General features: G+C 38.3%; 5 protein-coding genes and 1 pseudogene across 8 annotated transcripts; 3 read left to right on the top strand and 3 right to left on the bottom strand.

The window, feature by feature from the left end:
• Positions 1-474: 474 nt before the first annotated feature.
• Positions 475-14,984, bottom strand: LOC148982064 (butyrophilin subfamily 1 member A1-like). The gene is made up of 10 exons (XM_089128789.1): positions 14,889-14,984; positions 13,910-13,969; positions 13,440-13,793; positions 13,072-13,344; positions 12,716-12,823; positions 9,093-9,133; position 8,327; positions 7,042-7,083; positions 6,826-6,852; positions 475-1,469 (listed from the first exon to the last, which is right to left on the bottom strand). Exons 2-10 carry the CDS (start codon positions 13,965-13,967, stop codon positions 934-936), a joined length of 1,440 nt encoding a protein of 479 aa, XP_088984915.1. The 5' UTR covers positions 13,968-13,969; positions 14,889-14,984; the 3' UTR covers positions 475-933.
• A 9,240-nt stretch (positions 14,985-24,224) lies between these two features.
• Positions 24,225-38,230, bottom strand: LOC120489567 (butyrophilin subfamily 1 member A1). The gene is made up of 10 exons (XM_089128788.1): positions 37,990-38,230; positions 37,532-37,879; positions 37,167-37,436; positions 36,813-36,920; positions 33,313-33,332; positions 32,083-32,131; positions 31,811-31,837; positions 31,261-31,302; positions 31,045-31,071; positions 24,225-24,993 (listed from the first exon to the last, which is right to left on the bottom strand). Exons 1-10 carry the CDS (start codon positions 38,117-38,119, stop codon positions 24,461-24,463), a joined length of 1,554 nt encoding a protein of 517 aa, XP_088984914.1. The 5' UTR covers positions 38,120-38,230; the 3' UTR covers positions 24,225-24,460.
• A 9,283-nt stretch (positions 38,231-47,513) lies between these two features.
• LOC148982063 (butyrophilin subfamily 1 member A1-like) lies at positions 47,514-60,111 on the bottom strand (annotated as a pseudogene). The gene is made up of 7 exons (XR_016155187.1): positions 59,935-60,111; positions 59,470-59,529; positions 59,003-59,350; positions 58,620-58,907; positions 58,340-58,438; positions 51,529-51,573; positions 47,514-48,795 (listed from the first exon to the last, which is right to left on the bottom strand). The product of XR_016155187.1 is annotated as a butyrophilin subfamily 1 member A1-like (transcript).
• A 2,746-nt stretch (positions 60,112-62,857) lies between these two features.
• On the top strand, positions 62,858-76,496 carry colgalt1a (collagen beta(1-O)galactosyltransferase 1a). Its single transcript, XM_039687778.2, has 12 exons — positions 62,858-63,258; positions 66,684-66,794; positions 66,874-66,991; positions 68,623-68,757; positions 68,918-69,122; positions 70,355-70,474; positions 70,930-71,006; positions 71,111-71,217; positions 71,298-71,430; positions 72,393-72,520; positions 72,610-72,816; positions 74,496-76,496. Exons 1-12 carry the CDS (start codon positions 63,038-63,040, stop codon positions 74,761-74,763), a joined length of 1,830 nt encoding a protein of 609 aa, XP_039543712.2. The 5' UTR covers positions 62,858-63,037; the 3' UTR covers positions 74,764-76,496.
• A 7,012-nt stretch (positions 76,497-83,508) lies between these two features.
• On the top strand, positions 83,509-112,504 carry gmip (GEM interacting protein). 3 transcript variants are annotated; one of them, XM_039686484.2, is made up of 21 exons: positions 83,509-83,775; positions 85,573-85,666; positions 87,608-87,701; positions 87,854-87,917; positions 90,729-90,854; positions 92,514-92,578; positions 94,583-94,690; positions 95,310-95,390; positions 95,478-95,639; positions 96,343-96,480; positions 99,367-99,557; positions 100,060-100,166; positions 100,258-100,320; positions 100,407-100,496; positions 100,589-100,749; positions 103,365-103,541; positions 104,092-104,229; positions 105,843-106,045; positions 106,126-106,453; positions 110,456-110,558; positions 111,630-112,504. In XM_039686484.2, the coding sequence occupies exons 1-21, from the start codon at positions 83,727-83,729 to the stop codon at positions 112,181-112,183; spliced, it is 3,096 nt and encodes a 1,031-aa protein (XP_039542418.2). In that variant the 5' UTR covers positions 83,509-83,726; the 3' UTR covers positions 112,184-112,504. The 3 variants fall into 3 exon arrangements, with proteins under 3 accessions (XP_039542418.2, XP_088984912.1, XP_088984913.1); XM_089128786.1 differs by lacking the exons at positions 83,509-83,775; positions 85,573-85,666; positions 87,608-87,701; ... (1 more) ...; positions 90,729-90,854; positions 92,514-92,578 and adding exons at positions 93,493-93,765; positions 93,867-93,911; XM_089128787.1 differs by lacking the exons at positions 83,509-83,775; positions 85,573-85,666; positions 87,608-87,701; ... (1 more) ...; positions 90,729-90,854; positions 92,514-92,578 and adding an exon at positions 93,493-93,911.
• A 1,224-nt stretch (positions 112,505-113,728) lies between these two features.
• Positions 113,729-140,300, top strand: lmx1al (LIM homeobox transcription factor 1, alpha-like). Its single transcript, XM_039686182.2, has 9 exons — positions 113,729-113,927; positions 116,442-116,527; positions 116,690-116,873; positions 136,298-136,530; positions 136,641-136,804; positions 136,879-136,956; positions 138,563-138,680; positions 138,771-138,926; positions 139,009-140,300. Exons 1-9 carry the CDS (start codon positions 113,884-113,886, stop codon positions 139,164-139,166), a joined length of 1,221 nt encoding a protein of 406 aa, XP_039542116.1. The 5' UTR covers positions 113,729-113,883; the 3' UTR covers positions 139,167-140,300.
• The last annotated feature ends 3,879 nt before the right edge of the window (positions 140,301-144,179 follow it).

Here is a 144,179-nt window from a genome sequence, read left to right as displayed (position 1 = left end):
TTCTAAGTTTTAAAAAAGTTTTTCTAAAAGTGAACTACTCCTTTAACATATTTCCTCAACTAGGATTTCATAAGACTTTTAGTATGTTGTTCTGGACACCTCATAGAAAATCTAAGCTGGAAAAATATATATTTTAGTTCTATTTTTGGCTCCAAAATGAGTTACTTTGCCTGGACTATTCGTGTCACTCGAATTTATGAAAATCTGAGATCATGTTTTATGTGTATAAATTATGCGTGTATATTCCCAAACTCTCGGAGAGTGCGATCTCCACATGCATTATTTGATTATCATATTAATAAAAATAAAAACATGTCTGTAATTAAAGTAAAAATGATTTATAAACACGTCTATGGAATGGAAATAAATAACAGTATTTTGGATGTCTTGTTCATTATATTTATTTTCATATAAAAGCAACAGAACAATAAATATGGATGGAAACACATGAACATTGTCTTTTTGGGTGAACGATATCCATCCTAATAATAAAAGAATGAAAACGAAGAATACAAATGAGCACTTAAGAATATATGAATAAACTTAAACTCATCTATTCATCTGTGTCTAAAGTGATCAGAAGTTTGGACACTAATTCTTTACACTATCCACATAAGTCTGAAATCTGAATAACACAATGGCATTGTGGGAATGATGTAGTGATGAAAGCGTTACACACATGAACATGTCTGATATTTGAGCTTGACATTTGATTCCTGCTTTCCTCAATCTGGACATTCATCAACAAACACTATTGAGTTCATGATGACTTTCATTCACTATCTAGTGGAGATGATCAGGTGATCATGAGCGCCTCACACACACTTCTGTGTCCACATTTGTGAATAATAGTTCATATTTGTGGCTGTTACATTTATTGTATTGTATTTCCTTTTATTTCACTTGATTATGTAAATTCATTCATTGACGTCATTAATAATCCTCACAGATAATCAGTGGTGTGGAGTTATTATTCTTCCAGTGGCCCAAACAAACAAATGGAAAGAGTTTTTTGTTAAAGCACTGACCAGTGAAAGTGTAGATATGAGACGTGGACTCCACTTCATAAAAGGAGACGAGACCCTCCTCATAATCCACAAACACACCGATCCTCTGAAGCGTCACTCTCAGAGAAAGAGAGACAGAACGTGGAGACTCAAGAGCCCAATATTTCTCATCTCTCCGTCTCACAGTCCAGTATCCTTTATCAGGACTCAGGCCGATCCAGCCCTTCCTGTCAACAGATTCTCTGGCCACTCCTAAATCCCACTCAGGTTGACCCTTCACCTTCACCTCAAAGTAAAAACTCCCTAAGGAGAATCCGTTCTTCCCAAGAACACCAAGATGATACTCAAACCTGTGTTCTCCATCATCCACTGCGTTCTGGCTGTTTCCACACATCACTTGTTTCCCGTCACGAGACACGATGAGCTGTCGATGAGCTGAATCAGCATCCAGAGTCACTTTCACTGCAGAAAATATAGAAATACTGCTTTACAGATGAGCACAACAACAGAAAGACAATTATTCATTTCAGAAGAATCATGGAAACTTTAGAACTATCATAAAAATAATAAATAATACTGCATTCGTTGTAAAAAGTTGTCTTGAGAAAACAACTAATAATTCTTTATTTTTTCATTGACACTATTTTCATTGAACTGTTTCTTTCTTTCTTTCTTTCTTTCTTTCAAACTAATCTTTCCTTCTTTATTTTTCTTTTTAAACAAAATTTTCTTTTAAAAAATCTTTTCTCTATCTTTTTTAAAACTTCTTTCTTTGTTTCATCCTAATCTTTCTATTTTCTTCATTTCTAACTAATCTTTCTTTGTATCTTTTTCTTTCTAACTATTCTTTCTATCTAATTATTCTTTCTTTCTTTCTAACAATTAAGAAATAATTAATAACTAATCTTTTCATCAATCTTTCTTTTTTATTTCGTTCTAACTATTCTTTCTTTCTTCCAAACTAATCTTTCTTTCTTTCTTTCTTTCTTTCTTTCTTTCTTTCTTTCTTTCTTTCTTTCTTTCTTTCTTTCTTTCTTTCTTTCTTTCTTTCTTTCTTTCTTTCTTTCCTTCTTTATTTTTCTTTTTTTAACAAAAATGTATCTTTTCTCTTTTTAAAACTATTCTTTCTAACTAATCTTTCTTCATTTCTAAACAGTCTTTCTTTCTCTGACTCTCTTTCTTACTATTTTTTCTTTCTCTCTCTCTTTCTTTCAACAATTTTTCTTTATCTTTCTTTCTTACTGATCTTTCTATCTAATTATTCTTTCTTTCTAATAATCATTTCTTTCTAACCAATCTTTATTTCTCTCTCTTTCTTTCTATTTAACTATTCATTCTTTCTTTTTTCTTTCTAACTATTCATTATTTCTTTCTTTCATCCTAATATTTCTTTTTTCTTTCTTTCTAACTAATCTTTCTTTCTCTCTCTTTCTTTCTACTTTCTAACTATTCTTTCTTTCTAACTATTCTTTTTTTCTCTCTCTTTTTTTCTTTTTAACTATTCTCTTTCTTCTCTCTTTCTTTCTAAGTAGTCTTTTTCTTTTTTCTTTCTAACTATTCTTTCTTTCTTTCTCTCTCTCTCTCTTTCTAACTATTATTTCTTTCTCTTTCTAACTATTATTATCTTTTTCATTGTTCTTTCTAACTATTCTTTCTTTCATCGTAATCTTTCTTTATTTCATCAATCTTTCTTTTTACTTTCTAACCAGTGTGAAGTGTGTTGGTTGGGGTGTATGAAATGTGCGATCTATCTCCCATTGTTTTTGTGGGAAACAATAAAATATATTTGTTACCGTGTATTTGTGTGTTCTGGGTATAAAAACGATATTCTCAAATATTTTACAACACACTTATGTATGTACTGTCTGTAGTAAGTGTAACACTGAACAAAAAAGGCCCAAGTCATTATGATGAATGAAGAAGAAGTGAATGGAGAAGTGAAGAAGTGTTGGTTCTTATAAATGTCTATTCATATGATGGTTTGTGTGTGTCATTTGAAAACAAAATAACATTTTGAGAATATATATCATTGTTTTGAATGTAAAGTTTCATTTTGCACTAGAATTGAGGGGTTTTGCCGATTGTGTGAGTGTTTTTAGATTTGTGTGTAGAGTTCTGAGAGTATGAGGCACACTTGCAGGAAATGTGTGTAAACAATCAAGAAAAAATGTAACAGTGTATCTGATGCATTACTAAACTGAGCTGGCTGATTGGTGTTCAGTTTTGCAATTAAGTGCCTTCGGGTGAGTATTTGTGTGGTTGCAATAACCCAATGTGTTTTGTATTTTGAATACATGTGTTTTCCAAATTACACCCTGAGATTTCATTTTTGAACAAAGTGTCTTATGTATGAAATAGAGTGTAGTATGAAGGACCAAGTGTGTTGCATAAAGGAGTAAGTGTGTTGCAGAATTGCAACTAGAGTGCAAAGCAACGCTTTTGTTTACAGTTTTTCTCGATTGTTTACACACATTTTCTGAAAGAATGCCTCATATTCTCAGAACTCTACACACAAATCTAAAAACACTCACACAATCGGCAAAACCCCTCAATTCTCCTGCAAAATGAAACTTTACATTCAAAACAATGTTATTTCTTCTCAAAATGGTATTTTGTTTTCAAATGACACACACAAACCATCATATGAATAGACATTTATAAGAACCAGTTGAACACTGATGTGCTCAATGTAAAACACTATGATCAATGGAAAACACTTCTTCTCCATTCATCATAATGACTTAGGCCTTTTTTGTTCAGTGTTACACTTACTACAGATATTACATACATAACTGTGTTGTAAAATATTTGAGAATATTGTTTTTTATACCCAGAACATACAAATACACGGTAACAAATATATTTTATTTTTCCCACAAAATCAATGGGAGATAGATCCCACATTTTGTACACCCCAACCAACACAAAGTTGCACATACAGTGGTCTACATACAAAACAACAGAATTTCTTATGCTGTTACAGTAAAAAAAAAATAAAAAAAATATCTATGCTGCATCCTCTCTTTGGTTTTGGTATTTTATGCCAAAGCTCTGATCGCTAATTGTAAAACTGTGTGAAATGTGTTTGCCCATGTCACGAGTCAGTGTGAATATTTGAATGGCAGTGTGTTCCTCATGAAAACAAGAGATTTTCTGCATGAAAATTGTGCCAAAAGCAGAGAATTGTGTGTAGTGTTTTGAAAAAAGTGTGTTTTAGAGCTGCAATTTGAGTGTAAAGCAGGAATTGTGCTTGTAGTTCAGTAGAATTGGTTCAGGGGGTTGGTGAATGAGTTACATGTTGTGGTCATTGTGTCTCAAGTACCAGAATTTGTGTGTAAACAATCAAGAAAAACTGTAATGGCAGATCCACGGATGATCCTCCCTTTAATATTTGGCCACTTCTTTACGATAGACATGTTACAGCCACTGTAATTGCTTGAACAATAACATGTGGACATCTAAACACGCGAACTCACGAGGGTTTCAACTTTTATTTTGAAGTCGCCATGAACGAACAGTTTGCAAAATTAGGAAAAAAAATTAGGAACCATGAGTGATAAATATGAACCGTCATGTTCATTAGTGTTTTGTATGTGCTCCCACAACATGGTTTCTTACATACGGCTAACACATTAGAAGGAAGTGTGTCATCGTATTTAATTCTGCGTTGCAAAATAAGGTGACAGGGTCTCCTGATGCAGACATACAGGTCTTATTACAGTTTTTCTCGATTGTTTACACACATTTTCTGGTACTTGAGACACAACGACCACAACATGTAACTCATTCACCAACCCCCTGAACCAATTCTGCTGAACTACAAGCACAATTCCTGCTTTACACTCAAATTGCAGCTCTAAAACACACTTTTTTCAAAACACTACACACAATTCTCTGCATTTGGCACAATTTTCATGCAGAAAATCTCTTGTTTTCATGAGGAACACACTGCCATTCAAATATTCACACTGACTCGTCACATGGGCAAACACCCGTCACACAGTTTTACAATTAGCGATCAGAGCTTTAGCATAAAATACCAAAACCAAAGAGAGGAGGCAGCATAGATATTTTTTTTTCTTTTTTTACTGTAACAGCATAAAAAATTGTGTTGTTTTGTATGTAGACCACTGTATGTGCAACTGTGTGTTGGTTGGGGTGTACAAAATGTGGGATCCATCTCCCATTGATTTTGTGGGAAAAATAAAATATATTTGTTACCGTGTATTTGTGTGTTCTGGGTATAAAAAACAATATTCTCAAATATTTTACAACACACTTATGTATGTAATGTCTGTAGTAAGTGTAACACTGAACAAAAAAAAGGCCTAAGTCATTATGATGAATGGAGAAGAAGTGTTTTCCATTGATCATAGTGTTTTACATTGAGCACATCAGTGTTCAACTTGTTCTTTTAAATGTCTATTCATATGATGGTTTGTGTGTGTCATTTGAAAACAAAATACCATTTTGAGAAGAAATAACATTGTTTTGAATGTAAAGTTTCATTTTGCAGGAGAATTGAGGGGTTTTGCCAATTGTGTGAGTGTTTTTAGATTTGTGTGTAGAGTTCTGAAAATATGAGGCATTCTTTCAGAAAATGTGTGTAAACAATCGAGAAAAACTGTAAATCAGGGACGTCCTCGGTCCAGCAGATTCTGTTTAGCTTTAACTTTCCTCAACACGCTGGCCTTAAAGTTTGTATGTCTAATGTTGTCTTGATTATCTGGATCAGGTGTGATCCTCCTAATGTTGTGCAGGGCAAATCTGCAGGGCCGGACATTTCTAGCAATGTGGTCTGTGAAGTTCAATTGATCATGATGGAGTTATGGATGAGGAGCCGTGTTGGGTTAGCCGGGATCACAAGTAGCTCTGTCTTCGCAAGGTTTAGTTGAAGGTGGTGATCCTTTATCCAGAACAACACAGTCTCATCCCAAAAAGTCATATAACTAACGTCTTGGGACGTCTTTTGACCATACGTCAATATCCGCCTTCTTAGGGCCCCCTTAAACGTCGGTAGATGGCGATCCCGGGCCGTCATACAACTGACGCTTTACCTTTAACGTCAGTTAGGTGACGGGTTAGGTTTAGGGTTAGGTTTAGGTCTGGGGTAGAGTTAGGATCCCATAACCTCATCTACCGACGTTTAAGGGGGCCCTTAAAAGGCGAATATTGACGTATGGTCAAAAGACGTCCCAAAACGTCAGTTATATGACTTCTTGGGATGAGACCGGGTTGGCCAGAAATGTCAGTGAGTCAGAAACCTGACTGATATAAACCAAGCGCAATCCCTTTATGACATTCAAATTTGAAGATATCCCTCTTTGGGTTTGGGTTGCTAGGGTGCTTCACCATTGTTACTATGGCAGGGCTAGGATGTGTTGAAGGTGATTCCTGATTGGCTGTTTGCTGCCAAGCCTCATGTTTCTATGACATTTCTATCCCAAGATATCCCATTTGATCTCTTTGAATGGAAGTCTATGGAACTTGTTGCTAGGGCGCTCTGAATGGTTACTAGGGCTTGATAGCTTCACAATTATCCTGAGAGACTGATTGGTTGCCTGAGTGAAATGAGCCCCGCCCCCTTGTCTCTATTACACTGTGATCCAGTTATTGTGCAATACAAAATTCTTGTGCAAAAATAGTAGGAGAAACATCCTTGATCATTTAGTTTTTGGATCATTTGATTGCATTTATGCAGTGCATTATATGCAAAAAATACATAAATTAATCAATAAATGTTTGGCGATGAATTTAGGAAATTAAAATTATTAAAATAAATAACTATGACATTAAAAAATGAATGTTTTTTACTCACCCATGTGTTTTCTTAAATGTTGTACAGCTAAAAACAGAAATTATAAAGTTATAAAGGGTTCCTAACAGAATTCATCTTTAGATCAATAATCAGATCAATAATATTAATATTTATAATAAAATATAATAAATTATATATACATATGAATCCAAAGCGTATTTATTCATTGTTTGGCAAAATAATTCTAATTTTAATAAAAGAATAAAAAAAATTCACCTCCTGTTATAATAATCTGCTGACTTTGAAGTTGATCATGTTCTAAAGAAAATTCAGAAAAAGAAGAGAAAATAACATTTAAATGACATAATTGTTATAAGTCTGACAAGTTACAATCATTAGTTGTTTAAAGGGTGATTGGCTGTTTGAAGCCCACCCTCATGTTTTACTTCTATCCCAAGATATCCCATTTGATCTCTTTGAATGGAAGTCTGTGGAACTTGTTGCTAGGGTGCTCTGAATGGTTACTAGGGCTTGACAGCTTCACAATTATCCTGAGAGACTGATTGGTTGCCTGAGTGAAATGAGCCCCACCCCCTTGTCTTTGACACTGTGATCCAGTTATTGTGCAATACAAAATTCTTATGCAAAAAAGAAAAGAAAAATAAGAAGGAAAAACATCTTTGATCATTTAGTATTTTGATCATTTGGTTGCATTTATGAAGTGCATTATACCAAACTCTCTAAAACATAAATAAATGTTTGACATGATGATGATTTTGGGAAAATTCAATTATTAAAATAAATAATTATGTCAAAGAACATGCATAGATTATACTCACCCATGTGTTTTCTTAATTGTGGGATAGCTAAAAACAGAAATTATGAAATGATATGCTCATAACAGAATTCATAATGAGATCAATCACTTTAATCACCTCTTGAAGAGCAACACAATCCAAGAAGACTTTATATCTTATAATACATGTATCTTATAATAAAATGTAATGAATTGTTATAGATATATATGAATGCACAGTATTCATTAATTGGTTTGCAAAATAATTCAAAAATATTACATTTTAATAAAGCTATAAACAAATTCACCTTGTAAAACACCACTTTGTAAAAGTTGATCATGTTCTAAAGAAAATTCAGAGAAAAATGTGAAAACATGTTTTACAATAAAGACAAGAGAAAACAGCATTAAATATACAGTATATAGCTTATATACACATATATTTCCTTCCATAGTGTTTGACAAAGAATTTCCTCAGTACTTCACATCATCAATGAAGATGAAGCCAATATATGTCGTGGATGCCTATATTACAGTCAACAACACATAAACTTAACTTTCTGAGTTATCTTTTTTCATGGACTCAGTAAATTTATGGCACTGATTTCATTTGAGGTATTTTCAGATAAGAGTTCAGAACTACATTAATGTCCTTTAGTCATTGTATTAATGTTCTGATTATTGTTTATTTGCTGTTATTTACAGTTTTACTCCTAATTCATAATGTACCTGGCATCTTATTAAACGGCAAAGACTAAGATGAACCCTGAGTCTTCTGTACTTTATGGACGGAGTTTGGCTGGCTGTTAAATTGCATCTATGTAAGGAGAACAGTGAGTTACACAGTGACTATTCAAAAGCGAGTTTGGAGCAGAATAGAGGAGCACTTGCTTGTCGTTTCTGTGATTACAAATGCAGACATAGTTTTATCTAACGACAAGCATAGTGTTTGTTCTCACATCCGCAGCGTGACGCGTAAAAAGACAGTACAAGTCATTATAATCAGTAATTTTGTCCCCAATGAAATAAAACCTCAACAATCTGATTCGATCTGGTTTAGTCGCACTGGCAAAGTTGATCGATCAGCTTGGTCATCTGCATTTCCGGATCAGATTCGGGGTTGAATTGATAAGATATAACCGTAGACAGTAAAATGATATCATACAACCATAGAGGGATATAACCGACATAATCACCTCATTATTGCTTTGGGAGCTGCTGTTCCAAATATGGTAATGGGCGTGACATTTCCGTCATACTCGTAAGGTTTTTGGGCCAATTACAATGCACTGGATCGCTGGCCAATCAGAACACACAATGCTTTTCAGAACGATGAGGTTTGTAAAAATCGACGTGTTTCAGAAAGGCAAGGAATAGAGAAGCAACAATAATGTACAGTATGAGTAAAATAATGACTTTCTTTAAACCTACAACTGCGTAAACACATTGCATTAAACCAAATACACAAAATAATGTTATTTTTAGAACCATCAAATTACCCCTTTAATAAATAAAATAAGACAAATTCAACATGTTGCATTCTGTTCTTACCGTTCTGTAGTTGATCGTGTGCTGAAAGAAATTTTACAATAAAGACAAGAGAAAACAGCATTAAATATATAGCTTACACAATTCCTTCCATGGTGTTTGATAAAGACATTTTCCTCAGTATTTCACATCATCAATGAAGATAAAGCCAATATCTGTCTTACATGCCTTTATTACAGTCAACAACACATAAACTTAACTTTCTGAGTTATCTTTTTTTATGGACTGAAGAAAGAAAGACATGTATATCTTGGATGACATGGGGGTGAGTAAATTATCAGCAAAAGTTTTTTTTTAAAAGTGAACTACTCCTTTAAATTGGTCAATTACCATTTAACTATTTTAACTAATGTGTGCTAGTTATGTGAGCATATTAACTTATCTTTTTTAAAGTAAAATGAACCAAATTTAACAAAAACAGGAAACATCTATTTCAGATCTATAATCTCTTTCATATAACTGCTAACAACAGCATGAACTAATATAATTAGCAAAACGTGTAAAAAAAATATGCCCAGGCTGCCGTACTTATTTACATAAAATAACAAGAAATTATCCTCTTGATCTCATTCAGTGTTCAATCCTTTATCAAAAGTGTTACAGTATTAACACACTTAAACTTTACATTACCACCACTGTGATGAACCTACAGCAAGAGTTCCAACAGCAATCAGTTATAATGAAGATTTTAAAAACACATCATGAACAAAAGCAGAGTTATAACCTCATCAATCTCAATAATGGTGACAATCAAAAAATAATAATACTCGAACAGGCTGCAAAAAAAGTAAAAAAAAAAAAAACATGAGCAAAAAATCAAGCAACCTGTAATAAATATCAGGGAACAATTGAAGTCTTCTGATAAATCTTCTTCTGAAAAACCTTCTTCAGAAAACTCCCCAGAAATTGTACTGGCTGAATGCATTAAATGTAACGGATGTGGATAACTCAGAAATAAGAAAAGCTGATGTCAAGTTGAGATTCTTATGGACTATCTTATAGTTGAACACCTTCAGAGGGACAACGCAAAAAGAATTCGCAACAAGGAGAAGAAGAAGAGAAAGATCTTCCACTAAGGCTCAACTTCCTCGAAATGAACTGATTCATCATACACAGAAGTTCATAAAAAAATGATCGGACAAGCAGAATGATTAAACAGATAATACGCACTGCAAACAGTATTATGATTGAAAATGAAATAAACTGTTCAAATGAAGATGTGTTGAAACTGCAGGGCAAGCTCAAATTACTTAAAGCCTAGTTTGAGCTTGGCCTGCGAACTTAAGGGTCATTATTAGAAGAGCACTGTATGTGTGTAACTATATTGAAATGTTACATGGAACTTTGAATTTCGTTTGCCAGACAGAAATTGTGATGCTAAAGAAAGGTCAAAGGGGCTCCGATAGAAAAACTCATCATAAGCTTTTGTGTATGTGCTGCATAAAATAAGGGTGAAAAATAAATAGAAAATTTGAATAAATGCTTCTGCAAGCTTATATTAAGTCCTGAGTTTTTCACCTTATAAGATAAGTAGCTGTTCTCTAATGACAGCTGATAGATAGGAGGCGGCCCAGAAAAAAAGGGTTGGTGTCAAAAAGCATGAGAGAGTTATTTTCGGGGCTGGATCTTGGGTGAAGATTTTGCTGTTTCTGTTATTTTTGCCATAGGATTTTTTTTATCTTTGTATTATTCTGAATCTTTTTAAATAAAACGAAATCAGGTTAAGTTGATTCGTACAACTTTTTAAAGGGGTGGTTGACTGCGATTTCACTTTTTTCATTTTAAATACTGTGTAATGTTGCTGTTGGTGCATGAACAGTATCTGCAAAGTTGCAGCGCTGAAAGTTTAGTGTAAGCAGAGATATTGTCTTTTAAAAATCAGGAAGTATAATTGCCTACAAAAAGACTCGATTGGGACTACAGCTGGGTTATGGTACGTCACTAACCCACACATTTACATCAACCCTCCCTCCGGAATATGCAGAAAATGGCATGGCCATATTTCAGCAGCTCCAGCTCGTCGAGTGTGTTGTTCACGCAGCTGTCAGGTCTTCTGTGTTCGAGCTTCCCATGGACGCTGTACTTCGTCAACAATGGATACAATTTATGTTTGATTATGTTCCTGAAAATGACGATCGTAATTTAGCTCTCTGTGCTGCGCATTTTTTATGGAAGACGGCTTCCAGAATCTCCACGAGTTCAACACCGGATTCAACAAGAAACTGTTAAACTAAACTAAAACATGAAGCAGTTCCAACTTTAAAACCAGAGGCAGCAGTTGTTGGGCCACAACCTGTAAGTAGGCTAAGACTTCATCATTTTAAATGTATTTGCATGTATAATTCCAGACGTAGCCTTGTGTTTTATTTATTTTTTATTTTTTCAAATGCCAGCGCTGGCTTTATAGCCACTAGGCTACTAGTTATGCTAGTATTTTGTGTCTACGACAAATGCGTTCAAACAGTATGGACCTGAATTTTGTACTAATGTTGTAAATGTATTTTTCATGTATATATGGTTTATGACGTTATTTTCGATATGATCAAGAACGTAAACTTGCCAACTCTGTTTGTGTTTAACATTAGTAGCCAGTCAGTTGCTATCGTTGCCAGTCAGATGCTATTGTGTAAAACAAACATGTATATGGTTAAAAAATGTAGCAAATTATCATTCAGAAACGTTTAGTAAGAGCCGTGTGTGGTTCTGCTTGACTCGATTCATCGTGGCTTTCTCGGTCTGATTCTGCCTCACTGATACTGCAGTCTCAACATCATTATTTACGTGTATCCACCGTCTATGGTATCCACCTTTGGCAAGCCCGTTTCGCCCGTAAAGGTAATGGGCGTTAACCTTCCGGACAACGTGAGCGACAGTTTAGCCAATCACAACACACCGGCCCAAACTAACCAATCTGAGCCCACTGCCTGTTTCTGAGGGAGTGGTTTCATAGGATCAGGAAGTCAACCGCTTGTTCATGGGACAGAGGAGAGCGCGGCTGACAATAAAGGTGAAGTTTATGAAAAATAAGTCTTTTTAAAAAAGAAAAACCACGAATACATGTTATATTGCACCCCATAAACACAATCATGCAAAGAAAAAAAGCAGTCAACCCCCCCTTTAAACAAGACTAAGTAATTTTTCTGAATTTTTGTAATGAAATATTAATTCTAGCAAACCAAGCAACCGACCCCAGGGTTGAGCTGTTTAGAAGCACCGCCGAGGACCCTGGATCGACATCTTACTTCTTTAATCTAAAGGTAAGGGCAATATTTGATTGCAGTGGATTATGAAAATGTTTTAGAAGGATCAAGAGATTACGGCGGGATAGAAATACAACAAAACAGAAAATGGTAAGACCATTCAGCTGTATAATCTATTCATACTGCAATTCATGCTGGGAGTTTTGCATTATGCTGGCACCCAGCATGCATTGTGACATGAAACATTTGATTGTCACCATTGTTGAGATTCATGTGCTGATTGTTGATGTCTGTATTATGCAGATGTTCATAAATAGAAATTAGTAAAAAAAAGTAAAAATTATCCTCAGTCTGCCTCATTTATTTACATAAAACATATAAAATAGCAAGTAAACAAGAACTTTACCTCTGTTTTTATGCGCGAACACAGCTATCAGTATTCCAGCAATCACAACGAGCACAACAGCAACTGAAATCAGGATGACTGATGTCCTCCAAGAAATAAACATATTATCTGTAAAACAAATCAGTAAATAAGCAGATTGTGTAAATCAAACATATTTTATATACAGGTGTTTATATAATGTTCAGTTCTGAATTACACATACACATTCGTATCAATAATGTTGATATAAAAAAATCTATTATAAACCTAATGTTCCTATTGTTTTAAACTTTACATAATAAGCTGATAATCATTCATTCAAAAACATAATGTGAAACTTGACACACAAGAACAGTAACAGAAGTATCAGTACTTACTTGTGGTGTTGATCAGTGACTCCAGCATGTGATGTCTCAGTTTGACTCTGCAGTGAATCTTGTCGTTACTGTGATAAACAGTGAAGGTGTGTTTGACATTGAATCGGTCTGTGTTTCTGTGTGTCTCTGTAGTTTCTGAACTCAAACTGACTCCTTCACTGTCCAGCCACTCAAGATCGGGTTCAGGATACCAACCTTCAGATTCACACTGTAGATGAAGCCCTCCTGAACCATCAAACCCATCTACAGTGATCACTGGAGGACGTCCTACAGCTGCAGATCAACAAGAACATCATGTTGTTATTCTGGCTTTTTTAAGTTAGTTTGTTCTGTGAAAAGAGCATGCTAGTTCTCACTGGTTTCCTCACCTTCAACTCTGACATCAACAGTGACATCATCCGACCAGGATTGGGACTGAATAAAACACTTATAACGTCCTTCATCAGAGACTCGGACTGTTGAGAGTTTGAGTGATGCGTCTCCTCTCTGTAGTTCTTGATGGACCAGTTTTGTTCTCTCTCTGTAGGACTGAATCTGATCTGTGTTTCTGTCTTCATGACCATCATAGAGATGCACTAGCTGTGAGTCTTTCAGATCAGATCTAAACCACTCCACTCTCATGTCCACAACACTGATGCTGGGATTGACTGAACAGGGCAGAATCACATCTTCACCAGCGACAGCTAATACAGGATCTGCAGGTCCCACTACTACAAACTGCTCTGTTACAAGAGAAAGAGCAGATCTGAACTACACATCCTCAAGGTTTTTACCAGTTGTTCCAGACAAACAGTATTGTTTAAAGTATAAGTACTATTCACAATGATGATAAAATTACCTGATCTTGAATCTGTAATCCCACTAACAAGCAGGAGAGTCAAACAAATGAACTTCATCTCTGAGACACGGATGCCAAAAGAAAATATGAAAAAAGAGAAAACATTACAGAAATTTTTGTCAGCATACATGCTTCATGCCGTAGAATGACACACTAAAGGCCCTTTCACACCGGACGCGTAACGGAAAAGCGAAACGAAAAAGCGAATAGTTCGCGTGAGAATAGTTCGCGTCAAAACCATTCACATCAGCCGCGACACGAATTTGCGACGTTAACTTCAGAGCTTCAACATTCCAAAACATTCGCGCCGAGGGTGAACACCTGGCTATTGCTCTGTTGCAGGAAAGCAGACCTGATTTTCATCAGAAAACGCTACTCTCTACTTATTATTATAGCCTACTAGGTGAATAAATATAGATTTTATATTAGATGTCTTTTTGCAGTGATGTTAACATGATAGGCTTTATAAAATAAATAAAAAAAATCCCAATCTCTAAATAGCACATTTTCAAATAAGCACATATAAGTCCATTAGGAAAGATAAAGATGAATGCGTTCTTACCGGATTCAAAATCGCGTTCAGTGTGAAAGGACCTTAACACTTAAACTTCAGTCCAAAAGATACACACTTTCACTTTCTGTTCAAAGAAAACCGGTTAAACGGGTCAAGACAAAACAAGATACAAAATACACAATGTGTATCTACATGTAGTACAAATAAATACATATAAACACATGTTGAAGGTTGATAAATCAGGATTTTATTTTCAAAAATGCAAATATATATATATATATATATATATATATATATATATATATATATATATATATATATATATATATATATATACAATTTTGATTCACAAACCTTTCATTTATTTACAAGATTAAGTATGCATTAAACCTGTTAAACTCAAACATCGTGCTCAACTCGTTCCAGACTTCAAGAAAATATGTGTCTGATTATTCTATGACTTACCTTCAACTCAACATTCACTGTGTCTCAAGAGTGTCTTAATAAATTGTGTCGATATGAAAGTTTAGTACGATCATAAGGAGATTCTTCCTGGTTTATTTCTCTTCTTCCTTTTTTATTTCTCTTCTTCCTGGTTTATTTCTCTTCTTCCTGGTTTATTTCTCTTGTAACACCTGAACAGACACAGTCCCTCCCATCATTCAGCCTGATAAACTTCTGTCTCTGACACTCCTCACTTTAATCTGATGAGAAATATGGCAGACATGTTACATGGAATTAAACAAAAATGCAAACACAAATGTGGATGATGAAACAATATATGCATCAACAAATATAGGGAGAACTGTGACCCCACTACTGACAGAAATACATTTCCAAAGACAGTTTATCACATATAAAATGTATTCTTGAAAAAAAAAAAACATCATTATAATACAAATCGTATATTACACTTCATGTAGGAGGTTGTTGGGGTAATAATTTGGCAGGGGTCAGAATTCGGCACAACACCGGCAGGTCCCCACGTGCCTCACTTTCTCTGGCTCAGGCGCCTTCACCGGCCCTGTTCCCGGGAGATCAATGTGTACTTACATTTACGAGTCATTAAATCATGTTTAATTTGGACTTCTCTGTGCATGCTCTTTGAGGTGGTGACCATAGACCTCCATTATATGACTGACAGACAAGAACGGTTTGACCTAAAAATATCAAAATTGAAAATACTGTGGAAACAAAGACACCTACATCTTGGATGCCCTTGAGGTAAGATAAAACATACCAAAAATGAATTTCAAAGTGAACTATCCCTTTAACCTTGTAAAGCTACTTTGAAACAGTCATTACTGTATAATATAGCGATATATTTAATGATGACTTGACATTTGCATAAGTAATTAATTTAGTGTTAAACAGAGTGAAAAGGTTTGTGTGTGAAAGAGAATTATGTTTTTGTTTTAATCATATACAGTAAATAATTTACTTGCTATTTTGTGGTTTAAAAATTGTGTTAATAAATGTTAATATATTGTGTATTTTGTTCATTGTTAATACAGTCTAATAAAAACCCTTAAATGGTTGGATATGCATTTTACTCTTTGTCAGTTTCAGGGCCACATCTTCAATGGTTCCCATTGAAGTCCATTATATGGAGAAAATTCCTGGAATGTATTCATCAAAAACCTTAATTTCTTTTCGACTGAAGAAAGAAAGACATGGACATCTTGGATGACTCGGGGTAAAGTAAATTATCAGCAAAAGTTTTTTTAAAAGTGAACTACTCCTTTAAGTGCATATCCAACCATTTAAGGGGTTTTATTAGACTATGTATTCACAATGAACAAAATACACTATATATTAACATTTAAACTGGGCCAGACCTGGGCCTAGAGTGACCACCCGTCCCGTTTATATTTAAAGGAGTAGTTCACTTTTAAAAAAACTTTTGCTGATAATTTACTCACCCCCATGTCATCCAAGATGTCCATGTCTTTCTTTCTTCAGTAGAAAAGAAATTAAGGTTTTTGATGAAAACATTCCAGGATTTTCTCCATATAATGGACTTTAATGGGAACCAAATGGTTCAAGGTCCAAAAGACAGTTTCAGTGCAGCTTCAAAGGGCTTTAAACGACACCAGACGATAGCGAAACGATCGGTCGTTTAAAAAACAAATACAAAAGTTTAAGTTTTATAAGCATGCTCACCTTGCTCTGTTCTGTGATGCGCGTTTGTAACTCTCCTGTTCGAACTCGTTCATCAAAAGAAACAAATCTTTTTCCAAGTCATTCCGTTAATTTCCTTCGTTGGATGAAAAAATGTACTCTTCTTCTCATTTCAGCGTCAGCTCTTCAAAGTTACCACTTTCACTCAGAAATGTTATCTTTTGATTGCATTTCAGAATATTTTTCTCAATATCCAGTGGCACAAAAAGTGGGTATGCGCTATATCATGGGTGGGTGCATCATGGGGGCGCCAAAGCGATGGTTAAAGAAATTAAAAAATCTAATTTATATAAGTTATTTAAATTTATATAAAAGTTATGTAAGTTTAAATATAAAAAAAAGTTATATACATTTTGAGCCTAGTTCACACTACATGATTTTAAGCCCGATTGGGTTAGGGTGTTATCACGTGCAAATCACGAGGGATTAGCAGGCAATGAACGCTTGCCAATCTGTTAGTATGAAAGAGCCAACAACGCATCAAAGACGCTCACAGACGCCTCACAGACGCGTCGCAGAGCCCAGAAAAATATCTAGCATGCCAGATATCCAGAGCTGTCGCACGACTCAACCTCACTGATGACATTAGCTACAGCCAATCAGAGCAAGGCATGGGTTGAGGTCACCGGGTAAATCTTTTTTCTTTTTTTGCACAAACAGTTTGCAGCACTAGTTTCTGTCTGACATCCATATTCACGTGTTGTGTACTTCGTCTTCTTCGGCACGCGTGCTGTTTCACGTCATTTCTGGTTTGTTTTATCGCATGATTTTTCATGATAAAACGTGGTTTGTAGACAAGATAAAATCATAGGGAGACAGAGTCTCAACTCATTGTCAACTCATGTAGCGCGTACCTCCTGTTGCGGATCAATCACGTTCTGTCATGTGATGTGAACAGCTCAACAACTTGAACACTCCTGATTTCACAGAGAGCAAGTCATGTAGTGTGAACTGTACAGTCCAGCTCATCGTTTTAAAATTATGTAGTGTAAACTAGGCTTTAGAGGACTAACAGACATGCACAGGTCAAACGCTGCAGTGAAATTTGTGAATTGCGCATGCGTTTAATTTAAACCATTTCAGCATACCTAAGATTACATACCTAACGGTACATGTTGGTGTATTATATTGCATATTACATACACATTATCTAATTGCATGCCTTAACTCGAGGTTCTAGCGTTTGGCGTCATCTGACCAAGACTAATGTTTTGCTTTTAAATGATTAATGCTTATTTTTCTGCTAACTGTAGTTTAAACATGGAAAATAAGTGGGAGGAAAGTTTCATTTTAACCTTTTAAAGGGTTCATTCCCTGTCGAGCTAAATAAATGGCAGCATACCCCTTTATAATATTTTTTTATATATATTAAACTAGGGGCTATCAAACCCAGAAACAATGCTGTTTTGACAAAGCAAGCTAAATTGACAGACCCCGCTATAACTCAACTTCTGATATGCTATTCTGACAAAGACAGTATACTACATTGACTGAACACCGGCGCCCTCATAAGATTCATCATAGAATTTATTTTGACATAGATGGGAAATATTGCGAGTGGACGGGCGCCGTGAACGCTGAGTGAGCAGCAGGAGTTGTTGAAACTCGAAAAAGATGGAGAAAGCAAAAAAGCTGTCGGGGGCTAAAAATAGAAAAAGAAAGAGGGAAATTAGATGTAATTAAAGTAAAAATGATTTATAAACATGTCTATCAAATGGAAATAAAAAACAGTATTTTGGGTGTCTTGTTCATTTTATTTATTTCCATATCAAAAACAACAGAACTTAAATTGCATCATCAACACTGAACATGAATGTGAATCCCATGACATCTGTCCATTACAGCCGTTAACTCTGAACACACACTATTATGACACTCATTTAGTCCTTTAAGAGCTTGACTGTAAAAATCAACCAATGGCTCAGACTCATCTCAATATTTAGTTTAACAGAACAATAAAAACAGGGTTAGAAAGACATGAACATTGTCTTTTTGGGTGAACGATATCCATCCTAAAAATAAAAGAATGAAAAAGAAGAATACTTAAACTCATTTATTCAAAATCCAAAAGAGTATTCTGTGTCCTAAATCTGATAAACTATGATCAGAAGTTTGGACACGGCTAATTCTTTATGCTATCTACATGTCATGAAATCTAAATAACACAATGGCATTGTGGGAATGATGTAGTGATGAAAGTGTTACACACATGAACATGTCTGATATTTGAGCTTGTTCTTTGATTCCTGCTTTCCTCAATCATTCATCAACAAACACTATTGAGGGAGGAACAGTTACTGCGATCAGCACTTCATGATGACTTTCATTCACTATCTAGTGGAGATGATCAGGTGATCATGTGAGCGCCTCACACACACTTCTGTGTCCACATTTGTGAATAATAGTTCATATTTATGGCTGTTACACTGATTGTTTTGTATTTCCTTTTATTTCACTTGATCAAGTGAAATAAAATGTATTCACTGACATCATTACAGTTTTTCTCAATTGCTTAAACACTATAACCAGGCTTTTGAACTAAAATTTCAAAACCATAATGCCATTTATCAAAAAGCACACCCATTTCCCTAAACTATAAACACTATTCCCTGTTTTGACACATGAATCAGAATTGTTGAACAATCACTGCAAAACTCTACACACAAATCCCTTAATTTCTCATTGCCTAGACCATGTGGTCATTTAGAAAGCACTAGCATTCAATATTGTTCACTCAAGTCAGCATAGTTTCAGCTCACTTAGCACACAATTACCCAGATGAAAACACTGAGAGTCACAATTTAACACACATCATTCAGAACTTTCAAGGTGCCTAAAAGTGCCAGAGTCAGTTCATCTGAGTTTTGGAACAATGGATCCACAAAGAAATGAAGGAAGAGGACGTGGAGGAAGCGGAAGAGGATATGGTGAAGGAGGAGGAAGAGGATATGGTGATTCTGGTGGTTCTCGATTGTTTACACACATTTTCTGAAAGAATGCCTCATACTCTCAGAACTCTACACACAAATCTAAAAACACTCACACAATCGGCAAAACCCCTCAATTCTCCTGCAAAATGAAACTTTACATTCAAAACAATGTTATTTCTTCTCAAAATGGTATTTTGTTTTCAAATGACACACACAAACCATCATATGAATAGACATTTATAAGAACCAGTTGAACACTGATGTGGTCAATGTAAAACACTATGATCAATGGAAAACACTTCTTCTCCATTCATCATAATGAATTGGCCCTTTTTTGTTCAGTGTTACACTTACTGCAGACATTACATACATAACTGTGTTGTAAAATATTTGAGAATATTGTTTTTTATACACAGAACACACAAATACATGGTAACAAATATATTTTATTTTTCCCACAAAATCAATGGGAGATAGATCCCACATTTTGTACACCCCAACCAACACAAACTTACAGTGGTCTACATACAAAACAACAGAATTTTTTATGCTGTTACAGTAAAAAAAGATATAAAAAATATCTATGCTGCCTCCTCTCTTTGGTTTTGGTCTTTTATGCTAAAGCTCTGATTGCTAATTGTAAAACTGTGTGACATGTGTTTGCCCATGTGACGAGTCAGTGTGAATATTTGAATGGCAGTGTGCTCCTCGTGAAAACAAGAGATTTTCTGCATGAAAATTGTGCCAAATGCAGAGAATTGTGTGTAGTGTTTTGAAAAACGTGTGTTTTAGAACTGCAATTTGAGTGTAAAGCAGGAATTGTGCTTGTAGTTCAGTAGAATTGATTCAGGGAGTTGGTGAATGAGTTACGTGTTGTGGTCATTGTGTCTCAAGTACCAGAAAATGTGTGTAAACAATCAAGAAAAACTGTAAAGAGAATCACCATAAAGAGGATATGGTGAAGGAGGAGGAAGAGGAGGATGCGATGAAGGAGGAGGAAGAGGATATGGTGAAGGAGGAGGAAGAAGAGGAAGAGGAGGACGTGGTGAAGGAGGAGGAAGAGGACATGGTGAAGGAGGGAGAGGAGGAGGAAGAGGGGGACGTGGTGAAGGATGAGGTAGAAGAGATGGTGGTGAAGCAGGAGGAGAAAAGCAGTCTCAGATGAAATTAGAGCCACTTGAGTTGATCATGTCCTTGTCCATGGCATGACTATGAGGGAGGCTGGACAACGAGTACAGCCTAATTTGAGTCACTTCACCTTCGCCTCCATCATCAGAAATTTCAGGGAGAAAAACAGGAAAACAGGGGTGAGTCAGGCAAAATAATTTTACCTCTGCTGCCGGGCTAGGGCTAATATAGCCAGTGATGTGGATGTGATTGGCTTGACCCAGACCAAAGGCAGGAGGCTGAGGTGGAATAATCTTTTTTTTTTTTTTTTTTTTTTTTTTTTGTGGTACTGTGTAGTACATGAATGAATAAAAATGTGCCAATGAATCCATTGGTTGTGTCTTTTGTCATGTGAAAAAGTTTGTGAGGAGGGGAACCACAAGTAACATAACTTACCAGTTTTGGAAATGTTGTTTTGAATTTATTGGACCAGTGTGTTAGACTATGTTGTAGTGTGTGTTATTTTGAGGGCTTGTGTGTCCTGTCTGAGGGCAAAGTTTGTTTTTTCAGCAAGAGTGAATGGTTTTGAATGTAGAGTTTCATTTTGACCTGAAAATAGTTTGTTTGGGAAACTGGGTGAGACGTTATGGATTTGTGTTTACTGTTTTGAGAATAAGAGGGATAGTTTCAAGAAATGTGTTTAAGCAATCGAGAAAAACTGTAATACTGTTGATTTTGGCATACAGCTCATGAAAACCCAAAATTCCTATCTCAACAAACTCTTTTAAAAACTCCCAGCCTGATTCATTACTCAAAACTGCAATCATGGGTAAGACTGCCGACCTGACTGCTGTCCAGAAGGCCATCATTGACACCCTCAAGCAAGAGGGTAAGAAAGAGAGTGAGAGGGTTCTTCATTTTGAAATTATTAATTGATCATTAACAATTTATGAAAATACAATTATTAAACGCAGTATGCTTATAAATCAAGAAAAAAAAGCATTTATAGCATGATCAATAAACTGCTTATTATTAAGGCATTATAAATTGTGAATTAACTGTTTACTCATTCTTAAAGGGTTAGTTCACCCAAAAATGCTGTACCAACCCAGTAAGACCTTCGTTCATCTTCGGAACACAAATAAAGATATTTTTGATTGAATCTGAGAGCTGGATCAGTCCTACATAGACTGCCTAAGGGACTGGCTCTTGACGGCCCATAAAGTCATTAAAGAAAAGGTTTAAATATTCCATGTGCCTACAGCGGCTCAATTATAAGTTTATCAAGCGACGAGAATACTTTTTGTGCGAAAAAAACATAAATAACGACTTAATTCGACTGTTCTGTTACTTCCTTATGGGCGCATGCGCGAGAACTGAGACGAGGACGTTCTCCTTCGACTACTTTTTGTTACCGGCTGCTCCGCTTAGGAGTTTTACCGCCCCCTACCGTATAAGATGATGATCCATATATAAGGCGCTCCGGATTATAAGGAACACTGTCGTTTTTTGAGAAGATTAAAGGCTTTTAAGTGCACCTTATAGTGCGGAAAATACGCTAATTGAAAAGCGTATGTACAGCGCGCATCTTCCTCTGCTTGTAAACAGAAAGTTTTACACTTCCAGCTATATCAGCACATCATCTTATACGGTAGGGGGCGGTAAAACTCCTAAGCGGTGAGCAGCCGGTAACAAAAAGTAGTCGAAGGAGAAGAACGTCTTCGTCTCAGTTCTCGCGCATGCGCCGATAAGGAAGTAACAGAACAGTCGAATTAAGTCGTTATTTATGTTTTTTTCGCACAAAAAGTAGTCTCGTCGCTTGATAAACTTATAATTGAGCCGCTGTAGGCACATGGAATATTTAAACCTTTTCTTTAATGACTTTATGGGCCGTCAAGAGCCAGTCCCTTAGGCATCCTATGTAGGACTGATACAGCTCTCAGATTCAATCAAAAATATCTTTATTTGTGTTCTGAAGATGAACGAAGGTCTTACGGGGTTGGTACAGCATGGGGGTGAGCAATTAATGACTTAATTTTCATTTTTGGGTGAACTAACCCTTTAACAAATGATTAATAGTGTGCAGTTTATAAAGTGTTACCAAAATGTTTTACTTTTCATGTAGATTAAAGTTTTATTGTGGTAGGAGTAAAGGAAAAAATGAAGCCTATTTGGGTGTATTTTGGGCATATTTGATTGGTGTAGCTCATGCATATTCAAATTCATTTTCAAAGAAACTTGTAATAAAATGTTTTTTGTACTTTTCATGGATACTTTCATTGTATAAAGTTTTGTTTTGATAGGAATATAGGGAAAAAATAGCCCCATTGGGGTGTATTGTTGCCTGGCCTTATTGGCACACATTTCGGATTGATGAGAATTTAAAGGAGTAGCTCACTTAAAAAAAAAAAAAAAAACTTTTGCTGATAATTTACTCACCCCCATGTCATCCAAGATGTCCATGTCTTTCTTTCTTCAGTCGAAAAGAAATTAAGGTTTTTGATGAAAACATTCCAGTATTTTTCTCCATATATAATGGACTTCAATGGGAACCAAACGGTTCAAGGTCCAAAAGACACTTTCAGTGCAAACTGTTCAAAGGGCATTAAACGATTCCAGACGATGAATAAGAGTCTTATCAAGCGAAACAAATGCTCGTTTTAAAAAAATAACAAAGTTGAACTTTTATAAGCTCAAAAAAGTGTTTCTAAGTTTTAAAAAAGTTTTTCTAAAAGTGAACTACTCCTTTAACATATTTCCTCAACTAGGATTTTGTAAGACTTTTAGTATGTTGTTCTGGACACCTCATAAAAAATCTAAGCTGAAAAAAAAAATATTTTACAATTAGTTTTATTTTTGGCTCCAAAATGAGTTACTTTGCCTGGACTATTGGTGTCACTCGAATTTATGAAAATCTGAGATCATGTTTTGTGTGTATAAATTATGCGTGTATATTCCCAAACTCTCGGACAGTGCGATCTCCACATGCATTATTTGATTGCCATATTAATAAAAATAAAAACATGTCTGGAATTAAAGTAAAATTGATTTATAAACACGTCTATGGAATGGAAATAAATAACAGTATTTTGGGTGTCTTGTTCATTATATTTATTTTCATATAAAAGCAACAGAACTTAAATTGCATCATCAACACTGAACGTGAATCCTGTGATTTCTGTCCATAAGAACACACACTATTATGACACTCATTTAGTCCTTTAAGAGCTTGACTGTAAAAATCAACCAATGGCTCAGACTCATCTCAATATTTAGTTTAACAGAACAATAAAAATGGATGGAAACACATGAACATTTTCTTTTTGGGTGAACGATATCCATCCTAATAATAAAAGAATGAAAACGAAGAATACAAATGAGCACTTAAGAATATATGAATAAACTTAAACTCATCTATTCATCTGTGTCTAAAGTGATCAGAAGTTTGGACACTAATTCTTTACACTATGCACATATAAATCTGAAATCTGTATAACACAATGGCATTGTGGGAATGATGTAGTGATGAAAGCATTACACACATGAACATGTCTGATATTTGAGCTTGACATTTGATTCCTGCTTTCCTCAATCATTCATCAACAAACACTATTGAGGGAGGAACAGTTACTGCGATCAGCACTTCATGATGACTTTCATTCACTATCTAGTGGAGATGATCAGGTGAACATGTGAACGCCTCACACACACTTCTGTGTCCACATTTGTGAATAATAGTTCATATTTATGGCTGTTACACTGATTGTAGTGTATTTCCTTCTATTTCATTTGGTCGTGTAAATTCATTCACTGACGTCATTAATAATCCTCACAGATAATCAGTGGTCTGGAGTTATAATTATACCGATACCCCAAACAAACAAATGGAAAGAGTTTCTCATTAAAAGACTGACCAGTGTAAGAGTAGATATGAGACATGGACTCCACTTCATAAAACGAGACGAGACCCTCCTCATAATCCACAAACACACCGATCCTCTGAGGATCCACTCTCAGAGAAAGAGAGACAGGTGGAGAATCGCGAGCTGCATAACTCTCAAATCTCCGTCTCACAGTCCAATATCCTTTATCAGGACTCAGATCAATCCTGCCGCTCCTGTCAACAGATTCTCTGGCCACTCCTAAATCCCACTCAGTTTGACCCTTCACCTGAACCTCAAAGTAAAAACTCCCTAAGGAGAATCCGTCCTTCCCGAGAACACCAAGATAATACTCAAACCTGTGTTCTCCATCATCCACTGCGTTCCGGCTGAATCCATCTCTCACTTGTTTCCCGTCATCAGACACGATGAGACGTCGATGAGCTGAATCAGCATCCAGAGTCACTTTCACTGCTGAAAATATAGAAATACTGCTTTACAGATGAGCACAACAACAGAAAGACAATTATTCATTTCAGAAGAATCATAGAAACTTTAGAACAAGATAATAAAAATAATAAATAATACTGCATTCATTGTAAACTAGACTAACAAGTTGTCTTGAGAAAACAACTAATAATTCTTTCTTTTCATTGAACTGTTCTTTTTTTCTTTCTTTCTTTCTTTCTTTCTTTCTTTCTTTCTTTCTTTCTTTCTTTCTTTCTTTCTTTCTTTCTTTCTTTCTTTCCTTTCTTTCTTTCTTTCTTTCTTTCCCACTAATCTTTCCTTCTTTATTTTTCTTTTTTTAACAAAAATGTATATCTTTTCTCTTTTTAAAACTATTCTTTCTAACTAATCTTTCTTCATTTCTAAATAGTCTTTCTTTCTCTGACTCTCTTTCTTACTATTTTTTCTTTCTCTCTCTCTTTCTTTCAACAATTTTTCTTTATCTTTCTTTCTTACTGATCTTTCTATCTAATTATTCTTTCTTTCTAATAATCATTTCTTTCTAACCAATCTTTCTTTCTCTCTCTTTCTTTCTATTTAACTATTCATTCTTTCTTTTTTCTTTCTAACTATTCATTATTTCTTTCTTTCATCCTAATCTTTCTTTTTTCTTTCTTTCTAACTAATCTTTCTTTCTCTCTTTATTTCTACTTTCTAACTATTCTTTTTTTCTAACTATTCTTTTTTTCTCTCTTTTTTTTCTTTTTAACTATTCTCTTTCTTCTCTCTTTCTTTCTAAGTAGTCTTTCTTTCTTTGTAGTCTTTCTTTCTTTCTCTCTTTCTTTCTAACTATTCTTTTTGTTTCTTCTCAACGCATTCTCACCCCAAGGCGTCACCTTTGACCATGCTTCAATATTTGACGTTTTAGGCGCCCTTTAGCGTCACTTACATGACGCGATCCTACGGCGTCATCTAACTGACGCTAAAGGAAAGCGTCTGTTAGAGGACGCGGTTAGGTTTAGGTGTGGGGTGGGGATAGGGTACACGCGATCCTAGGGCGTCATCTAACTGACGCTAAAGGGCGCCTAAAGCGTCAGATATTGAAGCATGTCCAAATGCTTCCCAAGGCGTCAGTTAAGTGACGCCTTGGGGGTGAGAATGGGCTGTTCTTCTTTCTAACTATTCTTTCTTTCTCTCTCTCTCTTTCTAACTATTATTTCTTTCTTTCTTTCTCTCTCTCTTTCTAACTATTATTTCTTTCTTTGTTCTTTCTAACTATTCTTTCTTTCATAATAATCTTTCTTTATTTCTTTCTAAGTATTCTTTCTTTCTAATTATTCATTATTTATTTTAAAGCTAACAGCTGGTTCAAGCGTAACAAACAACAGTAAGATATTAGTTTTAACCATAATCTACTCAGCAGAACTGAATGTGGATGTGAGGAACACTATGATCTGCATGCACATCAGCTTTGGTTAAAGTATTATTGTAATGAGAAAACACGATGGCAATGCCAGTTGCTTGTTATTTTTACGTTTTAGTCAAATAGTTACAGTTTTTCTCAATTATTTACACACAAATTCTGGTACTTGAGACACAATGACCACAACATGTAACTCATTCACTAACCCCCTGAACCAATTCTGATGAACAACAAGCACAATTCCTGCTTTACACTCAAATTGCAGTTCTAAAACACACTGTTTTCAAAACACTACACACAATTCTCTGCATTTGGCACAATTTTCATGCAGAAAATCTCTTGTTTTCACGAGGAGCACACTGCCATTCAAATATTCACACTGACTCGTCATATACGCAAACACCCGTCACACAGTTTTACAATTAGCAATCAGAGCTTTAGCATAAAAGACCAAAACCGAAGAGAGGAGGCAGCATAGATATTTATTTATTTTTATATTTTTTTATTGTAACAGCATACACATTTTTTTCTGTTGTTTTGTGTGTAGACCACTGTATGTGCAACTTTGTGTTGGTTGGGGTGTTTGAAATGTGGGATCTATCTCCCATTGTTTTTGTGGGAAAAAATAAAATATATTTGTTACCGTGTATTTGTGTGTTCTGGGTATAAAAACGATATTCTCAAATATTTTACAACACACTTATGTATGTACTGTCTGTAGTAAGTGTAACACTGAACAAAAAAGGCCCAAGTCATTATGATGAATGGAGAAGAAGTGAATGGAGAAGTGAAGAAGTGTTGGTTCTTATAAATGTCTATTCATATGATGGTTTGTGTGTGTCATTTGAAAACAAAATAACATTTTGAGAATATATATCATTGTTTTGAATGTAAAGTTTCATTTTGCACTAGAATTGAGGGGATTTGCCGATTGTGTGAGTGTTTTTAGATTTGTGTGTAGAGTTCTGAGAGTATGAGGCATACTTGCAGGAAATGTGTGTAAACAATCAAGAAAAACTGTAACAGTGTATCTGATGCATTAACCGTTCAATCCCCATTTTCCCACAAAAATAATGAGACATAGATCGCACATTTCGTACACCCCAACCAACACAAAGTTGCACATACAGTGGTCTACATACAAAACAACAGAAAAAATGTGTATGCTGTTACAGTAAAAAAAAAAATAGTGTAAATAAATATCTATGCTGCATCCTCTCTTCGGTTTTGGTCTTTTATGCTAAAGCTCTGATTGCTAATTGTAAAACTGTGTGACGGGTGTTTGCGTATGTGACGAGTCAGTGTGAGTATTTGAATGGCATTGTGCTCCTCATGAAAACAAGAGATTTTCTGCATTAAAAAAATTGTGCCAAATGCAGAGAATTTGTGTGTATTGTTTTGAAAACAGTGTGTTTTAGAACTGCAATTTGAGTGTAAAGCAGGAATTGTGCTTGTAGTTCAGTAGAATTGGTTCAGGGGGTTAGTGAATGAGTTACATGTTGTGGTCATTGTGTCTCAAGTACCAGAATTTGTGTGTAAACAATTGAGAAAAACTGTAATGGCAGATCCACGGATGATCCTTCCTTACAGTTTTTCTCGATTGTTTACACACATTTTCTGAAAGAATGCCTCATATTCTCAGAACTCTTCACACACATCTAAAAACACTCACACAATTGGCAAAACCCCTCAATTCTCCTGCAAAATGAAACTTTACATTCAAAACAATGATTCTCAAAATGTTATTTTGTTTTCAAATGACACACACAAACCATCATATGAATAGACATTTATAAGAACCAGTTGAACACTGATGTGCTCAATGTAAAACACTATGAACAATGGAAAACACTTCTTCTCCATTCATCATAATGACTTAGGCCTTTTTTGTTTAGTGTTACACTTACTGCAGACATTACATACATAACTGTGTTGTAAAATATTTGAGAATATTGCTTTTTAGACCCAGAACACACAAATACACGGTAACAAATATATTTTATTTTTCCCACAAAATCAATGGGAGATAGATCCCACATTTTGTACACCCCAACCAACACACAGTTGCACATACAGTGGTCTACATACAAAACAACAGAATTTCTTATGCTGTTACAGTAAAAAAAGAAATAAAAAAAATATCTATGCTGCATCCTCTCTTTGGTTTTGGTATTTTATGCTAAAGCTCTGATCGCTAATTGTAAAACTGTGTGAAATGTGTTTGCCCATGTGATGAGTCAGTGTGAATATTTGAATGGCAGTGTGCTCCTCGTGAAAACAAGAGATTTTCTGCATGAAAACTGTGCCAAATGTAGAGAATTGTGTGTAGTGTTTTGAAAAACGTGTGTTTTAGAACTGCAATTTGAGTGTAAAGCAGGAATTGTGCTTGTAGTTCAGCAGAATTGATTCAGGGAGTTGGTGAATGAGTTACGTGTTGTGGTCATTGTGTCTCAAGTACCAGAAAATGTGTGTAAACAATCGAGAAAAACTGTAATATTTGGCCACTTCTTTACGATAGACATGTTACAGCCACTGTAATTTCTTGAACAATAACATGTGGACATTTAAACACGCAAACTCACGAGGGTTTCAACTTTTATTTTGAAGTCGCCATGAACGAACAGTTTGCAAAATTAGGAACGAAAATCAGGAACCACGAGTGATAAATATAAACCATCATGTTCATTAGTGTTTTGTATGTGCTCCCACAACATGGTTTCTTACATACGGCTAACACATTAGAAGGAAGTGTGTCATCGTATTTAATTCTGCGTTGCAAAATAAGGTGATAGGGTCTCCTGATGCAGAGATACAGGTCTTATTACAGTTTTTCTCGCTTGTTTACACACATTTTCTGGTACTTGAGACACAATGACCACAACATGTAACTCATTCACCAACCCCCTGAACCAATTCTGCTGAACTACAAGCACAATTCCTGCTTTACACTCAAATTGCAGTTCTAAAACACACGTTTTTCAAAACACTACACACAATTCTCTGCATTTGGCACAATTTTCATGCAGAAAATCTCTTGTTTTCATGAGGAGCACACTGCCATTCAAATATTCACACTGACTCGTCACATGGGCAAACACATGTCACACAGTTTTACAATTAGCGATCAGAGCTTTAGCATAAAAGACCAAAACCAAAGAGAGGATGCAGCATAGATATTTTTTTTATTTCTTTTTTTACTGTAACAGCATAAGAAATTCTGTTGTTTTGTATGTAGACCACTGTATGTGCAACTTTGTGTTGGTTGGGGTGTACAAAATGTGGGATCTATCTCCCATTGATTTTGTGGGGAAATAAAATATATTTGTTACCGTGTATTTGTGTGTTCTGGGTATAAAAAACAATATTCTCAAATATTTTACAACACACTTATGTATGTAATGTCTGTAGTAAGTGTAACACTGAACAAAAAAGGCCTAAGTCATTATGATGAATGGAGAAGAAGTGTTTTCCATTGATCATAGTGTTTTACATTGAGCACATCAGTGTTCAACTGGTTATTTTAAATGTCTATTCATATGATGGTTTGTGTGTGTCATTTGAAAACAAAACACCATTTTGAGAAGAAATAACATTGTTTTGAATGTAAAGTTTCATTTTGCAAAAGAATTGAGGGGTTTTGCCGATTGTGTGTGTGTTTTTAGATTTGTGTGTAGAGTTCTGAGAGTATGAGGCATACTTTCAGAAAATGTGTGTAAACAATCGAGAAAAACTGTAAATCAGGGACGTCCTCGGTCCAGCAGATTCTGTTTAGCTTTAACTTTCCTCAACACGCTGGCCTTAAAGTTTGTATGTCTAATGTTATCTTGATTATCTGGATCAGGTGTGATCCTCCTAATGTTGTGCAGGGCAAATCTGCAGGGCCGGACATTTCTAGCAATGTGGTCTGTGAAGTTCAATTGATCATCAATTACAACCCCAAGGTTCCTAGCTGAGCTTGATGGAGTTATGGATGACGAGCCAAGCTGAATTGAGAAGTTATGATGAAGTGTTTCGTTGGTCGGGATCACAGTAGTTCTGTCTTCACAAGGTTTAGTTGAAGGTGGTGGTCCTTCATACAGCCAGAAATGTCAGTCAGTCAGAAACCCAACTGATATAAACCAAGTGCAATCCCTTTATGACATTTAGATTTGAAGATATCCCTCTTTGGGTTTGGGTTGCTAGGGTGCTTCACCATTGTTACTATGGCAGGGCTAGGATGTGTTGAAGGTGATTCCTGATTGGCTGTTTGCTGCCCAGCCTCATGTTTCTATGACATTTCTATCCCAAGATATCCCATTTGATCTCTTTGAATGGAAGTCTATGGAACTTGTTGCTAGGGCGCTTTGAATGGTTACTAGGGCTTGATAGCTTCACAATGATCCTGAGAGACTGATTGGTTGCCTGAGTGAAATGAGCCCCGCCCCTTGTCTCTACGACACAGTGATCTGGTTATTGTGCAATACAAAATTCTTATGCAAAAATAGATGGAAAAACATCCTTGATGGTTTAGTTTTTTGGATCGTTTGATTGCATTTATGCAGTGCATTATAACAAAAACAAAAAAATATATAAAATGTTTGGCTATGAATTTAGGAAATTAAAATTTTTAAAATAAATAACTATGACATTAAAAATAAATGTTTTTTACTCACCCATGTGTTTTCTTAAATGTTGTACAGCTAAAAACAGAAATTATAAAGTTATAAAGGGTTCACTACAGAATTCATCTTTAGATCACTAATTAGATCAATAATTTTAATATTTATAATAAAAATATAATAAATGATATACATATGAATGCAAAGCGTATTTATTCATTTTTTGGCAAAATAATTCTAATTTTAATAAAAGAATATAAAAAAATTCACCTTCTGTTATAATAATCTTCTGACTTTGAAGTTGATCATGTTCTAAAGAAAATTGAGAAAAAGAAGAGAAAATAACATTGAAATGACATAATTGTTATAAGTCTGACAAGTTACAATCATTAGTTGTTTAAAGGGTGATTGGCTGTTTGCTGCCCATCCTCGTGTTTCACTTCTATCCCAAGATATCCCATTTGATCTTTTTGAATGGAAGTCTATGTACTTGTTGCTAGGGTGTTCTGAATGGTTACTAGGGCTTGATAGCTTCACAATGATCCTGAGAGACTGATTGGTTGCCTGAGTGAAATGAGCCCCGCCCCTTGTCTCTGTGACACTGTGATCCATTTATTGTGCAATACAAAATTCTTATGCAAAATTAAAAGAAAAACATCCTTGATTATTTAGTATTTTCATCATTTGGTTGCATTAAATGCAGTGCATCATACCAAACTCTCTAAAACATAAATTAATGTTTGACATGATGATGAATTTGGGAAAATACTATTATTAAAATAAAAAATTTTGTCAAAGAACATGCTTAGATTATACTCACCCATGTGTTTTCTTAATTGTGGGAAAGCTAAAAACAGAAATTATGAAATTATATGCTCATAACAGAAAATGTATCACCAGATCAATAATGAGATCAATCATTTTAATCACCACTTGAAGAGCAACAAAATCCAAGAAGACTTTATATCTTATAATACATGTATCTTATAATAAAATATAATGAATTGTTATAGAATGCACAGTATTCATTAATTGTTTTGCAAAATAATTCAAAAATATTAAATATTTTAATAAAGCTATAAACAAATTTACCTTGTAAAACACCACTTTGTAAAAGTTGATCACGTTCTAAAGAAAATTCAGAGAAATATGTGAAAAAATGTTTTACAATAAAGACAAGAGAAAACAGCATTAAATATATATAGCTTATATACACACATATATTTCCTTCCATAGTGTTTGACAAAGAATTTCCTCAGTACTTCACATCATCAATTAAGATGAAGCCAATATCTGTCTCACATGCCTATATTACAGTCAACAACACATAAACTTAACTTTCTGAGTTATCTTTTTTTCATGGACTCAGTAAATTGATGGCACTGATTTCATTTGGGGTATTTTCAGATAAGAGTTTCTATATGAATGTCCTTTAGTTATTGTATTAATGTTCTGATTATTGTTTATTTGCTGTTATTTACAGTTTTACTCCTAATTCATAATGTACCTGGCATCTTATTAAACGGCAAAGACTAAGATGAACCCTGAGTCATCTGTACTTTATGGATGGAGTTTGGCTGGCTGTTAAATTGCATCTATGTAAGGAGAACAGTGAGTTACACAGTGACTATTCTAAAGCGAGTTTGGAGCAGAATAGAGGAGCACTTGCTTGTCGTTTCTATGATTACAAATGCAGACATAGTTTTATGTAATGACAATCATAATGTTTGTTCTCACATCCGCGTGACGCGTAAAAAGACAGTACAAGTCATTATAATCAGTAATTTTGTCCCCAATGAAACAAAACCTCAACAATCTGATTCGATCTGGTTTGGTCGCACTGGCAAAGTTGATCGATCAGCTTGGTCATCTGCATTTCCGGATCAGATTCGGGCTTGAATTGATAAGATATAACCGTAGACAGTAAAATGATATCATATAACCATAGAGGGATGTAACCGACATAATCACCTCATTATTGCTTTGGGGGCTGCTGTTCCAAATAGTAAGGGGCGTGACATTTCCGTCATACGCATAAGTTTTTTGGGCCAATTACAATGCACTGGATCGCTGGCCAATCAGAACACACAATGCTTTTCAGAACGATGAGGTTTGTAAAAATCGACGTGTTTCGGAAAGGCAAGGAATAGAGAAGCAACAATAATGTACAGTATGTGTAAAATAATGACTTTCTTTAAACCTACAACTGCGTAAACACATTGCATTAAACCAAATACACAACATAATGTTTTTAGAACCATCAAATTACCCCTTTAATAAATAAAATAAGACAAATTCACCATGTTGCATTCTGTTCTTACCGTTCTGTAGTTGATCGTGTGCTGAAAGAAATTTTACGATAAAGACAAGAGAAAACAGCATTAAATACGTATAGCTTACACACACACACACATTTACTTCCATGGTGTTTGATAAAAGACATTTTCCTCAGTACTTTACATCATCAATGAAGATGAAGCCAATATCTGTCTTACATGCCTTTATTACAGTCAACAACGCATAAACTTAACTTTCTGAGTTATCTTTTTTTTTTTCATGGACTAAGTTAAGTTGTATTTTCTTAGTATTTTAAAAATTGTAAATTATTATTTTATCTCAAATGTTTCCGTTGACAGCTTTTTTCATTACCATTTAAATGAATTGCTACAGCAAATAATAAGTGATCTGATGAACAACTCCACAAACAGCATTACCAGTTTCACTTATTACTAACCAGATTGACTTTATTTCTTTCCACAACTATAAAAGTGAGTATAAAAGATAATATATTATGATACTCTAAGTTTTCAATTACTGTATCATATAGATTACACAGACATTAAGAATCAGCGTATGAATCTCAACAATGGTGACAATCAACTAAAAGCTTCATGCTGCAGTGCATTCTGGGTGCACCAATCAAAACTTGCACATTGATCTCAGCAAGCATTGTGATATGAATTTTAGTATAGCTTGTTTTGTGATGTTGGGATTATCTGAATATCTTGTTGATTGTCATCATTTATTGTATGAAGAGTGTTGATGTCTAAGTGTGTCTAAATGCCCAATTTAAATGTATTGCACAAGATGTTGTTTCAGATATTCTCAGTTTGTGTCAGTGTAAATGCAGTAGTTATCGTTCTATCATAGCTGAACTTTAGCTAAAAAAGGTCAGGAGTGTGTCTCATAATTTAAATAATTGCACAAACACATTTGAATGTAAAAAAACAGACAACTTCAGCTGATCTACTGTACTTTGTCAGTGCTCAAGTGTTTTCAGTTCAACACTATTGCAGATAGTAAAAAATAATTTGTTTTTAAAAAGTCAAGGGTCAAGAGCTCAACTACTGAAAACAATAATCACCATAATGGTGACCTCAGATTAAACATTATCAGCATTACTGTAAAACCTTTAACTGTAACTTTGCAGTAAATAACTGGCATCAGTTTCACCTGCAATGTCAAGCAGTTTTTTTACTTCAATAAATTGACCTGTAAAATATTGTCTGCATTGTTGCAAAAAATTAAAATACACTTTAACGCATTTCATCTGCAGAAACTGACAGCCTTAAAGGAGTAGTTCACTTTAAAAAAAACTTTTGCTGATAATTTACTCACCCCGAGTCATCCAAGATGTCCACATCTTTCTTTCTTCAGTCGAAAATAAATTAAGGTTTTTGATGAAAACATTCCAGGATTTTTCTCCATATAATTTCTCCATAAAGCCAAACTTCAGTGGGAACCAAACGGTTCATTTTATTTATTAAATATAAAATATTTAATTAATTAATATTAATTTCTTTTCGACTGAAGAAAGAAAGACATGTACATCTTGGATGACATGAGGGTGAGTAAATTATAAGCAAAAGTTTTTTTTAAAAGTGAACTACTCCTTTAAATTGGTCAATTACCATTTAACTATTTTAACTAATGTGTGCTTGTTATGTGAGCATATTAACTTATCTTTTTTTAAAGTAAAATGAACCAAATTTAACAAAAACAGGAAACATCTATTTCAGATCTATAATCTCTTTCATATAACTGCTAACAACAGCATGAACTAATATAATTAGCAAAACGTGTAAAAAAATATGCCCAGGCTGCCGTACTTATTTACATAAAATAACAAGAAATGATCCTCTTGATCTCATTCAGTGTTCAATCCTTTATCAAAAGTGTTACAGTATTAACACACTTAAACTTTACATTACCACCACTGTGATGAACCTACAGCAAGAGTTCCAACAGCAATCAGTTATAATGAAGATTTTAAAAACACATCATGAACAAAAGCGAAGTTATAACCTCATCAATCTCAATAATGGTGACAATCAAAAAATATTAATACTCGAACAGGCTACAAAAAAAGTCAACAAAAACATAAAAAACCTTCTTCAGAAAACTCCCCAGAAATTGTATAAAGACTGGCTGAATGCATTAAATGTAACGGATGTGGATAACTCTGTGGATGTGGAAAAGCTGATGTCAGGTTGAGATTCTTATGGACTATCTTACAGTTGAACACCTCCAGAGGGACAACGCAAAAAGAATTCGCAACAAGGAGAAGAAGAAGAGAAAGATCTTCCACTAAGGCTCAACTTCCTCGAAATGAACTGATTCATCACACACAGCAGTTCATAAAAAAATGATCAGACAAGCAGAATTTTGTGTCTACGACAAACGTGTACAAACAGTATGGACCTGAATTTTGTATAAGTACTAATGTTGTAAATGTATTTTTCATATATGCTTTATGACGTTATTTTCCATTTGATCAAGAACGTAAACTTGCCACCGCTGTTTGTGTTTAACATTAGTAGCCAGTCAGTTGCTATCGTTGCCAGTCAGATGCTATTGTGTAAAACAAACGTGTATATGGTTAAAAAATGTAGCAAATTATCATTCAGAAACGTTTAGTGTGTGGTGAGTTTCTGCTTGACTCTCTTCATCGCAGCTTTCTCGGTCTGATTCTGCCTCACTGATACTGCAGTCTCAACATCATTATTTACGTGTATCCACCGTCTATGGTATCCACCTTTGGCATGCCCGTTTCGCCCGTAAAGATAATGGGCATTAACCTTCCGGACAACGTGAGCGACAGTTTAGCCAATCACAACACACCGGCCCAAACTAACCAATCTGAGCCCACTGCCTGTTTCTGAGGGAGTGGTTTCATAGGATCAGGAAGTCCACCGCTCGTTCGAGGACAGAGGAGAGCGCAGCTGACAATAAAGGTGAAGTTTATGAAAAATACTTTTTAAAAAAGAAAAACCACGAGTACATGTTATATTGCACCCCATAAACACAATCATGCAAAGAAAAAAAAGCAGTCAACCCCCCCTTTAAACAAGACTAAGTAATTTTTCTGAATTTTTTTAATGAAATATTAATTCTAGCAAACCAAACAACCGACCCCAGGGTTGAGCTGTTTAGAAGCACCGCCGAGGACCCTGGATCGACATCTTACTTCTTTAATCTAAAGGTAAGGGCAATATTTGATTGCAGTGGATTATGAAAATGGATCAAGGGATTACGGCGGGATAGAAATACAACAAAACAGAAAATGGTAAGACCATTCAGCTGTATAATCTATTCATACTGCAATGCATGCTGGGAGTTTTGCATTATGCTGGCACCCAGCATGCATTGTGACATGAAACATTTGATTGTCACCATTGTTGAGATTAATGTGCTGATTGTTGATGTCTGTACTATGCAGATGTTCATAAATAGAAATTAGTAAAAAAAAGTAAAAATTATCCTCAGTCTGCCTTATTTATTTACATTAAACATATAAAATAGCAAGTAAACAAGAACGTTACCTCTGTTTTTATGCGTGAACACTGCTATCAGTATTCCAGCAATCACAATGAGCACAACAAAAACTGACATCAGGATGACTGACGTCCTCCAAGAAATAAACCTATTATCTGTAAAACAAATCAGTAAATAAGCAGATTGTGTAAATCAAACATATTTTATATACAGGTGTTTATTTAATGTTCAGTTCTGAATGGCACATACACATTCGTATCAATAATTTTGTTACAAAACTCTATTATAAACCTAATGTTCCTATTGCTTTAAACTTTACATAATAAGCTGTTAATCATTCATTCAAAAACATAATGTGAAACTTGACACACAAGAACAGTAACAGAAGTGTCAGCACTTACTTGTGGTGTTGATCAGTGACTCCAGCATGTGATGTGTCAGTTTGACTCTGCAGTGAATCTTGCCACTGTGATAAACAATGATGGTGTGTTTGACACTGAATCGGTCTGTGTTTCTGTGTGTCTCATTAGTTTCTGAACTCAATCTGACTCCTTCACTGTCCAGCCACTCAAGATCAGGTTCAGGATACCAACCTTCAGATTCACACTGTAGATGAAACCCTCCTGAACCATCAAACCCATCTACAGTGATCACTGGAGGACTTCCTACAGCTGCAGATCAACAAGAACATCATGTTGTTATTCTGGCTTTTTTGAGTTAGTTTGTTCTGTGAAAAGAGCATGCTAGTTCTCACTGGTTTCCTCACCTTCAACTCTGACATCAACAGTGACATCATCCGACCAGGATTGGGACTGAATAAAGCACTTATAACGTCCTTCATCAGAGACTCGGACTGTTGAGAGTTTGAGTGATGCGTTTCCTCTCTGTAGTTCTTGATGGATCAGTTTTGTTCTCCCTCTGTAGGACTGAATCTGATCTGTGTTTCTGTCTTCATGCTCATCATAGAGATGCACTGAGTCTTTCAGATCAAGTCTAAACCACTCCACTCTCATGTCCACAACACTGACGCTGGGATTGACTGAACAGGGCAGAATCACATCTTCACCAGCGACAGCAAATACAGGATCTGCAGGTCCCACTACTACAAACTGCTCTGTTACAAGAGAAAGAGCCGATCTGAACTACACATCCTCAAGGTTTTTACCCTAGTTTTGTTCCAGACGAACAGTATTGTGTAAAGTATCACAATGATGATTAAATTACCTGATCTTGAATCTGTAATCCCACTAACAAGCAGGAGAGTCAAACAAATGAACTTCATCTCTGAGACACGGATGCCAAAAGAAAATATGAAAAAAGAGAAAACATTACAGAAATTTTTGTCAGCATACATGCTTCATGCCGTAGAATGACACACTAAAGGCCCTTTCACACCGGACGCGTAACGGAAAAGCGAAACGAAAAAGCGAATAGTTCGCGTGAGAATAGTTCGCGTCAAAACCATTCACATCAGCCGCGACGCGAATTTGCCACGTTAACTTCAGAGCTTCAACATTCCAAAACATTCGCGCCGAGGGTGAACACCTGGCTATTGCTCTGTTGCAGGAAAGCAGACCTGATTTTCATCAGAAAACGTAGTCTACTCTCTACTTATTATTATAGCCTACTAGGTGAATAAATATAGATTTTATATTAGATGTCTTTTTGCAGTGATGTAGCCTATGTTAACATGATAGGCTTTATAAAATAAATAAAAAAAATAAAAAAATCCCAATCTCTAAATAGCACATTTTCAAATAAGCACATACAGTATAAGTCCATTAGGAAAGATAAAGATAAATGCGTTCTTACCGGATTCAAAATCGCGTTCAGTGTGAAAGGACCTTAACACTTAAACTTCAGTCCAAAAGATACACACTTTCACTTTCTGTTCAAAGAAAACCGGTTAAACGGGTCAAGACAAAACAAGATACAAAATACACAATGTGTATCTACATGTAGTACAAATAAATACATATAAACACATGTTGAAGGTTGATGAATCAGGATTTTATTTTCAAAAATGCAAATATATATATATATATATAATTTTGATTCACAAACCTTTCATTTATTTACAAGATTAAGTATGATATGCATTAAACCTGTTAAACTCAAACATCGTGCTCAACTCGTTCCAGACTTCAAGAAAATATGTGTCTGATTATTCTATGACTTACCTTCAACTCAACATTCACTGTGTCTCAAGAGTGTCTTAATAAATTGTGTCGATATGAAAGTTTAGTACGATCATAAGGAGATTCTTCCTGGTTTATTTCTCTTCTTCCTGGTTTATTTCTCTTGTAACACCTGAACAGACACAGTCCCTCCCATCATTCAGCCTGATAAACTTCTGTCTCTGACACTCCTCACTTTAATCTGATGTGAAATATGGCAGACATGTTACATGGAATTAAACAAAAATGCAAACACAAATGTGGATGATGAAACAATATATGCATCAACAAATATAGGGAGAACTGTGACCCCACTACTGACAGAAATACATTTCCAAAGACAGTTTATCGCATATAAAATGTATTCTTGAAAAAAAAAACATCATTATAATACAAATCGTATATTACACTTCATGTAGGAGGTTGTTGGGGTAATAATTTGGCAGGGGTCAGAATTCGGCACAACACCGGCAGGTCCCCACGTGCCTAACTTTCTCTGGCTCAGGCGCCTTCACCGGCCCTGTTCCCGGGAGATCAATGTGTACTTCCATTTACGAGTCATTAAATCATGTTTAATTTGGACTTATCTGTGCATGCTCTTTGAGGTGGTGACCATAGACCTCCATTATATGACTAACAGACAAGAACGGTTTGACCTAAAAATATCAAAACTGAAAATACTGCGGAAACAAAGACACCTACATCTTGGATGCCCTTGAGGTAAGCTAAAACATACCAAAAATTAATTTCAAAGTGAACTATCCCTTTAACCATGTAAAGCTACTTTGAAACAGTCATTACTATATAATATAGCGATATATTTAATGATGACTTGACATTTGCATAAGTAATTAATTTAGTGTTAAACAGAGTGAAAAGGTTTGTGTGTGAAAGAGAATTATGTTTTTGTTTTAATAATATACAGTAAATAATGTACTTGCTATTTTGTGGTTTAAAAATTGTGTTAATAAATGTTAATATATAGTGTATTTTGTTCATTGTTAATACAGTCTAATAAAAACCCTTAAATGGTTGAATATGCGTTTTACTGTTTGTCAGTTTCAGGGCCACATCTGGCCCGGGGACCCAGCCGCCTCTCAGCCAGATCTGTCTTACTGGGCCTGGGCCAGACCTGGGCCTAGAGTGACCACCCGCCCCGCTTTGCGTTGTACCACACAACATTTTCACCCCTTGTCCTGCACGTCACATATTGAGGAAATGTCCCGCATTTTCATCAGTCTATTGGTTTTTAATTATCATATAAAAAACATGCATGCGTTCTTTTGCCTTTTTAAGAAAGCATTTTATTTATTCTTTTTGCGGCATAGTTTTTCACCTATATTTAAAGGAGTAGTTCACTTTTAAAAAAAAACTTTTGCTGATAATTTACTCACCCCCATGTCATCCAAGATGTCCATGTCTTTCTTTCTTCAGTCGAAAAGAAATTAAGGTTTTTGATGAAAACATTCTGTCACGGATCCATCTGCGTCAGCACCAGACACCTTCACTCCGCCCACTCGTTCCAGCTCCCCAGCCTTCTAATCACCGTCACCTGCCCGCATCAATCACCGTCCCAATCATCCTCCCTTTATAAACTCACTTCTCACAGTCACTCACCGTCTGGTCTCGTCGATACTACGGCTACAGACTCCCGCTACTCTCACTGCTACGTTCAGGATTACTTACCCGCTTGCATCAGCCCCCGTCTGCCTCTCATCTGCTCCTGGTTCCCGGTCTCCTCCAGTTCATCCGTCAGCTGCTCCCACTCTCCGTCTCTCCGTCCTGCACAAGATAAGATATACTTCATCAGACTGTTTCCCGCTGCATCCCCGAACTTTCTCCATTACATACTCACCTGTTGTTTACCCTACCACCTGTTCAATAAACCTGGTTACTCTCATCCATCTGCGTCCTTCTAGTTTGTGACAGAAGACCAGACCAACAACATGCTGCAACCTACCCCGAGCACCAGCGCTACACCGACCCCACCCTCTCCAACCATTCCCCGGACTAGCGCTCCAGCACTCTCCACGGCCACCGTCACCACTTCTTCCCCATCTGCCTCTGTCAGTCCCATGGCCCAACCAGCGCCCTTCTCTGGCGAGGAGGAGGAGTGCAGCGGCTTCCTCCTGCAGTGCGAGCTCTACATGGAGATGAATCCATCCGCCTTCCCCACCGAACGATCTAAGGTCGCCTTCTTCATCTCACTCTTGCGAGGTCGAGCGCTCAATTGGGCTCATGCCCTGTGGAAAGATCGAGGTCCCGTTACTCGGACGTTTGCTGCTTTCTCCGGTCATTTCATCGAAGTATTCTCGCAGTCGGCGCATTCCATCTCGGTTCAAGACCAGCTGTACCGGTTGCGGCAAGGGAGATCGTCAGTCGCCTCCTATGCCCTGCAGTTCCGCACCCTCGCCGCCACTCTCGGTTGGAACGAGAGCGCGCTCATCACCGCATACCGTCATGGCCTGAATTCTGACATCCGCCTCCAGCTCGCGATTTATGATGACACCGTTGGAATAGAGAGCATCATCCAGCGATCCATTCGCATCGACCAGCGACGCACTGCCTGCCAGCTCGACAGCCCTGCACTCCCACCTCCTCGTCCAGCGCCCCGTCATCACAGTCCTCCAGCACCAGAGCCGATGGACATTGGAGCCTCGCGACTGCCAGTGTCCGAGAGAAATCGGCGCATCACCAGCGGTCTGTGCCTGTACTGTGGAGCCTCCGGCCACCTACTCTCCTCCTGCCCCATTCGTCCACCCCGACCCGCTGTGAGTACAGTCCACCTACCACTACCCATTTCCTCCTTGAAATATACCGCGGCCACTATCACTTATCTGAACCGGTCCATTTCAGTTCAGGCGCTGATCGACTCCGGATCAGCGGCCAATTTCATCGCTCTGTCCACCTTAGACCGGCTGCAAACCCGGCAACGATCCATCCCTCACAAATTGCAAGTACAGACCATCCTCGGTCAACCTCTGGGGCGTGGCCGGGTAGGACATCGTAGTCCCGACCTGGGACTGGAGATCGGCTGGCTCCATAAGGAGGAGATATCTTTCCTGGTGCTGGAGGGCTCCACGGCCGAGATCATCCTGGGACGCCCCTGGTTGGAGACCCACTCCCCGCAGGTCCAATGGTCCACCGGCGAGATTCTACGGTGGGGTAAGGACTGCTTCCATCACTGCCTGCCATCTGTGACGAGAACCTCCGTTCCTGCCACCACTCCGTCCGTTCCCCTCTCCACCACCTCCGTGGAGAGCCCACCTGTGGGACATCCTCCCGAGATCCCCTCTCCCTACCGGGCGTTCCAGGATGTCTTCGATAAACACCAAGCGACCACCCTACCTCCACATCGGCCATGGGACTGCGCGATCGATCTGCTGCCCGGGGCGGTCCTACCGCGAGGTAAGATCTACCCTCTGTCCATCCCGGAACAGAAGGCCATGGGGGAGTATATCCAGGAGGCTCTCGACCACGGATTCATCCGACCATCAGTGTCCCCTGCCGCTTCGAGCTTCTTCTTCGTGGGGAAAAAGGATGGAGGCTTGCGCCCCTGCATCGACTACCGTACCCTCAATCAAGCTACTGTCAAATTCCGCTATCCTCTTCCTCTGGTCCCAGCCGCCCTGGAACAACTCCGAGGGGCATCCATTTACACCAAGCTAGATCTTCGTAGTGCCTACAACCTCATCCGAGTCCGGGAAGGAGATGAGTGGAAGACCGCCTTCATCACCCCCGCGGGGCACTACGAATATCTCGTGATGCCCTTCGGATTGTCCAACTCACCCGCCATCTTCCAAGGTTTCATGAATAAGATATTCCGCGATCTCCTCAACCAGTTTGTCATCATTTACATCGACGATATCCTCATCTACTCCCCCGACCTGACCTCCCATATCCATCACGTTCAAACAGTACTCACCCGGCTCCGAGATTATCACCTCTATCTCAAACTGGAGAAATGCGAATTCCACCAAAGCACCATCCAATTCCTCGGTTACATCATCACTCCCCACGGAATCACCATGGACCAGAGGAAGGTGGAAGCGGTACTCCACTGGCCACAACCCACCACCCGTAAGGAGCTTCAACGCTTCCTGGGGTTTGCCAATTTCTACCGCCGGTTCATCCAGAACTTCAGTCCCATCAGCTCTCCCCTCACCGACCTTCTCAAGAGTGGGGCCAAGTCTCTATCCTGGAACGACCAAGCCACCCGCGCCTTTCAAGACCTTAAATCCGCATTCAGCTCCGCTCCTGCCCTGGCCCTTCCGGACCCTGCCCTACCGTTCCTCGTCGAAGTGGATGCCTCCATCTCGGGGGTAGGAGCGGTCCTCTCTCAGCGGCAGGGGAACCCACCTCAACTCCACCCATGCGCCTTCTACTCCAAGAAACTGTCCCCGGCGGAGCAGAATTATGACATCGGCAACCGGGAGTTACTGGCCATCAAACTCGCGCTGGAGGAATGGAGGCACTGGCTGGAGGGAGCCCAACACCCTTTTACAGTGATCACGGACCACCGTAACCTCGAGTACCTCCGAGAGGCCAAGAGACTCAATCCCCGTCAAGCCCGTTGGGCCCTGTTCTTCACACGCTTCAATTTCTCAGTCACCTACCGCCCCGGAGATAAGAATGTGAAAGCAGACGCTCTCTCGCGTCAGTTCCAACCCGAGGTCCCTCCTTTTGAGTCCGAAACCATTCTCCCTCCAGCCGTGGTGGTCAGCCCCATTCAGTGGAGCATGGATGATCACATCGCCGAAGCCACACAGCTTGAACCTGCTCCGCCGGGAGGTCCTGAGGGACGGGTCTATGTCCCAACTCGTTTACGCCTGTCCCTCATGGACTCAGTTCACTCCTCTCCGGGCTCTGGACACCCAGGCAGCCAGTCCACTCTCTCGCTCGTCCAACAGCGCTACTGGTGGCCGGGTATGGCCCAGGATGTCTCCCGGTTCGTCAAAGGATGCTCAGTCTGTGCCATGGCCAAAGTTCCCCGTCATCTCCCAGAAGGCAAACTGGTCCCTCTTCCCATACCCACTCGACCCTGGTCCCACCTCGGAGTGGACTTCGTCACCGACCTGCCCGTGTCTGACAATCACACCTGCATCCTAGTAGTAGTAGACCGCTTCTCTAAAGCGTGCAAGCTAATTCCCCTTCCTGGCCTACCCACAGCCCTTGAAACAGCGGAGGCGCTGTTCCAGCACATTTTCCGGAACTTCGGTATCCCAGAGGACGTTGTCTCCGATCGAGGACCCCAATTCATCTCCCGTGTCTGGAGGGCCTTCTTCAACCTTCTGGGAGTGACCGTCAGCCTCACTTCGGGTTATCATCCCCAGTCAAACGGCCAGACTGAGCGGAAGATCCAGGAGATAGGGAGATACCTGCGGTCATACTGCCACGATCATCAGGACTGTTGGAGTCGTTACCTGCCCTGGGCCGAGTATGCACAGAACTCTCTCCGACAAACCACCACCGGACTCACCCCATTCCAGTGCATACTCGGCTACCAACCTCCACTCTTCCCCTGGTCAGGTGAACCATCAGACGTCCCAGCAGTCCACCATTGGTTCCAGACGAGCGAGAGAGTCTGGGACTCAGCTCATACTCACCTCCAGCGGGCTGTTCGGAGACACCAGAACCAGGCCAACCTTCGCCGCGCCGACACCCCTCACTACCTTCCCGGACAACTGGTCTGGCTCTCCACCCGGGACATCCGTCTCCGACAGCCCTGTCGGAAGCTGAGTCCCAGATACATCGGACCTTTCGCGATACAGAGGCAGATCAACCCCGTTACCTACCGGCTGGTCCTCCCCGCTCACTACCGCATCGCACCCACCTTCCATGTCTCCCTGCTGAAGCCGTACACTAACCCTCTCTCTCCTTCTTCCCCAGGGTCTGGTGCTGCGGAGGTGCCCCCTCCTCCTGCAGATCCCGAAGACGATAACATCTATCGAGTCCATGAGATCCTCGACTCCCGACGACGGGGCGGCCGCTTGGAATATCTCGTGGACTGGGAGGGATTCGGTGCTGAGGAGAGATGTTGGGTCAACCGGGAGGACATTCTGGACCCCTCATTACTCCAGGACTTTCACACCACCCACCCAGATCGTCCAGCGCCCCGGGGCCGTGGTCGTCCCCGTCGTCGGTCCCGTCCGCCAGCTGGAGCTGGCCGTGGGGGGGGGGGGGTACTGTCACGGATCCATCTGCGTCAGCACCAGACACCTTCACTCCGCCCACTCGTTCCAGCTCCCCAGCCTTCTAATCACCGTCACCTGCCCGCATCAATCACCGTCCCAATCATCCTCCCTTTATAAACTCACTTCTCACAGTCACTCACCGTCTGGTCTCGTCGATACTACGGCTACAGACTCCCGCTACTCTCACTGCTACGTTCAGGATTACTTACCCGCTTGCATCAGCCCCCGTCTGCCTCTCATCTGCTCCTGGTTCCCGGTCTCCTCCAGTTCATCCGTCAGCTGCTCCCACTCTCCGTCTCTCCGTCCTGCACAAGATAAGATATACTTCATCGGACTGTTTCCCGCTGCATCCCCGAACTTTCTCCATTACATACTCACCTGTTGTTTACCCTACCACCTGTTCAATAAACCTGGTTACTCTCATCCATCTGCGTCCTTCTAGTTTGTGACACATTCCAGGATTTTTCTCCATATAATGGACTTCAATGGGAACCAAACGGTTCAAGGTCCAAAAGACACTTTCAGAGCAGCTTCAAAGGGCTTTAAACGATTCCAGACGATAGCGAAACGAACGGCCGTTTAAAAAATAAATACAAAAGTTTAAGTTTTATAAGCACAAATGCTCACCTTGCTCTGTTCTGTGATGCGCGTTTGTAACTCTCCTGTTCGAACTCGTTCATCAAAAGAAACAAATCTTTTTCCAAGTCATTCCGTTCATTTCCTTCGTTGGATGAAAAAATTTACTCTTCTTCTCATTTCAGCGTCAGCTCTTCAAAGTTACCACTTTCACTCAGAAATGTTATCTTTTGATTGCATTTCAGAATATTTTTCTCAATATCCAGTGGCACAAAAAGTGGGTATGCGCTATATCATGGGTGGGTGCATCATGGGGGCGCCAAAGCGATGGTTAAAGAAATTAAAAAATCTAATTTATATAAGTTATTTAAATTTATATAAAAGTTATGTAAGTTTAAATATTAAAAAAAAAAGTTATATACATTTTGTGCCTAGTTCACACTACATGATTTTAAGCCCGATTGGGTTAGGGTGTTATCACGTGCAAATCACGAGGGATTAGCAGGCAATGAACGCTTGCCAATCTGTTAGTATGAAAGAGCCAACAACGCATCAAAGACGCTCGCAGACGCCTCACAGACGCGTCGCCGAGCCCAGAAAAATATCTAGCATGCCAGATATCCAGAGCTGTCGCACGACTCAACCTCACTGATGACATTAGCTACAGCCAATCAGAGCAAGGCATGGGTTGAGGTCAGCGGGTAAATCTTTTTTCTTTTTTTGCACAAACAGTTTGTAGCACTAGTTTCTGTCTGACATCCATATTCACGTGTTGTGTACTTCGTCTTCTTCGGCACGCGTGCTGTTTCACGTCATTTCTGGTTCGTTTTATCGCATGATTTTTCATGATAAAACGTGGTTTGTAGACAAGATAAAATCATAGGGAGACAGTCAGAGTCTCAACTCATTGTTACCTCCTGTTGCGGATCAATCACGTTGTGTCATGTGGTGTGAACAGCTCAACAACTTGAACACTCCTGATTTCACAGAGAGCAAGTCATGTAGTGTGAACTGTACAGTTCAGCTCATCGTTTTAAAATTATGTAGTGTAAACTAGGCTTTAGAGGACTAACAGGCAGGCACAGGTCAAACGCAGCAGTGAAATATGTGAATTACGCATGCGTTTAATTTAAACCATTTCAGCATACCTAAGATTACAAGCGGTACATGTTGGTGTATTATATTGCATATTACATACACATTATCTAATTGCATGCCTTAACTCGAGGTTCTAGCATTTGGCGTCATCTGACCAAGACTAATGTTTTGCTTTTAAATGATTAATGCTTATTTTTCTGCTAACTGTAGTTTAAACATGGAAAATAAGTGGGAGGAAAGTTTCATTTTAACCTTTTAAAGGGTTCATTCCCTGTCGAGCTAAATAAATGGCAGCATACCCCTTTATAATTTTTTTATATATATATTAAACTATAGGGGCTATCAAACCCAGAAACAATGCTGTTTTGACAAAGCAAGCTAAATTGAGAGACCCCGCTATAACTCAACTTCTGATATGCTATTCTGACAAAGACAGTATACTACATTGACAGAACACCGGCGCCCTCATAAGATTCATCATAGAATTTATTTTGACATAGATGGGAAATATTGCGAGTGGACGGGCGCCGTGAACGCTGAGTGAGCAGCAGGAGTTGTTGAAACTCGAAAAAGATGGAGAAAGCAAAAAAGCTGTCGGGGGCTAAAAATAGAAAAAGAAAGAGGGAAATTAGATGTAATTAAAGTAAAAATGATTTATAAACATGTCTATCAAATGGAAATAAAAAACAGTATTTTGGGTGTCTTGTTCATTTTATTTATTTCCATATCAAAAACAACAGAACTTAAATTGCATCATCAACACTGAACATGAATGTGAATCCCATGACATCTGTCCATTACAGCCGTTAACTCTGAACACACACTATTATGACACTCATTTAGTCCTTTAAGAGCTTGACTGTAAAAATCAACCAATGGCTCAGACTCATCTCAATATTTAGTTTAACAGAACAATAAAAACAGGGTTAGAAAGACATGAACATTGTCTTTTTGGGTGAACGATATCCATCCTAAAAATAAAAGAATGAAAAAGAAGAATACTTAAACTCATTTATTCAAAATCCAAAAGAGTATTCTGTGTCCTAAATCTGATAAACTATGATCAGAAGTTTGGACACGGCTAATTCTTTATGCTCTCTACATGTCATGAAATCTAAATAACACAATGGCATTGTGGGAATGATGTAGTGATGAAAGTGTTACACACATGAACATGTCTGATATTTGAGCTTGTTCTTTGATTCCTGCTTTCCTCAATCATTCATCAACAAACACTATTGAGGGAGGAACAGTTACTGTGCGATCAGCACTTCATGATGACTTTCATTCACTATCTAGTGGAGATGATCAGGTGATCATGTGAACGCCTCACACACACTTCTGTGTCCACATCAGTGAATAATAGTTCATATTTATGGCTGTTACATGGATTGTTTTGTATTTCCTTTTATTTCACTTGATCAAGTGAAATAAAATGTATTCACTGACATTAATAATCATATCACAGATAATCAGTGGTGTGGAGTTATGATTCTTCCAGTGGCCCAAACAAACAAATGGAAAGAGTTTATCATTAAAGCACTGACCAGTGAAAGAGTAGATATGAGACATGGACTCTACTTCATAAAAGAAGACGAGACCCTCCTCATAATCCACAAACACCCCGATCCTCTGAGGCTCCACTCCCAGAGAAAGAGAGACACGTGGAGACTCACGAGCTACATAACTCTCAAATCTCCGTCTCACAGTCCAGTATCCAGCATCAGGACTCAGATCGATATTGCCATTCCTGTTACTGGATTCTCTGGTCACTCCTAAATCCCACTCGGTTTGACCCTTCACCTGAACCTCAAAGTAAAAACTCCCTGAGGAGAATCCGTCCTTCCCGAGAACACCAAGATATTCATCAAACCTGTGTTCTCCATCATCCACTGCGTTCCGGCTGAATCCATCTCTCACTTGTTTCCCGTCACGAGACACGATGAGACGTGGATGAGCTGAACCAGCATCCAGAGTCACTTTCACTGCTGAAAATATTGAAAATTCTGCTTTATAGATGAGTAAATGATGGTCATGGTCACTTTATAACAACAATAAAAAGTACTGCATTGATTGTTAACTAGATTAAAAGGTTTGATAGCAAACTTAAACAGAAAGTCTGAAGTAGTTTAAAAGGTTTGAAGTTGCTAGGGTGTTCTGGGTTTTTGCTATGTGGTTGCTAGGGAACTCGAGCTGGTTGCTTTGTGGTTGCTAGGGGTATTATGGGTGGTTGCTAGGGTGTCCTGGGGAGTTGCTATGTGGTAGCTAGGGTATTCTCATTGGTTTTTAGGGCTTTGCTAGGTGGTTGCTAGGGTGATTTGAGTGGTTGTTAGGGCATAGCAAGGTAGTGACATGGCTATTATCAGTGGTTGCTAGGGTGTTCTGGGTTGTTTCTAGTGCAATTGAAGATGGTTGTTATGGTGGTTATTAGGGTGTTGCTAGACAGTTCCTAGTTGTCAAAGATGGTTACTATGGAGTTTTTTAGGATTTTTTTAAACATATTTTAAGACATAGCTTGGCGATGCTATCATTAATTAGCATGTTGGTAGCTTTATGCTAGCACTTTTTAAGTTGTTTTAATCCTGTTTTAATAATTAGTTTGTGGTTCCAGGTTTTTGAGCATGACTTCAAACCACAACTCACGACTTTGTAGCATCCCAGGCCAGTCACGCCAAACAACCTGACGCACGGAATTGTGGAAGCTAGATGTAAACAAACCAGCATGGCGGACTTTACGGGGCTTACACACATTTGTAATAATTTCTGTCGCTAAAGGTGCTTACTCCTTGTTTATTTGAGGAAAATGGAGGCGAATACGGCAAAATAAGCTGTTATAATGTACCATTTATTTTACTTTATTTGTATATTTGGAAATGTATTTGGTATTAATTTATCCTTGCACTCAATGGACTGAAAACTAGTTAACGTTATATTGTCCTACAGTGTATTCTCACCATGTACCACCTGCAGAAAGGCAGAAACACTGCATCCGTACGGGCTGCAATTGTTGTTTTGTATGGTTAAATTTTCGGAAAGCCACGTCCTCGAATCGTAGTTGTATTGTGAAACCTTAGTTTAGTGTCAGCCGTGTTGTTTCGACTGGCTATAATGCACTGTCAAAACTACACGGCTTGGTGTGGATTGGGCCCATAAATGCTCACCGTGCTCTAGCCTACTTTCTTTACAGTGTTTACACATTTGGAAGAACTGATGTGTGTAGTCGTGTAATGCTGTGACGTGTGTGTACCTTTTGGAAATGGCTCAAAGAGCATGATTGGCATGGTTTGTGTGGGCTTGTAATGTCTGTTCTTCTCTAAGTGGTGTGCTTTGGCTCACTTGTGGTATTGTTATACACATATAACACAATATAATTGAATATGTTCTCATAGCCACTTCTTCATTTCATCCCCCACTGTGTTATACACCGCGGGGGTGATAAATATGGCCATCATGTTTATTAGTGTTTAGTACGTGTTTCCACAACATGGCTTCTTACCTACCGACTGGCAAAGCTAAAGTCTAACACATTAGAAGGAAATACATCATTGTTGCACTTTATTTAAATTAGGATATTTTACTTTATATTTTACAGTTTTTGTTTAGCAGCCATAGCTGACAGTCATTGACCATTTTTTAAAGATTTCATTTTTTACAGTGGGTATTCTCATTGTTTTTGTTGGGGGGGGGGGGTGATTTGAGTGGTTGCTAAGGTACTCTGTTTGGTTGCCAGGTAATGGCTTGGCAGTTGCCAGTGATGATGAAACTCCAATGGCTGCTTGACAGAATGAATGATATAAACCAAAAGTAATCCCTTTTATGACATTCAGATTTCAAGATATCCCTCTTTGGGTTTGGGTTGCTAGGGTTCTTGACCATGGTTGCTATGGCGGGGCTAGGAAGTGTTGAAGGTGATTTGTGATTGGTTGTTTGCTCCCCACTCTCGTGTTTTTATATCACACTTCTATTGCAAGATATCCCCTTTGAATGGAAGTCTATGGAACTTGTTGCTAGGGTGCTCTGAATGGTTGCTAGTTATGTGCAATACAAAATTCGTTTGCACTTTATTCTTAAGATGTGATTGTTACAGTGCATTATACCAAAAACTCAAAAAACAGTATACATTTATAAATGTTTGACATGATGATGAAATTGGGAAATTAAATTAAATACTTATGGATAGATTTTACTCACCTGTGTGTGTTCTTAAATGTGGGAGAGCTAAGTATGAAACAGACAGTATGAAGTTATAAAGGGTTAATAACAGAATTCATCTTTAAATCAATATTGAGATCAATGATTCTAATCACTGTTTGAAGAGCAACAAAATTCAAGAAAATTTTACACAGTTTATACTGTATATCCTATAATAAAATATAATGAATTACAAACATATGAAGAGTTCAGATGCAAAAGCCTCTAAGTGCCATTTGAAATTTTCTTCTAAAATGATCATTTTTATCAAGCTTGTATATTTAAGTTCAGTAATTTCACTTAAATGGCAATGAAGATTACCTATTAATTGTCATTTAAGAGAAATTACTGAACTTAAATATACAAGCTTGATAAAAATGGTCATTCTAGAAGAAAATTTCAAATGGCACTTATAGGCTTTTGCATCTGAACTCTTCATATATAAATACATGGTGTATGAATTAATTGTTTTGCAAAATAATTCAAAAGTAATTAATAGTTTAATAAAGGCATTTAAACAAATTTACCTTTTGGTAGAATAATCTTCTGACTTTGTAAAAGTTGATCACGTTCTAAAGAAAATTCAGAAACAGACGAGAAAATAACATTATCTGCTGTAGAGCAGAATCAAACTTATCAAAAAGCTATTTAAATAAAGGTGACTTGACATTGAAATTACAAACAAGTTACAATCATTAGTTGTGTTTATAGTGTGTGTTAACACCACACAAGTACATCTGTGACTGAATAAATGTACATAACATATAACATAACCATTCATAGGATCCAAGACACACAAAACTATGAATGCATACAGTCTGTTAAGTAGATATCAAACGGCAACCTCCCCGTCTCTCTCTTGAAACCAACACAGAAGTGAATTAAACTGCAATTCATCGACTGACCGCTGACTGCAAAAGGGAGTCAAATCTGTATCTCCCCCATGTTAAAATGGCCAACTTTACAACAGAAAAAAAAAATATGTTTACAGCCTGGAGCAAAAAGTGGTTTTGGTCTTTATAACTTATTTGGCCCTTCAAGACAACTGTGAGGGGAGTGATTTACAACTCATACGTTTAAAATTATATTAAGCCTGCATAATAAATGGCGTAGCCACTGGATTGCGGCTGCTGTGTCACTGCTATTCTATGTCTGAAGTCTGTTAATGTCACTCTCAGCTAATTCCAGCAGCTGATTAGACTAAGCGGAGCGGATGACCTGTTTAAGATGGCGGCCCCACGGCTCGTCCGTGTCAATAGGCAGTAGCGGTCGATATAGTGTCTACCTACAGTATATGATGTCTATGGGGGCAGGTCCCAAAAGGGCAAATGTCCATAGACCCCATGTTAAAATGTCCGTTTTCACAGCATAAATTCTTGCTTTTACACATTAGTCCCATGGACTTTTATTATATTTTTTTTATAGGTTCCGAGTGCCTGACAACTGTGAGGGGGGTGAATTTTTTTTCTGACTTGTTAGTTTGGATCATATTTAGATATAAAATGTATGGCAAATAAGGGCGGTTAACTTTGATTGACAGCTGATAACGGGCTGCTCCAAGAGGAATGTGATGTCTCGGCCATGATCTGACACAACACATCATACCACCTCTGTATTCTTTCTGAACATTTGTATTTTGTATTTCCCAAGATTTTCCAATATGGCGCCGCCCATACCCCCCATCTATGGGTGACGTCACAGACGCTTTGTCCATATTTTTTGATTGACATGCATGTGCATGACTCACTGTCGCACAAGCTCAGAGCAATATTGTATACTGCATGATAATATATTTTTCATAACAGAATAATAATAAATCACGATACTGTCTCACTTTTAGTTACGTCTTTTAACTGTTATAATATTTCCAAGGGCAAAAACATGAACTTTAACTATTGGCTTTAATTCTTCAATCAGCGTGAGGCCAGTAACACATTGCTTTAGCACCTCAGCTCAACCCACGTCCCGCCTCTTTGCCCATTTTATTTTATCTGGTTGTGACGAGAGGTCAAGATGGCGACAGTAAGCCCCGCCCACTTTAGGCTACAAAAACGCTCTTCAGAAACTTACGGGTGACGTCACGGACACTAGTCCATATTTTTTTACAGTCTATGGTAGATATGTTATGGCTGAAATCAGACTTTAAATAAACAATTAATCAATAACTTAATAAAGACGGATTTACCATGTTGTATTCTGCTCTTCTCATCCTGTAGTTGATCGAGTGCTGAAGAAAATTCTGAATAAAGACAAGAGAAAACAGAATTCAGACAACATTAGCATTGATAACATATAATGTCTGATTTTTTTTAATTATTATTATTTATTTGTTCATGTATTTGAAAAGAAATAATTTGGATTGAATTGAAAAACTCGCTTCTAATAATAAAAAAAAACACGCTTAGATTTCGGGAAAAAAACACAATCCTTTTTTTTTTACTTTTTGGCTTCCTGTACATTCAGTTGTGCTTCTTGCTCGTTGTCACCACCCTTGGACCTTCTGTGTGTTTTCATTTACCACGTGTGCCCCTCGTCTGAGTTCTCCGCCCTCATCTGTTTCCATGGACACTAATCACCTCCCGCACAGCTGATTGTCATTTGTTAATCACCATCACTGTGTATTTTAGTTCCTGCCTGTCTTCACTCCCTTGTCCGATATTGTTCGTGTTTACACGCTGTCAGTCTGTCTACCTGTTCCTGAGCTTCGATTATTAAAGTTTTATGTTTATTCTACTCTCTTCCTTGGACTCCCCCGTGATACTCGTATTCAGTTCTGATGGTAGGCTATGGGCAACTACGCATGATTTGTAGTATGATTGCGTAAAGGGAACAGGAATTACGGTTGGGAACAGAATGGACTGCTAACCCAGTGCCGATCCTGACCTTCCCCTGGGGCCCTAAGCAACATTCAAAATTCACACAGTCACACCTGACACTTGCTTCCAATACAATCCTCTTAAACAAAACAGTCAAAGAATAAGCACAACAATAAAGAACAGAATGAGGTTCAAACAAACAATATTTATTGAATAGAGTATTTTTTTTATAAAATATTAATTAACGTAAACATAAATAAGAAGAAAATAATAAAGTATAACCCTGAGCTTTGGCTTTTGGGATTAACTTTGGTTCTCTCTACAGCCAGGGTATTTTCGGCATCAGTAGGATTTTTTTTTTTTTTTTTTTATTATTATGCATGTTGAAGCAATTCTTGATTTATATTATTTACTGAGGGATGTGCATCCATATTGACCAGTATGTCCAGCTAATCAACATTTTAAATTCAATATACCCTATAAATCATATGTCAATCAATGTCAAATTGTCAATACATTTTGCTTTTGTGCAGTATGTCAGGTCTCCGCATATTTCTGCTTGAAAAATGCGAGTTTTATGTCATACAGTATGCATACAGTAACAATAACACACGCGACACGGTTATGTTTTCCGAGCTGCCGTAAACAAACACCGTTGCACTTTGTCGTTTATCAAAAACAAACATATTAAATAATTGTATTTTACTCTCACTTTTGTCAGGCACAAAGTGATGCAAGAGATGCCGTGCCCGCCCAGCTAGGTTAGCAATAGCAAGACCGAAAAACATCAAACTTTGCTGACATCAATCTTAGAGAGGAGAGAACACAAGTACCTGATTGTTGTTCCCGCAATTCACTCTCATGGTTTTTTCTTCTTCCTCTTTTCATGACCAGAAGGATAGTTTCGCTTCATTTTGTCATGGATGTTGTACACATTAATTGACTTTATGCACAGCTGCACTACTTCCTGAACTTCAGCCAGCTCTTTTGTTTCCTGTCTTCCATTATTGGACAAATTGATTAATTCAGGTGTGCCTGACCTAATCACGCAACAATAATCAGACACACCTGAATTAATCAAGTTTGTCCAATAATGGTCGACAGGAAACAAGGAGCTGGCTGAAGTTCAGGAAGTAGTGCAGCTGGGCATAAAGCCAATTGGTGCGCGACACGAGATGGAGGCGGGGCCTTAAGTAATTTGTGGGGCCTTATGGTGTGTTCACACCGAACGTGAATTTAATAGTTTGCGCGAGTAGATTACATACAAAGTCAATGCAAAGACGCGAATAGACGCACCATTGGGCGACGCGTTTTGGCGCGAACGTCTTCAGCGCTAGTTGAAAAATTTGAACTCGAGCGGAAGATTCGCATGACGGTTTGTTGCGCCAGCCAATCAACGAAGAGCTAATCGATACGTGCGGTCTATCACTGTTGTCGAAAATGGAGGAGATGCTAATTGTTGCCATCTGTGGGTACCCTGAAATATATGATACTACGTCGTATGCGTACAGAGACAGGCTGTCAACCAGACGCAGTTCCTGGAGAAGACGGTGAAATTCACCGAGTTGAGTTCGCCTCTGGATGGTGCCGTGAACCCAGACACGTCGGCGTTTGGCTTTCCTCGGCATTTTGGGACTTCCACAACAAGTACAGAGCAGCAATATCTTTTATTTCAGACATGACGGAAATGTATGCCAGAAAGAAATTGTGTTGTTGTTGTTTTTATTCGTGAGTGACGCGGACGCGCGAATGGGTTCAAAATGTTCAAGCGTCTAACTAGACGCGATAGACACGTATTTGATGCTCTATTCACGTTCGGTGAGAACACACCATTACGCTCTGGTCGCGTGCAGTTTATAGTCGTGTGCAGTGAGGCAGCCACGTAAACAGTTTACCCTTCCCTTTCTGACTTTCACTTTTCTGTGCCCGAATGGAAGTGAATGAGGCGTCCCTGCGATACAATGTCTCAATTTTAGTCACGTCTTTTAGCTATTATAAAATTTCGAAGGGCTAAAACATGAACTTTAACTATTGGCTTTAATTCTTCAGTCAGCGTGAGGCCAGTAGCACATTGCTTTAGCACCTCAGCTCAACCCACGTCCCGCCTCTTTGCCCATTTTATTTTATCTGGTTGTGACGAGAGGTGACGCGCTGTCAAGATGGCGACGGTCAGCCCCGCCCACTTTAGGCTACAAAAACGCTCTTCAGAAACCTACGGGTGACGTCACGGACATTACGTCCATATTTTTTTTACAGTCTATGGTAGATATGTTATGGCTGAAATCAGACTTTAAATAAACAATTAATCAATAACTTAATAAAGACGGATTTACCATGTTGTATTCTGCTCTTCTCATCCTGTAGTTGATCAAGTGCTGAAGAAAATTCTGAATAAAGACAAGAGAAAACAGAATTCAGACAACATTAGCATTGATAACATATAATTCATTCAAATCCACAGTTGAAAAGCTTTCAACCTTTCACTTCCAAGCTAGTAATTCACCAGCGAGTGCCAGTAAGTCTCTTCCTAATGGCATTCATTGCCACTTTCATAGCGAACTGAGTTAAAACCAAGCCTTCCCCCTTTCTGGCAAGAAGGAACGTTGTGTACAACACACAAGCCCTTTTTCCACCAAAGCATTTTGAGAGCCGGTTCGGAGCCGGTGCCTGCGCGCGAACCAGTTCTTTGTGTTTCGACAGCCAAAGAACCGGTTCTCGGCCAGGAGAACTGGTTCCAAAGCGGCACCAACTCTTTGCTGGACTAGAACCGTTCTTTTACCACGTCATGCTTACGCCGGGGGCTGGGGGCGGGTTTAGATGTGCTCTAAACATCTTTTCTGACCATAATAAAGGATCGCAAATCAGGAGAAACATTTGCAGAAACACGATGGAGTCCGCCTTTGTAATTGTTATGCTTGAAGTTAACGCAAGCGTTTCTATTTTTGTAATTTTTTTTATTGAAGACATTATAAGCAAAAAAGAAAAGTCACAATATAGAACAAATAAATGGAAAGAAAAAAAGACACAATTACAGGGGTACAAAACTCATCAGAAAAAATTACATATCAAACGAAAAGCTTAAAAGACTTACATATTTCAATTGTTTTAAAGCTTTCTTGGTATACGAGTTAGAGATGATCCCAAAGTAATGTTGTATTTGCAAGCGTTCCTAGCTAAGACGTATGGCGACGTACACAGTGACGTAACGACGTCGTTCCCTGGGCGCTCTAGTCAGTGGAAAAACAAATAGGTTCTGAAGCGGTTTGCAAGTTGAACCAACTCCGAACCAACTTTGAACCAGCACCAGTTCCGAACCAGTTCTTTTTTGGTGGAAAAGGGGTAACACACACACACACACACACACACAGCTGGGAGTCAGGCCTCAAAAGCCCCTTTCACACAGAGATATTCTGGAAAATACACGGATAAAGTGACTTGGCATTTGTCCCGAGATTGTTTGATTTCGGTTCATTCACACTGCCAGTGATTTGCCGGGATCTGTGAGTGCGTTCCCACACAACCTGTAAAGATCCCGGAAAGACACATGACGTCAGGATGAGATGTGTAACGTACATGTCGAAAACATGTACGCGCGCATACCGTTCCACAAAGCTGGTGAACGATCTCAGGTTCAGCGCGGATAGTGAGGAGCTCCTGGTCTCTGCTTCGTTCCAGTTTGCTGACATTTCTTTGTTGATGACGAACACAACTTTCTTCTAAAAGCAACACGTCACGCGATTGATCCTGGCTTTTGTTCACACAGCGCGCGTTCCAGGACTGATTCTGGCAATGTTACTAGGTCCCCAATCCCGGGTCGTGTTTGCGTTCACACAGAAGGCGTTCTGGCAATTTCCCGGCAATTTCCTGGGATCAACGCGCTTGGTGAAAAGGGCTAAAGAGATCGCTATCTCCTCAGAGCCAGGCAAGGCGGCCAGAAAGCTCTCTCTAAAACGCACACACATAAACAGACAATGTCTCGGAGTGGATTCGAACCCGGGTCTCTCACACCAAAGGCATGTGTCTTATCCACCGCGCCAGCACCACCACTAGATATTTTAGACACACTCTGAATGCCTATATTCATGCATATGAATGTAAACTTGCTTTCCTTTTATGTTTGCACACCTTGCGTGGTATCATTGGAATCCTCCCGGTCTCCTCAAGTCAAAAATGCAGGAAACAATAACTTTGGATGAGTCTCTTGATCTCATCCAGTGTTCAATCCTTTATCAAAAGTGTTACATTATAAACACTTTTAAACTTTGCAAAAAATGGTGAGACCGTACAGCTGTATAATTGATTCATGCAGCAATGCATGCTGGGAGCTTTGTACTATGCTGGCACCCAGCATGCATTGCGACGTGAAACTTTTGATTGTCACCATTGTTGAGATTCATGAGCTGATTGTTGATGTCTGTGTAAGTTATGCAGGTGTTCATAAATAGAACTTAGTAAAAAAGTTTAAAAAACGATCAGAGTCTGACTTATTTATTTACATAAAATAGCAAGAAAATAACTTTACCTCTGTTTTTATGCACAAACACAGCTATCAGTATTCCAGCAATCACAATTAGCACAACTATAACTGAAATCAGAATGGCCAATGTCCTCCGAGAATTATCTGCAAAACAAAACAGTAAATGAGCACATTGTTTAAATCAAACATCTTTTTACAGGTGTTTGTATAATGTTGATACACAACTCTATTATAAACCTAATGTTGACATTGCTTTTAGCTTTACATAATAAGCTGATAATCATTCATTCTTTTGAACTGCAGCAAAAATATCATGTGCAAGAACAGAAGTGTCAGCACTTACTTGTGGTGTTGATCAGTGACTCCAGCATGTGATGTCTCAGTTTGACTCTGCAGTGAATCTTGCCACTGTGATAAACAATAATGGTGTGTTTGACACTGAATCGGTCTGTGTTTCTGTGTGTCTCTGTAGTTTCTGAACTCAAACTGACTCCTTCACTGTCCAGCCACTCAAGATTGGGTTCAGGATACCAACCTTCAGATTCACACTGTAGATGAAGCCCTCCTGAACCATCAAACCCATCTACAGTGATCACTGGAGGACGTCCCACAGCTGCAGATCAACAAGAACATGATGTTGTTATTCTGGCTTTTTTGAGTTAGTTTGTTCTGTGAAAAGAGCATGCTAGTTCTCACTGGTTTCCTCACCTTCAACTCTGACATCAACAGTGGCGTCATGAATCAAGGATTGGGACTGAATAAAACACTTATAAACTCCTTCATCAGAGACTCGGACTGTTGAGAGTTTGAGTGATGCGTCTCCTCTCTGTAGTTCTTGATGGATCAGTTTTGTTCTCCCTCTGTAGGACTGAATCTGACTTGTGTTTCCGTCTTCATGATCATCATAGAGATGCACTAGCTGTGAGTTATTCAGATCAGGTCTAAACCACTCCACTCTCATGTCCACAACACTGATGCTGGGATTGACTGAACAGGGCAGAATCACATCTTCACCAGCGACAGCAAATACAGGATCTGCAGGTACTTCAAACTGCTCTGTTACAAGAGAAAGAGCAGATCTGAACTACACATCCTCAAGGTTTTTACCCTATAGTGTTGTTCCAGACAAACAGTATTGTTCAAAAGTATATTATTCACAATGATGATTGAATTACCTGATCTTGAATCTGTAATTCCAATGACAAGCAGGAGAGTCAAACAAATGAACTTCATCTCTGAGACACGGATGCTAAAAGAAAATATGAAAAAAGAGGAAACATTTCAGAAAAGTTTGTCAGCATACATGCTTTATGCCGCAGAATAACACTTGCACTTAACCTTCTGTCCAAAAGCGAGATTCACATTTACAATCACTTTCTGTTCAAAGAAAACCGGTTAAGCGGGGCAAGACAAAACAAGATAAAAATACACAACGTGTATCTACATGTAGTGCAAATAATAAACGCATTTAATCAGGATATCATTTTCAAAAATGCAAAATAGTTTTGATTCAAACGCCTTTCATGTATTTACAAGATTAGCCTAAGTATTATATACATTAAACCTGTTGAACTCAAACATTGTCCTCACACTCGTTCCAGACTTCAGGTAAACGTGTTTCAGATTCTTCCATGACTTACCTTCAACTCAACATTCTCAGTGTCTCAAGAGTGTCTTAATAAATTGTGTCGATGTGAAAGTTTAGTACGATCATAAGGAGATTCTTCCTGAATGGTTTATTTCTCTTGTAACGTCTGAACAGACACAGTCCCTCCCATCATTCAGCCTGATAAACCTGCTGTAGTTTCTTCTGTAACTGACACTTTATTCTGATGCGGAAATACGGCAGACATGGAATCAAACAAAAATGTGAATGATGAAACAATATATGCATTCGCAAGAAACATCCCAGAAATACATTTGCAAAGACAGTTTTATAACTTATAAAATTTATTCTTGAAATAAAAAACATCATTATAATATAAATCTCATATGTAACATTTAATGTAAATTTTAAATAAGTTTCTATAATAGAAAAACAAAGGAGACAAAGTATGAAAATTTTAGACATTCATCAAAATTAATCGATCTGAAGTAATAGTTTGCGAATTGTCACAGAAGTTTAGTGTATTCATTGCAGTGGTTCATCAGTCTTTCTCATCACATTAAAAAAAGCTTAGAGGTGAACACAAGTCACTTATCTCATTGAAAAAGTTTTGTTTAAAATCATGTCCTCCCACATTGACTCAGATCAGTGGACTAATTATTTTTATTTAAAAAAAATCATGACTTACTACAACAGAGCATTTCTACAATGGTTGTTGCATGATGTCACTGACGATGATTCATGCCATTAGGCGTCATTTACAACACAACATATAAATGACTGTGTATCTTTAATATCTCTGCTTATGCACAATAGTTTCCAAAATTATTATCATTATTATTATTATTATCAGACATTAAATATCTGAAGATCTCAGCAAAGGAGTATTAAACAACTCCACAATTCACCATCTACACTTATTCTTCATCTGGGTTTGTGTGTATAGCCTTGTTATGAAGCTGTATTGAAACGACAATTTGGGCCTTTAACAGTTGGACCCCACTGAAATCCACTATATGGAGAAAAATAATACAAGTAAATGTATACAAGTAAATGGTACAAGGAAATGTCCGGGTAAGACACCTCTGGCCACTGGGTGGGGTTGTTACACCAATTTGACGCTGGGAGAATAAAGGGACATGTTTTTAAATTGACCAAATTAAGTTTGTGTATGTATCTTTCACGCTCTATGGCAGGCAGGGTGGACATATAATTACTTGACATGTTTTAAGTGATTTCTTAAGTTATTTACGCATTTCGGCTGTGTACGGACGTTAGTTTTGCCGTTATTTTGTATAGCCCTTTTACAGTTGTAAACATGGTGACGTTTTTTTATGGGCGGAGCTTAGGCGGAGGCAGAACGATCCCTCTGGCCGCTTCACTAGTTAGCAAGGATTGTTAGCTTGTTTTTTAACAATGACTGGAGAAAATACGATATTATCTTAATGTGTAAGGTCACTCAGTGTTCAGGACTGCGATTGTTATTTCCAAACGTTATTTGTAACGTACAGAACCAGATTGGCCGACCCGTAGCCGCCTACACGCTCATTCAATGCATGGATGATCTGACAGGATTAACGTACGTTACCTCGGTTGAGTGGCCTGACTTCTACCTACCTTATAGAGAAACCGATCGTAAATAGAAACTGAGGGCATATAATTCAGATGCCTATATGGTCCTGTACAAGACTTGTGTGTATGATCCGCAGTTCTGCCGAGTCAGCGCCGAGACCACGACAATGTAAAGAGTGACATTACAGTGCGATTTTAATAATGTGAATATTTTCTAGAAATAAAAGTTCCAGATACAGCATATTCAATTTTCATCAATTCTTGCACCAAACACACCAACAAGATGACATTTAATAGTAGTAACAATTATTTAAGCTCCTTATTATACTCCTGGAACCCTGGAACTGATTCCCAAGCCTAATGAAAACTGCAGTTAATAATCGTGAGCTTGGTGAACAGCTTTGGCGCAATTAAATGTTTGTCCATTCAAAGAGACAGGAGCCATACCTTTCAAAGATGGCCGTCGAGTGAAATGATTTCCCTAAAGGGACTTTGCTAATATTTTCTTTCATTGTTGAATACTGTTACAATGTTAACATTATTTATTAGTTAACATTTTATATTTGACAGATATTGCTGTAAATACAGAGAACATAAAAGGACATGGTGAATATTTTTCAAAGCGTGTGCTCTCGCAATACTTTTGCTTTCCCTCAAGAATCTTTTGGTTTGCTTGCAAAACTTTTGCGTTCTCTCACAAAACTCACAAAAGTTCGGACAAACACTTCCTGTTTAATTTTCCTCTGTTAAAAGTTTAGTACAGTACAGAGCCCCTAAAGGGAAATGGGGAAGGAAAACAATATGAGATGGGAGGGGAAATTATTATGTGTCATGCTTTTGTGTTCTCTTGCAAACGTTTGCATTTCCCAGTGAAACTTTGCGTCCCTCGCAAAATGTTTGCGTTCCCCCGAGAAAGAACACAAAGGTTTTGTGAGTGAATGCAAAGTTTCTTGGGAGAACACAAAACATTTGTAAAGCATTGACTCCATCTCATATTTTTTCCACCACTGTGTCCCTTTAGGGACTCTGTAGAAATAGGTAGGCTACCATACTGCTTATGCCACGAATATTGATGAAAGGGGATTAAATGTGGAAATACATTTATAATAGAATGTGCAAAGACTACTAATTTGTTATAAAGATTGACAATAGCTTACAGTATAATACATCACAATAAGGTTTCATTTGTTAACATTAACTAGCTAAAGTAGCCTATTAAGAAACATGAACCATGATAAAATGTTAATGTATTAGTAAATGCTGAAATTAACCTTAACTGAGATTAATAAAAGCTGTAGAAGTGCAGTTCATTATTGGTTCATGTAAGGTGATACACCAGAATGTGAAATGAGTAAACGTCAGCCCTCCCCTTTAAACGTCAGCGTAACATCCCCTTTAACTCGCTCGTCAACTGCAGTGTTGTCAATACAGGCTGATTTTGGTCGGCGGAATTATTTAAACTAAAGTTACCCCTTTTTAAATTTCTTCCTCCTCATGAACTGGGTGTGACTCTGGTTTATTAGTAAGGGGTTCTATGCCGGTTTGTAGAGAGTCTGGGCTGCAGAATGGTCTGGGTTGTGTTGTTCGTGTCGGTGCTGTGGTGCAGTCTGATGAACACTAGACCAGCTCAAGGATACTTCCACGAGGAGCGCTGGAGCCCGGAGTCTCCCATATTAGCTCCCCGAGTAATGATCGCTCTCATCTGCAGGAACACACAACACTCTCTGCCGTATTTCCTCGGAACTATTGAGCGCCTCAATTACCCCAAAGACCGAATCGCGCTCTGGTAAGTGTGTGAGTGTGTGTAACGGCGCGTTCTGTTTCTGATGTCATGTTAGAATCTTTGAACACGTCATAATGCCCGTCTCTGTGTTGATATCAATTTTTTATCAATATCAATATCAATTTTGATGTCTGTGAACATCCGTCTGCCACCAGCTCAATATGGAGGCTTGAAGGGACAAACTGGAGAGAGGGGAAACAAGATGGGAGGGGTTTCTCCAGACTCCTTCATCCCTACCAAGATTGAATTTATTATCGTAAATGGTGTTAATTACCAAGACGAACGTCTTGACCTTGATTGAATGGGAATACATGTGTTCAACTTCCTATTTGGCTCTGCAGAAACAGGCCAGAGAGAACAATGTAGAACATTAGCTCAGATTTAGAAATGTTATTGATCACTGTATTAAAACATAATTCAATTATTACACGTCTGGAATATTTCTGATTGGTCAAACTCTCCATTTAGAGTTTAAATGTTTTAGAATTATAAACTTATCATTCTTAAACATTTAACCTCTAAAATGAAGAGTTTGACCAATCAAAATTAAGCATTCCAGACGTTATAATTGAATTATTTGGTAAGTAACCATGTTTGAGGAATAATAATCAGATGGACAGTGAATAGCTCATTGTACATGGCAAACCGTTTTAGCTTTTATTCATTTCCAGGATATGAATTCTTGATATCAACAATTTAATTGATGATATCTGTAATTGTATTTTCACTAGTAAAATGTGACCATAGGCTGCCATTCTAAATAAATTGTTGATATCAAGAATTGATTTTTTACTAGTAGAAATATCTTTTTTTTATAGCAATAATTACATTGTTTCTAGTAAAAATGTGAATTCCTGATATCAATTACCAAAAATGTAGTTGTTGATATCATCAATTGAATTCTTGATATCAAAAATGTAATTGTTGATATCAACAATTCATATCCTGGAAATGAATAAAAGCTAAAACGGCTTGCCATACATTGTGTTGTGCATTATTATACGTGTGTGAGTTTGTTTTAGTGTGTGGGACTATTAAACGTCTCTAAAAGTAGATTAAGCTATTTTCTTAATAATAAAAAGCCTCTTACTGTACCTGCACCATTTATTCCTTTTTATGTATACAGTATGAACAAAAGGCCAGTCTTTACTGTATATTTTCTTTATGTTGTAATTAATTGGTTTCATTTATATGAAAAAACAAAATTTAATATGATTGAATTCACCTGACTCTTCCAGGCGAAAATAATAGTTTAGATTAAATCGCTTTTAAAGGTAACAGCTGAACAGAAGGGGGAATTTATGTCCATAAACATTGTAGTAATCCATTACAACATTGCATTACTCCCTACAGGAAACTAATATCATATTCTGAGTTTTCATTCATTTTGAGTAATACTGAATCTGTTTTTGTGTGAGTGATAGGAGTAAATGTTCACATTAGTCCAAATATACAATAAGCATCATGTTCACACAACATCTCTGCACTTACTCCTGATTTCTCAGAGCTGTCAGTCTATAAAAGAGAAAAAGTAACTTGCACTAGCCTAATATGTGGAAAAAGTAACTCAAATATTTTGTTGTAAATGTAAAAGTAATGTGTTACTTTACTAGTTACTTGAAAAGTAATCTGATTCAATACATGTAACTCACATTACTTGTAATGCGTTACCCTCAAAACTTTACATAAACCTTAATCAGCATTTTTTTTTTGTCACCCATATAGGCTAATCCACCAGGGGGCCTCAAGATGACATTTGTATATTAGCATAATCAAACTCTACATAAAAATGCAAAAAGTGTAATGCAAATGTAAATTAAATGTATTTCTTATGTAATAAAAAAAAATGTATTTTCTCTCCTCAATAACTGTTGTTTTAATTGAAGAATACACCATTTCTTGAAACTTCCAAAGTCACACATGAATGGTGGTTAGTTTCTGTTAATAAAAAACTTTGAAAGCATGCAACTTTATTATGTAAAAAAAAAAAAACGCAGCAACAAAATACCGGACAAGGCCTAATATTGGGAAGCCTTTGAATATTGTGTTGCTCAAAAAGTTGAGAACCGCTGATTTAACTGTTTCAAAGTGGACTTTGTAACAATCTGGCTTGACTTCCTGTCCTGAATCCGTCCGTACTGTAGTAGTAGTTGTTGGCCAGAGCTGTGTTCTCACAGGTCCGCTTGGATTTGTAGACAGCTGTGCGCTGCTGCAGGAGACGCATCTGGACTGGTAAAGTCATGTTGTAATGAGAACCTCAAGACAGAGAAAAGTAGGACACATGCTCGAGCTCATCTGTTTACTTTATCTCTGCTCCTGTGTTTCTATGATAACCAGATAACTTTGCAGTTTCACTTCTTTCATTCTGCAACCCTTTTAGCCTAGTTGTGCTGTAAGGAAGTAGTTTAAATGAGTAGTTCACTTTTGGTGTTAATTTACTCACCCCCATGTCATCCAAGATGTCCATGTCTTTCTTTCTTCAGTCGAAAAGAAATTAAGGTTTTTGATGAAAACATTCCAGCATTTTTCTCCATATTATGCACTTCAATGGGAACCAAACGTTTCAAGGTCAAAAAAGACAGTTTCAGTGCAAACGTCAAACTGTTCAAAGGGTTTAAACGACACCAGACGATGAATAAGGGTCTTATCAAGCGAAACTATCGCTCATTTAATAAATGAATAACAAAGTTTAAGTTTTATAAGCTCAAATGCTCGCCTTACTCTATTCTGTGATGCGTGTTCGTGACTCTCCTGTTCGAGCACATTTATCAAAATGAACGAATCTTTTTCCAAGTCAATTCGTTCGTTTCGTTCTTTGAATTAACCAAATGACTCGGGGAAAAAGATTCGTTCGTTTTGATGAACGAGTTCAAACAGGAGAGTCACAAACGTGCGTCACAGAACAGAGCAAGGCGACCATTTGAGCTTATAAAACTTAAACTTTGTTATTTATTTTTTAAATGAGCGATCGTTTCGCTTGATCAGACCCTTATTCATCGTCAGGAAAATTGTTTAAAGCCCTTTGAACAGTTTGCACTGAAACTGTCTTTTGGACCTTGAACCGTTTGGTTCCCAATGAAGTCCATTATATGGAGAAAATGCTGGAATGTTTTCATCAAAAACCTTAATTTCTTTTCGACTGAAGAACGAATGACATGGACATCTTGGATGACATGGGGGTGAGTAAATTATCAAAAAAGTGAACTACTCCTTTAATTTAGAGCTTTTGTAGAAATTTCTTGATTTATTTTCCCTAGGCTATGTCTGGTTGAAGTATACCTTATGCATTGAAAGATCTTCTTAAAATAAGGTGTGATTATACTAGTGCAGGGAGTCATAAGCTTGCGGTTAACCCGATGTTGTTCTTCGTAGAACGTAAAGTGCACATACTGAGAATCATCTCTATGTTTCTATTTCACTAATGACAGGGTAGCAACCGACCACAATATTGACAACACTACATACCTACTGCGAGACTGGCTCATCAATGTGCAGAAACTCTACCATTACGTGGAATGGAGGCCGAAGGAGGAATCAAGGTTTGCCATGTTTCTTCACTTGCGATTTCGTGGAATTAGTGTATTTGTGCGTTTCCTGGCATTTCTCTCACTTATTCAGAGAGTATCATAATGAGGAAGGGCCAAAGGATTGGACGAACGAGCGCTACGCCTACGTCATGAAGCTGCGGCAGGCAGCGCTGGAGTCTGCGCGAGAGATGTGGGCAGACTATCTCATGGTGAGATTGCTAGTCCGTTGTCTTTGTTAGGAGCTTGAATCTCTAAGACTTGTGGCCATTGGTGTAATTCATGAAAATGTGTGTTTTCCTTCGAAGCAACTTCCAAGGGGACTCAATAATTAATGCTATTATTAACTGAAAAAACTTCTGGAATCGCAAAATAAATAAGGATTGATGAGTTTAACCCTCTGATGGTCTTCGTTTAGGAGTCACGTCCTGAGCCTTCCCGGTCAGAAGTGACCGGACACATAAAAATTAAACTTCCTCCATCCCAGTAAAAACCAATGCAATTTATTTTTGTTCTATAATATTTATTCTTTTTAATTTAGTATTTTGAGACAATTTGATTGAATTTATTAATATTTATGCAATATTTACATGCGAATATATATATATATATATATATATATATATATTTCTATATATATATAATTATTTTTTTTAAATTATTAATGTAGTATTTTAGTTTAGTATAGAGTCTAGGCCTTCGGAAAAAAAAAAAATAAGAAAATTAGCCCCAGAAAATTAGAACCATGGTGTAACCACTAGATGGCATGTACAGCTCTCTATGGAGAGGCATGTGAATTTCCCAGCTGTTTATGAACACATTTACTTTTTTTTTTTTTTTTTGTGGATTTGAATATATATTTGAAACAATCTCAAAAACAATTTCTTATTAAGTTTTAGATTTTTTTTTTTTAAATAGTGATTTAAAATGGCTTCCCATTCATTTCCTATGGGGGTCATTTTTGACCAAAGACCAAAATTGTGACTATTTTTTTTACGACCACTTAGCATACTCGGATCATGAACTTCATTTTTGTGTGTGTGTGTGTGTGTGTGTTCACATCCCTAATGCCAGAAATGTCACCAAGTTTCGTAACATTTAGATGAAGCTGTGATTTTTAAAAATTCAAAACATATTTTTTGTCATATGAATTTATTGGTGTGTATGTGTATAAAAGTGTGTTTGTATGTGTGTGTGTGGGTGTGAATTTTTTGCACTCTTGATGTTGTAGAGTGTCACCCCTTTACTGCGGTGTACTTTCTTTTAGTAGATCGTACAGACAAAAATTCAGAGAATTTTTTCAGAGAATTTTTGTGTTTTTGTAAATTTCCCATTCATTTCCTATGGGTCGGTCATTTTTGACCGAAGACCACGAGTGTGACTATTTTTTTTTACGACCACTTAGCATGCTCGGATCATGACCTCAATTTTTTTTTTCTGTTCACATACCAAATGCCAGAAAAGTCACAAAGTATCATAACCTTCCGATGAAGCTGTGATTTTTTTTTTTTTTTTTTTTTTAATTAAACAACAGAATATTATTCGGTCAGAAGTGACCGAGGACCATCAGAGGGTTAATTGAATACTCAACTCTCTGAAATGCTTGATTCTTATTGGTCAACTTATTGACATTCTTATTGGTCAATTCTTATTGACATTATGAGGTCAGTTATTCCAGCAATGCTCATACAGCATTTCTTTCATATCTCAAACGCACCTGAATGTGCCGTCTTAGTTCTTGACTGTTATTTACTGTTAAAAATTGTCAGTATGAATAGTAGGCCTGTGGTAATTTTGTTGAAGTGTTCATTTTGTTGCAAGAGCAATTTTTTTTTTTTTTCAGATGATTGATTGTGATAATCTTCTGATCAACCGAGACGTCTTATGGAAACTAATACATGAGAACAAGACAATCGTGGCACCAATGATGGAGTCTCGCGCTGCCTACTCAAACTTCTGGTGTGGAATGTCATCCCAGGTACAAGTCTTGTGTGTGTGTGTATATATATATATATATATATATATATACGTATATATATATATATATATATATATATTTGTGTGTGTGTGTAATGCTTCATAACACTTTCTTCCGAAATATGGAAAAACTGTCTATATTTTTCATCAATCTACACTAGGGCTACTATAAGCGAACTCCTGCCTACATGCCCATGCGTAAGCACGTGCGTAGGGGTTGCTTTGCCGTTCCCATGGTGCACTCGACTTTCCTGGTGGACCTGCGGAAAGAAGCTTCCAGAACGCTGGCTTTTCATCCACCACACTCAGACTACACCTGGGCCTTTGATGACATCATAGTCTTCTCTTTCTCCGCCCGCATGGGAGGTGTGTGCCTAAACCTTCATGAATTTCTGTCTTTTTCAAACATGAATTGACACATCTGAGTCCAGACCTTAAATTCACCAAAAAATGCTGCACCTCTTGATGGAAATACATTTACTTACAATAAGAGGGGCATCCATTTTTTTTGTATTGACAATGCAAAGTCCAGCACTCTGTAAAGGTTTGGACTCATGTAAAATGAAAATGTTCTTTCACAGTTTGAGCCTGATTAATCATTGTCATCCTGGAATATGGCCATGATGGTTGTTTAAGAGATGAAACGCTACACACTCCATCAATTAGTGTTAGAAGAACTGATGCCAAACATATCACATGCTAGAAACTCAATAGCACACTGATGATCCAGTCATAGGCTCTTAAGCATTTGCCTATTTAAAGGGATAGTTCACTTTGAAATAAATGTTTGATATGTTTTATCTTACCTCAAGGGCATCCAAGATGTAGGTGTCTTTGTTTCCGCAGTATTTTCAATTTTGATATTTTTAGGTCAAACCGTTCGTGTCTGTCAGTCATATAATGGAGGTCTATGGTCACCACCTCAAAGAGCATGCACAGAGAAGTCCAAAATAAACATGATTTAATGACTTTCATGATTTTGTTTGGCAACCACACGAGAGATCACTTCCAGTGCTTTTCAGCGCTTGCGCAGACAGAAGCGCCCGTGCCTTCAGATCACTTGGACGTGGCTGTGGTTACAAGAGGTAAAAACGATATTTCGTTTTCTCACACAAACTGCTCGTTTCGTGTCTTAGTCTATCAGTGTGTACTTACATTTACGAGTCATTAAATCATGTTTAATTTGGACTTCTCTGTGCATGCTCTTTGAGGTGGTGACCATAGACCTCCATTATATGACTGACAGACAAGAACGGTTTGACCTAAAAATATCAAAATTGAAAATACTGTGCAAACCAAAGACACCTACATCTTGGATGCCCTTGAGGTAAGATAAAACATACCAAAAATGTATTTCAAAGTGAACAATCCCTTTGAATCCAAACAGCGACTGTAGTGTATTATAAAGAATATTGACAATGAAAGTCAGTGGGGTCCAAAACGTTGTTCCTACAGAAGAAAGAATGCCATACGGATTTAGAAAGACATGAGGGCGAGTAAATGATGACCGACTTTTCATTTTTGTGTAAACAACCCCTTTAAGAGGATATCGTGCATATTATTCCACAATTTAATTTTCATTCTCTGTGGTTTTGCAGAGGTTCAAATGTTTGTTTGTAACAAGGAAACTTACGGATATCTCCCAGTTCCTCTTCGTGCCCACAGCACTCTGCAAGACGAGGCCGACAGCTTCATTCATACAGTGCTGGAGGTCAATGGTACGTTTCCACAAAGTAGAGAAGGGTCTGCCTATGTTTTATCGAATGGTTACACTTTATTTCAATATAATAACTGGAAGTAACTTTGCAACTACAGGTCAACTAACTCTCATTAGTAGACTGTTTGGTTAGGGTTAGGGTTGGTAGAATAATTTGACATGCAGTGCTAGGTAGATTACCAGTACTTACAAAGTGTAATAACGTAATCAATAGAAAAGTAGCTAGTCTGATTATGAGTATTTCAAAATGTAATATAATCTAATTACAAGTACTTATTTTTTTTAATCTGATTACGTAATCCAGATTACATATAATCAGTTACTACCCAGCACTGTTGACACATCCTTGCAAAGTTACTTATAGAGACATAGTTAGCTGACATGTTGTTGCAAAGTTACTTGTAGTTAGAAGAACGACTATAATGGACCATCGAAATAAACTTTTTTCATTTACAGTGAGAAATCCTCCAGTTGAGCCCTCCAGATACTTGCCCAAACCCGTCAAAAACCCTGACAAAATGGGCTTTGATGAGGTAACTGGGCTTTTATTTCATCAAAATGGGCTTTGTCGATTTTAACGATTAATTGGTTCTTTGGTGACGTTGTATTCGTCGAATGCTTTTCTGTGTTTTAATAGGTGTTTATAATCAACCTGAAGCGACGGGACGACCGCCGTGAGCGCATGCTGAGGGCTTTGAGAGAGCAAGAGATCGACTGCAAGATTATCGCTGCTGTTGACGGCAAGTAAGTCCACTTCTGTTACTTCTGCAGCGTTCAAATTCGCGACAAAACATTAGCTCACAGCCTCTCTCCTTCTACACCAGAGCTATGAACGAGAGTGAGATCAATGCTATGGGAATCCACATGCTTCCCGGCTACAGTGACCCGTACCACGGCAGACCTCTCACAAGAGGAGAGCTGGGCTGCTTCCTGTCCCACTACAACATCTGGAAAGAGGTCTGGCACAGTTCATAGTTGCGTTCCAAAATCGCCTAGCTGACTCTTACGTTCAACCATGGCTGCATTTATTTGATCAAAAATACTATTTAAAGGGTTAGTTCACCCAAAAATGAAAATTCTGTCAGTATTTACTCACCCTCATGTTGCTCCAACCCCGTAAGACCTTCGTTCATCTTCGGAACACAAATTAAGATATTTAAGATATTAAGATCGCTCCTGCATACAGTCCATAGGCTTCTTGAGGGACTGGCTCTTGCTGTCCTCGAAAAGTCATTAAAGACATCGTTAAAATAGTCCAAGTGACTACAGGGGCTCAATCTTAAGTTTATCAAACGACGAGAACACTTTTGTGCGCAAAAAAACAACAAAAATAACGACTTTATTTCAACTATTCGTTTATTTCTCCCTCTGCGCGAGTCAGGTTACTACTTTAATAGCGTAAGCTTCTGTTATTGTACGTCACACGCATCACACACACATGACCAGCGTCGGCCAATAGTGAGCCTACGTGTGACGTAGCTCTACGCAATCACACTACGTTAACTGACTTACAGGCTCATGGAGAAGGAAGTGAATAGTTGAAATAAAGTCGTTATTTTTGTTGTTTTTTTTGCGCACAAAAGTGTTCTCGTCGTTTGATAAAGTTAAGATTGAGCCCCTGTAGTCACTTGGACTATTTTAACGATGTCTTTAATGACTTTTCGGGGACAGCAAGAGCCAGTCCCTCAAGAAGCCTATGGACTGTATGCAGGAGCGATCTTAATATCTTAAATATCTTAATTTGTGTTCCGAAGATGAACGAAGGTCTTACGGGGTGGGAACAACATGAGGGTGAGTAAATACTGACAGAATTTTCATTTTTGGGTGAACTAACCCTTTAAAAGACCTTGAACCGTTTGGTTTCCATTGAAGCATTGAAGGGTTTTTGTGAGCATCTGTTTATGTGCTGTGCCACGCAGATTGTAGACAGAGGTCTGAAGACCTCGCTGGTGCTTGAAGATGATTTGCGGTTTGAGATTTTCTTCAAGCGACGCCTGAAGAATTTAATGAGTGAGGTCAAGAGTAAGGGTCTGGACTGGGACCTCATGTGAGTGGGTCTACTTTCATTGACTGCACTCACTTTTTGGTTCATTTATTGATGGGGGATTGTTCATTTTGTATGTTGAACCCTTGCAGTTATATTGGGAGGAAGAGGATGCAAGTCGACCGGCCTGAAAAAGCAGTACCAAAAATTCGCAACTTGGTGGAGGCGGACTATTCTTACTGGACCTTGGGTTACATGATGTCATTGCAAGGAGCCAAAAAGCTCCTCAAAGCAGAACCACTCCAAAAAATGTTGCCTGTGGATGAATTCCTTCCTATTATGTTTAATAAGCATCCCGTGTAAGTACTACAAATGGAGAAACCTCTCTATACATCCCATTTATGCCAATAACATTGCTTATAATACTAGAATATAAGTTGCAGAATACTATTTTTTCATGGTTTATAGTTGATTTATAGTCTAAAGCAAGTTTTATACTGTAAAACTGCTAAAACCAGTGCTTAAAGGAGTAGTTCCCTTCAGAATTAAAATTTCCCGACAATTTACTCACCCTCACGTCATCCAAGAGATCCATATAGTGGACTTCAACGGGTTATAGGTCCAAATTGCAGTTTCAATGGAAGAGCCATTACACTTATGCTAGCCTTCTAGCATTCTATGCTAGCCACCCACATAAGGAGCAGGACGTAACTCCCTACTCCCAGCTGAGCAATAAGGGTCTTATCTAGCCAAACCATCGTTTTTTTTTTTTTTTGTGGTTTTTTTACATTTATATACTTTTTAAAGCAGCACTATGTAACTTTTTCAACCTTAATAATATTTTTCCAAAACCCTTGAGATGGTACATCGACTTACAATAGGTTGAATGACAGGTCTGCCATAGCCTGACTGTGTGTTCACACCAGACACGAATATAGCGCGTCAAATTCGCGTCTACCTAGTTTGATGCTTGACCACTTTGTCTTAATTCGCGCGTCAAAAGTGAAACTGACGCGCGTAAAAACAGAGGTTTGAAGCGAAATTTACGCGCATCATGCGGTTCAGAATCGAAATCCGTCGGCGGCCATTTTTTTATGTCGACTGAGCATTCACCGAGAGAGTCACCGCTCTGTATTTGCTCTGGAGAGCAGAACAGCGGCGTGGGGATCGTCGTCGCCGTATTTGTGTCCACCGGACCCTTCGGAGGCGAACCGTTTGGCGAGTTTCACCATTTGCTCGCTCCAGAAGCTCCGCCTGGATGACGGCCGCTGTCAGCGGTACTTCCGCCTGTCCCGCGCCCAGTTTGATGACCTGTTGTCCCGCATCGGAGCGAGGATCACACTCGCCCTCATCCATCTAATCTAGCTGTCATTTATTTTAGTTTTGATGATAAATAGAGCCAGCCTCCAAAAGTTATTAACCTGTGTGATTTTTTTTTCTCTCTCTCACGTCCAGATACGAACTTATGCACATGTTGGTTGTCTTTACATCATAATAATATAATCTAGATATGGAATAAATAACATTCAATACAAAATGATCATGTCTCGTATATTGAAATAAAGTTTTGAGTGATAAAATATTTGTTGTGCATTAGAACCACAACATGCATTTAGTCATAGGCTATTACAAAACAATTTATTGATGCATCCAGATCCACCACGTGAGCAATAGGCTCCTGATTAACACGGCGAGAATTGACGCCAAAGTTCAGATTTTTCACCTCAAGTGGCAGATAAGACCCTTATTCCCTTATTCCTTATGAAAAAAAAATCCTGGAATGTTTTCCTCAAAAAAGAAAAAAATTATTTTCGACTGAAGAAAAGAACATGAAAGACATGAACATCTTGGATGACGTGGGGGTGAGTAAATTATCAGGAAATTTGAATTCTGAAGTGAACAAATCCTTTCATTTGTAAATGAATTAATGCCGGAAAATGTATTTATTATTATTATTTTCATATATCATGATACGTTTTGCTTTTGTCTAATATAACATCTCGGTCTTCGTCTTCACATCTAATATCATCACCTTCAGATCGGATTACATGGAGCAGTTTGAGACGAGGGACCTGAAAGCGTTCTCAGCCGAGCCCTTGCTTGTGTTCCCTACGCACTACACAGGCGAGCCCGGGTACATCAGTGACACTGAAACCTCCACGGTGTGGGACAATGAGAGAGTGCCCACAGACTGGGACAGGAAGCGCTCGGGTAAGACCCGGGAACAGGCTGAGATCAGCACAGAGGCCCAAAACTCAGATGTGCTCCAGTCTCCTCTGGACAGGACGGCCCGAGATGAACTATGAGAGACAATGGTTTGGACTTGCTTCTGGGGGACGTTTCACAGTATAAGCACAATATGAGTGAGCAGATGAAGCACATTTTAGACATTTCTTTTTTATTATTGTTGTAAACGTTTGTCCCTTAAATTGTAGATTATCAAATTGGTAAAAGTGAGCACAGCACCTGTTCATCCTGCCATAAAGATGCCAGGTGTTTATGACAATCTTGGGGACGTTTAACAAACACGCTGAAGTGGTTGACCAATCACAACACACTTAGTCCATCTGACCAATCAGACCACATTGTGCTTTTCATAAGGAGGGGCTTCATAGAGACAGGAGCTAAATAGAGCATTACTGATAGACTGGGTAGGGAGGTGGTGCAACAATGAATGTAATAAATAAAAATATGTTTTTTTTTTTACATTCAAGCATGAAAACACATTCTAGTTGAGCATAATAACTAAATCATAATAGGTCCTCTTTAATAAACTTGAGCTGACGTACTTACAATGAACTAATGTTAAAGGAGTAGTTCGCTTTTAAAAAACCTTTTGCTGATAATTTACTCACCCCCATTTCAACCAAATATCCATGTCATTCTTTCTTCAGTCAAAAGGTTTTTGATGAAAACATTCCAGGATTTTCTCCATATAATGGACTTCAATGGGAACCAAACAAAGTTTAAGTTTTATAAGCTCAAATGGTCGCCTTGCTCTGTTCTGTGATGTTCAAACTCGTTCATCAAAATGAACAAATCTTTTTTCATGTCATTTGGTTGATTCAACGAACGAAATGAACGAATTGACTCGGAAAAAGATTCGTTCATTTTGATGAACAAGTTCGAACAGTTCGACGTATCACAGAACAGAGCAGGGCGAGCATTTGAGCTTATAAAACTTAAACTTTGTTTTTATGTTTGAAATGAGCGATCGTTTCGCTTGATAAGACCCTTATTCATCGTCTGGAATCATTTAAAGCCCTTTGAACAGTTTGGAGTTTGTACTGAAACTGTCGAAGTCCATTGAAGTCCATTATATGGAGAAAAATCCTGGAATGTTTTCATCAAAAACCTTAATTTCTTTTCGACTGAAGAAAGAACGACATGGACATCTTGGATGACATGGGGGTGAGTAAATTATCAGCAAAAGTTTTTTTTAAAAGTGAACTACACTTTTACAAACACTGTAACAAATGTATTGCTCATTGTTAGTTAATGTTGTAACTAACGTTAACTAATGGACCTTATTGTAAAGTATTATCTTTTAATCAGTCTGGGAGAAAAGGTTGAAATAAGCACATTTACAGTTTTTTTACAAGTTTTTTTTTTTTTTTTCAGTGTTCACATTCCAGACATGAACATGACTAATTTTAATAAAGCATGTTGCTATTTTAAGGCATGAAGCATGTTATATTAACATGAAGAATGTTGTTATTTTTAGGCCTTGTTACCATTTCCACCTTTGTTGGCCTTCAGGCTGTAACTTCCCTTCAAAGCCAACATCCGTACACACGCCTCACTCTGTGGTTTTGCTGTTGTATCATCAGGACAGAAATGAAAGGTCTGCACACATTCCACACGACAACATCGGTCCTCACTTCTTTGTTTTTTTTGCCTAGCGGGCTTCCAGTGTGCTTGATGTGAATCCTTGCGAATGCGCTGTTTAATCACACTGTCAGCATGTAACTGTGACTGTTTCTGTATTTCACCAACTGTGCCTTAAATATAAAGAATGGTTAAAAGCGTGTCACTGAAAGGAATATTATGTCTCTTTTTATTGTTAGATGGAGGCTGCTTGTCATTTCTGTAGAGATATTGATTGTCGTGATCATGTAATTCGACATCATATCAACATCTATATCTATCTTCCAGGGTTAATTATATCACAGCTGCGTAGCCACTAGACAAAAATGATGATGCTGGCATAGGCTTACAAACCACTTTCCTGCATGCTGAATGAAGATAGATGATCTTGTGTTCGTGGGTGGGTAAATTTAGCTTGAACACTTGATCCTGAGATGCTGAATCATTCGGAGCATAGCCTATTTAACAGGGGTTTTCCATGCGTATTATACGGGCTTGCTTATCAGTTTGTTTATCGGTTTATTTGTTAATTCAGTTTTTCAAAGCATGCTTGTGCATGTTGTATTGAGACTTATGCCGAGTTCAGACTGCATGATTTTCAAAGTAGTCGGGTCGCTGTTGTTTTCACACTGCATGACTATCTTGGCCAGCATTAGTCACTGCATGCTGTGTTCACACTGGACGATTGATCGGTTTCACACTGCATGACTGTACAATAGGAAAAATCGTCGACAGACTGTCTAGCACGCTGCGCGCAAACTACGTCGTTTGACAACAAACACACGTGAGATGTGAAAAGGAAACAACGCACACGTGCAAGACCGGAGTTCTCACGTGAGACTTTTTTTTTTTCGACCCGGTTGTGGTAACATTACAGCTGGTGAAACGTCAAACAGACACGAGTGCTCCTGCCAAATTTCTATAAATTTTTCTTCCATTTATTGTGTCCAAATAGACGAGAAGACGCTTTTTTTCTTAAACAATGCCATATCATGTTGATATGTGATCTATAACTCCTCCCCGAACTCCCTGCTGCTCTTTATCTTGCTCTCTCAATGGCTGCCGGTGATCGCCGATGTAGTTTTCAGTCAAAACACTTTTCACACAGCAGGATTTTGAATCGAAAATCGTGGCTAAAATCATGCAGTCTGAACTCGGCATTACACTCACCTAAAAGGATTATTAGGAACACCTGTTCATTTTTCATTAATGCAATTATCTAATCAACCAATCACATGGCAGTTGCTTCAATGCATTTAGGGGTGTGGTCCTGGTCAAGACAATCTCCTGAACTCCAAACTGAATGTCCGAATGGGAAAGAAAGGTGATTTAAGCTATTTTGAGCGTGGCATGGTTGTTGGTGTCTGAGTATTTCACAATCTGCTCAGTTACTGGGATTTTCACGCACAACCATTTCTAGGGTTTACAAAGAATGGTGTGAAAAGGGAAAAACATCCAGTATGGGGCAGTCCTGTGGGCGAAAATGCCTTGTTGATGCTAGAGGTCAGAGGAGAATGGGCCGACCGATTCAAGCTGATAGAAGAGCAACTTTGACTGAAATAACCACTCGTTACAACCGAGGTATGCAGCAAAGCATTTGTGAAGCCACAACACACACAACCTTGAGGCGGATGGGCTACAACAGCAGAAGACCCCACCGGGTACCACTCATCTCCACTACAAATAGGAAAAAGAGGCTACAGTTTGCAAGAGCTCACCAAAATTGGACAGTTGAAGACTGGAAAAATGTTGCCTGGTCTGATGAGTCTGGATTTCTGTTGAGACATTCAGATGGTAGAGTCAGAATTTGGCGTAAACAGAATAAGAACATGATCCATCATGCCTTGTTACCACTGTGCAGCTGGTGGTGGTGGTGTAATGGTGTGGGGGACGTTTTCTTGGCACACTTTAGGCCCCTTAGTGCCAATTGGGCATCGTTTAAATGCCACGGCCTACCTGAGCATTGTTTCTGACCATGTCCATCCCTTTATGGCCACCATGTCCCCATCCTCTGATGGCTACTTCCAGCAGGATAATGCACCATGTCACAAAGCTCGAATCATTTCAAATTGGTTTCTTGAACATGACTGAGTTCACTGTACTAAAATGGCCCCCACAGTCACCAGATCTCAACCCAATAGGCTTTATGCACAACTTACTTCCGCATTCTCTGTAAACAGGTCGCATCGCTTCCGGTCGAGGTCTTTTGTATGTGCTTCATGAAATTTTTTGCGGTTTCACTCAAGATAACTTAAAAGGAGCGAGCAAAGATTAGCATAACCAATATCCCTCACATACTTGATATTTAAACGTTTTATATTTTTTATTCTTTACAGTAACGTTTAGATATTTAAATGTAATAAAACGCCAATAACAAAGTGAACTAGGTAGGTAAGCTGATTACCTTAAATATCCATAGATATCGTAGTCAGTTCTTACGACCGTTAACACTTTCTCTGACAAGTGGATGCGATGAGACCCGTTTTCCGGTTTGGTCACGTGACGCACGGCATAGAGCATCTTTGGGATGTGGTGGAATGGGAGCTTCGTGCCCTGGATGTGCATCCCACAAATCTCCATCAACTGCAAGAAGCTATCCTATCAACCCGGTCTCATCCCAAGACATCATATAACTGACGTTTTGGGACGTCTTTTGACCATACGTCAATATTCGCCTTTTAAGGGCCCCCTTAAACGTCGGTAGATGAGGTTATGGGATCCTAACTCTAGCCCAGACCTAAACTTAACCCTAAACCTAACCCGTCACCTAACTGACGTTAAAGGTAAAGCGTCAGTTGTATGACGGCCCGGGATCGCCATCTACCGACGTTTAAAGGGGTGATGAACTGAGAAATCAAATTTTCCTTGAGCTTTTGACATCTAAGAGGTCATCATATTATAAGAATATCCTGTAAGTTTCAGAACTGAAAACGTCCTTGTTAGTCCAATAAAAGCTTTTATTGACACAGCCTCTAAACACGACTCGTTTTTAAAAGTGGGGAACTATGACGACAAAGAGGATAAAACACCACCCCCACAGAAGATGAGCAACGCATGCTTCACCACGGCAGGTTTAGCCCCGCCCAACGATTCGCGCATTACACACATAAGTATCATACATGTACATGCTTACCTCGTGATGACAAACTGGATCGCTAAGGAGCAATACAGAATATTGTGCAGTGCCTGGCTGTGCAAGACAGTCGCTGCATAAGCTTCCTGGATTCCAATAGGACTGCATGGATAAAATTTATTTTTAATGACATTCCAGCTGATGAGGTAAAACATCGTCCGTCTGTTCGCTTCTTTTCACTGAGGATTGTTTTGTCAACAAGACTGGATTTGCAGACCGATTAAGAGTAAAGAACAGTGCTGTGCCGTCTATATTGGATCTGACAGGTTTATTGTGCAACACACGGACTCTGGGTCGAACATGTATGGGCGAATCCGGTTGCCATTTGACAACATAGGACGTTTTCCCCCACGTACACCGACGGGTGAGTGAAACTCATTATAATATGCTAAACTGTTCTCCACTCGTGCGACACGCCCATAAAAACCGACTGTTTTTTAGGTAGGCTCACAACCAGGGTACAAAATATTACTTGTTCATTTTGATGTTTTTAAATGCAAAAACCAAGCGAACGTTATAAGTTGACCTCAGACAACAATATAATAACATTTAAAAAGCCAGTTCATGACCCCTTTAAGGGGGCCCTAAAAAGGCGGATATTGACGTATGGTCAAAAAACGTCCCAAGACGTCAGTTATATGACTTTTTGGGATGAGACTGTGTTAATCCTATCAATATGGGCCAACATTTCTAAAGAATGCGTGCAGCACCTTGTTGAATCAATGCCACAGAAAAGGCAGTTCTGAAGGCAAAAGGGGCTCAAACACAGTTTTAGTATGGTGTTCCTAATAATCCTTTAGGCGAGTGTATATATTGAGACTATGTTGTACTGAAATGCGTACCTGTGTCACTAAACACTTTAACTTTGAATAAAATAAAGTAAGAGTCCTGTACAGAGCAAACTCCATAAAACTTAAGAGTTACACTACCGTTCAAAAGTTTGGTGTCTGTAAGATAATATAAGAAGCCTCTTATGCTCGTGATCAGAAGTATAGTAAAAACCATAATGTTCTGAAAAATTATTACAATTAAAAATAACTGTTTTTGAGTATATATTAAAATGTTATTTATTATTGTAATGCAGAGCTGTACTCCAGACTTCAGTGTCACATGGTCCTTCAGAAATCATTGTAATATGCTGATTTGGTGCTCGAGACACATTTCTTATTATTATCAATGTTGAAAACAGTTGTGCTGCTTAATATTTTTGTGGAAACCAAGATAAAAAAAAATGTCTTTAATGAAAAAAAAAATAGCAGCATTTATTTTAATATTTTGTATCTTTACTGTCACTTTTAATCAGTTAAATGTGTCATTGCTGAGTTTCAACCACAACAAAATTCGTATTGACCCCAAACCTTAGAACAGTAGCCTATGAGTAATTATGATTAATATGTGTTTCAGAGTTCAGTTATCTGTAGTTTTGGAGCCAACCTGGAGCTGTGAGTGTTTTCTGCACAAACCCACCAGATCACCAGATCAGGAAAAATAAATATACAAAAAACGTTTTGAAAATTACTGAATGTGCTATGTATTCAAAGTGACAGTTTTTGCACTACTTTTTACTTAATGGTTACATCAAATTACATTTTTAGAGTCATTTAAAATATCTATTAACAATATATGAAACCATTTTGCTAGGTGTATATGTGAGTGAAAGTGAGTCAGCTCCTTAATGCTCTTCCTGTGTCTCAACCACCTTCAGCCAATAGGGGGCAATGATGTGAGGTTGAATTTCATTGGAAAGCCAGATTCAGGCTCATTTACTTCTGCCTCAAGGGTTTTTGGGGGAAACGTATTATGTAATCAGATTACTTTTTTAAGTATCTAGTAAAGCATCTTTTAAATTGACAATTTTCAAATAAGTAACGCAAGTAACTTTTATGTACCATTTATTGACTGACAGCTCTCTCGTCCCCTTGTTGAGAGAAATGTTGTGTGTTCTGTGTGAACATGATGCTTATTGACTTTAGATTACATTTGTGTCTCATTTTAACTGCTGAATTGTAAAGGAGTGACTTTGTATTTCCTTCAGCCTGTGGCTTATTCATGTCACTTAGGGTGGAAAGGGCACATTAGCCCAAAATAAAACATACGGTTGTTGTTGTTTTTTTGTTTTGTTATTAAAATACAAAAAAGCAAGCCTTGCCCAGGTGAGAAAAAGTAATGTAATGCACTACTTTCCATTAAAACGAACTAAGTAATACAATGTTTAGGGAGTAATGCAATATTGTAATGCATTACATTTAAAAGTAACTTTCCCCAACACCACTGTAAAAATGATTTTTTGGTGAAGTAAATACTAGTGAAAAAACCCAATGTAATTTACTTGAAAAAGTTAGTTCAGGCAAGAATTTAAAGTACTTAATCAGTACTTAATTCAAGCGAGTATAAACGAAAGTGTAAATATCAACTCAATAAAATTAAGTAAAAATTACTCAACTTTTCTGATACTGGGGTTCCCATCATGCACTGGACCTTGAATAATAATTCAGGGCTCATTTTTCACTGGTTTCCAGCTGTATTTATACTGTTTGATCATTGATTTTTGTTGTCAGTATTAGTAAATTGCCATTTTGTGACATTTCGAGTAAATTTTTTGCTCAAAATGACACATTCAAACACAAAAACGACCCATCAAATGTTACCGCCATTGTGTATCGTCTACCAAGTATTGAGGTGTTTGCATTCACATGAGGCTTAAAGTCTGACATGATGTATACAGTGGTGGAGGAAGTACTGAATCTCAGTACTTAAGTAAAAGTACAAATAACCAGATAAATATTTACTTTAGTAAAAGTAGAAGTAACACAATGACAACCATACTTAAGTAAAAAGTAAAAAGTACTTTATTTTAAATGTACTTTAAGTAGGCTATTAAAAGTAAAAGTACTTGCATAACAATTTATTATCTTAATGTCTATTTTCTAATGATTAATAACACATTTAATTCTAACTCATTCAACCTAATACTCCTATAATGATGTTCAATAATGATGGGAAAAAATGTCACCATTTCTGAAACAAGCTTGCAATTAGGCAATATCATGCTCATCCTTACTATATGTTAATATCTATGTTTGGCAGTAAACGCGATTAATTTATGGTGTAATTCTGAACCTCTTGGCTTGCCATAATCCTAACCAAACGTATATTACACACGGTGTGTTTCCTATGCACGTAAAAACAAATTTTCGCGTATGAGTTGCATGATAAACACACTGCGTGCGAGACGCATTAAGTGTGACCGGGTTGATATACTGTATCTATGGCAACCGAACCAAACGTCACTGGTGAGACAAACGTGCAACGAACGGATGGTCAGATTACGTTTTGTCAGGGGAAAAACTGATCAGAAAATGTAATGAAAATGTAACAGAAGTTGTAGAAATGTAGTGGAGTAAGTATAATAATTGCTGCAAAATGTAACGAAGTAAAAGTGAAAAATATGCACTATTTATTGTACTTAAGTAAAGTAAAGATACGTGAAAAATGTACTTAAGTAAAGTAACAAAGTATTTGTACTTCGTTACATTCCACCACTGGATGTATATGTAAATTACTTAGATAAAGCACATAAATGACTAATAATTCAAGATTATTGTTTTAGTGAAATGTAATACAAAGGCAAAGGAAATCGATATTAATCAACCTTTTACAAGCCGAGTTAAAATTACTTATTTTTTGTAAAGTTTACTTAATTCCATATTCCAAGTGTTAAAGCTACTGATAAATAAATATGTTTAGGTTTTTACTTGGCAAATCTTTGTAAATTTACTAGCATTTTCTGAGTGAGATGGTTTAGCAAGGTTTTTTCAAACAAATCTTACTCCAAATTTTTTACAGTGTGGGTTACAAAAAGTTCATAATATTTCCCATTTGGTATGATGTTTAAAGTTGCTGCACAAACACAGAATTCCTAAATTCAAGAGACTCCGATTGGCCACAAACAAAAATGCAAATGCAGCCACAAGATACCGGCAATATCTCAGGCCTTAGCAGAAGTTGGGGGTGTTAGGTGTGCCTGAGAGTGATAGTGAGACAAACTTCCTCCTCATACGATGGTGAAAGAACATTGGCCAACCTCCACTTTTAGAGGAAGAGAAGTGGCGCTGTGAGAGAATAGAGGGCAGTTATCAAACCCCACACCGCCCGTCTTCACGTCCTGCGCCGTCCAGTGTTGGCCTGTGAAAGGTGATGATTCTGGCAGGGCTGGATGACAACACCAACACGTCTCTTGTGAGCTGCTGGTTTATCAGGAGAGACTAGATGGAGGAGGCAGCAGAGACTGCACAGCTGAGGCAACCAAAAGTCCAGGGTGAGTTACAACAAACATTGAGGGAAACGTGTTGTTGTTGTTGTGCCCCACCACAGCTTTAGGCTGCATATGTGTGATTTATTAGTTATCTTGCTCTCTTTTTTTGGATATGCGTGCTTGTGTGTTTGTTCAGTGCATGATCAGAGCACTTCCTGTCTTGTTCAATTTGCGTTTGTGCAAAAGTTGCATCTCAAGGAAGGTTTCATGTTCACCACATTTTTTAAACAAATTTGGACAAATGTACAAAATAACTGCATCTTGGGGTGTCGTATTGTTTCTTTCCACATGTAAAATACATAAAAAAATGAGATTTTGTTTTTAGCATGGTGTTTCGGGATTTATTTATTTTTTTGTTAATTTACTTTATTTTAGTCTTTTTTTTTATTTATTTAGAAATTCTCATAAATACAAAAAAAAATGTATACATTTAATGAGCCCGGGATGTGGAAATAAACAACCTAAATAAAACCTCAGGGGGAGGAAGTCACATGTACTGGTTTCAAGCAATTTGTAATAGCTGCAGTTCTTCTCATTCGTACCACATTGTGTATATCACATGACATTTAACAATATCATTTTTGCAAAATAACGTGACAACTGACAGTGTCACTGCAGGGCCATCTTTGAGACGATTTTGACTTCCGGTGGGTGATTTTCGTCAAGCAAAATGGAGATGAGAGAAAAAAAAAAGAAAAATATTAATCCATACAGTTGAACTAATCTCTTCATCAAAAACAAGTCCTTATTGTCCCTGTAGCAGAGCATGTTAAAAACCCCTATACAGGATGTGGTTGACCTAAATGGTGCATGTCACAGAGAGAAAGAGAGATGACGGTGATGCTTTCTTTGTTAGTGCAGTACAAGAGTGGCACATTGCAAGTTTAGACCCAAATGAGCATTCAATCCTTCAGAGAGTCCTACTTTAAACAATCTGAATCGATGCCGTGATTTACCCGTGCTTTAAAATATCAAATGATCTGATTCATAAATGCTTTATTTGAATGTGATTGTACAAATGAACATGAGTCTCGCTGCTTTCTCTTTACTGCCTCTGTCACGAAACGGTAGTGTCAACTTCAGTAGTGTGACTTCCTGTCTTAATGTCAAATGTACGTTTCCCGGTGCCATTAATTGTCATTACTTTAGCCTTAGGTTCCAGTTCCTGCAAAAGTTCACGTACTTTAACCACAATCAAAAACCTGTGTATTGTCATGCTTTATCTTGGATTAGTTTACAGTTACACTGTCCAAGTTACACACATTATATATTACATTACAAGTATAGTGCAGAAGTAATAATGAACAAAATGAACAAAGAAACCAATGTGTTTGTATTAAAAACACTTTATTTGGTTACACTTTATTTTAAGGTGTTCTTGTTTCAGTGTACTGAGTAATAATAAGCAACTACATGTACTTGCTGTAGGGTTAGGGTAGGATTAGGATTTGGTTGAGGGTTAGTTACATGTAATTATGCGTAATTTACTGTTATTACTATGGTAAGTACATTTAACATTTTGTAACAAGCCAAGGACACTGTAAAATAAAGTATAACGTAGTTACATTGTACTTACTCAAATAAGTAGCCTACTGAGTAATGTACTTACTATAGAGTTACGGTTAGGGTTTAAGGTTACTTGTAATTACGCATAATTTACTGTTATTGCTATAGTAACCACATGTTGTTATAGCATGCAAGTAGGTCACCTTAAAAAAAGTGTTGCCACTTTTTTTTTTAGAATCAGATTTTCATTGAAAAAAATCACACGTGGCTTCATCACATGTTCTTCTGTTTCAGATGGTGGTACCCCAGCCCGTCACTCAGAAATCAAGCGTTACAGTGAGATACTGCGCGATTTTGATGCCAATTTGGATCTGTCATTAACATGCTCGTACGTAGACCTCTTCAATCTGTTGAAAATAAAGCTTCCAAAGGGGTGATTTCACAGCCATGCTGGAGAAAAAACATTTTGGTTTGCAGTGAACTGCTCTTAAAAGAACAGCTTGTTTCTAAGTGTGAAGAACTTTTAATAATCTAAAGATTAATAATCCATCTTCCACTATAACCCAGATAGTATACGTGCATCTGCAAGATGTCTGTTAAAGATCACTTCATCTGGAAAGCATCTGCTGTTTACTAACATCTTTAAGATGTCAGTTTAACATGCATTCTAAATCATTACATCTTAAAGACATCTTCTAAACGTCTATTTGACATCTGACAAGAAACATCGTATAGATGTATTGGAGATGTACGTGTGCTATCAGGGAAAGAACCTAGGTACATCACACGTACATCACAGAGATGTCTATTTGATGAGTGTACACGTGTTTACATCTGGAAGGTGCTCATCTCCAATACGTCTATAGGACGTTTCCTGTCAGATGTCAAATAGACGTTTAGAAGATGTCTTTAAGATGTAATGATTTAGAATGTGTTAAACTCATCTTACAGACGTACGTGTGCTATATAGTCCAATCCCTGATAGCACACGTACATCACAAAGACGTCTAAATTGCTCATCTGCAATACGTCTATAGGACGTTTCCTGTCAGATGTCAAATAGATGTTTAGAAGATGTCTTTAAGATGTAATGATTTAGAATATATGTTAAACTGACATCTTAAAGATGTTAGTAAACAGCAGATGCTTTCCAGATGAAGTGATCTTTAACAGACATCTTACAGACATACAGTACATGTGCAATATAGTCCAATCCCTGATAGCACACATCACAGAGACGTCTATTTGATGTGTGTGTTTACATCTGGAAGACGTATTTTTTAGGGTGTTTGCTCATCTGCAATATCCCAGATAACACCAGTCTATTTGATGTGTGTGTTTACATCTGGAAGACATATTTTTAAGAGTGTTTTCTCATCTGCAATACGTCTATAGGACGTTTCCTGTCAGATGTCAAATAGACGTTTAGAAGATGTCAGTTTAACATGCTTTCTAAATCATTACATCTTAGAGACATCTTCTAAACGTCTATTTGACATCTGACAGGAAACGTCCTATAGACGTATAACAGATGAGCAAACACTCATCTATATAGCACAAGGCTGTTTGATCTCCTATTTACATCTGGAAAACGTATTTTTAAGAGTGTTTGCTCATCTGCAAGACGTCTATAGGACGTTTCTTGCAGATGTCAAATAGATGTTTAGAAGATGTCTTTAAGATGTAATGATTTAGAATGCATGTTAAACTGACATCTTATAAACATCTATTTGACATCTGACAGAGACGTCCTATAGACGTATCGCAGATGAGCAAACACTCTTAAAAATACGTCTTCCAGATGTAAATAGGAGATCAGACAGCCTTGTGCTATCTGGGTTAAGATGCCAGGTTAACATGCATTCTAAATCATTACATCTTAAAGACATCTTCTAAACGTCTATTTGACATCTGACAGGAAACGTCCTATAGACGTATAACAGATGAGAAAACACTCTTTAAATACGTCTTTCATATGTAAACGTTACATCATACAGACTTGTGCTATCTGGGATACGTCTATTGGACGTTTCCTGTCAGACGTCAAATAGACGTTTAGAAGATGTCTTTAAGATGTAATGATTTAGAATGTATGTTAAACTGACATCTTAAAGATGTTAGTAAACAGCAGATGCTTTCCAGATGAAGTGATCTTTAACAGACATCATGCAGACGTATGCGTGCTATATAGTCCAGGATGTAAAAAGTTACTCATGGCACCATCAATGCCAAAGAACCTTTATTTTTAAGAATACAAGCTGTTTTAGCTCTGTGAGAACTGCCATGTTTCATTCTTAATATCATTGTGTCTGCTGATTTGATTTCTCAGGACTGTGGATGAGCTTCTCCAAGAAGCAGACTCGCTGTCTTTAACAGACACCTCGGCAGACACCACGCTGAACGCCGATCTGGACGATATTACAGTGAGACATGATTGATGAATCATTCTTCCCACTCTTTTTCCCCTCACACACTCATATGTCTTTATGTGATACGTCTTCATACTTCTGGGTTCAACAATCTCTCTCGAGCAAGAACGCGTTACAGCGAATATTAAAAGATGCATGTTTTCCAGGGTGAAGATGTGGAGTCGCTGAAGATCTGCCGTGAAGAGGAGGAAAAGGACGGAGGCGTAACTGGTAATTCTTTTTAACGTCTTTGTGTATGAGTGTTTGTTTGTTGGGACATTTCGAGGAAGACTAACAGGGTGGAGGACTAATTAGATTTGTGATAGACACATTATGTGTGCTCACATAGTTATTAGAATGAATATCTTACATCCAGCCATATTCATATGGAACCCTAGAGAAGACATATGGCCTTCTGTCCAACATTCGAAATATCTGAGAGGAACAAAGCAAAGCAAAGCAAGAGTGACTGATCAGGCTCGGAAGCATCATGTCACGCCACTAAATCTCTTGTCTTCAACCTGCAAATGTTTACGTGTAATTAGCCACATGGACTAATGGCCCCTTGCTAACAAGATTAGCACCGGACGGGGGTTAGAGATTAAATTGGCAGACAGCTGCTCTCTGTTTTTCCCGTTGATCCAGCTCTCCAAGAACTGTATAGGTTTGAAAGAATGTTAGAACTGTGATCTTCATATAAAGTTGGAGTTGAAAAAAATAGGTATAACATATAAATTATAAAGAGGGGATGAGTAACCGGAGATGAGATGAGATATATTTTGACTAGGTAATAGCTATGCTGCGTTAAATATTAAATATGTTGATGTTATCTTTCCATGGGTGCTAACTTGGTGAAACGTGTCTGCTCTCTGAGTACAGTATATAGCGGTTTGCTAGCTGAGATTAGGGATTACGCTAACACTCAAAAGTTTAAATAAAACATCCGCATGGCGACCTTTCGAGGCAATCTCTTAGCTTGTACTCACATCATCGTCATTACGTACAGACCTTCAGTATCAACAATTTATTCCTATGCCGTCTTAGCCTAGTTCTCCAACCCCCACTGTGAGCAATCTGATCAGCCAAATGGACTGACTAAGCAGAGGCATTTCGTGAATTACCTGGAGGAAACTGTGTTTAATGATTAGTATCCTGTAAAATATCCTATTAAATAAAATACATTCATTTTAGATTCACAAGTTTGGGTGGGATCTAATAATCTAACAAAAATGTTCTATATTTCACTCCAATATTGAAAGACAGTAATATGAAAAGTAAAAGAAATTATATTTTGAAATACTCATGACCACAATGCAACGTTTCTTTTTTTAAATCAAAATAACTGAAATTTAAGCCAAATACTACAATTTTAAATACCAGTGGTAATAATTTGCTCTACAAATTCGATAATGTATCATGATTATTTCGCATCACGGTAATGAGAATGAGATTTTTTTGCATCATGGAAATGAGAATTATATATTTTTTCTCTATTTCACATTAATGAAAATGATATAAATTTTAGCATCACGGTAATGAGAATGAGATTTTTTTGCATCACGGTAATGAGAATTATATATTTTTTGTCTATATCAGTAATGAAAATGAGATATATTTTAGCATCACGGTAATGAGAATGAGATTTTTCACATCACAGTAATGAGAATTGTATTTTTCTCTATATCACAGTAATGAAAATGACATATATTTTAGCATCACAGTAATGAGAATGAGATTTTTCACATCACGGTAATGAGAATTATATTTTTTTGCATCATAGTAAGAATTATATTTTTTCTATATATCACAGTAATGAGAATGCAAAATGTTTTAGCATCACGGTAATGAGAATGAGATTTTGCGATTTTCTTAGTACGTTTACATTTATTCATTTAGCTGACGCTTTTCTCCAAAGCGACTTAAAATGGCTATATATGTCAGAGGTCGCACGCCTCTGGAGCAAGGTTAAGTGTCTTGCTCAGGGACACATTGGCGTCTCACGGTGGATTCAAACCCGGGTCTCTCACACCAAAGGCATGCGTCATATCCACTGCGCCATCACCATCACCACACCCAGTAGTTTTTTTTTTACAATATATCTTTTAATATATTTTTATTAATTTTGTGTTGAAATATGTTCAGGGTATGTTCTTGCCATGAAATTCACCTGTGTGTGCAATTGAGCTGAGAAAATCGTTAAGAATATGTGTGACAGTAACGTCAAGCTGAATTTAATGAGAGAGAGTGTGTTTAGAAGACTGTCCAGTAATGATAAGATATCTATATCCTTATATCAGGAAGTCAACCCCACCCTAATCTAAAGACCATCACAGTCTGCTACTGTCCTGGATTATTTCCCCTCCCCTCTGTGCCAAAAGTGAACACACACACACACACACACACACACACACACACACACACACGCATGCTTTAACATGACAAGTCAAGACGTACGGCAGGGTGGAAGTGGGATAGTGGCACTCCAACAGAAATTGATGAAATGATGGAGAAAATTGCAGTTTTTAGTTCTGATGTTTTGATCAGCATTTAACGCACAGGGAGGAGACAGCAGACAGAGGGAGGGTGAACAGTCTCGGACTCTGTGAAATCCTCACCCGCTCACTCACTGCTGAGTCCCAAAGCCTTTAGGACATTTACAGCGAGCCCAGTTGCTCCCTATACAAGCCTTTTGCATGGATATTGAATTGCCAATCTGGAAATATTGTGCAGGGATTCGACTTTTCAACATAGATGTTATGATTCAGTGCTCGTTTTCCGAAACCTTTAATAGACATTTGGAGAATGGTGTCTTTCCACATTGTTTTTAACAATCAAGTTGCTTTTTTACGATGGACATGTACCGCAACTTTGCCTTTACATCCTTTGAAAATACGGGAGATTTATCCTCTGAGTAAATGAGTGACAGCCAACAGAATCGTTAAAGCTGGTTGAGGACGAGCCTCTGTTTGTCCCGAGCGGGGTTTAGTTTACATAGAGTAAGGCATGCACACGAACCGTTGATGCTGATGTCTTCCACCTCAGCCCAGGATGCCGACCTGACCCTGTGTCGCTGCGAGGGTGGCGTGGAGCTCGCCCTTCAGTACGCCAAAATGTGGTGCCGTTATGCCAAAGACCTGCTGACCTGGATGGACAAAAGAATCAGCCTGGGTGAGTGCTTTAAATTTAGTCTTTGACTACACTAACTTCTGTCAAATAGTCACAGGGGTCGCATCGAAGAACACACATCCAACTGTCAGACAAATATTAGAAAGCTAGCATTTAGACTCATGTTTTTAATGTGCTGACACATTATGTTCAGGCTGGATTTGTTTGCTAGTAATTATAGATCGTTTCTGCCTGGAAGAAAAGCTGAGGGATCTCTTCCTGGAAATAGCATGAGAATCTAAAATTGGACCTCTGATATAAAATGACTTGTGTTGAACAACACCTGTAATAGGATGAAGTAACCTTTAACACGTCATCATCTTGCACAGCGCCCTCTAGTGGAAGGACACTGATCGGTGTACTACACTTCAGCATATACTTGACTTATTACAGAAATAATATGCTTTAAAACAATACACTTAAGTGCGAACTTGATGTAATTTTTTTTTTTGAAAATCGTGTGAATGTTATTTACAATTAAATGAAAATGTTTTCTAGTATTTATATTAAATGCAATTAGCTCAACTTTTCCTAGAGTGTTTTATTTTTACCCACTGAAGTAGGATTTAAATACGTTTACATTTTATTTACTTTTAATGTCTTTTTAAAAAAATATATGTGGTTAAGTAAATTATCCTGTCAAATGTACTGAAAAGCTTTTATGCATTTATGGTAAACTAAGATACTTTAATGTTATTTCTATTTAAATGTGTATGTCACGTATTTAAATATATTTGTAATTACTCATTTGCAATGAAGTAGAAATTTACTTGGGCTGTGAAACGATTAATCGCATCCAAAATAAAAGTTTGTGTTTACATAATATATGTGTGTATAGTGTGTATAATTATTTTGTATACATAAATACACACACATGCATGTAAATATTTGCATGTATACATACTTTATATATATTTACACAAATTAATATTATACATAAATATAAATATTTGATATATTAATAAGACATTTTTTCTTAAATACAGTTTATACATGCATGTGTGTATTTATATATACAAAATAATTATACACACTACACACACATATATTACGTAAACACAAACTTTTATTTTGGATGCGATTAATCGTGATTAATCGTTTCACAGCCCTAAAATTTACCACATCAAAATATGTGCGCAACAAAAGATTATTAGGATTTAAAACTTTTATTAGCGAGTAAAGCTTTTAATTTGACAAAGTATACTCTTTAAACACAATAATGGAAAGGTATGTATGATAAATGGCCAGATCAAAAAGAGGCAGAATATATAACAGAGGCCATGCCAGACATCAATAGCCTAATAATGAATTAACAGAAGAGGGAAGCATACAGTACATTACCCAGTGTGGTATTCCTGGAATTGGTGATGATGAATATCCTATTTTCCACTGAGCTCTAATGCTAATGGGTTATGGCCTGATGGAGTTATGTCACCTAATGTCCGCTCACTGTTATATTGATATTCTGAAGCACTTTGTTGTGTGTCCATCAATACAGACGCAAACTATTTCTATCAGTCAATCGTATTTTCCATCTGGTGTTTTGCTTAACCTCTTTCTTCTACATGTATGTCATGTCAGCAAATGATCACAATCTGGCATAACAGACACCATTATGATTCTGAGCATTATATGATTATGAAAATGATTGTATGTTTGCAGAGCAAGAGTTTGCAAAGAGTATTATGAGAGCGGCAGAAGCAGCCAAGTCATGTGTTGCTCAACAGGTAAAAGTGTGTGTGTGTGCAAAACATGTAATGAGAGTTTATTGGCACTTTTGCTCATGTGGACTTCTTTAAAACTCTTTTAAAAGACTGTTCACAATCTAGTTAGTTAATTAACTTCTCTATTGACGATATTCAGCCGTTTAACATTCTTTGCATGAGAATTCAGGAGCATTTTTGTATTTTTATTTCTTTTGTATGAAAATCATAAACATTGAATAACATCCATCCATTCTGTGTTGGAAATAATGCTGCTAGAAATTACATTTTAAAACGTTAGGGAATAAAATGGCTGACTCCATTGTCTTACAATGGTTAATTTCATGTGGCGTTTTACACATAGACTGTAAAACAAGTTTTAAATGCACACAATTAAATAATATATGACAGCTTTGCATAATTTTAATGATAAAATAACAGCTGAATGGATTTTTATGCTGTTATTTAGGAAGTCTAGCATAAGATAAGCTAAGCTTAAAACAAAATATATAAATAAAAGTAGCAAAATAATTAATTAAAGTCCCCGTGAAATCAAAATTGAACCTATTTACTTTGTTAGCGCATATTACTAGTCTTGTGGTGAACAATTAATCCGTGCAAGTGAATATAAATTAAAAAAATGTTTTACCTTAGTAATCTTTAATCAAAATCTGAAAAGTTACTTCCGGTCTGGAACGGTTTCTTTTTCTGATGACGTAGGTTTCACAGTTTGGGTGGGGAAACGCTTAACCACTCCCCTCAAACCGTTAGTTTGCTATGAGCGAGAGATGGAGAGGAGGAGCGCTAGAGTAAAACCCTGCCCTCTGTTCAATATTCCGTTTCACTTGGAAATACGTCACAGCACTAGAGAAAAATCGTTTGCAACTTCCGGTTCACGGGGACTTTAAAATAGGGGCTAGAGAATTCAGAACTCTCGTTAATAGTGACAATTGTGGCCGTTAAGTGAACTGCAGCCAGCAAATTAAAATTATTGCTCGTGCTCGAACCGAACCATATGGCTCGAACGTGCACATAATTGCACACGTGAACGACGATAAACCGGTGACGATGTGATTCTAAGCTCCGATAAACCGGTCTTTTTCATTTTTCTTCGTTTAGAAGTAAAACAAAAAAGTTGTAGCCTAAATACCTTTGCAGAGATAATGATTCAGCATTCCGACGCCGTCCACGCTGCTGAGAGCGACGTTTATGTAATTATGTGCTTTCCCCTTAATAACAAAATTAACAAAACTGTTAAGAAAGCAGCCGTCTAGAAAGCATCTTAATCACAGCGATGTGGATATGTTTGCAGAAGCTTTATAATTCACAGGCAACCTGTCGACTGTTGACAGATGAGGTAATTAAAATGACACTATACTGTTATGATGTTTGATAAAGTATTGAGAGACCATTAGTAAGTCTATATCTGACTATAGTTGAATAAATCCCTTTTCTTTGGACGTTAACAAAATGTCTCTCTTCCGACATTATCCTGAACATGTAACGTTATGCTCGCGCGCGTAAACATCACATCCTTTTGATTTTCCCAGCAAAAAGGTCCCGATTGATTCCTCCTTCACATAAAAAAATCTGTCTAACGTTACACAGGCTTACACAGACACAATCTACGTCTTGTTTTATCATTATCGTTGATAAAGCTGGCAATAAAAATTCATGAAATTCTTACATGTGATCATAACGTTAGCCGCTAACTTGCATATGAATAAATAGCAGTTACTATATAGTTTTATACATCTAATAATTCAGGTTGTATGCTGAAATCTAAGCTAGGGTTTTACAAAAGCTATATATAGGCCTACAAAAGTTTCAAAAATAAATAATAAAGACAAGGTAAGTACTTAATGTGGCTTTCATATAAAAAAGTAAAAACTGAATAAAATGTATTAAAGAGCAGTCCCGGTAACTAATCCAGAATTTAAGTTCAACTATTCTGTTGCATAAGGAACATGTTGTTTACTGTCAGCCCACTTTATAATGCTCTTAAATCAGTTTGGACATTCTCCACAGGACATGATGCCTCTGCAGTATATCTACACACAGGCCCTGGAACATGACCTCAAAAGCAGCACATCAGCCAAACACACTGCTGAACTCATACAACAGCGCTGCTACCAGGTGCACAAACATCCATCTGATCAATGTTTATGATAGACGAAAGAAATCAGAAAAATATAACATGTAACCTATCTATCTATCTATCTATCTATCTATCTATCTATCTATCTATCTATCTATCTATCTATCTATCTATATATCTATCTATCTATCTATATATCTATCTATCTATCTATCCAATTATCTATCTATCTATCTATCTATCTATCTATATATCTATCTATCTATCCAATTATCTATCTATCTATCTATCTATCTATCTATCTATCCAATTATCTATCTATCTATCTATCTATCTATCTATCTATCTATCTATCTATCTATCTATCTATCTATCTATCTATCTATCTATCTATCTATCTATATATCTATCTATCTATCTATATATCTATCTATCTATCTATCCAATTATCTATCTATCTATCTATCTATCTATCTATATATCTATCTATCTATCCAATTATCTATCTATCTATCTATCTATCTATCTATCTATCCAATTATCTATCTATCTATCTATCTATCTATCTATCTATCTATCTATCTATCTATCTATCTATCTATCTATCTATCTATCTATCTATCTATCTATCTATCTATCCATCTATTTATCCCAAAGGCTCTCTCAGCCAAGAAGAACGAAATCGACAAGTGGCGACGGGAATTCAAAGAGCAGTGGTCAAAAGAACAGAAGAGGATGGTCAGTTCTTAGTGCTGAGGTTGATACTGTATACGTGTATTCATTCATTTATCAGTCCAGTAATGTGACATATGTTTTTATGATCAGCATGATGCTGTGTCTGCGCTGAAGAGGGCTCGACAGCAATACATGCAGCGCTGTGAGGATCTGGAGAAGGCCAAAGCCATGACAGCCAAAGCTGAAGAGGAGACCGGGGGTTACAAGACCCTGGACAAGAGGAGGAAGTCCAGAGATGACGCCCAAACTAAGGTCATCCCGAGTACATGGCTCTTTCTATAGTTTAACATTAACAAAAAAGAACAAAAACAATATGTTTTTGCATAATAACATTACTGTATTGTTCAGTTTATATCGAAGTTTAATCATTATAAGGGAAAGTATGTTTTTCCTGGTGAGGTTTTTTTGTCTATTCTGCCATATGAACAGTGATTGTTATAAAATAATTTTAAGAATCACATTTTTTTTGCAGATATCCCTGTGATATTTAAGTTGCAGGGGGTTGTTCGGATAGTAACATAGTTGAAAGAACTTTTAAAGACCTACATCAAAATTATATATAATCTAATTATTAAATAATGTACACGTTTTTAAGAAAAAATAATTTTAACTTTATTTAAAGGAAATTTTTCCACAGCATTTAGAATTAGGAAATTTTATACGGATAATGTTGACTACACGAACTTGAGACCGACTCACTTTAAAAATTGACCCTGCAAAACTTGTAATTTAAGGGATATTTAGACAATTTCAAACAAACTACTACAGATTATAATATGCTTTCCATTAATAAAATATGTCAGTTCTGAAAAATACTTTTATCAACAATGCACATGAAATGTACCCTAAACATTTCAGTGAGATTATAAAGGAGTATTTCTTGTTTTAATAGTGCAGACAACTTAAAGTGTAAATATGTGTCATGTTAATGATCTCTTGCTTTGTTACCGTGTAGGTTACAGAGACTGAGATGCTGTACAGGCAGTGTGTGTGTGAAGCTAACAACCATCAAAGAGAGCTGGAGAAGGTGAAGCGCAAAATCATCGTCCACATCCGCAAGCTCATCTGTCAAGGAGACACTGTGCTAAAAGAGGTGGGTTCACCAGCCTTTAGAGACAGATTGGGAGGCTAAAAGGCGACAAGTACATTTTTACACATGAAGGAGAAACGTCGATCGGATCACAAGCAGACGTGGGAGACACATTCCCGTTTACACTAGGGCCCGGTTTCATAAAGAATCTTAATGCAAAGAGTAGCTCCTAGTGACAAAATTCTAAGAAAATTCTTAGAAATGTGGGTGTTAACTCTTGAAATTAAAGAAAAAAATCCTAGTAAAGAAAAAAGTAATTCAAAGAGTATCTTAACCTTAAAGGAGTAGTTCACTTTTCAAAACTTTAGCTGATAATGTACTCGCCCCCATGTCATCCAAGATGTCCATGTCTTTCTTTCTTCAGTCAAAAAGAAATTAAGATTTTTGATGAAAACATTCCAGCATTTTTCTCCATATAATGGACTTCAATGGGAACCAAACGGTTCAAGGTCAAAAAAGACAGTTTCAGTGCAAACTGTTCAAAGGGCTTTAAACGATTCCAGACGATGAATAAGGGTCTTATCAAGCGAAACGAACGGTTATTTAAAAAAACAAATATTTAATAAATAAATAACAAAGTTTAAGCTGTATAAGCTCAAATGGTCGCCTTGCTCTGTTCTGTGACGCACGTTCGTGACTCTCCTGTTCGAACTCGTTCTTTAATTGAATGAATGAATCTTTTTCCGAGTCAATTCGTTCGTTTCGTTCGTTGAATGAAACAAATGACTTGGAAAAAGATTCGTTCATTTTGATGAACGAGTTCGAACAGGAGAGTCACGAACGTGCGTCACAGAACACACTTTGTTATTTATTTTTTAAATAAGCGATCTTTTTGCTTGATAAGACACTTATTCTTTATCTGGAATTGTTTAAAGCCCTTTAAAGCTGCACTGAAACTTTCATTTGGACCTTGAACCGTTTGGTTCCCAGTGAAGTGCATTATATGGAGAAAAATCCTTGAATGTTTTCATCAAAAATCTTAATTTATTTTCGACTGAAGAAAGAAAGACATGGACATCTTGGATGACATGGGGGTGAGTAAATTACAAGCAAAAGTTTTTTTTAAAGTGAACTACTCCATTAAAATCACTCTTTTTTCCCTTCTTGGACAACCAACCAGTCTTCAAAAGATTGTGTCATACATGATTTCATGATTTTAACGGGGTCAACCCCGCCTCCTCACTAAGATTCAATTTTTTGTCTTTTTCTTACTCAGAATTGCTCTCAGATTGGTCTTGAATAAGCTAAGACTCCTACGTAAAAGTTTTTAAGCTAAAATAAGTTTTCTGAGAGGATTCTTAGAATCTTTATGAATACGGGCCCTGGTGTTTTAATCCTTCTCTTTTGTCCACTTTGACCACTTCTGTCTAGCCTGGATGCCAGCCCGAACTCCGCCCACAATATTTTTCGGTCGGGAAGTTCGGTCTGGACTCGATCCATCGAGGAGTAATTATGATCAGGCAAAAAATGTTCGGGCCAATCAGATTGCCAGGGCGGGCTTTATACGATGATGGACAGATGATCTTCAGGGACGTAATCACCCAGCAAATAAATTTAGGTTCTAATTTTTGGTTCCCAGAACGTTCCTAGAACTTTCCTTTAAGGTTAAGGGAACGTTCCCGGAACATTCTCCTTAAGTTATAAAAATGGAACCTAAAAATTACCTACATGGAACGTTCCTATAACGTTCTTGTTTGGTTCCCAAAAAAATAACCTCATGGGACCATTCGGGAATGTTAGGGGAACGTTCTGTGTTTGCTGGGCATCACGTTATCAAAGAACGCTAACTGGTTTCCCTCAGAGATGACTGCAGCTGGAGAATTGAGATGTATAGATTCCGCTGTCGCGTCTGTTGTGAAATAAATCGACAGCGCATTCATTTTAATAGACAAGATCAAGTAAAAGAAGCAACACTCGTTATTTTACTTCTAAAATAAGTAAGTTCTCTCACTCTCTCAGCCCTTCTGCTTAGGCCGACTGCCATAGGTATAAAGTTATGCCCTCGTCCAAAGGCAGGGCGGGGATATGCAGCTCATTTGCATTTAAGGTGGTATACACACGAAACAGCTCATTTTTAATCAGGGCCCAAAATTACATTTTCAAATGGTTATAATAAATTAACTGTGGGGTATTTTGAGCTGAAACTTCACAAAAACATTCTGGGGACACCCGAGACCAATATTACATCTTGTAAAAAGGTGCATAATAGGTGCCCTTTAAGAAGATGGGACGTAATGAAAAGCATGTGGTCGTTGTGGTTTCTCCTTTGGTCGCACTCATGAAGGACCAAGTGAAAGAAGCAACACGTTATTTTACTTCTAAAATAAGTAAGTTCTGTAGTTGACAACTGTGCTATGCAAAGTAGTTGACTCACTGCATTGCTCTGATTGGTTGTAGGTCTACCGACTATCCAATTGAGTGCAGAGATTGTTTTTTTCCCCGGGTTCGGTTAAGACACGCCTCATAATCAAAGCCCTACGGAACAGTTTCAGACTCACATTCTGACTAGAATATGAGTATGACGAAGTCAGGCTAACTTCTGTCCATGATGAGGGTACATTTATTGGCTTTTTCAGATCTTTTGATCGAACGGATGAAATTGATCGAACGGATGTTTTAGACCCCATTTACACCTGTATTTAGCGTCGTCCACTTGTGATCCGATCGACCAAAACGCACCAGGTGTAAACAGGGCCATACTTTACTTAGAATGACAGGAAGATCTGCTGTATCCAGTGAAAGTCTAAAATTCACTAGCATCCACAAAACACCATAGCGATGACCTTTGCGTCAGCTAGCTCTAGTCATCAAATGTTCAGCGTATCCACTTGTATTTGTATATTCATCCATGGCTTCTCGATCAAAGTCTCTGTCTTGTTCCTCTGTCAGGCGACGGTGAACATGTTCTTTTACCAGCGGCAGCAGACTGAGCTGGTTCCTCTGGGCTACCAGAACCTGGAGCTGACCTGCAGGCCCTGTGAGCCGGGTGAGCCCTACCTGCAGTACATCCTGGGAAAGCACATGCCCGACCATCCTCTCCAGAACTTCACGTTCCAGGAGTTCATCCCCCAGAGCAGGAGGTGAGGGCACACAAGAATCACTTGTAACTTTCAGGGAGTCGCTAAGATTTTTTTCAGAGATCTCCCGTCTGCTCTAGGACTCAAACGGGATCCTATACAAAGTAATAACTTATATTGCTCATGAACGTGTTTCCATAATGATCCAATCATAAGTGGATACAGTAAGCACATAAAACGGTTCAACATGGAAACAAAAAGCGTAAAAATTTAGTAAAAATGTACTCAAATGCCTTTCCTTTCGTATATTTAAAATGACTTGCAGATTTATGAACAGCTCGTGTAAGCGTGTGTGTGATCCGTGAGCGTGCACACCTCTGGTTGCAGTTTCGCTTGTCGCCAGAGGGGGCGTAGTTCTGCAAAAACGCAGAAACTTGCGCAATGTACCTTTAAGCATTTCTGTCTCGATGCTTCGGCAGTCAACTGAAGCTCATTTACGTGTGTGAACAACTAAACTAGCAACCGCATCATTTGAGTTGAATTTCTCTGTACCCAATTTTCACAGATCCCCACCGACAGGTCGACGTAAACAAAGCAGTGCTACAAGTTACCTACAAGATTCATATGCGCTACCAGATGATCTGAAACACAGCAGCAGTTTAGTAGAAGGACGTACGTCTGATTTCCGTCATAAACTTTCATGCATTTAACCCGTCCAGCTGAAGTGCACCTGAAAATTGTCATGTGATTTATTGATGTACAGGACGGCCTGGTCAAAGTGACCGAGACAGCACTGGAGGAAGTCTTGAATCGCTGTCCAGTCCAGGTAGAAAAAAGAAATCTCTTGCAACATTTTATTACTGTCCTATCTAGATGTTGTCAATAAGAGACTAAAACCTCTCCTCCCTGAAGCTCATGGGAGCCGTAAGCTGCCCAAGGCCTCCTCCACGGGAACCATGTCTTCAGATGATCTTGATGAGAAAGACGCTCTGCTAGAAGCAGGTATATTTTACTCTCTCTTCATTTCTATGGCAGACACTGCAGTTGTTGACTTTTTTTGACGCTCAGTTGTTGACGCTCTCATTTGTGTGCAGAGAGCGAAGAGGGTTTATCTGATAGCAACGGAATGACGTGTAAACCACGAACTGCGTCACGTGCCGCTTTGACCCACAGACTGAGAAAAATGAAGAGCAAGATGGTCAAGTGTAAGCAATGTGACAACTACATCCTGGTCAACGGGATTGAGTGTGAGGAGGTGAGTATCAGATAAGGGCCCATGGTTTTTTACAGGGCCCATGAAATCCGTTTTATTTTTTCCCAAATTCCGTTTTGGGAATTCGTTTTTTTTTACCCTTGACTGTTTTAGTCGTATTTTAGTCGTAAAGAGAGTGTGCTTTTAAAGTTAATGATTAAAAAAATACAGATATATTAGGAATGACCTTAAATTTATTGAGGTAACGTGGCGGCGAATTAGTCTATGTGTGGGAAACACTGTATAAGTCACGTGCAATTTCTCGGCTCGGCACTGACGGCTTATAGCGTTGAGTTTCTTAACTTTTTGCCGACGAAAGTAAAGCAGCGGAGAGCCGCTTCGCCATGCTTTCGTTGTTTTGATTTCGTTGTGTCGCCCAGATTTGCTTCCCCCGGTCTGTATTTTCACCAGACATACGTTCTTCTCCTACACAAAAACAATTTCAAACCAAATATGTAAAAATCTACGAAATTCTGCGTTAACATTAGATTCCGCGTTAATTTGCCAATTCCGCAATTCCGTGATCGCGGAAATCATAGGGCCCTACTTTTAGTTAGTATATCCGAGTGAAATTGCTTCTCGAACAAGAAAAAATGTAGGACAGGACTTAATTTTGTCCATGGGGAATTGAATGGATGGTTGTGGTTTGCTATTGGTGGATCTCATGTGAGTGACAAGTTGCCCCGCCCTCATGCCAGTAAACACATCACCAGAGAAGAGAAGACGAGCTGCAAGAGGGAGAAGAATTTATTTTGATGAAAGATTACGAAGGACACATGAATAATCATAAAAAGATGTGCGTGGATAAGTCATCTATAATAAATACTGCAATATTCCATAAAAAACAATAATTGGCATTTTGATTTCATGGTGACACCACATTTTTATAACGCCATGTCTTGCGTGAAATGCAAGGTTTATACATTACCACAAAAAACAATTTCTCTATGAATAAGAAAAATGAATAGAATTGTGATTTATTGTTGGCTTAAGTAAAGCAATTTACTGGTGAACTGATCCTATAAATAAGTCCTACAATAATCCTGTCATTAATTACTCACCCTCATGACCTTCATGACCTTCGTTCATCATCGGAACACAAATGAAGATATTTTTGATGAAATCTGAAAGGTTTCTGAACCAGCCATTGGCAGCAACATCATTGCAACTTTCATGGCCCAGAAAGGTAGTAAAGACATCGTTAAAATAGTCCATGTGACTTCAGTGGTTCAATCTTAAAGGGTTAGTTCACCCAAAAATGAAAATTAAGTCATTAATTACTCACCCCCATGCTGTACCAACCCCGTAAGACCTTCGTTCATCTTCGGAACACAAATAAAGATATTTTTGATTGAATCTGGGGGCTGGATCACTTTTCCATAGACAGCCTGAGGGACTGCCTCTTGACGGCCCAGAAAGTCATTAAAAGAAAAGGTTTAAATATTCCATGTGCCTACAGTGGCTCAACTATAACTTTATCAAGCGACGAGACTACTTTTTGTGCGAAAAAAAAACGTAAATAACGACTTTATTCGACTTTCCATTACTTCCTTATGGGCGCATGCGCGAGAACTGAGACGAGACCGTTCTTCTTCGACTACTTTTTGTTACCGGCTGCTCACCGCTTAGGAGTTTTACCGCCCCCTACCGTATAAGATGACGTACTGCTTGTAAACAGAACGTTTTGCGCCTCCGGCTATATCAGTACGTCATCTTATACGGTAAAACTCCTAAGCGGTGAGCAGCCGGTAACAAAAAGTAGTCGAAGAAGAACGGTCTCGTCTCAGTTCTCGCGCATGCGCCCATAAGGAAGTAATGGAAAGTCGAATAAAGTCGTTATTTACGTTTTTTTTTCGCACAAAAAGTAGTCTCGTCGCTTGATAAAGTTATAGTTGAGCCACTGTAGGCACATGGAATATTTAAACCTTTTCTTTTAATGACTTTCTGGGCCGTCAAGAGGCAGTCCCTCAGGCTGTCTATGGAAAAGTGATCCAGCCCTCAGATTCAATCAAAAATATCTTTATTTGTGTTCCGAAGACGAACGAAGGTCTTACGGGGTTGGTACAGCATGGGGGTGAGTAATTAATGACTTAATTTTCATTTTTGGGTGAACTAACCCTTTAATGTTATGAAGTGACGAGAATACTTTTTACAATCTCTTCTCTTCCACGTCATTCTCCAACGCTGTTGACAGTATTAACAGTGCAATGCCTCCTGGTTCTACATCAGAACGTCGGCTCACTATTGGCCAGCAAACATGTGTTGTGGTTCTTACTTACTTTCTTACTTACTTTATACTTAGAATATTTAAAAGTATATTATACTTCTCACGTAACCAGCGACTGCCAATAGTGAGCCAAAAAAAGTATTCCCACTGAAGGTTGACCCACTGAAGTCACATGGACTATTTTTACGATGTCTTTACTACCTTTCTGGGCCATGAAAGTTGCAATGACGTTGCTGCCAATGGCTGGTTCAGAAACCTCTCGCATAAAATCAAAAACAATCTTCGTTTGTGTTCCGAAGATACGCCAATTTTTTGGGTGAACTATCCCTTTAAATGACTGGTTAGTAAAATAATGAACATGGCAGACTGACTGTTGCTCCTCTCTTGCCAGTGTGGCCTTGCCGTCCACAGGAAGTGCCTGGAGGTTTGCCAGCTGGAGTGTGAGCACAAGAGGGGCTTCATCTTTGGGATCGAGTTATCCCTGCTGCCCAGAGAGAGCCAGGACTGTGTGCCCTTCGTTGTCCTGCGCTGCACTGAAGAGATTGAGAGCAGGGCTCTCGGAGTCCAGGTAAAAACACTGATCTTGTTAAATTGTCTTAAAAGAGACACACAAGAAGTTTGACTAGTCGACTCACTCGTACACCGATCTGTATTTTTAATGCTTGCTAAGGCAACTTTTGACTATTGCTTTAAGGCTGGATTACATTACACGGCTTTTAAAATCCGAAAAGATTTTAAAACACTAGACTTGCCGACTTCGGAAATGGTTACAGAGGTTCTGAACTCATAAAACAGAAACATGTGCCTCATTGCTTGGAGACATGTGACAAATGAAATTAATACGTTTTAAAATCGGCTCAAAATATCAAACATGTTTGGTATCCTCTGACTGGATCGAAAATGTAAATCAGGGTTAAAATCGGGGTAAAAGTTGTGTAGTTTATTCCAGCCTTTAGGGTTAGTGATTTCAATAAAGATTTACCACGGACTTGAATGAAACCTCGAATGATTGGGGCAAGTTTTCGGCCGGCATCATGGACAAGCAAACAATCATATTTTGTTCAGAAGATAAAATGATCTGCTTGTGTTCCCTCTCTTGTTCTTGTCTCTGTGTATAGGGAGTGTACAGAATCAGTGGATCCAAACCTCGCATTCTCAAGTTATGTCAGGCCTTTGAAATCCAGAAAGACCAAGTTGACCTTAGTGACCTCTCACCGCATGACATCACCTCCGTACTCAAGCACTTCTTCAAAGAGGTAAAAAAGGATTCTTGAGTAGAGTTCACATTTTTAACGTGAGTTCAAGTAAAACAAATATCGAGTCTTAAATGGAGCACAACAGAGCTCGCCCAATTTTTCAGTAACCTTGTTTCCGGAAGGACTTTTTTCTCTTTGTTAAAGGAGTAGTTCACTTTTCAAAAAACATTTGCTGATAATTTAATCACCCCCATGTCATCCAAGATGTCCATGTCTTTCTTTCTTCAGTCGAAAAGAAATTAAGGTTTTTGATGAAAACATTCCAGGATTTTTCTCCATATAATGGACTTCATTGGGAACCAAACGGTTCAAGGTCCAAAAAGACAGTTTCAGTACAAACTGCAAACAGTTCAAAGGGCTTTAAATGATTCCAGACGATGAATAAGGGTCTTATCAAGCGAAACGATCGCTCATTTAATAAAAAAATAACTAAGCTTAAGTTTTATAAGCTCAAATGGTCGCCTTGCTCTGTTCTGTGATGCGCGTTCGTGACTCTCCTGTTCAAACTCGATCATCAAAATGAATGAATCTTTTCCAGAGTCAATTGGTTCATTCGTTCGTTGAATGAACTAAATGACACGCAAAAAGATTTGTTCATTTTCGATTCTGAAATCGTTTAAAGCCCTTTGAACTGTTTGCAGTTTGCACTGAAACTGTCTTTTGGACCTTGAACCGTTTGGTTCCCATTGAAGTCCATTATATGGAGAAAAATCCTGGAATGTTTTCATCAAAAACCTTAATTTCTTTTGCACTGAAGAAAGAATGACATGGATATCTTGGATGACATGGGGGAGAGTAAATTATCAGCTAAAGTTTTTTGAAAGTGAACTACTCCTTTAAAGGGTTAGTTCACCCAAAAATGAAAATTAAGTCATTAATTACTCACCCCCATGCTGTACCAACCCCGTAAGACCTTCGTTCGTCTTCGGAACACAAATGAAGATATTTTTGGTTAAATTTGAGAGCTGTATAACTACCACATTGGCTCCTAAGGGACTGCCTCTTGACGAGACTTCCTTAGATTTCCACGACGCATGCGCGAGAATTGCGATCTCCTTCAACTACTTCAGGTCAATTCTCGCGCATGCGTCGTGGAAATCTAAGGAAGTCTCGTTTCTGGCCTACAAGGAAGAAAAGAAATAGTCGAATAAACTCGTTATTTTTGTTTGTTTTTTCGCACAAAAAGTATTCGCGTCGCTTGATAAACATATAGTTGAGCCACGGTAGTCACTTGGGATATTTAAACATTTTCTTCATTGACTTTCTGGGCCGACAAGTGTCATTCCCTTAGAAGTCTATGTGGTAGTTATACAGCTCTCAAATTTAATCAAAAATATCTTCATTTGTGTTCCGAAGATGAACGAAGGTCTTACGGGGTTGGTACAGCATGGGGGTGAGAAATTAATGACTTAATTTTCATTTTTGGGTGAACTAACCCTTTAATGGTTTAAAAGTTATTGTTTAAAATTAATTCGCTATAGAGAAAATGAACGGGATTTTTACAACCCGTACCTGACAGTTACACTCTATTTACAGTAATCTTCTCATTCCTTGAAAAATATTTTGGGATTAATCCCCTCATGTGGTCATCACCCCGTCTATCTCTTTCACAGCTTCCAGAGCCGTTACTCACCTTTGACCTTTACAACGACTTTATCAACGTGGGTAAGGAGATTCAGAGGCTTAGTGAAAAGGATCATGTTGCCGAGACTGTTGGGATTGTGGAGAGTATTGTGCTCAAACTCCGAGAGCTTACTTGTCGATTGCCTCTGTGTAACTACAAAACAGTTCAGCACATGACCGCCCACTTAAACAGGTACCATGCTGTCTGAAGCTACATTAACGCTCATCTAAATGACGTGGTTCGCTACTAATCCATCACTTTCTTCTCTTCAGAGTGGCAGACCAATATGAAGACAACAAAATGTCTCCAGGAAACCTGGGCATCGTGTTTGGCCCCACGCTCCTGCGGCCCCTGGTGTCGGGGGACGTGTCGATGATCGCCCTCCTGGAAACCAGCTATCAGGCTCTTCTCGTGGAGTTCATGATCTCACACTATGAACAAGTATTCGGTTCCCCAACAAGATCCAGCACACCTCCGCCACCGCCTCCCACGGCACCCCTCCCGGACACCCCCCCAAGAGCTTCATGTCCCATCTCTCCTGCCAGCAGTTCCTCACAGGACCCTGGAGCCTCGTCCAGGGAACGCCCACGCTCATTGGAGGTAGGCAATACGAACGTGACGTCACACAATCTGTAGCTCCACGCTTACATCATGTTCTAACCAGAAGCAATGCTATAAGATCTCAGCGAGACACTCGACACGACACGGCTACCATACGCGTCAAAATCAATCAAATATCACAGCCAATCAGAAGAGAGTGTGGGTGTGTTCTCTCTCTCTCTGCAAGTGCACATGTGAAATCGGCATGCAAAGGTTGGGATAGTTGGTGCATTATTCACGAGTTGAATGCACCGCAAACGTCGTAATTTAAAATTTTCATAAATTAAAGGTACAATATGTAGGATTTTGCTGTAAAATATCCAAAACCCACTAGGCCAATGTTTGACTACTTACAATATCCCAAATGTTTCCAACTATTTGTAAATCGTGAGAAAATTGCGATTTTTAACCAAGGAAATGGGGCGTGTGAGCAAGGTCAATGACGTCATATCCGCGTTACCCCCGGTTTCCACCAGGTTTGACCTCGTACTGCAATAGTAACCATGGCGACAGACGTGGACAACTGGGTCGGTTATGCCCGTTATGCGAGCTCAACAGTGTGAGCGTCCCTAGCAGGGTTTTGTTCATTATGGACCATGGCAAGCAGCCTTTGAGACAAAAAGAGGACTAAAACGAAGATCAACATCTTTCGAAATGCCGAGAGCTCCACGCCCGCGACTAACTTCGACTTGACGGGGACGTGAGTGTTGCATGTTACTTGAGCAAACAGGTGAGCAAATCAATGTATATAAAACTAATCAATGTTAAATAGTTCAACATGATGAAAAGTTAGAATATGATCTGTATGTTATTCTCTAATGTTAATCTAGCTTAGTCACATTCAGTCAACAAACAACCTAACTAACTAACGTTCAACACTCAAATGCCGTTTAGTGTGATCTGTTAGAGCAAGTGAAGCAGCGCTGCGTTACCTCAAGTTTAATTCCTCTAATAAACTGACCTGTGTGAGTAATTCAGCGTGTAGTTTGGTAGAATTAAATGTCCTTATTCCTTTATATCCGTGGGACTCGCGTTGCGTGTGGCGCTGGTATACGTCTAGCAATCGCGCCCTGCTTCATGTTACAAACATCAATGTATTCACTCATCCATTAAAGATCCATCAGCTTGACGACAACATCCATAATTCCGCTTAATACGGAATATACGTCATTAATATACGCCTTTGTTATTGTAAGAGGTTAGCGACCCCTGGTGGCGAAACAATCTTGCATATTGTACCTTTAAATAAAAACATAAAAAAGCTAAACTTACCTGATGTGCATTCTTCGTTGAGTTGAGTTAAAAACCTTCCTGTGCTTTTGTGTGGCTAATTTAGAGAAGGTACACTGCCATCTTGCTCTGATTAAAGTGACGTGAATTGATTGGATGGTTGTGGTTTGCTATTGGTGAACCTCGCGTGAGTCACCCTCCGTAAACAGTAAACATCAGAGAGAGGTTTATTTTGATTAAAGGGTAACTAAACCCCTGGTCAGAGCCCGACTCCACCCACTGGCAATATTTGAAAAATGCTGAAATAGTGGGCAGAGCCCAGCGGAGATAGAGGGGACGAAACAGATGCTAAAACACTCTATCCTGATCGTTTTCAATACTCACAATTCCAATTCCTGACTGGTTTTGACGAAACAAGCTGTTTTTTATACTGCCAAAGGGGAGTAGCTCGCGCGGTGAGCTGAAACCTGCGTACGTCATGAAGTGCGGAACATCCAATAGGAAAATTCAACTGCAGTAGCCACCGTTCAACCTGAAGAGGGCAGCACTAAGACGTTTTTACACCATATATTGTAGAAATAAAACACTTTATACACATATGTCAAAAAAGTTACTCGAATCAATGACTGGTATTAATAAAGATCCATTCTTACAGATCATTAACTAAAAAAAGTTGGTTTAGGGTTTAGTTACTCTTTAAAGATAGGAGAGCATATTTAAAAAAAGATGAATCATTTACAATAAATACTGCAATATTAGAATTGTAATTTTTGATTTCATGGTGACTTTACTTGCTATCAACTAGATAAATATTAAACCATTTTAATAGCATTCAAAATAAATACTGAGTGACTGAAACGATCTTTGTCGTAGAATACACTTGTTTGTTCACATTGATTTTAAACGTACTTGTTACCTTTCATTGATTTTCAAGATCTGAGTTGAATTATCCATTGCTTTCAGACATATTGCTATAAAAGTCACGCAAAATGATATTCAAACGCACATTAGACGATTATATGAAGCACATTATCCGTCATAGTTTCTTATGTTTTGGTTCCAGCCGCGACGTCACAGAAATGGAAACCGTTTCTATCGTTAATGCGTATCGCCGCCGCGGCTGGTTAGAACAAAAACTCTGAAAAGACGCTGTGTGTTGCGGCATCGCATCTGGTTAGAACACCGTGTAAGTGAAATCAACACAGTCCGACTGATGCTGAAAGCTCGCCTCAGGTGGACGTGCTCATGCGGGCGAAAGAGTTCATCTTGATCTGCTTGAGCCGCTATTGCTCTGCTTGGGCCTGAATTGTCCCGCCGTGCCCGTGGAAAGGCCTGGAGGGATTAAACGCTTACTCTGTGAAGATTACTTCTGCTTGCCTGTGTGCTTGTGCTTATGTCAGAGAGTCTTACCTCTGCCGCAAGGTGATTTTAGTCAGTGCCGAGGCTCCTTAGCAACCATAGAAAAGCCTGGAGAATGGTATTAACTATTAGCCGAGTCTCCTCTAACTAGAACAGTTTAAAAGGCTAGTTCACTTTGAAATAAATTTTTGGTATGTTTTAGCTTACCACAAAGTGATCCAAGATGTAGGTGTCTTTGTGTCCGCAGTAATTTCAATTTTGATATTTTTAGGTCAAACCGTTGTCTGTCAGTTATATAATGGTGGTCTATGGTCACCACCTCAAAGAGCATGCACAGAGAAGTCCAAATTAAACATGATTTAATGACTCGTAATGGTAAGTACACATTGATGGCCTAAGACATGAAACGAGCGGTTTGTGTGAGAAAACGAACAGTATTTATATCGTTTTTACGTCTTGTAACCACAGCCACGTCCAACTGATCTGAGGGCACGGGCGCTTTGTGGCTGTGGTTACAAGAGGTAAAACAATATAAATACTGTTCGTTTTCTCACACAAACATCAATGTTTACTTACATTCACGAGTCATTAAATCATGTTTAATTTGGACTTCTCTGTGCATGCTCTTTGAGGTGGTGACCATAGACCTCCATTATATGACTGACAGACAAGAACGGTTTGACCTAAAAATATCAAAATTGAAAATACTGTGGAAACAAAGACACCTACGTCTTGGATGCCCTTGAGGTAAGCTAAAACATATCAAAAATTTATTTCAAAGTGAACTATCCCGTTAACTTATTGATTAGCGAGTTTTCCACAGGTTTAGACTGTTTTAGTAGGCTTCTCACAAATAGCGCTGGACTAACACACACTAACTGGCAGTTATATATCCTATTATAATAAATCCTATATAAGTACATTTTTTTCATGTTTTTTAAGTCTCTTAAGGCTTCATTTATTTGATCAAAATACAGTAAAAACAGTATAATTTAATTTCATTGCAATTTAAAATAACTGTTTAAATATATTTAAATGTAATTTATTTCTGTGATCAAAGCTGGATTTTCACATGATCATTCAGAAATTGTTCTAATATGATGATTTGCTGCTCAAGACACATTAATTAACAAATTTGAAAACAGTTTTGCTGCTTGGCATTTTCGGGGAAACTGAATATATATATATATATTCAATTTAATGCATTGTTTCCAAATAAAACTGTTAATTCATTTAAAAAAACAAAAAAACTCTAAAAACCCAAACTTTTAAATGATACCTGTGTAACCAGTTTATTTTTTTAAATGTGTCACTGACACTTTATTTACAATATATAATACTACAAGACAGTAATTTAAACATCTAAATGATCCATTAGTCAACTTATATTCAGAATTTTTATCATTTTAACAGAATCGCACTATCAAGAGAGATTCAAGCGAGGGTTATATTTCTGACAAGTCATCATCCAATGAAGCAATGGACCAGCTGAGCCCAGAAGCCAATGAGAGAGCAGGTAGGAGGGCTTTAAAAGACATTCAAATTCAATACCAGCTGGCTGCTTGCGCACTCTTTTTGCTCTGTGTTTCTGTGGCATTGCCGATCCTTTTTCTTCCTGTTGTCATATGCAAACAAGTCTTTTTTTTTTTGTTAAAGGAGTAGTTCACTTTAAAAAAAACTTTTGCTGATAATTTACTCCCCCCCCCCCCCCCCCCCATGTCATCCAAGATGTCCATGTCTTTCTTTCTTCAGTCGAAAAGAAATTAAGGTTTTTGATGAAAACATTCCAGGATTTTTCTCCATATAATGGACTTCAATGGGAACCAAACGGTTCAAGGTTCAAAAGACTGTTTCAGTGCAAACTGCAAACTGTTCAAAGGGCTTTAAACGATTCCAAACGATGAATAAGGGTCTTATAAAGCGAAATGATCGCTAATTTAATAAATAAATAACAAAGTTTAAGTTTTATAAGCTCAAATGGTTGCCTTGCTCTGTTCTTGTGATGCGCGTTCGTGACTCTCCTGTTCGAACTCGTTTATCAAAATGAACAAATCTTTTTTCGTGTCATTTGGTTCATTCAACAAACGAAATAAACGAGTTGACTCGGGAAAAGATTCGTTCATTTTGATAAACGAGTTCGAACAGGAGAGTCACGAACGCGCATCACAAGAACAGAGCAAGGCAACCATTTGAGCTTATAAAACTTAAACTTTGTTATTTATTTATTAAATGAGCGATCGTTTCGCTTGATCATCGTCTGGAATCGTTTAAAGCCCTTTGAACAGTTTGTACTGAAACTCTCATTTTGTCTTGAACCATTTGGTTCCCATTGAAGTCCATTATATGGAGAAAAATCCTGGAATGTTTTCATCAAAAACCTTAATTTCTTTTCGACTGAAGAAAGAAAGACATGGACATCTAGGATGACATGGGGGTGAGTTAATTATCAGCAAACGTTTTTTTTTTAAAAAGTGAACTACTCCTTTAATGGAAATACATTTTTAAAGCATTTTGATTAATACAAAATGACATTTTTTAATTCAATTGTTGTGAATAAACGTTCGATTTTGTTCTGTCCATCATCCAGTCCTGGCTATGAGGCCGACAGCGTCTCCTCAGGGGCATCCGGAGCAGGCTGCAGAAAGTCAACTACAGACTCAGTCGAGGGGTCACTTCAGCAGGCAGCCGGTCAAGTACTACAGACAGGGTTCGGCAGGAACACACTTACACAAAGCAGACTCTCAGTCGCAGGACGAGGACAATTCTGAGAGCGGGCAAGGACTTGTGCCAGGAAGTGCAGACAGCAGCCGCAGCTCCTCTCCTGAGCCCGAGACCCCCATGACAACTCACTCACGATTACACGAGACCCCTAGCCCGCAGAATAAGACTGGATGCAGTCAGACTGCACCTCACACAGGGGTGACGAGGACAGTATCGGATGAGGGGGTGACACCAGTAGCTTCTGGTGTAATGGGCAAACGAAACACCAACCAGTCGAACAACACGCTGGGCGGGAGAGAGCGCTTGATCCGATCCTTGAGGAGGCGTCCGACGGAGGAGAGAACGGCACAGAAGGGCCTGTCCGGACTGAGGCTGAAACGCAGTGATTCAGGGAAGGCCGAGAAGCTCCATTTTGTTTGACACCGTGAAGCATGTTTACTTCACTGATGGGGTTGCTGGGATAAATCCCATTTTGTGCTGTAAAGCCAACAGTATTTTAGTAGGCAACGCGCTGTACATTTTTTTTTTTTAGTTTCCCTGCTTTGTGGAGTGTAGTTAAATCACAGTACAGATGGTAGTTTCCACTCTCACTGGAAATCTGGCACAGATTTACCTGTGTTTGTTTTGTTATTCATAGACAGTCTGTCTTGTATAGATGTATGATGCTGAAACATGACTCCTTTTAGGATGAACATGCAATATATGGAAGTAACAACAACAAACTGGCTTTTTTTTGTTTTGTTTTTTCGGATTCTTTGAAACTGACATTCGACAATACATTCAGAAGAATCAGAATCAGAAAGAGCCCAGTGTACATAAATACAACAAGAAACATAGTAATACAAATTATAATAGAAAAATTTAAATATAAAAAATATGAGAATAAAAGTTGGGTTTAGTCAGGATAAGCATTTACAGATTATGAGCGTATTTACAGTGTTTTAAATGTTTTATCTACATATCACCTGAGTTTAAGATCTTGCACTGAACGGTATTGCACTTATTAGGACCTTACCGCTTATCATGCTAATTGTCCAACGCATTCTCATCCTTTAGCGTCATATATGAGAAAACGGCGCTATACTACGCACATGGCACCCGTTATCGTTAATATAACACGCGATGTGATGGTTAGGTTTAGGTGTGGGGTAGGGTAGGGTAGTCTCATATTACGCTAAAGGATTTATGACGCCTTGGGTTCGCGTGAATATTAACGATAATGGGTGCCATGTGCGTAGTATAGAATAGATGACTTGAGTTGAGTTTACTTTAGCCTATATTAATTGGCTGGCGCCACTAGATGGCAGACGTGACTCGTTTTGACCTGCATTGCTTTTGATGACATGCTCTAGGTATAATTGGGTATATTAATTACCAAAAAAATGACTTTAACTTCCATACTAGCCATTGTTTTGTCAAGTTTCCCTGTACTACGCATTTCCCTACTGTAGCCCATAAGCTATTTTACAAATACATGCTTCTGTCATTGATTTTTGTGTTAAAACGCTCGTAATGTATAGGCTACATGATTATCATATTTAATATAGGCATACAGACTACGAGAACAAATGACACTTTTAATAATTATCCTGTTGGCTTTCATCCGTTTTCAACCGTAGCTAAATGACAAGTTCACTCACAACTTGAACACCCATTTGTCTGTAACTTTCATTGGACCAAATGTACAAAAATATGTCTTTCATCTTAAGTCTATTGTTCTTTTAGGCTATACAGTATACATACAATCTGAGATTAGGCCTATTATAGGCCTAGTTATGATGTATGGAGTAGCCTACCAATCTTTTCATTTAAAAAATCCTGCATTCAGAAACTATTTAAACTATTTCTCGGAAGGGAAAACGGCGAGATGATCGTTGCCACATCGTCTACTTTGTAAATGCCCGTGTTTTCTTCGTCTTGCACCCCTCCTTCAGCAGTCAATGATTGTGCGCGCGCAGCCCGAGTCTTCACTCCATCATCACATAAAGCGCGCGCCTGAACGTCACACACTCACAGTCTGGCGATGCTTTTGCGCCACTGCGTGTATTCTGGACTATAGCTAACACTAAAGTTTGGCTTTTGATGCACTGTTGCCCGTCCTCTTCTTCAAAGGTATTTTGATGTTACCAAAAGAAATCTCTGGAGGAGTGTGTTTCAGCGCAAGGTAAGCGCACGAGGCGCATCTGAGCATCACCTGCTCTACAGAATGAGACGAATGATAGACTTGAACTTTTCTCTGTCGGCTCGGCTTTAAAAAACACTTTTAACAAAGCCTAGCAAATATTCCACTACGATCTACATTTTACAGAATTGCTCAAGTTTTAATTTGAATAACGAATTTATTAATTTGCCTCCAACATGTTCGTGGTAGCCTACTTTAATAGACACTAGTAAAACTGTCAAACACTTGGCAAAGGGAAACTTCTCTCTTACAGCTATTTTATGAGTTCAGCTCAGGCCAGAAAATATGAAAAATTAAAGAGTGTGAATTTTAAATCTAACATTTACTGAATAAATAATAATTTTAAAAAGGACATATTTTTCATTAGCTATTTTTTTTATTTGGTAGACAATAATTAGCCTAAAATATGAATTTTCAAAACTTGTTTAAAAACAAATGAGCACATGTTATAGATCAATAGGCTGCGTCACTCAATCACGTTTTGGTTTCCGTTCGTTAATTATTTGGTTTCGAGTAAAAAAAAAAAAAGGCTATATAAAATTTCCTTTTTTAAATTGAAAAAGCGCCGGTTTTTCACTCATTAGCAACAAACAAATCAAATCGATATTGTTCGTATTTATGCCATCACAGAACAGCTCTCATGTCATGGACCACCTTCGATTGTAGCCTAAATTAAAACTAAACTTTGTCAAATTAAATGGACGCTATCAAAATAGGCATATCAAACGATATCATCAATAGCCTATCAACTTGCGTCAATTAGCCTATTATGTCGTAAAATAGCCTAATAATTGTTTATCGGCTTAGTAAAATACTTTGAGTCATTAGTTTATTTTTCTGTCAAACAATTAGACCTTTATACAGGCCTAAACAAAATATCCTAGACGACAGAAGTTAGGCTATAGCCTATGGACAGCCTAGGCTTTTAAAACACATTTATATAGAGTTTGATCACATTTATAGCTAGCCCTACGTTAAATAAAAATGCTGACATATTGCAGGTAAACGCGAATCACAGTGATTATTCCTCAGTGATGACCCGCGATTAACATGGGATTTCAGCCATGAGGAAAATGCAACTTTTCAATTGTCAGGATAGGCAGAAATAAACAGAATGATGGTGATTATAATAATAGCTATATTAACCTATTTTTTAAACACCAACAAAAAAATATAACTACAATATTGTAAAATCAATTACACACAACGAAATAGCCTACACAAATTAGGATTTTGATTCCCCTCTTTTTCTGACGTTTTGCAGGCATCAGATTAATTTAGAGTAGCCTATGCTAAATCTCGAATGAACGCCTTTTAATTCTAAACTACAATAATTAGCTATAATTATGAAATCTGAGTGCGACGGCTTTAGACCGGAAAAGACTTTATTTTTTTATTTTTTTATTGTATTGTTTCATTTTGCCAAATCAATGCGTTTGAGCCAGTCGCAATACGAAGCCGCGCGCCTTTCCGCCGGACCGGACACTTCACCTGCGCGCGCTCCCGAACACATGTTGAGCAGTGAGACAAAAAAAATATGCACCAAACACATCGAGAAAAAGAGTAGGCCTATACACTGTAAATAAATAAATGTAGGCCTACCCTGTGTAAAATAAAAACGCATGGCAGCGTCGACGCAGAACTTGGCATTGTTCCAAGCATTTAGATGACATTTATAGCTGCTATTGATCTTATGTCTTTAAACCATATGCTACTGTTAGTAGGCTATATATGCTAACATATTGGCCTATTAATAAATATGGCTATAACCTACTAAAATAACAATGACGTAAAGGTCAACAAAACTGTCTTCTCCAGCAATCGTGAGCATTGATAACATTACCGACACACACCAAACACCTTCAGTGTGTTAAACGTGTCTAAAATATTGCAGTAGGCTATCGTTGCAGTAAAACTTAATTAAACGTCACACAATGCAACATAAAGCACCCCTTTATACATAACCATAACAAAATAAGATTTTTTTTTAAATGTAACTCACCAATTTAAATGTATCCTTCCTGAAGGGAATATCCCCAAAAATTCAGCAATATTGTTCCAAGAAAGTATTATTTTTGTATGGCTATATTTCACATCTATATGCTATGTTTATCATACATACATCTATTACAGAGTAGAAACCCTTTTTACACTAAAATACATTTTTCATTTTATAATATGGTAACTTACAGTCAACAGATTTTTACCCTAAAACCCTTTTTTTAACAAAAATTTCTAATGTATTTCAGTGCACATTAAAATCGAACCCACGCCGGACCTGATTTAGTCTTTTGCTAATGAAACCAATGATGCTCTGTTTCCTCACACATTATACTGCAATCATATAAATATCTTCAAATCACCGTGTGCATTTTACTCATATATAATGAATAAAATATGACAAATGAGCAATTACAAGCAGCAATTAATTTGATATAACCGCATCTGATTGCACTCTCATATGTGAGTTTTCTTTGTTGCGTTGTTGGCCTTCAGTCAGCACTCAAAAGACGGGAGGACCGGAATGAAAACAGAAGAAAACCAATCATGTCTTCAGCAGGCCCCCTCCGCCACCCCTTACGGTGAATATTCTGCCTAATGGACCCACAGCATATTAAAGAACACAAAGCTTTGTTTTATTAATCGGATATCATAAACGGATGCTGTAATGTGTGTATTGAGTCTCTGGTGGCACATTTGCTTGTGTCCTGTCATCTGACACCTGTGCTCTTCTTCTCCATCAGAGCATGTGGGAGGAGGCGAGGTGTGTGCAGGGTGCGAGTCTCCCATCGCCGACCGCTTCCTCCTGCGCGTCAATGAACTGTCCTGGCATGAGACGTGTGTCAAGTGTGCGGTGTGTCGCAGCGCGCTGAGTGGGACCTGCTACTGCCGGGACCGCTTGCTTTACTGCAAGCATGATTATGAGAAGTAAGTCAGTTCGATCTGCATACTGCACCTGTATACACTGAATCAAAGTCCTAGTATGGAAAAGCATCAGGGTACTGTCTGTAAGTCGACATGTAGTGCACTAGAACATTCCTCTGTAAAAGTGTGTTTAGTCCGATCATGCTGTGATGTTATTGTGGAATATGACACATTTCCTTTAGCATATGTAGCTAAAGGTTGGGTAGACTTGGTTGAAACGCTCCTCAAGTCGTGATAGCAATCTATAATATAAGTGGTCGAAATATTGAAACAAGTGGAAGCCTTTGGACCAAAACATGTTTGTCTAATCGGTCCATATCTCCACACACGCAGACATCACACGGCATCATGCTATCAAGTGACCAAGTGAAAAATCAGGTCCTCCCTCAAAACATTAGGTATGTTTACATGCATTCATTTTCGTAAATCAGAATGAATCAATCTGATTTCAGATTCTGAAAGTTGTTTATTTGAAATAAGACCTTTTTTCTCTTCCACTCACTTGTAAGACGTCTATGCACGGTCATAAGATCTATACATACACACATCAGGGCACTGTATTTTTGAGAAAATAGTCAGAATCAAGTGTTTGCATGCTTAATGTTTTCCTTATTATTAGATTATTTTAGGTCAATACCAACACTTTCAATCCCATCATACCTTTCACTTTCATTCAGAATCAAACTCAATCAAGGTGTTTACATGAAGGCTTTTACAGTCTGATTGGGCCATTAGTCTGATTATAAATGGATTATTTGCAGCCCATTCTCACCCCCAAGGCGTCACCTAACTGATGCCTTGGGAAACATTTTGACCATGCTTCAATATCTGACGCTTTAGGCGCCCTTTAGTGTCAGTTAGATGACGCCGTACACTCTCAGAAAAAAAGGTTCAAAAGCTGTCACTGGGGCTGTACCTTTTCAAAAGGTACCCTTTTGTACCCAAAGGCTGCATATTGCTACCTTAGTGGTACATATTAGCACCTAAAATGGACATATTAGCTCCTGAAATGTACACATTAACACCTCAAATGTACATTTTAGCACCTAAAATGTACATATTATGACCTAAAATGGACATATGAGCTCCTGAAATGTACACATTACCACTTAAAATGGACATGTTAGCACTTAAAACGTACATATTAGCACCTATAATGTACATATTAACACCTAAAATGTACATATTAGCACCTAATATGTACATATTAACACTTAAAATGTACATATTAACACTTAAAATGTACATATTAGCACCTAAAATGTACTTAATAGCACCTAAAATGTACATATTAGCACCTAAAATGTACATATTAGCAATTAAAAAGTACTTAATAGCACCTAAAATGTACATATTAGCACCTAAAATGTACATATTAGCAATTAAAAAGTACATATTAGCACCTAAAATGTACATATTAACACCTAAAATGTACATTTTAACACCTAAAATGTACATATTAACTCCTAAAATGTCCTAATATGGAAAAAGGTTACCTTTTGAAAAGGTACAGCCCCAGTGACAGCTTTTGTACCTTTTTTTCTGAGTGTAGGATCGCGTGTAACCCTACCCACAACCCAGACCTAAACCTACCTGTGTCATCTAACTGACACTTTTCCTTTAGCGTCAGTTAGATGACGCCGTAGGATCGCCTAAAGCATCAAATATTGAAGCATGGTCAAAAGGTGACACCTTGGGGTGTGAATGCGTTGTTATTTGAGTGCATGTAAACACTCACCCTCGTATTATTCCAAAAATTTCTGTGGAAAACAAAGGAGAACTCTGATGAACCATTAAAGCAGTTCATATGATTCGTACAGTATATTCCAAGTCATTGGGACGTGAATAAAGACAGAATTGACATTTTTTTGCGATGAATCAGTCTGTCTGTTTGGGTCAGAGGGAGATTCCCAGCAACCATAATTTGTCAGTGACATCACCAGGAGTGCGGACAGTTGAAGGGCGATTTTGTGGCCTGTTATCACTGTTATGAGAAGTGTCAGACACTGCTGAGATGTGTGGACACTCCCTCTGTTGCTGACATCTGGAGGCCAACAGAAAGAAACAAGAAGGACAGGAGAGAATGAAAGAAGATGGGAAAGTAAGGTGGAAGAATTCCCAATGGGAATATGAAATAATCCTATATGTTCCCGGAAAGATAGATCACCTGAGATCCAGGGTACGAAATCACCATATTAACTGACATTGCTTTTCTTGACACCGTTGAAGAAAAATGGGACAATGGATTTGATAATCGTTGTGCATAAGGGCTTGCAGCAAGGGTGTCATAATGAGGGTAAAAGTGATCAACGATTACAAATGAGAAGGTTGTTCAGGGACCGTAGCATGGTAAAAGTGTTCTTGTGCAGGCTGGTACTGTTATTCCCATGAGCTTGATTCATTTGTATCATCAGACAGACTTTTTTCCACTATTCTCAAATGGTGGAGCTTCCCTTAAAGGAATCATAAGATGATATTTTAAAAGGTCATTATTTTGTTTACTGGGTGTTAAAGGGGTGATGAACTGAGAAATCAAATTTTCCTTGAGCTTTTGACATCTAAGAGGTCATCATATTATAAGAATAGGTTTCAGAACTGAAAAAGTCCTTGTTAGTCCAATAAAAGCTTTTATTGACACCAGGCTCAGCAAACGACTCGTTTTCCAAAGTGGGGAACTATGACGTCAAAGAGGATAAAACACCACCCCCGCAGAAGAAGATCAACGCCTACTTCAACACGGCCGGTTTAGCCCCGCCCACCGATTACACGCATAGCTAAATAACATAGATGCCTACCTCGTGATGACAAACCAGATTGAGCTACCAAGCAATACAGAATATTGTGCAGTGCCTGGTTGTGGAAGAAGACAGTCGCTGCATGAGTTTCCTCTGGATTCCAACAGGACTGCATGGATAAACTTTATTTTTAATGACGTTCCAGCTGATGAGGTAAAACATTGTCCCTCTATTCGCTTCATTTCACTGAGGATTGTTTTGTGAGCAAGACTGGATTTGCAGACCGATTAAGAGTAAAGAACGCGGTGCTGTGCCGTCTATATTGGATCTGACAGGAATTGTGCAACACACGGACTCTGGGTCGAACATGTATGGGCGAATCATTCCGGTTGCCATTTTACAACATTGGACGTTTTCAAAACAATTTCCCCCAAGTGCACCGACGTGTGAGTTGAAACTCATTTTAATATGCAAAACTGTTATCCACTCACAGCAGTGGGCGTTTACTTCCAAGTCTTCAGTGCGAGACGCCCATAAAAACTGAGCGTTTTTGAGCTAGGCTCAAAACTAGGGTACAAAATATCCTATTACTTATTCATTTTGATATTTTTGAATGTAAAAACCAAGCGAACGTCATAAGTTGACCTCAGACAACAGTATAATAAAATTTAAAAAGCCAGTTCATGACCCCTTTAATGTCCAAAAGACAAATTATTTTTATTGCAGCACCTCATTCACAGTCTGTCAGAAACGCTCTGATTGAGTTCAGAAAAAAGACCCTCCTTCCGAAAATGCCCTGATTGGCCAGCTGACCCCATGGTTTATGATTGGTCAAATATTTCAAGCCTGTGTCAGATACTGTATGTAACACGCCTTTACCATAATCGCGAACCTCAGCTTCCTTTCTAAAGCAACTGTAAACCCACAGTTATTAATGTCGTTGGTTTTACCAAATCGGTTTGAGTCATTAAAATAAAGCAAATTGACATGGAAATACATGTTTGTTACAGCAGCCTCTCTGATATCTTAATTAATCAGCAGAAGTTATTTTTACTCCCCCACCTGTGCGTGACGTCATTAATATTTATTGCTGAACCAACGTTGTTCAAATGACAGAGGTGCGACCATTATACGTTTCGGAAACAGTCACGCCTAGTCGGTTAGTTTCTCCAAGGATGCATAGCACTACGGTAATTAATCAGCGAGTTACGCTGTACAGGAAACACACATGCCACAAAATGGCGACAACACTGAAGCCTCACCTTCTTTCTTTCCATATGCCTTTGGACGGGCATTATGCTAATATGTCACATTGTGGCGTAGACGTTCACGAAAGTAGGATCGAGGCGTTTCAGGCAGGTCTGGATCCTCTGTTACATAGTGAATAAACCTCTTTCTGGGAGACTAGGAGCGTTATAACTTTGCAGATCTGATACATCCACAATCAGATACACTGTAAAAAAATATTGTTGATTTAACTTAAAAAAATGAAGTAACCTGGTTGCCTTAAAACTTTGACTTCATTAAAATTGAAAAATTGAATTAATACAATGAAGGAGATTGATTTAATAATCAGAAACTCAAAATATTATGTTATCTGAACCACATAAATTATCTAAGTTGTTTTGACAGAAGAAAAAACGTTATGATAACAAATCTTGATTATTTTTTACAGTGTACAGTCCACACTAAAGGAAAAGGAAAGCATAAAAACAGCATCTTATGGCCTCTTTATATTCTTAACTTTCTTAATCTCATCCCATATGTTGAGAAAGTAAGAAAGGTACAGGGAAAGGTTTGGTTTGCAGATGTTATTTGTGGATATTGAGGCTGCCGCGTGGTATGTGGTGTATTTGTGGAGGAAACTTGGCACACTCTTGTACGGCTGACCTTGAGTGAATCCACAACAATGTCTCCTTGTGTTCTCTGCGGTCTGTCCGTCAGCACACACCTGCCTCTTTACCCCTGCTCGGTCTACAGCAGGTGTGTGCTCCATTTTTTGGGGTGCCAAGGAATCTTTGATGAGTAAAAAAAAGGAATTTGGGGGGGAAAAAGCTTTCTTGTGCTAACATTCTACTGTAAAAAATTACTTAGAAAATATTATTTAACTGAATCATAATGGCAACAAAAGTCATTTGTAATTTTAGGCTACTTGAGGTAGAAATGGTCCCTTAAACAGCACTGACAACACATTTTAGTTTCATAATATGTGTTTACAAGTGAAAGTAGTTCCGTATTGTGCCTCGTATCCGAGTCACCGAGTGAAACGGTTTATCGGAAAAAATAAAAAGTAGCTTGGGCACTTGGTCGGTTGCTGATTGGATGAAGGGAGATCTGGGGTGAGTTTCCCGAAAGCATCGTTAGCCAACTATGGTCGCAAGTTCCGTCGTTATCTGTTTAACGAGTCGGTGTTTCCCGAAACCATATCGTTCCAACGGACATTCGCAAACAGCATCGCAAAGTTGGGTGGTTTGAACGACAGCTCTCGACCTGTGGTTAGAAGCATCGTTTATATCACATTTGGAGGTAATACATCTTTATCTTTTGCAAAATAAGCAAGCTGACATTCAGTACAACCGGTGCCTTTAGAAAATACATACAAATGTATTTTACTTCTTTTAGTTTTTCAAAAGATTTGAAGTAACGTGTTTGAAGAGTGCGCATGTGCGAACGTGCTCTACTATTTAAGAACAAGCCAAATATTGAGTCTGGTAATAAAGCAAAATAACTGAGAACAATTAGACAAAGTCCTCAGATGACATGTCTGTAATTTATATTAACAAATCTAGCGTTAATTGGATCTTAAACAGTTTTATTAAGAGTAGGCTAGTTACTCAACCACGCGCGAAACCAACGTGGTTGAACGATACTTTGCGACAGTGGGTTTCGGGAAACAGTCGTGACTAGTTGATTTTTCCAACGATGCATCGTACTTTGGTAGTGAAGCAGTGAACTACGTTGTTGTACGGGAAACGCACAATGTGAGTCGATTGTAAAAAAGTGGAGTTTGAGCAGACAAAATGATTGGAGGAGTTCTGCAAACGTCACCAGAGAGAAATACAACACAAGTAAAAAATCAAACGCGAAAAAAAAAAAAAAAAAAAAATCAAACGCGTCTATATGCATTTAGTAAATAGCCGACTTTAATTGGATCATCAAAAGTTGACGTTAAAACACCAAAATGTAATGATTGAGAAAAGGGGTTGTAAAAGGGATTTAATTGTTTCAAAGGACGTTTTTTTTAGTAAAATATTTACTAAGAATTTTTTTTAACTTGGAACGCTGCACAGAGTAATGTAACAAACATGCAAACAGGATCCATTTTTAGATCACAAATGATTATATGTATTTCACACGTTCACCTGTTCATCCATTCCTGATAATTAATAGTAAACAAACTTGGCTTGCTGTCCTTGATGGAGGCTTGATCCCGAGGTTCGGCTCGAGCTCTGAGAAAGAATTGTCACTGGGACGGCTAGAAATTATGATTGACTGGACTGAATGATTAGGCTCCTCCTGAACTTACGTACATTTGGAACTTTATATCTTTCCTTCCTTAAGATTGCATCCATTCAGTCTTCAGTCCCTGAAGTTCTTGCTATCAGAAATCTGACTCTCATTTACTATTCATTTCTCGATCATTCCAGCAACACCTACACACTTTCCGAAACTAAACTCAAAGCCAAACCCCTATTCATTAAACCCACATATGCCCCTGAAATGGTCAAATACTCTACATCATCGTCTTCCTGGCTGACTTCGACTCCACACAGCCAGTAGATAAAGCGCGTGCAGCCCAACCAAGTGAAACCAGTCCCAGACCAATAAAGGCTCTCAGCCCCAGGGTACGGTGCCTGGATCCCTGGCAGAAAATTAGACAAGCGAAGGTCTTGGAGGCCTATAGAGTGGAGACAGGGGAGTGGATATTTAAGACACCCCGAGTTTAATAGATCACTCTGCGGGGAGGGAAACAGAACGAAAACAGCCCCCAGTGTGTAAAGAGATGACCCATAACCCAGATTATCATGTGTGCTTTTGAGAATTTCTCAATAATGTCTTAAACTGTGCGTAGATTTGCCAAAATCGTAGATTTATATTCAAATTTGTATTCAATATTGATATTCTATTAGATATTTTTTAGGAAATAGCATTTGATACTTATATTGCATACTTAATGCTACTAATATTTCAGATTCAAGTTAAATTCGGATCTGGAATTTTTGGATTCAGTCGACAGAATTTGTGGCATAATGTTAATTAACACAAACGTTTATTTCCACTTGTCCCTCCATTTCAAAAAACTTTTTTGCAGTGAGGGAAGTGTAAGTGCAATCCATAAATGTTAGAATACTCACTATTTCAGATGTAAACAATATGCGATTTCTGTCTGAAAATATCCATTACTAATCTTTTCTCTGCAATGAGTGTTTGGCATGATAATGGAAATGAATATGTTGATATATTTGGTCTTGGTAAAATAGATATGCTACACTGCTGCCAATGCAGCGTACTACTTGAATTAGCCGTAGTAGATCCACACAGGTGGAGCTGGGGAAGGCGGAGGGTTTCTAAAAGCGCTGCACTGCTAAGGCAAATCCCACCCCTTCCGGTCGACCACCATGGCACCTTATTTCGGAAGAATATTGTATGGTAGTCAATGGCGAGAGACAACAAATATTTTGATCTCATTTGAATTGTGCCCTGAATTACACATATGATGTTTGTCAATTTAAAAGATACATTTTAAAGTCAAGAAAGTCGCAGTTTGATGTAAAACCGTTGAGGTATAAGACTTTAAAAATACGTAATTACAAAGACTACAAACCCCAAAGGCGCACATTTTCTCTCAATGAATGAAGCTAACTTTACTGAAGCTAACGTCTGTCATTGTTTCTACGGTCTTACGTTTTAATCGCAACGTTACGCCAAGTGTTTTGTGCCAGACTGCACACGTACGAGCAACGGATCTCGCACGTTGTTTCGCTTCTCGGGAGATGTAGTTCATTGAGCGATTTTCACATACAACTAAATGTTACTCTTCTGTTTGATGACAAACGGCGACGTTTTTGACTTTCAGAATTATCTTTTAAATTGACAAACATATGTGTAATTCAGGGCACAGTTCAGACGGAATAAAAAGATAAGTCGTCTCTCGCCATTGACTACCATACATAGCTTTTCCGAAATAAGGTCCCATGAGCCGGGAGGGGAGAGGAGGGACTTAGTCCACACTACTGCGTTTTCGTTTAAAAACGGAGACCTTTTTCTACGTTTGTACCTCCCGTCCAGACTAAAACGGAAAAAACGAAAACCTAAAACGGAGAAGTTTCGAAATGCTGCAGCTGCTTTTTTCGTTTTGAATCTCCGGAGGGCGTTTTAGTGAAGACGGGACAAACCGGAGGTCTTTAGAAACGCTAACGGTCGGCTCTATGATTGGGTGTCATCAGTCGTAACGTGTCTTTCCCTGATTCATCAGCCACCCATCATATGACCCGTCCCCGGAAGAAAACATACAAAAACAACCTCGTCGTCGGTCCATGAAAAGAAATCTCTGGTCTTCGACATTTCTAATCTTTGCAGATGTAGCTAACGTTACTGTCTTCTTCATCAAATCTGAGGAATAGTCAATCCGTTTCCTGTTTACAACAGCGCGCGCATGCCCAGTGTTGGTGAATGGTCACGTGATCCGCGTTTTCAGTCGTTTTAATGTGAACGGAGATCAATTCTAATACGCAGATAAAACGCTGGTGTGGACGGAGATCGTATTCGTTTTAATTCTCCGTTTTTAAACGAAAACGCAGTAGTGTGGACGGGGCCTTAGGCTCTCTATGCTGACCAAGTATTTGAAGGTTGAGCAGCGATCTCATTGGCTACTGATACAGACGGAACCAATCAGCTGTGCCCTATAGAGAATGATGTGATAGCAAGCAGACCCATTAGCTTGTGCCATCTACATGACAGAACTTTAAATGTTTAACTTCGTAACGCCTAAAACCCAAAACAACTGTACAAATGATTTTTTTTTTACAGATTTACAAAGTAAAAAAACAACAGAAGAATTAAATAAAGCTCTTTTTATAAAATGATCAGCTTCACATTTCTTTTAAAAAAAAAAATCCCACTCTTTATCTTTCATCCGCTTGTAAATTCTCAATTGTATGTCTCCTGTACTGAAAGAGCAACAGCAACCTAATTTTTTTTTTCTATGGAAATCACCATTTACAGTCGCACACTCTACCAAAATGTTCAGTCGGAGTCATTATTATGAGTTTTTAGGTTGACGGTTACAGAAACACTCTTCTGCTCAGTCTCTCTTCCTCCCCATGCATCTCGTCTCCAGCTCGTCCATCACTGTCTGATTTCTAATAATATTTCTGTTCCAAACTTCATTTCCTACTTGTTGAGATTTATAGCTGTGATGACACCAATCAGTTTATCTCTCCATTTATCCCACATTTTCGCTTAATCATCTCGTTGCTCGCTGTCTCTTTGTGTCTGTGGGAACAGGGAGGGGGGTGGAGGGGTCTTGATTGGGAACGCTGCTAATTATGTTCCTAGACGTGACTACAAGCTGTGTTGTGGTTAGAGAGTTGTAGCACTGTCAGACGGGAATATGACACACGGGCTCTGATGGAGGACGTTACCGTACCTTGGATTCGCTACTGAGTCAATAAGCTAGTTAGTGGTGCTTGCTGGTTAAGGCCATTAGTATTACCATTTATACGTATATTCTGGGCTATACAACTAGACACAATGTGATAAAGATTGAAGCATATGTGTCGATGCCATAAAAGTGGACATAGCACACTTTAGCAACTGCATCGCAACCCCTACTGTCAGGGTGCACTCTCAGAAAAAAAAAGGCACAAAAGCCGTCACTGGGGCTGTACCTTTTCAAAAGTGAAAACTTTTGTCCATTTTAGGTCGCCTATATGTACATTTTAGGTGTTAATATGTACATTTTAGGTGCTATTATGGACATTTAGGTGCTAATATGTACATTTTAGGTGCTATTATGGACATTTAGGTGCTAATATGTACATTTTAGGTGCTAATATGGATATTTAGGTGCTAATATGTACATTTTAGGTGCTAATGTGGACATTTAGGTGCTAATATGTAAATTGTATGTGCTATTATGTACATTTTAGGTGCTAATACCATTTAGGTACCAATATGCACCCTTTAGGTACTTTTGAAAAGGTACAGCCCCAGTGACAGCTTTTGTACCTTTTTTTTTGAGAGTTTGGCGAGCCGTTTCCTAAATATAAAAATCCAGCTTTAGTTTAAGGTCAATGGCACTGGACCACCCCAAACCGAGTGTTCGTTTTAAACAGACAGAACCTCTTGTGTTTAGTCCTGTTGGTGAATATGATTTGTATATGTAAACACATTGTGGTAGTTAATGGTTATCAGGTGTTCTCGACTGCATTATTGTTATAGGAACATTAGTTTTTGTTTTTCTATGAAAGCTCTAGAAAATGTTGAAGCTCTAGAAAATAACGGTGCCATGGAAAAAATGATTTTGGATATCACAAAAGAACCTTTTCAATAATAATCTAAGGAACTTTCTCCACTATAAAGAACCTTTTGTGCTATGTAAAGATTCCGTAGATTTTAAAGGTTCTTTATGGAACCATCAATTCCAATAAAGAACCTTTTGTGCTATGGAAAGATTCCATAGATTTTAAAGGTTCTTTATGGAACCATCAATTCCAATAAAGAACCATCAATTCCAATAAAGAACCTTTTGTGCTATGTAAAGATTCCGTAGATTTTAAAGGTTCTTTATGGAACCATCAATCAAAACCATGTAAAGATTCCGCAGATTTTAAAGGTTCTTTATGGAACCATCAATTCCAATAAAGAACCTTTTGTGCTATGTAAAGATTCCGTAGATTTTAAAGGTTCTTTATGGAACCATCCATCAAAACCATGTAAAAATTCCGTAGATTTTAAAGGTTCTTTATGGAACCATCAATCAAAACCATGTAAAGATTCCGTAGATTTTAAAGGTTTTTATGCAACCATCAATCAAAACCATGTAAAGATTCTGTAGATTTTAAAGGTTCTTTATGGAACCATCCATCAAAACCATGTAAAGATTCCGTAGATTTTAAAGGTTTTTATGGAACCATCAATCAGAACCATATAAAGATTCTGTAGATTTTAAAGGTTCTTTATGGAACCATCCATCAAAACCATGTAAAAATTCCGTAGATTTTAAAGGTTCTTTATGGAACCATCAATCAAAACCATGTAAAGATTCCGTAGATTTTAAAGGTTTTTATGCAACCATCAATCAAAACCATGTAAAGATTCTGTAGATTTTAAAGGTTCTTTATGGAACCATCCATCAAAACCATGTAAAGATTCCGTAGATTTTAAAGGTTCTTTATGGAACCATCAATCAAAACCATGTAAAGATTCCGTAGATTTTAAAGGTTTTTATGCAACCATCAGTCAAAACCATGTAAAGATTCTGTAGATTTTAAAGGCTCTTTATGGAACCATCCATCAAAACCATGTAAAGATTCCGTAGATTTTAAAGGTTTTTATGGAACCATCAATCAGAACCATATAAAGATTCTGTAGATTTTAAAGGTTCTTTATGGAACCATCAATTCCAATAAAGAACCTTTTGTGCTATGTAAAGATTCCGTAGATTTTAAAGGTTCTTTATGGAACCATCAATTCCAATAAAGAACCTTTTGTGCTATGGAAAGATTCCATAGATTTTAAAGGTTCTTTATGGAACCATCAATTCCAATAAAGAACCTTTTGTTCTATGTAAAGATTCCGTAGATTTTAAAGGTTCTTTATGGAACCATCAATCAAAACCATGTAAAGATTTCGCAGATTTTAAAGGTTCTTTATGGAACCATCAATTCCAATAAAGAACCTTTTGTGCTATGTAAAGATTCCGTAGATTTTAAAGGTTCTTTATGGAACCATCCATCAAAACCATGTAAAGATTCCGTAGATTTTAAAGGTTCTTTATGGAACCATCCATCAAAACCATGTAAAGATTCCGTAGATTTTAAAGGTTCTTTATGGAACCATCAGTCAAAACCATGTAAAGATTCTGTAGATTTTAAAGGCTCTTTATGGAACCATCCATCAAAACCTTGTAAAGATTCCATAGATTTTAAAGGTTTTTATGGAACCATCAATCAGAACCATGTAAAGATTCTGTAGATTTTAAAGGTTCTTTATGGAACCATCAATTCCAATAAAGAACCTTTTGTGCTATGTAAAGATTCCATACATGTTAAAGGTTCTTTATGGAACCATCTATTCCAACTTCTATTTTTAGGAGTGTACGTATCAGACTTGTAAGGGAATGATGGAGGGAGAGAAGAGCTCAGGGGAAGCCAGAAGGCCATGGAGGTGACAAACAGAGGTGGAGAGAGGAAGATGACAGAGGAAGAGGAGAGATGAGCTCGAGGTGTCTCCTCTCGTGATATTGCCACTGTTTTTGCATAATGCGTGATGAGTCTCCATCACCTCGCCTCCTGCACAACAATTTCATTACAGACGGCTAATAAATGTTTCATGGCAGAACAAGCTGCTCGCCTTGGCTTTATTAAATCTGAGATAATAAAAGAAGAACGGCAAAAAAATGAAAGCGGGAGGGGGAGAGATAGGAAGAATGCCATAGATATCCTCAAACAGGGCTGCCGTATCTCCTGTTTCTGGGGCAACGAATCCCCCGTCCCCCCTCGACGCGTCTTTTTTTTTTCTTCTCGCCCTGCCACAGAGAGACAGGAAATGAGAATCTGGCTGACAGGATATTGCGTTCTGGTGGCCTGGGGATTAGCTGTTTTATCCAAACACACACACACTCGCAGACTCACTCTCGCCTCACACAACTCAACACATCGATCCTGTCGGTCCCTGAACCCTTGAGCATCGCACATACACACTGGAAACCGATGTGATGTGTGTGTGTGTGTGTGTTTGTAATGTACGGTCAGGTCTTGCTGTCAGTCAGGAAATGTATCACAATAAGTATGTCAGCACATCAATGGTGCATTATGGTCTCGAAATAGGCTAGTGAAATGCTTTATACAAGATGCAACGGTGGCATGTTATGAATCAGTATTTGGTCTGTTGACAAGTGGAAAGTGAATTACCATGCATTTTGTAGGTTTTCGGAAATGTATTTGAGGAATGAGACATCATTGCTACAGTGGAAATGTGTCGAAGGCATAGTTCCCCACAAAATTGTCATCAACCGTGATGTTATCCCAAACCTGTGTGAATTAGTTTCTTCTACGGAAAACAAAAAAGAAGATATTTTGATTAAAAAAAATCCTCAGGGTTGTTTTGGACCCCATTGACATTCACTGTACAGACGCCAAAAAAAGGCAACTGAAAATGCCTCTTTTTCTCTCTGATAGGACCTTCCGCCCACACTAAGATGTGATTTTAGTCCTGCGAAAACTGAGCTTTTTGGGTAAATTTGAAAAAAAAAAAGTTTTGTGGACTGAGAAAATGTAGTTGAAAACGATGACGCATGTTTAGTCATGTGACGCTTACACGACTATTTAGTGTCGAAGTTATGACGTCACTTTGTAGGACAACTCGGAAGTTAGCCGCGCATTGGTTCCCTCGATCGAAAAGCTATGCATTTTTCACATAGTCTTTTGGAAAAAAGCAAAAAATAAGATCTGTGTTCAACAAAGAGTTGTGACCCTTACACGTTTTGTCTCATAGTCCAGCTTAAGTAAGTTTCTATTGTAGAAAAGTTGTTCATTTAGTTCTCTGGAGAAAACAGTGATGTCATCGTCCAGCTCAGGTCAGTTCTCATATAATGGCAGATCAATAATGTTAGATATTAAGTGTCCCCAACTAAGCAAGCCAGAAGCCAATAAAGGTTTGAAATGACATGAAGGCGAGTAAATGGCGGATGAGTAAATTGCCTGGCTGGACCCTTCAAAATGACTCTTATTAGTGTAACATACAAAGGCAAAAGTTCCTTTCACTACATCTAATGTTTCTTTGATTACAGAATCAATGACAGCATGAACATCTCTCTGTTCTACTGGTGCAAATCAAGAAAAGAAAAGCTCATGAGAAATTATAATTCACTTCCTTCAAAAGTAATGGTGGTATTAAGTAAATCACCATTATCTCTCATAAAATGTAGTTTGGTATCAAGGCCCCATCAGTTAACATTAATGCTTTAACTAACATGAACTAAAAAAAACATCTCTTTGACTTATTGATCTTTGTAAATGTTAGTTGATAAAAAAAAAACTGTTCATTGTTAGTAATATGGTCAATAATATTAACAGACAAAACTTTTGATTTTAATCGTGTGTTTGTAAATATTGAATTTAATATTAACCAAGATTAATAAATGCTTTAGAATTATTTTTATTGTTAGTTCAAGTTAACTAATGTAGTTAAAGGAGTAGTTCACTTTTAAAAAAGCTTTTGCTGATAATTTACTCACCCCCACGTCATCCAAGATGTCCATGTCTTTCTTTCTTCAGTCGAAAAGAAATTAAGGTTTTTGATGAAAACATTCCTGGATTTTTCTCCATATAATGGACTTCAATGGGAACCAAACGGCTCAAGGTCCAAAAGACAGTTTCAGTGCAGCTTTAAACGATTCCAGACAATAAATAAGGGTTGATCCTTCGAGTCATGACTCGAAAAAAGATTCGTTCATTTTGATGAACGAGTTCGAACAGGAGAGTCACGAACGCTCATCACAGAATAGAGCAAGGCGAGCATTTGTGCTTATAAAACTTAAACTCTTTTATTTATTTATTAAATGAGAGATCGTTTCGCTAGATAAGACCCTTATTCATCGTCTGGTGTCGTTTAAATCCCTTTGAAGCTGCACTGAAACTCTCATTTGGACCTTGAACCGTTTGGTTCCCATTGAAGTCCATTATATGGAGAAAATCCTGGAATGTTTTTATCAAAAATTGACTGATGAAAGAAAGACATGGACATCTTACTTTAGATGACATGGGGGTGAGTAAATTATCAGCAAAAGTTTTTTTCAAAGTGAACTACTCCTTCAACTATCGAAAGTTAACTTATCAAAGTGTTACCGCATGATTTCTACATGATCATCTCATTATTAGATAGACAGTACTTTTTTTAATGAGCCTGTTGAAGTGTTCTTCATAAGCCATAAAAGTAACCATCTGAATTCAGCAGAGAGTGGTAAGCAATATTTGATGGTGTGCAATGACACTATTTGTTGTTCTATTAGCATTAAATGATGTGTCTCAACGCAATCAAACATAATTAGACAATTAAAGCCTGCATGCCACCCGTAGATTATCATTCCAGTACTTTGCACATGTTTGAGGACTGCGTTCATCGCATGTTCAGCTGGTTCTCTAGCGAGTGTGCGTCTGTGACGTGATTGGGTCAGTGTAAAATGTGTCAGTTTAGCTGCTTCTCTTTTGCGTTCGACTGGTCTGGTGTGTACATTTTTATCAGCTACCTGTTGGTTTTCTCATATTTCATCATTGTGAATATTGGTGTGCGTGCGTGCCGGGGAGGGAGGGTGGCGGGAGTGGGTTGTGGGGAATGCTGGGAGATTTTAATAACGCAGAAGCAGTGCAGTGAGATTTAATAAAAGAAGATGATGTGATTACTGAACCCTGGCTCTGAGCCACCTTCCCTCACAGCAATATCCGCTCTCTTTCTTTCTCTCTCGCTCACACACACACACACACACACACACACACGAGCACCAACCCTTGCAATTATGTGTACATGTATGATTTACATACTGACTCCCTATATATACAAAGATGCACCAAAGTCTGAGGGATAAACCTTGCAACTATGACAGTAAGTGTTTGATTATGCAAAATTACGTGTTCATGCATGGATTAGGCCCACACACTATGATTTGGCTATAGATTTATGTAAAACCTTATTGATTTGACATCATGAACATGATTTTTTTTTTCTGCACCCATAATTTCGTACTTTCCCCCAAGGTAGTTTCATCCTCGGTTAACTCTGCTTTTCAGATGTTCACAAGTATGAACATTATTGTTATTTTTGTAATCATGTCTAATGTGTCTGTGTTAACATTTTATCTCCTTTTTAAAGTTTGTGTTGAATGTCACATGATCACAAAATATAATTTCTCACTCATTTATTTTGGTTTCGTGAAGTATGAGCCGGGAGTGTTCATACGGTCAGTTGCTGAATGAATGTTGCTCAGGGGTTTTAGAGTTGGTCGTCTTTGATCTGGGTGGTGTAGGTGGTGATTTGGGTAATTTGGCACTTTTGGCAGATGGATTGAGACAGATTAGCCATAGCAGCTGCGTTTCGGACAGGATCATCATATCTGTGCAGATTAGAGGCTATAATGTGTGGACCTGGCTGGCTCTTCCTTCAGCAGATTTCTGATATGACACCTTCATCTCCTGCTCTCAACACACACACGCGAACTGGGGCAATCCGTCGTGTTATCGCCGCCAACGTGTTTTGTTTTCATCTTATCATGTGTGACAGTATCTAATGATTTAATGTGCTTTTTATACGTGTGCTTTTAATTTCATTAGTGGTCATTGCTAAAGTAGGTTTTAGCTTTATTTACTGCCCGTACACTCTAAATGTTTGTTTTTTTTTAACAGCAATGCCATTTTCTCAAAGAAACCTTTCAGTCAACAGAACCTTTTTTTCTTAGTGTGTAAAACATTTTAAAAACTAAAGAAGGAAAGATTACATGCTCTTTGTGGAACAATTGATGCTAATAATGTACTTTTGCATTTAAAGGGATAGTTCACTTTGAAATTAATTTTTGGTATGTTTTATCTTACCTCCAGGACATCCAAGATGTAGGTGTCTTTGTTTCCGCAGTATTTTCAGTTTTGATATTTTTAGGTCTGTCGGTCATATAATGGAGGTCTATGGTCACCACCTCAAAGAGCATGCACAAAGAAGTCCAAATTAAACATGATTTAATGACTCATAAATGTAAGTACACATTGATGGCCTAAGACACGAAACGAGCAGTTTGTGTGAGAAAACGAACAGTATTTATATCGTTTTTACCTCTTGTAAGCACAGCCATTTCCAAGTGATTTGAGGGAGCGGGCGCTTTGTGGCTGTGGTTACAAGAGGTAAAAACTATATAAATGCTGTTCGTTTTCTCACACAAACCGCTCGTTTCGTGTCTTAGGCCATTAATGTGTACTTACATTTACGAGTCATTAAATCATGTTTAATTTGGACTTCTCTGTGCATGCTCTTTGAGGTGGTGACCATAGACCTCCATTATATGACTGACAGACAAGAACGGTTTGACCTATTAATATCAAAATTGAAAATACTGTGGAAACAAAGACACCTACATCTTGGATGCCCTTGAGGTAAGATAAAACATACCAAAAATTAATTTTAAAGTGAACTAGACATAACGTTCGTTTATTGGGTGAACTATTCCTTGAAATTGTCGCTTGGACCACAATATCATAGACTTGGCATTTTTTCTAATGGGAAAGCAACCGCCCAGAACAACCTAACAACCACATAGCAACAAACAACAGCCTAAAATCACGTCAAACACCACATTTGATGTAACTTCACAGGTTCATGACACATTTTGGGTGAATGGTGACTGTTGCTTTGGCTTAGTGAAATGTACATAAGGATTAGATTGTCATCGAGCGTCTGTGGGTACCTGTCAATAATTATGAGAGTACATGAGCACGGCCGAATATAGGTGCTGCTAAATGTGTGTGTGTGAGTATGGTGTGTTTATTCGAGTGTGTGAAAAAGAGAGAGGAGAGATTAACCCCATGCTATCCTCAATCCCTGGTTATGAGTTTACAGCGTCTGTCTGGGCATCGCACTGTTTAAACAACAATCTAATTAATCCTGTCTTTATTAGTTTCACGGAGCTGGAAAGGGAGGACGGGAGGGAGGACAGGGAATTCTGGCAGAAAATATCAAGCGGTGAGGGAGGGGAGAGAGGAGGGAAAAAACAAGGAGTTTGGAGAGAGAGAGTGCCTTTGAAACGAATTGTGATGTTGATGAGCCACGATACAGGAAAACACCGTTTAAAGAGAGGCGTTTACGGGCATTGGTAGTGGGACAAATGAACTTCTTAATGTATTTGCTCACTTTTGCCCTGTACTGTCACTGTTTATCATCTTAGAAAATCATTGGTAAGTTTAAAACATTCAGCAAAGCGCACGATGCTAGCAACACCAATATCACAGGTTCAATTCCCAGGTGATATGTACAGTTTAAATGCAGTGTAAGCGGCGTTGGGAAAAGTTTCTGTCAAATGAATGAATATGTACAAATAAAATTACCCTGTAAAGCCCTGTTTTTTGACATTTTTAACATTTAGACCAAAAAAAAATTATATGGTTCTCAAACGCCTGAAAAAAACCCTGAATTTCTGATAGCTTGTAATGTAAATCAATGAGATTTTTTATAACAGTATAACAAACAAGCTAATTATGTCAATCTCTCTACATCTCCCAATAATTTTTCAAAATTTTAGTTTGTAATATTTTATTGTCAGGGGCAAAACATATAATGCAATGATGATTGACAGATGAACAAATAATAAACACGCCTGATGGATCAAATTTGAACCTTACATTTTAATATGATTTTCAATATCAAAAATGAAGTAAACCTAAGTTGCGTCAGTCCAGTAAATGTTCATCATCAACTATTCATAAAACATCATCAAATAACAATAAAAACGATTAAGGCAAGGATTAGGTCTTAGTTCATTTAGGAGATTTAACCTTCAAATGGTCTTCGTTTCCTGTTTACACTTCTAGGCTTCGGGGTCTATACGACCCCAACAATTGATTGAGTAAATTGTACATTTTCATACTTCTCATCTATTCATTAATGCTGTGTTTTTGGAGATATAAAGTACTTTTGTATCCATATACCACACAATTCCTCAACTACACCATTAGCATTAGCATTAGCATATGAAATGTTATTTTTTTTATGATACATTGCATTTATGCTCTATTACTAGGCCTTCATTTCTGTGTAAAAATTCAGATTTATGCCCGATTTATTTATTTTTTTGACACATGGAAAAAATGTATTTAGTTTTTTTTTTTACATTTCCCATTCATTTCAATGTGACCCTGATGACCAGAAGTGTAAACATTTTTTACATACCTTCAGAACAACCGAATCAAGCCCAGTTTGTGTGTGTGTGTGTATAGATAGATAATGTATGAAAAGTCACAAAACCTTATTTCACTGAGATGAAGGGAACCTTTATTTATTTTTTAAAAAAAAGTAAAAGTCGATTGGGGTCATATAGACCCCATGACCCAGTATTTTATAGATTTTATAAATGTGTCTTAGAAAAGCATCATGAGACAAAACAATGGCACTGACATATTTTAAGATATAAGATAACATGCATTTTTAGTCTGGGACTAGCTTAAGCGGGGGTAAAAGTTATTCTTACGAAGATTTCACAGCAAAGATGTGTGTCGTGACCTAAAAGAGGACATTTTTACAATTACACAATTACTATCAATCAGACGACAGAAGGCATGTAACAGATTGTGTGCGAGTTTTGATCATATTGTTTCTAGAAACTTGCAGAAAGAGTGTTTGTGACATCTTGTGCATTGTCAAATATTGCCACCCAGTGTCACAGACAAAACATTGCATAAAGTGAGCGTTCAGTGACATGTGTGTGTGTGTCAGGTTGTTCGTGCGGAAGTGCAGTGCGTGCCTGCAGGCGATCGGGCGCTCGGAGCTCATCATGCGTGTCCTGGGGCAGGTGTATCACCTGGGCTGCTTCAGCTGCTGCGAGTGTGAGCGCCGGCTGCAGAGAGGTGATGAGTTCGTGCTAAAGGAGGGACAGCTGCTCTGCCGGGGAGACTATGAGAAGGAGAGAGAGATGCTGGCCGCCATCAGCCCGGCCCCTACCGAGTCTGGTAACCCTCTTGACCTCAGTTGAAGGTTGATATTTAAGGAGAAGAGATGTTCAAATGGTTAAGAAATGACACAGTTCACCTTGAAGCCAATGCTCAGTTTCCCTCTGCAGTAAAGAGTGAGGACGAGGAGGGTGGTGGTGTCCTCGTCGGGGGGAAGGCTGGGGATGATGGGAAGGATCACAAGAGGTCCAAGAGACCACGTACCATCTTGACCACGCAACAGCGTCGCGCCTTCAAGGCTTCCTTCGAGGTGTCTTCCAAACCCTGCCGAAAGGTCAGCAGTCACAGGTGTGCACTGTATGTGGAAACAGCACTGATGTCCATCTCATGCATGCGCTGTTGTCTCAGGTCAGAGAAACTCTCGCCGCTGAGACGGGACTGACGGTGAGAGTCGTACAGGTGTGGTTCCAAAATCAGAGAGCAAAGGTAGGATGGCGTCATTTATTGATACGTTCTGAAAATGTTCCCGTTTGAAATACCATCTTATGATTTACCCAGGTAAAAAAAAACATCCTTGTTCTATTGATCATATTTTAGGGTGTGCGTTATGTCCAAGGGTTAAAAGGGAGTAGGATTAAAATACTGAACTGAAAAAAAAAAACAAGACTGAAAATCAAATAACTAAATGTGACGCACACAAAAAAGCTAATTTTTGACAAAAAGCTTTAAATGTGGCTTGACAACGCCTTGATTGTAAGTTTAAAGGTTTACAGGCCTGAAGAGACAGACAGAACAATAGATAGAAAGAACAATAAATAGACAGAATGATAGATAGACAGAGAATGATAGATACTGACAGATAGATAGATAGATAGATAGATAGATAGATAGATAGATAGATAGATAGATAGATAGATAGATAGATAGATAGATAGATAGATAGATAGATAGATAGATAGATAGAATGAGAGATACAATGATAGATGGATAGATAGATGGATAGATAGATAGATAGATAGATAGATAGATAGATAGATAGATAGATAGATAGATAGATAGATAGATAGATAGATAGATAGATAGATAGATAGATAGATAGATAGATAGAGAACGATAGATACTGACAGATAGATAGATAGATAGATAGATAGATAGATAGATAGATAGATAGATAGATAGATAGATAGATAGATAGATAGATAGATAGATAGATAGATAGATAGATAGAATGAGAGATACAATGATAGATGGATAGATAGATGGATAGATAGATAGATAGATAGATAGATAGATAGATAGATAGATAGATAGATAGATAGATAGATAGATAGATAGATAGATAGATAGATAGATAGATAGATAGATAGATAGATAGATAGATAGATAGATAGACAGAGAACGATAGATAGATAGATAGATAGATAGATAGATAGATAGATAGATAGATAGATAGATAGATAGATAGATAGATAGATAGATAGATAGATAGATAGATAGATAGATAGATAGAATGATGGATACAATGATGGATACAATGATGGATAGATAGATACAATGATAGATAGATAGATAGATACAATGATGGATACAATGATAGATAGATAGATAGATAGATAGATAGATAGATAGATAGATAGATAGATAGATAGATAGATAGATAGATAGATAGATAGATAGATAGATAGATAGATAGATAGATAGATAGATAGATAGACAGATGATAGATAGATAGATAGATAGATAGATAGATAGATAGATAGATAGATAGATAGATAGATAGATAGATAGATAGACAGACTGACAGATAGATAGATAGATAGATAGATAGATAGATAGATAGATAGATAGATAGATAGATAGATAGATAGATAGATAGATAGATAGATAGATAGATAGATAGATAGATAGATAGATAGATAGATAGATAGATTTAGAAACTAGGTACTACAGGTACTAGCAACCAACAACACTGAGACTTGTGACTTAAAGGGATTGTTCACTGCTATTGTGACAGCTCGTTCAAGGCTAGTTTGATTATATGGCTATTAGCTGTGAATGTTGTTCGTGGAGCTGAGCATTGTCGTGTGTTCAGATGAAGAAGATCGCTCGCAGACAGCAGCAGCAGCAGCAACAGCAGGAACAGGAGCAGATGGGCGGCACCAGGAGGGGCCCGAGCAGAGGGGGGCGCCAGAGTAACGATGACAGTGAGGGTAAGACACGGCCGGACGGCGGACTGGAAGGACAACCGTGTGAAATGGCTTCTTGATGAAAGGTGTGAACCCAGCTCTATCTCTTCACAGACGGCTCCAGCAGTCACGGACTGGATGGGTTGCTCTCATATTCCTCTCTGCCACGGCAACAACTGCTGGCCTTGGATCCGAACATATACGGCAGCGAGCAATTCCGACACGGGCTCACGCCACCACAGCTCGGCCCCGAGCAGATGCACTCCTACGGTAAGGATTGTATAAACTTCGGCTTTGCTTATTCGTTTTCGTTAACTGAAATGTTTGTGCTTGAACGCCGAATTTATTTCAGACTCAGAGACAGTTTTCCATGACTTGGACAGTGATGGAAGTCTCAGTCATCTCGGGGACTGTCTCTTGTCGACCGCAGATGGTGGAGTTCTGGCGGGGCGGATAGGAAATCCCATTGATCGCCTCTACTCGATGCAAAACTCATACTTTACCTCATGACCCTGGTTGCACCTACCTAAAGCGCTCCTCCACCACTGCAGGGGGCAACAAATAGAGTCTCACTGGAGGCGTCTTTCATCAGAACTAATTGAGTCCCTCAATCATATCTTAGTCGTGCCGATAAATCTCTAACCAGTCAAACTAGGACATGAGCAGACCCTAAAAATTCAATATGACATGGACAGAATAGGAACTCACTGGAATCTCATGTTTTATATCACATAAATGCACTATTTCTTTTGTTCTGTATTGCGCAAAAAATGTTTCGACAGTCATAGGGTCATAGGTGCAGACATCAACAGGCAGCTGTTCATGAAGTCCAAGTGTTACCTCACCCTCTACTCAGTGTAAAACTAACAAACTGATCAAGGCTGTATCCAAAATCCCCCCCATATTCTCATTCAGTGCTTGAATGGTGATGTGTTTTGCAGGCCAACCAAAAAGTTAGCGGTACCTCGATAAAAAGATTATTCTATTGGATTATTGCAGAAATGCTCTGTGAGAGTTTGTGATTCTTACACGTTTTGTTCGTCAATATTTTTGAAAATGCTGACGGTAAACCTAAATACGGTAAAAATCTAACTGCATAAACGAACTACACCATGGTCACATGGTTTCAACATCATCACCTTTACGCTTCCAACAAATACATCAGTCTTTGTTTTAAAAAACTTTTAGTCTGAATAGTTTGCAAGAGTTTGATTATAAAAACGGAGGCTGTGAAAGCAGATTAATGTGTAGAAGAGTTTACCTGTGTGCTGTGATGACGTTTAAAGGTGCAGTAAGCAATTTTTGAGAAACCGAGTAGCACGACACACTTGTAGCCAATCAGAAGGTAGGGGGCATGTCAACTCATGATGAGTAGGAGAGAGTGAGCCAATCAGAAGTAGGGGGCGTGTCCACTCATGATGAGGAGGAGAGAGTGAGCCAATCAGAAGTAGGGGGTGTGTCCACTCATGATGAGGAGGAGAGAGTGAGCCAAACAGAAGTAGGGGGCGTGTCCACTCATGATGAGGAGAGAGTGAGCCAATCAGAAGTAGGGGGCGTGTCCACTCATGATGAGGAGGAGAGAGTGAGCAAATCAGAAGTAGGGGGCGTGTCCACTTATGATGAGGAGAGAGTGAGCCAATCAGAAGTAGGGGGCATGTTCACTCATGATGAGAGCGTGAGCCAATCAGAAGTAGGGGGCGTGTCCACTCATGATGAGGAGAGACTGAGCCAATCAGAAGTATGGGGTGTGTCCACTCATGATGAGGAGGAGAGAGTAAGCCAATCAGCAGTATGGGGCGTGTCCACTCATGATGAGGAGAGAGTGAGCCAATCAGCAGTATGGGGCGTGTCCACTCATGATGAGGAGGAGAGAGTAAGCCAATCAGCAGTAGGGGGCATGTCCACTCATGATGAGGAGAGAGTGAGCCAATCAGCAGTATGGGGCGTGTCCACTCATGATGAAGAGGAGAGAGTAAGCCAATCAGCAGTATGGGGCGTGTCCACTCATGATGAGGAGAGACTGAGCCAATCAGCAGTATGGGGCGTGTCCACTCATGATGAGGAGGAGAGAGTAAGCCAATCAGCAGTATGGGGCGTGTCCACTCATGATGAGGAGAGAGTGAGCCAATCAGAAGTATGGGATGTGTCCACTCATGATGAAGAGGAGAGAGTGAGCCAATCAGCAGTAGGGGGCATGTCCACTCATGATGAGGAGAGACTGAGCCAATCAGCAGTATGGGGCGTGTCCACTCATGATGAGGAGGAGAGAGTAAGCCAATCAGCAGTATGGGGCGTGTCCACTCATGATGAGGAGAGAGTGAGCCAATCAGAAGTATGGGATGTGTCCACTCATGATGAAGAGGAGAGAGTGAGCCAATCAGCAGTAGGGGGCATGTCCACTCATGATGAGGAGAGACTGAGCCAATCAGCAGTATGGGGCGTGTCCACTCATGATGAGGAGGAGAGAGTAAGCCAATCAGCAGTATGGGGCATGTCCACTCATGATGAGGAGAGAGTGAGCCAATCAGCAGTATGGGGCGTGTCCACTCATGATGAGGAGGAGAGAGTAAGCCAATCAGCAGTAGGGGGCATGTCCACTCATGATGAGGAGAGACTGAGCCAATCAGCAGTATGGGGCGTGTCCACTCATGATGAGGAGAGAGTGAGCCAATCAGAAGTATGGGATGTGTCCACTCATGATGAAGAGGAGAGAGTGAGCCAATCAGCAGTAGGGGGCATGTCCACTCATGATGAGGAGAGACTGAGCCAATCAGCAGTATGGGGCGTGTCCACTCATGATGAGGAGGAGAGAGTAAGCCAATCAGCAGTATGGGATGTGTCCACTCATGATGAGGAGAGACTGAGTCAATCAGCAGTATGGGGCGTGTCCACTCATGATGAGGAGGAGAGAGTAAGCCAATCAGCAGTAGGGGGCATGTCCACTCATGATGAGGAGAGACTGAGCCAATCAGCAGTATGGGGCGTGTCCACTCATGATGAGGAGGAGAGAGTAAGCCAATCAGCAGTATGGGGCGTGTCCACTCATGATGAGGAGAGACTGAGTCAATCAGCAGTATGGGGCGTGTCCACTCATGATGAGGAGGAGAGAGTAAGCCAATCAGCAGTATGGGATGTGTCCACTCATGATGAAGAGGAGAGAGTGAGCCAATCAGCAGTATGGGGCGTGTCCACTCATGATGAGGAGAGAGTGAGCCAATCAGCAGTAGCGGGCGTGTCCACTCATGATGGGGAATGAGCCAATCAGCAGTAGGGGGCGTGTCCACTCATGATGGGGAGTGAGCCAATCAGCAGTATGGGGCGTGTCCACTCATGATGAGGAGGAGAGAGTAAGCCAATCAGCAGTATGGGATGTGTCCACTCATGATGAAGAGGAGAGAGTGAGCCAATCAGCAGTATGGGGCGTGTCCACTCATGATGAGGAGAGAGTGAGCCAATCAGCAGTAGCGGGCGTGTCCACTCATGATGGGGAATGAGCCAATCAGCAGTAGGGGGCGTGTCCACTCATGATGGGGAGTGAGCCAATCAGCAGTATGGGGCGTGTCCACTCATGATGAGGAGGAGAGAGTAAGCCAATCAGCAGTATGGGATGTGTCCACTCATGATGAAGAGGAGAGAGTGAGCCAATCAGCAGTATGGGGCGTGTCCACTCATGATGAGGAGAGAGTGAGCCAATCAGCAGTAGCGGGCGTGTCCACTCATGATGGGGAATGAGCCAATCAGCAGTAGGGGGCGTGTCCACTCATGATGGGGAGTGAGCCAATCAGCAGTATGGGGCGTGTCCACTCATGATGAGGAAGAGAGAAAGTGAGCAAGAGAGAGATTTGAAGACTGTAGAAAGAGATGGCTGAGAGACATTACAAAATAGAAAAGGTCAAATAAATATCAGTGGTAAAATAAGGGTTATGATAAGGCAAGAGCTGCTGTAGGACCCGCTTTACTATTAGAAAAGCTTTCCAGTGTTGAAGAGACTTGAGCAGTAAGGCCTGAAAACAGATGCACAGATTGTGTTGTTTCTGCTCCATTTTATTTGGGTTGATTTCACATATCAAATGTGTTTCTCAGAAATTGCTTACTGCACCTTTAATGTGCCAAACAACCTCTGTAGTCCCATTTAGCCACTTAGTAAACAACCTTTTCAAGGCAAGTAAAAGCTATTAATGATCTATTTTATGTTGTAGAATACAACGTCACATTGAGCTTGTTAACCACAGATCTTATTTCAGGCATATAACCAAAAACCCATTAACTTTTATGATGATGGGACTAAAAGTGCTAAAATGTTATCTCGTGCCTGGGTTTTGGACGACAAAATACAAACAGCACTACAAATGACTGTCCCCTCAAGTAATGAAAGGATATAGGAGTGATTTCTGACACAGCCCAAGCCTATTTCCACTCTCTTCATATTGCTTTGCAATCTTTATGTCCTTCCTTATGTAAAGGAATCAGCTTTTATTTCAATCTAACGTGAAAACCAAAATAGTCTAGCATGCTGGGCTGGCTAGAAGTCAATGTACATTAATATTTCTTGTCAAGTAAAAATGTTTATTAAAGGTGCACTCAGTAGTTTTGTATATCGGTGTCAAGCCGACCGATATAGCAGTTGTCTTGGATTTACACTGACACCTAGTGGCGTGGATGCAGCATCACACAAACACAAACGTTTGGACCAAGGTTATTATAGTTAACGATAAAAAAATAACATTTGAAATAATAAATACTATATAGACATATTTTTTAAGAAAACTAAATAACTGTTAATTTGTCTTTTATTTTGAAGACTTTTTGTTGATTTTTTGAAGCGTAAAACTCTTAATAAGATAATAATCTGAGTGCACCTTTAACATTTTAATTTCCTTTTCACAAATTAGAACAGCTAGTGCCGTATTTTTTATAAAGCAATTTAACTTGGAATTCATTTGTTAGTTTTTTAAATACGGGCAGTTTCTCAGAAAGAGATTTATTGTTTAATGTTTCAAGCCGTCTTAACTGTGCATTAGACAATTAAAAAGACAAAATATTAAAATAGTACACCATAAAATAATGAAATGTCAAAAATTGAAGCAACCAAAACCACAAACGAGATTATTTCACATAAATCTCAGGTTTTTAAACAGTATAACATTTGGACACAGGGTAAAAGTATCTCTGATTAAACTCTTGATTTGTACACCGTGGCAAAACTGATGGTACGACGACGACTATGAAAAACATGTAGGTTTTAGATTGTTAGGCATCAGGTAAACTGTAGGGATGTGCTCTAATCTCCAAACTGAGATAAGGAAATAATCAGGGTTATTGCTGTTACAGGGTCAGTTAGCCTACAGTTACAGGGTTGATCATAAAAATGACATCTATCTCTTTAGTATTGACAGGAAAAATAGCACAAAGTATTAAGAAGACCCCCTAAATGTTACGGGACGTGTACATTTGGCAAAGTGTTGCTAATTGTGCTTTATTGTAATATACTAAATGTGTTGGTCATATGACTGTTGTTGTAAT

This window comes from Pimephales promelas, chromosome 3 (genome assembly GCF_988280905.1).
Source record: "Pimephales promelas chromosome 3, fPimPro1.hap1.1, whole genome shotgun sequence".
In the NCBI taxonomy this organism is placed as follows: Eukaryota; Metazoa; Chordata; class Actinopteri; order Cypriniformes; family Leuciscidae; genus Pimephales; species Pimephales promelas.
This window is presented reverse-complemented; position numbering and strand designations above follow the sequence as displayed.

Bases quoted from the DNA above. Each gene is read 5' to 3' on its own strand.
- gmip (XM_039686484.2), top strand. From the start codon at position 83,727: ATGGAGGAGGCAGCAGAGACTGCACAGCTGAGGCAACCAAAAGTCCAG. The intron at 106,046-106,125 runs GTACCATGCTGT...TCTTCTCTTCAG, and splicing joins ATGACCGCCCACTTAAACAG to AGTGGCAGACCAATATGAAG. The intron at 106,454-110,455 runs GTAGGCAATACG...TCATTTTAACAG, and splicing joins AACGCCCACGCTCATTGGAG to AATCGCACTATCAAGAGAGA.
- LOC120489567 (XM_089128788.1), bottom strand. From the start codon at position 38,119: ATGTATGCTGACAAAAATTTCTGTAATGTTTTCTCTTTTTTCATATTT. The intron at 37,437-37,531 runs GTGAGGAAACCA...GTTGATCTGCAG, and splicing joins TGTTGATGTCAGAGTTGAAG to CTGTAGGAAGTCCTCCAGTG. The intron at 32,132-33,312 runs GGTAAGAACAGA...ACATATTTCTCT, and splicing joins CACACGATCAACTACAGAAC to GAATTTTCTTTAGAACGTGA.
- colgalt1a (XM_039687778.2), top strand. From the start codon at position 63,038: ATGGTCTGGGTTGTGTTGTTCGTGTCGGTGCTGTGGTGCAGTCTGATG. The intron at 63,259-66,683 runs GTAAGTGTGTGA...CACTAATGACAG, and splicing joins AAAGACCGAATCGCGCTCTG to GGTAGCAACCGACCACAATA. The intron at 71,218-71,297 runs GTAAGTCCACTT...CTTCTACACCAG, and splicing joins ATCGCTGCTGTTGACGGCAA to AGCTATGAACGAGAGTGAGA.
- lmx1al (XM_039686182.2), top strand. From the start codon at position 113,884: ATGTTACCAAAAGAAATCTCTGGAGGAGTGTGTTTCAGCGCAAG. The intron at 136,805-136,878 runs GTCAGCAGTCAC...CTGTTGTCTCAG, and splicing joins CTTCCAAACCCTGCCGAAAG to GTCAGAGAAACTCTCGCCGC. The intron at 138,681-138,770 runs GTAAGACACGGC...ATCTCTTCACAG, and splicing joins GAGTAACGATGACAGTGAGG to ACGGCTCCAGCAGTCACGGA.
- LOC148982064 (XM_089128789.1), bottom strand. From the start codon at position 13,967: ATGAAGTTCATTTGTTTGACTCTCCTGCTTGTTAGTGGGATTACAGAT. The intron at 13,345-13,439 runs GTGAGGAAACCA...GTTGATCTGCAG, and splicing joins TGTTGATGTCAGAGTTGAAG to CTGTAGGACGTCCTCCAGTG. The intron at 1,470-6,825 runs GTGAGTAAAAAA...TATTTTCTGCAG, and splicing joins ACATTTAAGAAAACACATGG to TGAAAGTGACTCTGGATGCT.